Here is a 141,786-nt window from a genome sequence, read left to right as displayed (position 1 = left end):
TCATGTGAAAGGGAACAGACGAATCTTGACCAGTTCTTTCCTTTCCTGCACCTGCACTTACTTTGTTCAGCATATTTTCCCTCAAAGTTCAATGCACTACAAACGCAACGCAAAAGCTGGCGCGCGAATTCTCCGAACTTACTGTGGTATATGTGTTTTTAATGTTATTTCTGAGAATTTTTTATACATCAAGACAATATCAACTTTGTTTTTCTCATCACCTGTCTGCTTGACAATGTATTGATATTATCAGGAGAAATAAGATGTTGATCATTTGCTGTGAAATATACGCACGCGACAATAGAAAGCAAACACCAATCGTAATCAAACCTTGCTTTTCTCTTCTACAGTATATAAACATACTCGAACCTATTCAACTCTCTGCATCAACTTTATAACTCACATTTTTTTTAGTCCAACCCTCTGTCTTCATCCGTATAGAACTCTAATCAAAGCAGACAATTGTTGGATGGACAGGTCCAAGTCAGCATGATTATATTCATGTTATACATTCAACGATTTCTCCTTTTATAATTTGTTCAAACTTATCCAAAGTCGAAGTTTGGTTTCTGTCGTAATTTCGCTTTCCTGGCAAAAGTAAAAAGCTTCCTTTACAAATAATAATAAAAAAAAAGAGAGGGGGATACATGTGGAACAGGAGTTATAACTTGTCACATATACGGTTTTTTTAGCATGTGTTTTTAGCGTAATTAATATTATTTCTGCAGTGAATACCATCTTTTCTCTTTTGAAGTATAAACCCAAACAACTAGGTGTTACTTATTTTCGCAGTTCCCAGCAAACCGAGCTTCGCCAATACTGTGCACAGTGCACTACCGCTTAAGATATCCACCTTATACAATCAGAGAGCAAAATTAATAATATTTCTGCAGTGAATGCTAGCTTTTCTCTTTTAAAGTATAAACATATTACTAACCAACGCAAACTGTAAAATCTTCTTAATTAATTTTTAGTCCTACCTTTACTCAGTATTCTTGATACATAGCTAGGACTCTATTTATGGCAACAAATTCTTAAATGGACAGTTCCAAGAAAAGTGTTCCGAATGTCATAGAAACATGATTGTATCCTTTTTTAAGCAGCAGTGAACTTTATCAGTTTCGTTTTGCTTAAAACAAATTGTGTCCCTTACAGTTACAAGACTTTTATTTTAATTATGATAAAGTGAAAGAGATAAGCAGTCGACATCAAGAACCCAGTGTATTAACAACTTGAATTGAGTAAAACTAAAATAACTACGGGGAGGTTAATATGCGAGACATTTGGCCATCTGAGCTTTATTTGAATGCGCGCAGAATTAAATCCGTTTTGTTGTCAGACATTATTTCCAGTGCATTGTTTTACATTTTTAATTAATAAATCAATTAAAATTCTGCAAATATTGAATTCAATTGAAAATGGTATTTACGTTTTCTTGGGAAGCGATACTCCCCATTCCGACTCTGAAACTCGAAACCAGACTGGCGTTGTTATGCGTATGAAATTGATATACCGCTCTAGCAATCTTTTTCTCACCTGTGCGTCAGAAATATACCTTGCCATTTTGTCTTTTACTACTGATTTTCCTTTTCAGGTTAATTACGACGGAAAGAAGAAAAAAAGATTGCCTGTCAGTTGGACTGATATTTATTTTAGCATGTAAGCAGATGGTCGCTTGGTACATGTACTGTCGTCACTCCTGAAAAGGACGGTAACAAAACAAATAAGTTTCACATCCTGCTTAAACAGCAAATTACCTCGTGCGCATAGAGAAGTCTTGCTTACGAAAACAAATGCGTTTCACTGTGACCGCTGTATAATGAGTGAAGCTAGCCCTCTTTATTCATCGTACATCGTCAATTGTGTGTTCAACGCCTTCTCATCCTACACCGCCATCATGTTGAACATTTTAACAATCCACGCGATGAGAAAAACTTTGTCGTTGCCAAAGACTTTAAGAACATTGCTCCTGAGTCTTGCTGTTTCGGATCTTGGTGTTGGTTTACTGGCTCAACCTTTGTCCGTCGCAAAGGATGTAATGTGGTTACAGCAAAACACTAACGGCAATGCCTTCCTTTCCGTACTCAATGTGTACGTCTTCGTTGCACTTGTTTTTATTAACGCTTCGTTCTTGAGTGTTGTGGCCATAAGTGTAGACAGATTCTTGGCTATTCATCTTCACCTCAGATATCAGGAACTTGTTACTCACAAGCGTGTTGTTGTTGTGGTGATCTCAATTTGGGTTTTAAGTACATTTTTCCCAATAATCTTTTTCTGGATTTCAGACAAGATTGCTCGTGTGGTTATCAGAATTGTTTTAGGTCTTTGTTTCATTTGTACAACAATTATTTATTGTAACATTTATTCCACTGTACGACGCCACACAATCCAAATTCAAGTGCTGCAAGTACAGCAAGTAGAAGAGAATGGTGTAACCACAAATTTTGCCAGACAGAGAAAGTCTGCCGTCAGTACATTCTACGTGTATCTTGTGTTTTTGATTTGTTGTTTGCCTGAGTATATTTTGCAATTCGTCGTGCAAATAACTGGACCAAGTATCGCTTTAAGTGGTCTGTTGATGTACTTCAAGACCTTGCTGCGAATCAATTCCTCTCTTAATCCTGTTATTTACTGTTGGAAGATAAGACCCATTCGACAAGCTGTCATAAACACATTACGGAACCTATATTCAAACTCGAAGTTGAACAAAACTGCAGTAAGTAGCTTGACAGTAATCCAGCGAACTGATACTCCTTAAAGAGAAGTTTTATGAAACTGAATAATTGACGTCGGTCGAAACAATAGGCTTCCGCTAGTTGTTAAATGTTTCTGATGCAACATAATCAGACACAATTTCTGTTGTTTATATACGTAAAAGGATTATCATTTTAGTGTCTATAATGTCAGAATAACTACCGGCCAACTTTCGTTTTAACGCTAATTTAAACGCTACGATTTATTGGGCCGATTTGTAGGCCACGAAACATCGGGAAGCAAACCGACAAATGTGAATGGCGATCCGACGCGCGTCCGCGACGCCTATCCGACGCGTCCACGACGCCTATCCGAGGCGTCCGCGACTCCTATTCGACGCGTCCACGACTCCTATCCGGCGCGTCCACGACTCCAATCCGACAAGTTGGCCGATTAGGAAAAATCCGTGACCTCACAGATTTTCGGGTGTAGGGCCAGATTTTTGTACCGCAACGTAAAAGAATAAACGCAAAACAAATTATATCTGCAGTATTCGTATACGTAATTGGACTACATGCCGTCCAATTTGGAAATAATTTGATGAAAAAAATTCCGAGGGCAGCCAAAATTGGACGAGGCCGTAGGCCGAGTCCAATTTTGGCTGTCAGAGGAATTTTTTGAATCTAATTATTTCCAAATTGGACAAGCATGTAGTCCGGTTACATATTAATTATATAGCTTGTAGTCAGTCAATACAGCGTAAACAATAAACTTATGTCCAGAACGGGAAAAGCATTCAACAATAGTTGGCATAACACAGCACATGCAACTCACTCAAAGCATTGTCTTCACAAATAAAACTAAAACAAAACAATGCAATTTTATTCACCTGAGTTTGCGAAGCTTGCTACAAAGTGAGTGAAAACACTGCACAAATCAATGAAAGTCGTAAACAAAGTGTCCGAAGAGCGTTACAACTTCTTGAATCTGACATTCTCCTTTCCACTATCTCGTTCGTACTTCATCGCCGTCTTTTCTTTTCGAATTTCAGCAAAAAACGACAAAGAATTGCATCTAGCTCATGGCGATGAATATCTGATAGATTTCTTGCTTCGCTTCGCTGAACTTACGTTCACCCAAGTTTTGTACTAATGGAGGTGTTTTGCATTTGGTTTTTGCTTCTTAGTGTAGCTAGCTCCTCTTCTGACAACGTAGAAAATTTCTCTTTCTTGTTACTATTGCTGAAAAGCTCAAAAAGAATGGAAAAACGTAGCAAACTTGCCTTAGAAAATTCCGCCATTGTCGACTAACAATGCGACAAGTTTACAGGGCTGACGCTATGCTTTGTGCTAATTGGCTAATATCCATCACATGTTGTTTTTTCTTCAATTTGATTGGCTGAGACAAAACTATCCAATTTTTCTTAAATTGGACAGTTTGTGCATTTTACCTGAAAGTCCTAATTGAAACTATCCAAATTTAATCCCAAATTGGACAGTTCTCAGAAATTAAGGAAAAATAGCTGCGCCGACAATATAGGATTTACTGACAGCTATATAATTATAACTGAAAACAAACCAACTGTAAACCTACTCCCTACCATTTTGTTTTTCAAAATGTTTGACAAAAACATTAATTTTAAAACTTCATGTTCATTCATGGTACCGTATCGCTCGCTGCCCGATTTATCGTGTCCGGCAAAACCGGGTCTTCGGATCGAGGGGGACTGGTTTGTGTCCCTGGGCCTGTTCCTCTAAGTCCCAGAAACTTTTCTGGCCCGCAAAGTAATTTTTAGTTATCTGTATCTTAAAACAGTTTCTCAAAATTAGGCTTTCTAACATCAAAATTATGCTTTGCATTTTGAGCACTTCTGGTAGCATTATATGCCATTTTACCAGCACAATCGACAAAAGCCTAAAATCAGATGATTTTAGATGAAGATGAAGATCCACTAGGACTAGCCGGGTAGGGCTAACTGTATCAAGCAAAACCAGACAGGCAAGTATACCAACTAATTACTTATATTTTAGAAGAACGTTCGCCCTTAATCTGTAGACCTCTAGGCAAAGCAACTAATTTAAAAATATACATGTTCGATACATGTCGAAGACAATTGTTTAAGCTGTCATAGAAAGACGTGACGCGTAGAGACGGCAATAACCACAAAGAATGTTCACGTTTACTACCACAAATGATTTGTTTGCAGCAATAGTTTTATTCTTTAATTATGATAAAGCTTTATTTTATTTTAAAAGTAGTTTTGTGTGTTCAATTAAAATAACTGTAGCCTTCGCGCACGCTAAAATAACTCCGGGGCATGTGACCATCTGTCAGCTACATTGGAATGCGTGTATTAATATAAACGGTCGACAAAACGGTTTTCCTGTAAAACAATATATATCTAGATCCAACTTATCCAAAAGGAAATAAGGTTTTGATCGTTGTTTCAGTTACCTGGCGAAATTGAACTTCCCTGACCAATAGTTATACGGAAAAAGGACGGCGAAAATCGTGTAAGGCGAGACGAATTCTAACCTGTCAAATTCCATAAGCAGGTGTTTTCTTAGCGTGTAGCTTATATTATTTTCTGCAGTGAATTCCAGTTCTTCTCCTTTAAGGAATAAACTCATTCCTGAATGGCTCAGTGTAATAATTCATTACTTATCTTTTCAGTCCAAATTTCTTTCCTTCTCTGTAGATATCAACTCAAATTCAGCTTCAGACGTACAGGCCCAAGACAACTGCTCAGGTTGTCATAGAAATATGACGCGTAAAAGCTTTTAAGCAGCAAAGAACTCTACTCGTCATGTACTGCTTTTAGAACAAATAGTTTACCTTGCAATAATAATTTATTTTAAATGTGATAAATTAAGAAGATGAGAGCAACTGCGGCAAAATTAATTTGTGGAAAATTTGACCATCTGAGCTTCACTAGAATGTATTTTCAAAACAGCCATCCGTTCTCTCGTAAAACTTAATTTGCAATGAGTTGTTTTTTAAATAAAAAAAAATAAATTTAAATTCTGCAAAATCGATCTCGGTTATTAATAAAATTTACATTACCAGGAGCCCATAACTAACATTACCTCATTTTCGTTTGTTTACCTACTCTATAGTCCCATTCCTATTCCGAAAATCGAAACTGACTTTCCTTGGTATGCATTTCCGGCCAATGAGTATTCGGCACCTTATTTTAACTTTCAATTTTATGTTAAACGATTAATTAGATGTCGATTTTTTCCATTAAACGTCAAAAATATACCTAATTGTTTACCCTTTTAGTTGTTTTTGTTTTCTGGGTCCTAGACTGCAAAAAGCATAAAAGCATTTAAGCCACTTTAACACCACTTTTACCGCTCGATTTTTCCCATTAAACGTCAAAAATATACTTTACTGTTTACTCTTTTAGTTGTTTTCGTTTTCCGGGTCCTAGCAGTTAGAAAAACAAAAAAGCATTTAAACCACGTTTACGCCCTATCCGTTTTCTCGTCAAACTCTATTGCCAATGAGTTGTTTATAAAAGTTCTTCGAAATCGAACTCGGTTTTGAATGTAATTTACGTTTTGTAGGAAAAGCGAGCTTCCCCATTCCAATTCTGAAAATCGAAGCGAGACTATCTTTGTTATTCAAATTTTAATTTATATGCAGCAACTTTTTCTAACTTCACTTTTATGACAAACGATAAATTAGACGCTCGACTTTTTCCCTTAAAGGTCAATAATCTACGTTATTAGTCCCAGACAGGAAGTAGTAATAAAGCATTTAAACAAGCTTTACATGTTTAAAGATCAAACCAGTTTCTCGACCGCACCTCAGCGTACGGTACATTCTCACAGGAATATCACTCGCTGTTTCTAACTACAGGTCCTGCTATAAAATGGATGAAGCCGACCCGCTCTATTCATCGTACATCGCTAACTGTGTGTTCAACTCTTTCTCATCCTACATCGCCATCATGTTGAACATTGTAACAATCCACGCGATAAGGAAAACTCCGTCCTTGCCAAAACCTTTGAAAACATTGCTCCTGAGTCTTGCTGTTTCTGATCTCGGTGTTGGTTTACTGGTTCAACCTTTGTATCTCGCAAAAGTTGCCATGCAGTTACAGCAAAACACTAAAAGCAACACCTTTTTTTTCGTGCTCAATGTGTACGTCTTCGGAGCATATATTTTTGTTAACGCTTCGTTCTTGAGTGTTGTGGCCATAAGTGTAGACAGATTCTTGGCTATTCATCTTCATCTCAGATATCAGGAACTTGTGACTCACAAGCGTGTTGTTGCTGTGGTGATCTCAATTTGGGTTTTGAGTGTATTTTTTCCAATAATCCTTTTCTGGATCTCCGCCAATATTGCTAACGTGGTTATCACTGTTGTTTTAGGCTTTTGTTTTATTTGTACAACAATTATTTATTGTAACATTTATTTCACTGTACGACGCAACACAATCCAAATTCAAGCCCTGCAAGTACAGCAAGTAGAAGAGAATGGTGAGATAACACATTCTGCGAGGCAGAGAAAATATGCTTTCAGCACATTCTACGTGTATCTTGTGTTTTTGATTTGTTGCTTGCCAGAGTATTGTTTGAATTTTGTCTTGCGAATATCTGGACCAAGTGCTGCTTTAAATGGTCCGTTGCTTTACTTCAAGACTTTGCTGCGAATTAATTCCTCTCTGAATCCTGTTATTTACTGTTGGAAGATGAGACACATTCGACACGCAGTCATTGACATACTGCGAGATATGTTTCAAAGCCGAAGTTGAACAAAGCTACAGTAAGTAGCTAGACAGTGACCCAGCGAACTGATTCTCCTTAAAGAGCAGTTTTACAAAACTGAATAGCTCACGTCGGTCGGCGAGACAACAATTTTCTAGTTATTTAAAGTTTTTGATGAAAAATAATCTAACTACATCAGATAAGCCTTCTGCTGTTTATATATGTGAAAAGATCATTATATTAATGCTTATAATGTCAGAACAACTACCGGCCTTCTTTTGTTTTACTTGGTTTCTTCTAGTATATTTGTAGCCAAAACACGAATAAAAGTTGTAAAAAGAAAATATCATATTTAATATTTTTTCTCCATGTTTAAGGTAATGAGCGTAGGGGACGAAGTGTCCCGGTAAGCGCAGTTTACTCCGGATAGAACGATCCGGGTTCAAGCCCTGCATGGTTGGGGACACTGCGTTGTGTTCTTGACCTGGCAAGATGATGTAATCTTACAGTTTCTCTCTCCGCCCAGGTGTATAAATTGGTAGCGGCAAATGAAATGCTGAGGGATAACCCTGGGATGAACTAGCATCCCATCCAGGGGGGAATAGAAATACTCATAAGGTCGAGACACACTAGGCGACATGTCGCAGCGACAGGTGTCTGCGACCAGTCGCTTAGTGTGTACTGCTTCAAAACAAGTCGCTGCGACAAGGCGCTTGTTCGGTGCCCACGCAGCGAATTTGGAATAGTGGGAATGTGAACTAGTTTTCCAATTCAACATGGCACAAGTACATGACGCTCTCCCATTGGTTAATTTATATTTTGTCGCAGCGACTTGTCGCATACATGTACACACGAATTCAAGCTGGTTTTTGAATCCGTGCGACACATCGCAGCGGCAAAAATCTGTCGCAACGACATAGATTGTCGCAAGAATGCACCATGTCACACGGGGCGACATGTTGCAGCAACTTGTCGCCGCGACATGTCGCCTAGTGTTTCCCGACCTATAGTCTCTTCATGCACGGAAACCGATATAAACTCCGATCCAGCCTGATCGATGGTACACTAGGCCTAGCGGGAAGGACTAGCAATAACAAGTCAAACTCGACAGACAGGTATTCCTGCCTCGTCCGCAGCCGTGCTTGTCCTTGGTTATGTACTGCTCACGTGGGTTTGTGGGACTGATGCGGACGGGAACTGTCCGCAGCTTGCTCCCTAACCATCAACCCCCGGGATCCCTGTTTTTCGGCCTTACCGTCTTAACCGGCCGGCCGACCGGCGACTGGGGACGAGGCAGCAGGTATTCTATTTCCACTTAGGCAACTGGTTGCTACCTGCTGCATAACTTGAATTAAATTAATTTGTGTCTTCCTTTCTGTTGGTTTGCATTTAATTTTTATTCTAATTTTTATTTTAGAGAAGGTTTAGTCGCAAAACTATGTTAAAACACTAAGGGGGAGCTGAAGTCCTGGCTCAAGGGAATCCCAGGAGGAGAACGTTTAACGTTATTTTGCTTTCCTGGCGATTATTTTAAAAATGATAATCAGGAAAAAACGAAAAGGAATACTAATTTGTAAAACTCTATTAGCGCAGGTGTTTTCCTATACGTCTAGTTTATAATATTTTTGCAGTGAATTTCAGTTTTTCACTTTTAAAAAACAAACACACTCCTGTCTGTAATTAACTCAATGTAACACCTCATTAGTTATTTTTCAGTCCAAATTTCTGTATTTATCTGTTGAACTTTTTACTTCAAGTCAACTAATTCAGCTCAAGAGGGACAGGTCCAAGACAACTGTTCAGGTTGTCATAGAAACAAATAACGCGTAGATGTTTTTTAATTTCTAGTTATTTTTGGATGCACGTACTGCTTTTCGAACAAATAGTTAACCTTGCAATACCAATTTATTTTAACTATGATAAAGTTAAGGAGATAAGCCCAGTAGAAGTCGAGCATATTCAGTATATTAACTACTTTGGAATAACTGCGGCAAAGTTAATTTGAGGAACATTTGACATCTTAGCTTCATTAGAATGCATGTTCAAAAAGCCATCCGTTTTCTCGTAAAACTTTATATGAAAGGAGTTGTTTTCATAATAACAAATAAATTTAAGTTATGCAAAATCGAGCTCGGTTTTTGTAATTTACAATTTATATTCAGCATCTTTTTTCTAACTTTCGCTTTTATGACAAACGATAAATTAGACTTTGAATTTTTCGCCTTGGACGTCATAATATATCATGTTTGTTATTCTTTTACTGGTCGTGTTCGTTTTCCGGGTAATAGTGATTAAGAAAACTTAATAATAAATTTAAATGAGCATGGCTGAAATTCATTTTCATATGAAAACCGACGGAAGATTGGCCCACGCACGTATCAGTCCTAGAACGGAAGAAGAAACCAGGTTCACATCTTTTTAAAAGTCAAACAATCTCGTGCGCATCTTAATCCACGGTACAATTTCAATTCACTGTAACATCAAACGCTGTTTTTTTCTAAAGTTCCGGCTGCCGGCCGGCTATAAAATGAATGAAGCCGACCCACTCTATTCATCGTACATGGCCAACTGTGTGATCAACGCCTTCTCATCCTACACCGCCATCACGTTGAACATTGTCACAATCCACGCGATAAGGAAAACTTCGTCGTTGCCAAAGACTTTAAAAACATTGCTCCTGAGTCGTGCTGTTCCTGATCTTGGTGTTGGTTTACTGGTTCAACCTTTGTACATTGTACTTATGGTCAATCCTACTGATCAATCCATTGTCACTTCATATGACATCTTTACACTTATATTTGTTCATGCTTCGCTCTTCACGGTTGTGGCCATAAGTGTAGACAGATTCTTAGCTATTCATCTTCATCTCAGATATCAGGAACTTGTGACTCACAAGCGTGTTGTTGCTGTGGTGATCTAAATTTGGGTTTTAAGTATATTTTCGTCGTTGTATTTTTGGCTTGGCTCCAAAGAAATTGCAAACACGGTTATCGCTGTTATTTTTAGTCTTTGTTTCATTTGTACAACAATTGTTTATTGCAGAATATATTTTACTGTACGACGCCACACAAAATATATGCAAGCCCTGCAAGAGCAAGTAGCACAGAATGGTCAAATGGCAAATGTTACGAGGCAGACGAAATCTGCCGTCAGTACATTCTACGTATATCTTGTGTTTTCGGCTTGTTGCTTGCCACAGTATTTTGTTAATGTGGCCTATTTGTTTTCTGTGCCAAACATTGCTTTAATGGTCTGGTGCTTTACACAATCACGCTTGTGTTTCTGAATTCATCTTTAAATCCTGTTATTTACTGCTGGAAGATGAGACACATTCGACACACTATCATGGACATACTTCGAAATATATTTTCAAGTCAAAACTCAACAGAGCTGCAGTATTAGACAGTGTTCAAACGAACTTACACTGTTAACAGTTCATCTATAATAATAATAATAATAATAATAATAATAATAATAATAATAATAATAATAATAATAATAATAATAATAATAATAATAAATAATAATAAATAATTTTCAAGAGGAGGCTCCCGTCACATGAATTCGTTTTCAGGGAGGTCCTCAAATTAAAAAGTTCAAATTTTAAAATTACAAGTGTTTCGGTCGAGACACAATTTCTCGTTATTTTAAGTTTTAGATGCAGTATAACTTGTAGCTATTATAATAAGAACAAAAGTTCCAATACAATACTGTGTGGCACTACATTCTCGTTGGCGACGTTTACCACCGAAGAAGGGCTTTTGCCCGAAACGCCTGTTTGTTTGTTTTTTAAAAAAAATCATTTTTGGCACTTTATTACCCATTTCATTTCACTTTTAACTTGTAGCCATATCAGATAGACTTTCCCTTGTTTATACTGATATATGTAAAAAGACGATAATATAATTAATATAATTTTTTATGTCAAGAACATCTGCTTACTTACGTTGCTCTTACTCAGTATTTCTGGTGTATTTGTTCGAAAATAAATAAAAGTTTCAAAAAAGAAGATATTCTTTTGAAATATTTCCCTCCGTGTTGAAGGTATATTGGCTAGGACTAGCCACATCCAACTAAACCGGACAGACAGGTTTTATATTTCTACTCAGACACGGGTTCCTGACTGCTGCATGTCTAGAATTGAAACAATTCGCGTCTTTATTTCTATCCGTTTTCATTTTATTTTCTCTTTTATTTTCGAGACACGTTTCCTTGTGCATTTCTGGAAAACAAATTGTGAGGGGTGATGTATCCCACAACAGTCGGGCTTGCACATGAAGTTCTGTTTTAAAAGTATTGGGATAAAGGAAAATTCACTGAAGAAAGTGCGTTTTTGTGAAAACGGTCAGAAGAATCCCACTCGTTCGTCTTCTGTTACACCTGCACTCACCTATATATGGTGAGGGCAGATTTTTTCTCCAAGTTCTTTCGTTTGAAAGCGCGGAAAGAACACAACGCGAATAATGCTTCCGTGAGCTTTTTTGCTAGTTTTGAGAAACGGTTTTGCAATTAAACTGCATTCATTGTATATCCAAATGAATTAACCAACATAAATTATCTAAAATCGTAGCTCGGTTTTTGTCGTAATTTCAGAACTCTGGCGAAAGTAAAAATTTTTACATAATAAATAATAATACGGAAAAATGAGAGGGATAAACGTGCGCGGCCGGAATTCGAACCTGTCAAATTCTATTAGTAGGTGTTTGATTTTGCGTTTAGTTTATATTATTTCTGTAGGAAAATTAAGATTTCTTTTTCAAAGTGTTAACTAACTTTTGAATGACTCAGTGTAACAGCTTATTACTTATTTTTATTTTTAGTCCAACCCTCCGTCTTCATTCGTGAAGGATGTCATCCGTTGAATTCTATTCAAATCAATGAATGTTCAAATAGACAGGCCTGCTTTAATTGAGGCTGTCATAGAAACATGGCATGTAGATTAACTAAGCAGTAAATATAAACTTGACTCATCATTGACTGCTTTTGGAGTAATTAGTTTGCCTTGCAATAATAGTTTTATTTTAATCATGATAAAGTTTAGCAGGTAAGCGCAGCAGACGTCAAGAATTCAGTGTGTTAACTACGTTCTGTGCTAAATTGAAATAACCACGGAAAAACTAATTTGGGGAGCATTTGACCGTCTGATTTTTCATGAATGAAAGCAATAGTCATCAAACTTTGCTTTTCTCTTCTACAGCATATATAGAAACATACTCGAACCTATCCAACTCTCTGCACCAACTTTACTACTCATATTTTTTTAGTCCAACCCGCTGTCCTCATCCGTATAGAACTCTAGTCAAAGTAGATAATTTTTGGATGGACAGGTCCAAGACAACTGTTCAAACTGTCACAAAAACATGACATTATATACATCCAAATGATTTAATTTTTTTTCTGCAGTGCACGCTAGCTTTTCTCTTTTAAAGTATAAACATACTACAAACCAACGCAAACTGTAAAATCTTCTTAGTTAATTTTAGTCCTACCTTAATTCTTGATTCGTAGCTAGGTCACTATTGATAGCAACAAATTTTTTGATGGATAGACCCAAGACAACTGTTCAGAATGTCATAGAAATATGATTTTTTCCTTAATTATAAGCAAAGCTTTATCCTTTTTGTTTTGCTTATATCAAATAGTTTCCCTTACAGTCGTGCTTTTATTTTAATTATGATAAAATATAAGAGATGAGGAGTCGACATCAGGAATCCAGTGTATTAACTACTTGAATTGAGTAAACCTGGAATAACTGCGGAGAAGTTAATATGCGGGACATTTGGCCATCTGAGCTTAATTAGAATGCGTGTTCAAACTTGGATCCGTTTTCTTGTCAAACATTATTTCCGTTGCGTTGCGTTGTTATACATTTTTAATTAGTAAATCACTTTTAATTCTGCAAATATTGAATTCGGTTTAAAATGTTATTTGCGTTCTCTTGGGAAGCGACCTTCCCACTCCGATTCTGAAAATCGAAACCAGACTGGCGTTGTTATGTAGATGAAATAGATAATAGCTAGATATAAATATAGATATACAGTTCTCTCGTTCTTTTTTCTCACTTGTACGTCACAAATATACCTTACCATTTTGTCTTTTACCGACTGCTGATTTTGGTTTTTCGGGAAATGATGATGAAAAGAAGAAAAAAAGATTGCCTGTCAGTTGGACTGATATTTTAGCGTGTAAGCAGATGGTCGCTTGGTACATGTACTGTCATCACTCCTGAAAAGGACGGTAACAAAGCATTTAACAAGTTTCACATCCTGCTGAAACAACAAACTACTCGTCCGCAAACAAAAGTTCTGCCAAGGATACAACTGAGTTTCACTGGTGCAACGCTCCATATTGCTCCCTAAAAATCTTGCTGTATAATGAGTGAAGCTAGCCCACTGTTTTCATCGTACATCGTCAATTGTGTGTTCAACTCCTTCTCATGCTACACCGCCATCATGTTGAACATTTTAACAATCCACGCGCTAAGAAAAACTTCGTCGTTGCCAAAGCCTTTAAAAACATTGCTCCTGAGTCTTGCTGTTTCTGATCTTGGTGTTGGTTTACTGGTTCAACCTTTGTATCTCGCAAAAGTTGTCATGCAGTTACAGCAAAATACTAAACACAACGCCTTTTATTCCGTGCACAAAGTGTACGTCTTCGTCGCATCTATTTTTGTTAGAGCCTCGTTCTTCATCGTTGTGGCCATAAGTGTAGACAGATTCTTGGCTATTCATCTTCATCTCAGATATCAGGAACTTGTGACACACAAGCGTGTTGCTGTTGTGGTGATCTCAATTTGGGTTTTGAGTGTATTTATTCCAATAATGCGTTTCTGGATCTCCGCCGAGGTTTCTCGCGTTGTTGTCGCTGTTATGTTTGGTCTTTGTTTTATTTCTACAACAATTATTTATTGTAACATTTATTTCATTGTACGACGCCACACAATCCAAATTCAAGCCCTGCAAGTACAGCAAGTAGAAGAGAATGGTGAAACCACAAATTTTGCGAGGCAAAAAAAATCTGCCGTCAGTACATTCTACGTATATCTTGTGTTTTTGATTTGTTGTTTGCCTGAGTATATTTTGCCTTTCGTCGTGCGATTAACTGGACCAAGTATCGCTTTAAGTGTTCTATTGCTTTACTTTTAGACCTTGCTGCGAATTAATTCCTCTCTGAATCCTGTTATTTACTGTTGGAAGATGAGACCCATTCGACAAGCTGTCATGGACACGCTACGAAACCTATTTCAAAGTCAAAGTTGAACAAAGCTCCAGTAAGTAGCTAGACAGTAATCTAACGAACTGATACTCCTTAGAGAGCAGTTTTACGAAACTGAAAAGTTCACGTCGGTCGAGACAACAAATTTTTAGTTATTTAAAGTTTTTGAAGCAAAATAATCTAAGTATATCAGAATACGCTTGCTTCGGTTTATAAATTATATGCATTTAGATTATTTTATTAATGTTTATAATGTCAGAACAACTACCGACCTTCTTTTGTTTTACTTGGTTTCTTAGTAGCCAAAACATGAATAAAAGTTGCAAAAAGAAAATATCATTTTGATATATTTTCCGCCATGTTTAAGGTAATAGGCGTGGGGAACGAATTGTGCTAGTGAGTGCAGTGTACTCCGGATAGAGCAGTCCAGGATCAAGCCCTGGCTGGAGAGACTGCGTTGCGTTCTTGGGCAACATGCTTTAATCTCAGTGCCTCTCTCCACCCAGGTGTATAAATGGGTACTGGAGAGTGAAATGCAATGCTGTGGGATCCAGAGGGGCGCAGAAATACTCGTAGATCGATGGGCTGATCGATGGGCCACTAGGCCTAGCGGGTAGGACTAGCAGTATGAAGCTAAAACCGACAGGCAGTTATTCTATTTCCACTCAGGCAGCGGGTTCTGACAGCTGCATGTCCTGAATTAAATTAATTCGCGTCTTTATTTCTGTCGGTTTTCATTTTATTTTTATTCTCATTTTTATTTTAGAGACAGGTTTAGTCGCAGAACTCTGTTAAAAAAGGTGAGGGGAGCTGTAACCGCACAAATGAAGTTCTGGCTCAAGGGAATCCCAGCAGGAGAAATCCCCTGAGTGAGTTCATATGAAGGGGATGAGATGAATCCCACTCAGTTCTTTCCTTTCTTGCACCTGCACTTACTTTGTTCAGCATATGTTTCCTCCAACTCCCTTTGTTTAAACAGCAAACACGAAATGCAACGCAAAAGTTTGCGAATTCTCCTAACTTGCAGGGGCGTATCTAGCCAATAGGCCCGTACGTAGGCCCAGGACTACAAATTTTTAGCCCACTTGTATTTTTAAAGTGTGCTATCAAGAGAGCCATTGAGGCTAAACCACTTTCAAGATGAAATAGTAAGCAATATACATTAAAAATGTTGCAACTACCTTTTCTCGATTGGTCAAGTCTCTAGCAAGTAGAAACTCGTGAGACTTCTAAAGTACTAGTGACCAAGTAATAGGTAGAATTTTCTTGGCAGGGCGGCACTTGTACCTAAAAGCATAAAAAGGTTAAATAAAGTTCTCGTGTTAATTTTTACGTTCGAGTATAAAGTGCCAATTTAAAAATATATCGTTCCAAGCGTTTCGGGCTTAGCCCTTTATCAGTGGAAGTCAAGTTGCTGTTTCGTTGAGAAACTTACTGGCGCAACGTAAAACAGATTTAAGTTCTAAGCTGCGCGTGCGAAAGGAAAGCCCTGCAGATTCTGGTCTTCATGTCTCCATGCACGCACACTCGCTGTTGCACCTGTGATCACCGACATTCTCTTGACACCGCCCTGCAGGATCCCAATTGCTCCAATGTCATCAAGGATGCTTTTACCTGCAAAACAACCGGCTTAGTTTATGACATCTCTTGCCGCCGTAAATTGTTCTGCGATCTATATCGCCGAAACTAGCCGCACATTACGACAACGCTTCTTTGAGCACTTCCGCAGTATCGAGAAGAACCTGCCAGGCCTTCCTGTCACAGAGCAGTTAAATACAAATGACCGCACTATTCAAATATCTTAAGTCGTCGCGCGCCGTGGCGTGCGACGACTTAACAAAACAGCAACTTGACTTCCTCTGATGAAGGGCTAAGCCCGAAACACCTGGAACGATATATTGTTAAATTGGCGCTTTATACTGGAACACGAGAACTTTATTTTACCAAGTAATTGGCATGTGTCGTTTATATACTTAGCAATGATTGAAAATTGCTGGCCCATTCTCGGTGATGAAATGCCAAAATTAAGGTGCTGCCGAATTGCACTTTTCAGGGCCTTTATCGGGAGCATAATCCCGAACCCTCCCGCTCAAGCGGCCAGGCCTACATCCCTTCAGGCAGCTGGCTACGCCCCTGTTACTGCTGTTTTTTAACCGGGCAGAGACTGGGCCGGGCCCGGTTCATAAATCGCCCGGAATTTTTTCGTGTCGGTAAATCGTTCCAGACCCGCTCGGCCGCTTCCTTGGCCAGGATTCAAAACACGCACTTTTGATATTTACTCGGCAGGAGCTATTAAATCAATCTTCTATTTAAAATTTTATCTAAAACCCTGATTTCTGTTAAGCGTGAAATATATGTGTTAATGTTATTCAAGCGTTTGACTCAAGAGAGTACTGGGTTGCGAAACCGGTGATTGTTTTGACAGGTCCAAACCGCTATGTCAGTCACGCAATGTTTTTGAAGCAAGCTTTACGCATATTAAACTGCTTAAAAAAAGGCTGGTAGCTAGAGCATTTTTGAGCCAGAATAATTCTTTGAAGATACTTTCCGAATTAATCATGTCCATTTTCATCCGTGCACAGGTGAGCCGGCAAAGTCGCGTATCAGAGACGATTGAATGTTTGCACAGCAAAATAATATTTAATTCTATTTTGATTCTTGATGAAAAAGCTTTACTTCAGTGTTTACTTACACACTTCCCAAGACTTCAGAAAACAAAATGGTAATGTATAGTTTTTCTACGAAGTATGATGGAATTTTTGAAAGGATCCGTAAAGCCAGCAAGTAAAACAAATGGTCTACAAAATGAAATCTTGGTGCCACTGCGGGTAATTTCATTAATTGTAATTAAATTCTACCACGGCATGCAAATCTTCACGGTTTTGAAATTTTCTAAATCTTTAAGCCTTTCAAAATGTTTCTTGACCCCATATTGAATAAAAATTCATTTGAAAATTTTTTTCATGTTTCTTTCATTTGTTCAAGTTTTAGTTGGGTTTTTAGGCTTTTGAAACGAACAAGATCTATTTATAGATTGAGGCACCGTGTGATGTTTTTGATTACCTTGTTTGTTGTAGTAGTTCGCTCGGCCGCTTTTTTCTGTTTCTTGGCCAGGATTCAAATCCCGCACTCTTGATATTTACTCAGCAGGAGCTAAGATTACTCTCCTATTTAAAATTTTGTCTAATACCCTGATTTCTGTTATTAAAGCGTGAAATGGATATTTTTGTGTTTATATTCAAGCGTTCGACTCAAGCGAGAACAAGAGCGCGAAACCGGTGATTGTTTTGACTAAGCTTTTTTTACGTCAGTCACGCAATGTTTTTGCAGCAAGCTTCTGCTTTTAAAAACGGCTGGCAGCTAAAGCATTTTTGGGCCAGACTCTACTTTGAAGATGTTTTCTGTTTAGCAAGAATTGTGTCCATTTTGTCCATTTTCATCCGTGTACAGTGGGCCGACAAAGTTGTGTGTCACAGACGGATTGAATGTTTACACAACAAAATATAAACCTTGTTTTGGTTCTTGCTCAGCTCAGAAAACAAAATGGAAATGTAAGTTAGTAATATAATAATTTCTACAAACTAGAATGGAATTTGGATCGGTAAAGCCATCGAATAAAATAATAGACGGCAAAAATAAAAACTTGCGCTTTGGCTAATTTTACGGCTTTAATTTAAAGTATTCAAATTTTTAATGCCATTCAAATGTTTCTTGGCCTCATCTTGAATCTTTTTTTTTCTTTTTTCACATTTAGTTGGGATTTTTAACAGCATATGTTATCTAGTACGCGTGATCTAATGCATGCCCTTTTTTAGTCTTTTTATTTTCGTTTGTAATTTTGTTTTGAAGTTTTTCTGTTATTCTTGATATTTTTTGTAACTCGTTTTATTTTTATTTAATTTTATTTATGTGACTCGTTTTATTCGAGCAAGAGCCAATACTGTAATTTTCTGGTTACTCCACTCATTTTTGCGAGAAATAAATATATTTTTTGGTTTTTCATTCGAGGGTTTTTAATTTCACTCGGAACCGAACGGCGATGAAGAAATTACCTGTTATGTATCACGCAAGCAAGAACTGGCGTTTGCGTGACTGCTTCCCAAAATGCAGCATATAGGCAGGTTTTTCGATCGAAGAATCAGATTGACTTGAAGAGCTGGCGTGTTTAAAAGCTAAAAAGCTTTCTAATTTTTTATTATTCCTTTTTTGTGTGTGATACATTCTTTTAAAAAACCTTAAACGCGTTTAGTTTTTAACGAATTATTTCTAATTGTTTGTTTGTTTTGGCCGTATATCATTTGTAATGCTATTCAACTGTTTGAGTTCATTTATTCAAGATAAGAAATACACAAAACGTATTAAACTTGTGTGTCACAGCTACTCGCCCCTAAACTACTGCTCGGCTGGCGCCATCACAAAAGTGCTGAGGAGGGCGGGGAGAAGGGTTAAGAGTAGAATGTGTTATGGGAAGGAGTAGAGTCGAAAGCTGCAGGGGATGGGGGAGGACGGAGTAGGAGGGGAGATATTCGAAGGTGAATGGCTAAGAAAAGGGGGAATGGGGGGAGGTGGGGGGGGGGGGGGGTTTGAATAAAAATCCATGCTTGATTATATCGCGCAACCTTTTTTTCATGGTTTTCTTATCAGAACAGCTGTTCAAAATTTTATGAGTAGCCTGCACTTTGTTAAGTGCATAATAATGATAATAATAATAAATAATAATATTTATATAGCGCTATTCAGCTAATCTTCCATTATCCTTGGATAAAAACTAAAATCTAAAAATACCGAGGTTATTCATTGTTCAAAAAAATAGGAAGCCTAAGCAGGAATTCGTTCAAGCATGGACAAACAAACCACAGACTTGTGTGTTTCTCAATTAAATGGTATTTTAAAAGTTTTTGCTGCACTTGCCTAATCAAGTAGTTAAACATTAACCGCCCGGTTTTAAGCTTTAAGCTTTAGGCGTCTTGTTTCTTTTAATGCTAGTTCTGAGAATCTGGTAAAACATCAAGACAATATTAACTTTGTTTTTCTCCTCACCTGTCTGCTTGACAATGTATTGATATTATCAGGAGAAATAAGATGTTGATCACTTGCTGTGAAATATTCGCACGCGACAAGAGAAAGGAAACACAAATCGTAATGCATCGTGTTTTTGTCTTCTAAAGTACAAACGTACTCGATCTGGCTCTCTAACTCAATGTTTGTATAACTTGTTTTGCGTGTTTAATTTAAATAACTGTAGCTTTTTATGCGGGTTAAAATAGGTAGCTCCGGAACATTTGACCATCTGTTAGCTACTAACATTAGAATGCGTGTATTAATATAAACGATCAACAAAACGGTTTTCCTGTAACACTGTATATATCCAAATGAGATATTTTATATAAATCAATCCAACGTATTCAGAAGGAATAAATAAGGGTTTGATCGTAATTTAGGCTTCCTGAAAAATAATAATACAGAAAAGGGACGGCGAAAACCGTGTCACAGAGACGTGACGCGCACAAGCTTAATTATTATGCAGCAAAGAACTTTAATCATCACTTTTAGAACAAGCAGTTTGACTTGCAATAATAGTTTAATTTTAATTATGATAAAGTTTAACAGATTAGCGCAGTAGATGTCAAGAATCCAGTGTTTTAATTAAACAGCAAAAACAGCGACGAAATAATTTAGTGCGAAAATTTGACCATCTGAGCTTCATTAGAATGCGTGTTCAAAAAAGCCATCCGTTTTCTCGTAATACTCTATTGCCAATGAGTTGTTAAATAAAAGTTCTTTAAAATCGAACTCGGTTTTGAATGTAGTTAACGTTTTGTGGGAAAAGCGAACTTCCCCATTCCAATTTCGAATATAAATACGAGACTTTCGTTGTTATTCAAATTCCAATTAATATTCAGCATCTTTTCTAACTTCACTTTTATGACAAATAAAAAATTAGACGCTCGATTATTTTCTCTTAAATATTAAAAATATACGTTTTTTTTTTTTTACTTTTACTTGTTGTTTTCGTTTTCCGGGCAATAGTGATGCGAAAAACGAAAACTGAATTATTAATTTAAATGAGTATGCACAAAATGAAAACAGATGGTAGTTAAGTACCCGCATTTATTAGTCCTAGACAGGAAAGTAGTTAAACAGCATTTAAACAAGCTTTACATGCTAAAAGATCAAACTTTCTCGAGCGCTCCTCAGCTTTCCAGCTTGCGGTACATTTTTACTGGAATATCACTCGCTGTTTCTAACTATAGTTCCTGTTATAAAATGGATGAAGCCGACCAGCTGTATTCATCATACATCGCTAACTGTGCGTTCAACGCCTTCTCATCCTACACCGCCATCATGTTGAACATTGTCACAATCCACGCGATGAGAAAAACTTCGTCCTTGCCAAATCAGTTAAAAACATTGCTCCTGAGTCTTGCTGTTTCTGATCTTGGTGTTGGTTTACTCGTTCAACCTCTGTACATCGCACTGATGCTCAATCCTACTGATCAATCCATTGTCACTACATATGACGTCTTCACGCTTATTTTTGTTCATGCTTCGCTCCTCAGTGTTGTGGCCATAAGTACAGACAGATTCTTGGCTATTCATCTTCATCTCAGATATCAGGAACTTGTGACTCACAAGCGTGTTGTTGCTGTGGTGGTCTCAATTTGGGTTTTAAGTATATTTTCGTCGTTATATTTTTGGCGTGGCTCAAAAGAAATTGCTAACGCGGTTATCGCTGTTGTTTTTGGTCTTTGTTTAATTTGTACAACAGTTGTTTATTGCAGAATTTATTTAGCTGTACGACTCCACACAAACCATATGCAAGCCCTGCAAGTGCAACAAGTAGCACAGAACAGTGAAATGGCAAACGCTGAGAGGCGAAGAAAATCTGCCGTCAGTACATTCTACGTATATCTTGTGTTTTTGGTTTGTTGCTTGCCACAGTATTTTGTTAATGTGGCCAGGTTGTCAGTTTCTGAACCAAACATCGCTTTACATGGTCTGTGGCTTTACACAGTCAGCCTAGTGTTTGTTAATTCATCATTAAATCCCGTTATTTACTGCTGGAAAATGAAACACGTTCGACACGCTATTATGGACATACTACGAAATATATTTCCAAGTCAAAACGGAACGTAGCTGCAATATTAGACAGTGTTCAAACTTAACCAACAAACACTGTTAACTGTTCATCTCGGTCGAGACACTGAATTGCTCGTTATGCAGTATAACCGGCTTGTAGCCATATCAGATAGACTTTCCCTTGTTTATATATATATGTAAAAAGACGATAATTAAAATGTTGTTTTTATGTCAAGAACATCTGCTTACTTACCTTGCTCTTACTCAGTATTTCTGGTGTATTTGTTCGAAAATAAATAAAAGTTCAAATATTTTCTCTCCATGTTTAAGGTAGTAGCGAGGAAAGAGTACACTCGTTCGTCTTATTTCTTGCGTCAGTACTCAGCTATTGGGTAGGTGATTTTTCCTCCAACCTCCTTCGTTTTGAAAGCGCATGCAGAAGAAACACAACGTGAAGAGCGCTAGCAAACGCTTCCGTGAACTTTTCGCTGTATATTTTTTTTTAATGTTTGTTACTGATGAGAAACTGTTTCCAATAAAACTGTATATATCCAAATTAATTTTTTCTTTAATCAATTATCAATTAAAATTATTTAAAATCGAAGCTAGTTTTTTATCGGAATTTCCGAATTCTGGCGAAAGTAAACTTTTTTTACAAATAAAAATACGGAAAAGTGAGAGGGAGATACGTGGGCGGCCGGAATCCTAACTTGACAAATTCTATTTGTAGGCGGTTGCTTTTGCGTTAAGTTAATATTATTTTTTGCAGTAAATTTAAGATTTCCTCTTTTAAAGTATAAATTAACCAATTCTTGAATGACTCAGTGTAACAGCTTACCGTATTTACTCGAATAAGCGCCGCGGCGCTTATTAAATTTTTCGCGCCTCAAGTGCGGCGCTTAATCGAGGGCGGCGCTTATTTAAAATTTGGACGCCATAAAGAATCTTATATTTTGTAGTTATCGAAAATAGCATCTTTGGATTGTCAGTATTCGTCTCTTGCTGAAGAGAGAAGTGGCGCTAGCTGTTCTGGCAAAGTTCGCGGCCTTCACATATTTACAGAACTGCGTTTTGTAAGAATGTTGGATAGAAAAACTAATGTGCGAGCGGTAAAACAATTACTTCGAACTACAAAACATCGCTTTTGACGAAAAGAAATGTCCAAGTTTGTTTTAGAGCTGCTTTGTAGTGCTGTTTTTAGTTAAACGGAATTTCTCAAATAAACGCCGCATCGGGACTGCGGCGCTTATTCGGGGGCGGCGCTTATTACCTTTATTGTCCCAGATGCGGCGCTTATTCGAGGGCGGCGCTTATTCGGGGGCGGCGCTTATTCGAGTAAATACGGTACTACTTATTTTTATTTTTAGTCCAACCCTCCGTCTTCATCCGTGAGGGACGTAATCCGTTGAACTTAGTTTGCCTTGCAATAAAAGTTTTATTTTCTTTATCATGATAAAGTTTGGCAGATGAGCGCAGCAGACGTCAAGAATTTCGTGTATTGACTACGTTTTGTGCTAAATTGAACTAACCACGGAAAAACTAATTTGCGGAATATTTGACCATCTGATCTTCATTTCAATGCGCGTTCAAGAAAATGCCACCCGTTTTCTCGTGAACCTTTATTTTCAGACTTAATTTCACTTTAATAAACCAATTAAATCGAACTTGGTTTAAATTGTATTTCCCGTATTGCATTTTGCTACACATTTCTTAGCTTTGAGAATCTGGTGATACATGCATATCAAGACAATATTAACTTTGTTTTTCTACTCACATGTCTGCTTGACAATGTGTTGATATTATCAGGAGAAATAAGATGTCGATCACTTGCTGTGTTCTTGACAAGACAAAGGAAACACTAAAAGTAATCAAAACTTGCTTTTCTCTTGTACAGTATATGAACCTATTCAACCCTCTGCACCAACTTTACTACTCATATTTTTTTTTGTCCAACCAACTGTCTTCATCCGTATAGAACTCTAATCAAAGCGGATAGTATTTGGATGGACGGATCCAAGACAACTGTTCAGACTGTCAAAGAAACATAACATGTTAAACATCTAAATGATTTAATTTTTTTATTTATATTTGATCAAACTTGCCCAAAATCGAAGCAAGGTTTCTGTCATAATTTCGCTTTCCTGGCGAAAGTTAACTTCTCTTACAAATAATAATACGAAAAAACTGAGAGGGAATACATGTGGAACAGGAGTTATAGTTTGTCACTTATACGGTCTTTTTAACATTTGTTTTTAGCGTAATTAATATTATTTCTGCGGTGAATGCTAGCTTTTCTCTTTTAGAGTATAAACCCAATTGCAACCAACTAGTAGGTGTCACTTATTTTCGCTGTTCCCAGCAAACCGAGCTTCGCCAATACTGCGCACTACAGCTTAAAATATCCAGCTTATAGAATTAGAGAGCATAACTAATATTATTTCTGCAGTGAATGCAGCTTTTCTCTTTTAAAGTATAAACATACTACTAACCAACGCAAACTGTAAAATCGTCTTAATTAATTTTTAGTCCTGCCTTAGCTAGGTCTCTATTTATAGCAACAAATTCTTAGATGGACAGATCCAAGACAACTGTTCAGAATGTCATAGAAATATGTTTTAAGCAACAGATCTTTATCCATTTCGTTTCGCTTACATCAACAGTTTCCCTTACAGTTGTGCTTATATTTTAATTATGATAAAGTAAAAGAGATAAGCAGTCGACATTAAGAATTCAGTGTATTAACTACCTGAATTGAGTTAAACTGGAATAACTGCGGGGAGATTAATATGCGGGATATTTGGCCATCTGAGCTTCGTTAGAATGCGTTTTCGGAATTGGATCCGTTTTGTTGTCAAACATTATTTCCAGTGCGTTGTTTTACATTTTTAATTAGTAAATCAATTAAAATTCTGCAAATATTGAATTCAATTTAAAATGATTTTTACGTTCTCTTGGGAGGCAAACTTCCTACTCCGATTCTGAAACTCGAAACCAGACTGCCGTTGTTATGCAGATGAAATTGATATTCAGCCCTCTCAATCTTTTTCTCTCTTGTGCGTCAGAAATATACCTTACAATTTTGTCTTTTACTACTGATTTTCCTTTTCAGGTAAATGACGATGAAAAGGAGAAAAAATATTGCCTGTCAGTTGGACCGATATTTATTTTAGCATGAAAGCAGATGGTCGCTTGGTACATGTACTGTCATCACTCCTGAAAAAGACGGTAACAAAGCATTTAACAAGTTTCACATCCTGCTTAAACAGCAAATTGTCTCGTGCGCATACAAAAGTTCTGCCTTCGATGCAAGCACCGTGAAAACGCTTGATACTGCTCCTAAAAGTTCCCGCTGAGTGTATAATGAGTAAAGCTAGCCCTCTCTATTCATCGTACATCGTCAATTGTGTGTTAAACGCCTTCTCATCCTACACCGCCATCATGTTGAACATTTTAACAATCCACGCGATGCGAAAAACTTCGTTGTTGCCAAAGCCTTTAAAAACATTGCTCTTGAGTCTTGCTGTTTCTGATCTTGGTGTTGGTTTATTGGTTCAACCTTTGTACATTGCATTGATGGTCAGTCCTACTCAAGTCACGCTCAACGCATTTAACATCTTCGCAATGATCTTTGTTAATGCTTCATTCTTGAACGTTGTGACCATAAGTGTAGACAGGTTCTTGGCTATTCATCTTCATCTCAGATATCAGGAACTTGTGACTCACAAGCGTGTTGTTGCTGTGGTGATCTCAATATGGGTTTTTAGTCTATTTTTGCCATTAATTTTTTGGTGGAGCTCAAAAGAAATTACTAACGTCGTTATCATTATTATCTCAGGTCTTTGTTTTGTTTGTACAACACTTATTTATTGCAGAATTTATCTAGCAGTACAACGCCATACAAACCTAATTCAAACCCTGCAAGAACAAGTAGCGCAGAATGGTCAAATGGCAAATGTCACAACGCAAATAAAGTCTGCCGTCAGTACATTCTACGTATATCTTGTGTTTTTGGTTTGTTGTCTACCAGAGTACTGCGCTGCAGCTGCCATTTTGTTTTCTGGACTAAGTACTACTTTACGTGGCTTGCGACTTTACTTCCAGTCCCTGTTGCTTCTTAATTCATCTTTAAATCCTGTCATTTACTGTTGGAAGATGAGACACATTCGACACGCTATCAAAGATTCACTGCGAAATATATTACCAAGTCAGAACTGAACACAGTCACAGTAACTAGAGAGCGATCAGGCGAACTGACACGGCTTTAAGGGTACTTTTATAAAGGATATTACCACTAACAGTTCGTCTCGGTCGACATTATTCAACGTTTTTCAAGTAGCATAACTTTTACGTAAATCAGAAAGTCAGACTTTCCCTCGTTTATATACGTAAAAAGATAATTATAATGTGGTTTTTAATGTCAAAAACGTCTACCTACTTACCTACTTTGTTTTACTTATTTTTTTTAGAGTATTTGTTATAAAGTTAATAAAAGGTGCAAAAGAAAATGTCCGTTTGAAGTGTTTCCTCTGCATGTTTATGATAGTGGCTTGGACTAGCCACATCCAACTAAACCTGACAGGGAAGTATAATATTTCCACTCAAGCAGTGGGTTGTTGACTGCACTATGATTAAATTTAATGTTTAATTTAGAGACACGTATATTTGCGCAGTTCTTGAAAAAAAAAGTGAGGGGTGATATAACCAAACACATTCGCACTTGCACATTTATTTCTGGCAACGAAAGAAGTTTGAAATTGAGACGAAAAAAATCCACTGAGGGAAGTGTGTTCTTGTGAAACAGTTCAAAAAAATCCCGCTTGCTCGGCAGATTTTCCTCCAACCTCCTTCGTTTTGGAAGACGACACGACAACGCAAAGAAAGCCATATTTGGCGCCTCACTTTTTATGTTAGTTCTGAGATGGTGACTCATCAAGACAATATTAACTTTGTTTTTCTCCTCACCTGTCTGCTTGACAATGTATTGATATTATCAGGAGAAATAAGATGTTGATTACTTGCTGTGAAATATTCGTACGCGACAATACAAAGGAAACACCAATGGTAATCACATCCGATTCGGGTTTTTCGCTTCTAAAGCATATATAAACGAAAACTATCGACTAACTTACTTTACCAACTTTTTCCTCGTATTTTTGTAGAACTTCTACTTCAAAGCAACTAATTTTAAAAATGTACATGTCAAAGACAGCTGTTTAGGTGGTCACAGAAAAGTGGCACGAAGAAGCTTAATAAAATAATGATCCAGTGTATAAAGCGACTCATTGGCTACTTTTTGTGCTTAATTGAAATAACTACGGCTAAGTAAATTAGAGGGATATTTGACCATGTGATCTTCATTAGAATGCATGTTCTAAAAAGCCGCCGTTTTTTTTGTTATCGTTATTTCCAGTTTGTTTTTCGTAGTGTTATCATGTGGGTGAATAGTTCTGAAAAGATCTGTTGTTAGTGACTGACGTTTCGATGAACCTGAGCAGCGAAAGTCATCTTTAGAGTCCATTAACTATATTTTATTTTGTTGTTTTTCCTATTAATAAATCAATTAAAGTTCTGCAAAATCGAACTCGGTTTTAAATGTAATTTACGTTTTTTGGGAAAAGCAAACTTATAATTTCAATTCCGAAAATCGAAACCAAATTATGCAAATTCAAATTGATATTCAGCACCTTCTTCTAACTTGCACTTTTATGACAAACGATGTATATAACTCTCGATCTTTCCCTTTGAACTTCAAAAATAAACCTTTTATTTAACAAATAAAGAAGCCTAAGCCATGTTTTATACTGTCATAAAACACGACGGGAATTTGAGAACACGAGGGAAATGTAGAAAACATGAGCCGCAGGCGAATGTTTTCTACATTTCTCGAGTGTTCTCAAATGCCCGGAGTGTTTTATGACAGTATAAAACATGGCTAAAGGCTTCTTTATTTGCTTTATGATATAGATTTTAGACACCGCGAGTGAAAAGTTTAATTAAAAATATGTACAACAAGAGCGAGTAAACAAAGATGAAAAGCAGAAAATAGTTTACGGGAAGACCAGAAAACTGACACAATTTCATTCAGTATTCGACGTAAAATAAGGCTAAGCATTTCAGGTAAGTTTGTTACCTTTTAATCTTGATCTTGTCTTTTTGAACTTCGATAAACTTCACCGACTGCACCGAGTGCAATTTCGTCTCAGCATAATATAGTAGTCTCGATGACATCCGTCCCTTGCTTCGTTCGACTTGAACAAGGCGTATAATTTCCAGAAAAGCTATTGCTTCGGATATTCCCGTAAACCTTAATTGTTGTCACAATCAAGTTCCAGCATGAATAGACGATTTAAGAGGAGATTGTCGAAGAAAATCTTCGAAAGAAAACTCTCTCGCTCGCTTTCCTTGCGAGTTTCATTCAACTCAAGCAGTGGAGACCGCGCCACAATTTTTCCCGCCTCACTTCGTTTACATCAAAATGAAATGTCCAGTGGATTTATACTTAAAAAGGAATTTAATAAAACAATTATTCCATTCGCCCTTGTTGAATACGAGTGGTTATAGCCAACGAACAGTCAACGACGCGCGAAGCACTCGAGGAAAGCTGACGAAAAACAATAAAACATGATTTTTCTATGTTTTATACTCTGATAAAACATAGGTTTTTAGCCAATCAAAGCGCGCGTAGACTCCTATCTATATTATAATGATCTTTTACTAGCTGTTTTCCTTTTACCAGTACCATTTCACTGTAACATCGCCTAGTGCTCTTTGCAAAGTTCCTGCAACATAATGGATAAAGCTGTCCCGCTCTATTCATCATACATCGTCAATTGTGTGTTCAACGCCTTCTCATCCTACACCGCTATCATGTTAAACGTTGTCACAATCCACGCGATAAGAAAAACTTCGTCGTTGCAAAAGCCTTTAAAAACATTGCTCCTGAGTCTTGCTGTTTCTGATGTTGGTGTTGGTTTACTGGTTCAACCTTTGTACATTGCATGGATGGTTAGTCGTACTTATTCCACGGAAACTGCGTTGGAGATCACCACACTTGTATTTAGTAACGCTTCGTTCTTTGGTGTTGTGGCCATATCAGTAGACAGATTCTTGGCTATTCATCTTCATCTCAGATATCAAGAACTTGTGACTCACAAGCGCGTTGTTGCTGGGGTGATCTCAATTTGGGTTTTAAGTATAATTTTTTCATTGATTTATTTTTGGAGCCCAGAAGAAACTACTAACGTGGTCATCATAATTATTTCCGGTCTATGTATTATTTGTACAACAATTGTTTATTGCATAATTTACTTTGTTGTAAGACACCACACAAACCAAATGCAAGCCCTGCAAGTACATCATGTTGATATAAATGGTCAAATGGCAAATTTTGCGAGGCAGAGAAAATCTACCATCAGTACATTCTGCGTTTATCTTGTGTTTTTAATTTGTTATTTGCCAGATTATTGCGCTGCAATTGCCTATATGATCTCTGGATCAAGCATTGCTTTAAAAGGTCTGTTTCTTTACTTAAGGACCATTGTGTTTCTTAATTCCTCTCTGAATCCTGTTATTTACTGTTGGAAGATGAGACACATTCGACACGCTATCATGGACATACTGCAAAATATACTTCCAAGCCAAAACTGAACAAAGCTGCAGTAGCTAGACAGTGATCCAGCAAACTAATACTGCTGTAACAATACTTTAATAAAAGATATTATTACTAACAGTTCATCTCTGTCGAGACATTAAATGTTGAGTTATTTAAATTTTTCTATGAAGCACGATTTATGCTTTCTTCTGTTAGTATTTGTTAAAAAGATCTACTGAGATAATAATATTAATGCATATCATGTCAGAACTAATACTTGGCTTCACACTAGAAGTTAAGTTAGTTTCAAGTCAGCACTTGAATCAAGTGCACTTAAAAATCTTAAGTCGTATTTTACAAAATCTGGCTTCACACTCGATGACTAAGTATATTACTTGAGGTACAAGCTGTCAATCATCGGGGTAAAATCAGTCACGCATAATTATCACAAACACGATTGCACGCTTGTGAAATCATTGTATTTGTTGCGGCGCGAAGAAGTGGCCAGGTTGAAAAAGTGGCTGCACGTGTGGCTGGTTTTGAAGAACCGCATTTCGTGGTAGAAATGAAAACCGATGGTTAAAGCCGTCTCTAAAAAAAAGGAAGTTAAAAGAGGATTATAAGTTTATTATAAGTTTAACCATATGCATCGACTTTTCTTTTCTTTCTTTGTTAACTTACATAAAAGACTCTTGCTCCTCCGAACACCAGCCGTCCATTTTGAATTTCTTCTGATTTCAGCTGGCAAGTTGTTTTTCAGAATCGTGACAACGCTGCACGCGCGCGCTTTCATTTGGCTTCCATTTCCTATTGGTCAAGTGCGTTCTCAAGTGTGGTGTAGACCATACTTGGCGGTGTACTTCGGCTTCTTTGAACTACGAAAGTTTCCATGGTCACCAAGAAAAGTTCAAGTAAGTACGTTTTACCCCTTCACACTCAAAGTAGGTTCCAAGTGCACTTAGACTATACTTTAAGCTCTAGTGTGAAGCCAAGTAATATATCTACCAGCCTGCTGTTGTAGCTTGTTGCTTCACTCAGTTTCTTTTAGGGATATGTAACAAACGAAAAGTTGCAAAAAAGAAAATGTCAATTTGAAATATTTTCTCGCCATGTTAGGAATAGCCACATCCAAATAAACCTGACAGGCTGGTATTAAATTACACTCAGGCAGCAGGTTGCTGACTGCTGCATGTCTAAAATTAAATTAATTAGCGTGTTTGTTTCTATTCGTTTCCATTTTATTATATGTTCAAGACACTTTTAGTGGCACAGTTCTGTAAAATTAGGAGGGGCCGCGTTGTAATAATCCAGAACATTCGGGCTCTGGCGTAAAGGGAGTTTTAAGGAAAAGAAATCCATTGAAGGACTGCATGAGTTGATATGAATTCGAAAGAGGGCAGAAGATGTCACTCAATCTTCCTTTCTTGTACCTGCACTTACCGTAAAAACTTAACCAAGCTTCCCCTCACTCGAAAGCCCCCCTCAGGAAGTTCATTTTGTTTAATAAGTTAGCCCACCTTTGTTTTAAGCCCCATCCCTAAAGGATGGATCATCACAATCACTTGAACAAGAAAACAAAGTAATGTTAGACCTTTATACTCATTCATGCACCACACTCATTATATATTGTTAGTTTTGTGCGAAAATGTGTTACTAAACAGCACTAAAAGAGTAGAAAGTCCACTTTATTACTTTTATATGTGCCCTAATTTATTTATGGTTTGAAATAAGCCCCCGTCTCTATAATTAGCCCCCTCTATATTAAGCTTCTACTTCCCCTTCGCCACCTCAAAAGGTTTCAAAACGACATAAGCCCCCTTTCCCGGGGGGATCTTTTACGTTACCTTGATAAGCAGTTTTCTCCTCCAGCTCCTTTGTTTTAAAGGCGAAAACGAAACAGTGCGAAGAATTCGTATTCTCCAACTCTTTGCTCCACATTTTTTAGTTCTGAGAACTTGGTGACACATCAAGACAATGTTAACTTGAAGAACAAGAACTAGCCTAATCCAACAGGCAGCGGGTTGGTGACTTCCCCCTATATAAAATTTACCGTTTGTTCCTTTCCTTTTCTACCTAATTTTTAGCTGCGCATTTGTAAAACAATCGGGTTTGCACATTACTTTTCTTTTTAAAGGGATTGTGCAAATGGATGTTCCACTGAGGGAAGTGAGTTCTTGTAAAAACGGTCAAGAGATCCTACTCGTTTTTCTGCTTTCTTGCACTTGCACTCACCTTGTTCAGCACACTTTACTCCAGCCTCCTTTGTTTTGAAAGCGCACACCAACGCAACGTGACAAAAGCTTCAGAATTCCCCTAATTTATTCCTGTATATTTCCTTTTAATGTCAGTTCTGAGAATCCGGTGATACATCAAGATATTAACTTTGTTTTTCTCCTCACCTGACTACTTTCAATGTATTGATATTATCAGGAGAAATAAGATGTTGATCACTCGCTGTGAAATATTTGCACGCGACTGAGAGTAAGTAAACACAAGTCGTAATCACATCGTGTTTTTTTTTTTAAATTATAAACTCCTGTCTTACTCACTGTACCAGCTTATTTCAAGAGAGGATAAGGGGACTCATCCTCTCTTGCTTATTTTTAATATTTTAGTTTAACCTTTTAAAATGTACAGGTCGAAGACAACTGAAGACAACTGTTCAGGCTGTCAGAGAAACATGACGCGTAAAAACGGCCAATAACCACAAAGGATGTTCACGTTCAACTGACCCATTTATTGCTGTTACCACAAATGATTTGCCTGCAGCAATAGTTTTATTCTATAATTTTGATTAAGTTTTATTCTTTTTGATAATGTGTAACTTGTTTTGCGTGTTTAATTTAAATAACTGTAGCCTTTTATGCAGGCTAAAATAGGAAGCTGCGGAACATTTGACCATCTGTTAGCTACTAACATTAAAATGCGTGTATTAATATAAACGGTCAACAAAACGGTTTTCCAGTAAAACTGTATATATCCAAATGAGATATTTTATATAAATCAATCCAACGTATTCAGAAGGAATAAATAAGGTTTTGATCGTAATTTCGTTTTCCTGAAAAATAATAATACAGAAAAGGGACGGCGAAAACCGTGTAAAGGCGGCAGGAATTTTAACCTGTTAAATTCTGTTAGCAGGTTTTTTGTCGCGTGTAGATATTATTATTCATACAGTTAATTTTTTAAGAATAAACGTGTTCCTGGCAGTAATTAACTCAGTATAAGTATACGTATTTATTTTTCAGTCCAAATTTTCTGTCTTCATCCCTAGAACTCTATTCAACACAATAAATTTTCAAATCGACAGTCTAACACAATTGAGGCTGTCACAGAAACATGACGCACAGAAGCTTAATTATTATGCGATAAAGAACTTTAACCATCACTTTTAGAACAAGCAGTTTGACTTGCAATAATAATTTTGTTTTAATTATGATAATGTTTAGCAGATGAGCGCAGTAGACGTCAAGAATTCAGTGTTTTTATTGAACTGGAATAACAGCGGCGAAATAATTTGCAAAACATTTGACCATCTGAGCTTCATTCAGAATGCGTCAGTGTTCAAAATAGCCATCCGTTTTCTCGTAAAACTCTATTGCCAATGAGTTGTTTAATAAACGTTCTTTAAATCGAACTCAGTTTTGAATGTTTTGTGGGAAAAGTGAACTTCCCCATTCCAATTCCGAATATAAATACGAGACGTTCGTTGTTATTCAAATTCTAATTAATATTCAGCAACTTTTTCTAACTTTCAATTTTATGACAAACGATATATTAGACGCTCGATTTCTTTTTCCTTAAACTTCAAAGAGATACGTTTTTCTATTTTTTTACTAGTTGTTTTAGTTTCCAGGGCAAACGTGATGCGAAAAACGAAAACTTTATTCGTTAATTTAATTGAGTATGCAAAAAATGAAAACAGACGGTAGTCTAGCTCCCGCATTTATTAGTCCTAGACAGGAAGTAGTAATATAGCATTTGAACAAGCTTTACGTGTTTAACGATCAATCTTTCTAAAACGCAACTCAGCTTACGGTAAATTTTTACTGAAATATCACTCGCTGTTTCTAACTATAGTTACTGTTATAAAATGGATGAAACTAGCTCACTCTATTCATCATACATCGCTAACTGTGTGTTCAACGCTTTCTCATCCTACACCGCCATCATGTTGAACATTGTAACAATCCACGCAATGAGAAAAACTACGTCGTTGCCAAAGCCTTTGAAAACATTGCTCCTGAGTCTTGCTGTTTCTGATCTTGGTGTTGGTTTACTGGTTCAACCTTTGTACATCGCAGTGATTGTCAGTCCTACTCATTCCAAATACAGCGCGTTCAACATCGTCGCACTTATATTTACTCATGCTTCATTCTTGAGTGTTGTGGCAATAAGTGTAGACAGATTCTTGGCTATTCATCTTCATCTCAGATATCAGGAACTTGTGACTCACAAGCGTGTTGTTGCTGTGGTGATCTCAATTTGGATTTTAAGTGTATTCTCTTCATTTATGTTTCTGCGGATTTCAGTCTATGTTGCTGCAGTGGTAATCGTTATTATTTTTGGACTTTGTTTCATTTGCACAACAACTGTTTATTGCAGAATTTATTTTGCTGTACGACGCCACACAAACCAAATTCAAGCCCTGCAAGTACAAGTAGCACAGAATGTTGAAATGGCAAATGCTGAGAGGCAGAGAAAATCTGCCGTCAGTACATTCTACGTACATCTTGTGTTTTTGGTTGGTTGTTTGCCAAACTATTGCGCTTTTATTGCCAGTATGCTCACTGGACCAAGCATCGCCTTGAATAATCTGTGGCTGTATTTAAGGACCCAGATGTTTCTTAATTCGTCTCTGAATTCTGTTATTTACTGTTGAAAGATGAGACACATTCGATACGCTATCATGGACATACTGCGAAATATACTCCCAAGCCAAAACTGAACTATGCTACAGTCAAAAACGAACTAATACATCAAACGAACTAATACATCTTAAGGAATACTTTTATGAAAGATATGACCACTAACAGTTCATCGTGGTCGAGACGCTAAAGTTTTAGTTATTTCAAGTTTCTGATCTGAAACATAGTCTATGTATATTATATATTTTCCTTTGTTTATATATGTAAAAAAGGAACAACATAAATGTTTATAATGTCAGAACCAATACTGGCCTACTATTGTTTTATTCAGCTTCTTCTCGTGCAATTCGTTACAAGATACATGTAACTTAAATTTGCAAAAAGAACATGTCTTTTTGAAGTATTTTTCTTCCATGTTACAAGGTAGTGCGGTAGATTTGTCACGTCCATCTAAACCTGACAGGCACGTATTGCATTTCCACTCAATGAGCGGTTTGTTGACTATTCCGTGTCTAGAATTAAATTAATTTGCGTCTCCATTATTTCTGTTCCCATTTCAGTTTTTTTTTTCAATTTTATAGAGACCCATTTAGCCCCTCTGTTCTGAAAAGAACTCAGAGACTCAAAGGGCAGTAAAAATGCAATATGGCCAATAAATTGACATAATAATAATAACTTCGTTTGAAAATAAGTCAAATGAGTTTAATTTTAATTTAAAAAGGCTGCTTTATGTTTACTTGTTATGTTTACTTAATTGTTGAAAGACCGATCGTGATGCATTTCGATTTTGACATGATGCAAACCAATAAATCATGTGACAAGCTACATCCGGAAGAAGAATTCCCCCTATTGTCGACACTCGAGTTCAGATTTTCAGTCAAGGAAGCTTTTCAAATAACATTGGTAAACTTCCCGTTTTACCAAGGGCGCAAGGTCAGGTGCTCCCCACCCCCTTCTCACAGGAATAACTAATTAATTGATATTAATTAATTGCTGATTAAGGCGCGTTTACACGACTGAGATAATTAGTACAGACCCGTCAGAAAATTGGTCCGGACTTGACCACTTTTGTAGAAAAACAGTCATAATCAAAACGGGGACGTAAGGCGCGTTTACACGACAGAAAAATTTGGGTACGGACACGTCAAAAAATTGGTTCCGACGTAATCACCTTTGAAGAGAAACATCAAATCGGGGCCATATAATTTAGGCGCGTTTACACGACAAAAAAATTTGGATACGGACCAGTCAAAAAATTGGACCGGAACTCACCGCTTTTGTAGAGAAAAAGTTAAATCAAAACGGGGCCATAGGCGGCTATAACCCCGTTTTGATTTGACTGTTTCTCTACAAAAGCGGTTTGGTCCGGACAATTTTTTGATTGTCCGTACCTCATTTCCTCTGTCGTGTAAACGCGCCTAGGCGCCTGAGGCCCCGTTTTGATTTAACTGTTTCTCTACAAAAGTGGTCAGATCCGGACCAATTTTCTGACGGGTCCGTACCCAAATTTCTCTGTCGTGGTGTAAACAGGCCCTCTTTCTGCACTTACCTTGCTTAGCAGATTTTTTTCTTCAACACTAAAAATTTACACGTAACGCAACGCGAAAGCTTAAGAACTGCCCCTAATTTATTCCTATTTTTTTCTTCTAATGGTAGTTCAGAGAATCTAGTGATTTATCAAGTCAATATTAACTTTGATTTTCTCCTCACCTGTCTGCTTGACAATGTGTTGATATTATCAGGAGAAATAACATGTTGATCACTAGCTGTGAAATATTCACACGCGGCACGAGAAAGCAAACACCAGTCATAATCACATGAATCGTGTTTTTCTTTTAAGTAGTTATGATTCCTTCGTCTGTACCAACTACCTACGCATATTTTAGTTCAATCTTCTTTTAATCCGTAGAAATGTACTCAAAGCAACTTATATTTGTGTACAGGTCAATAACCACAAAGGATGTTCAAGTTCAAATGACACATTTACCGTCGCAATCACAAATGGTTTGCCTTTTGCAATAATTTTCGACACAGTTTTATTCTATAATCATGAGAAAGTCTTTTTCAAAGTACCGATAACTGGTTTTGCGTGTTTAATTTAAAAAAAGTTCACCACTAAATTTCTCTGATTCTGATTTTTCCGGCTAATCTTCCCTTTTTATGACAAACGATAAATAAGACCATCGATTTTTCCCTTGAACGTCATAAAAGTGCACCCGACAAGACCGAAAGGTAGTGCACGTGCTGGATACTAATAAGACGGCGACATGACAAACGCGAATTTTCACGTTTTCTTTCTCTTTCGGACATGTGGAAACAAGATACTTTTAGCCACGCTGAATTTTAGAAGAATGTTTGAACACTCATGACATGCGACAGTAAAAGTAAAGCTGCAGAATAAGGACTCCTGAGAGGATAGACAAAATCTTTACGTGCAAAAATACAAACTTGTATACTTCCTTTAGGCCCATATGCAAAATTCAAGTGACTACCCAGACCACCTTTCTGTCTTGTCGCGTGCACTTCTGTGCTTCAGATTTTCCCGACAACGTTTCTCGAATAAAGGTGGATTTCCACTGTCGCGTTTTTGTTTACGCACGTTAACGCGCGTAAAAATTATAAACGTACGTAAAATGAAATTTTACGCGCGCGATTACGTGCGTCGAATTTACGTTGTCCAATTTCCAATGCCACGTTTTTTTCCAGGTATTTACGCACGTGACGCGCACGTTTACGCACGTAGCGATTTGGGGGGTTTTGAAAAAAGTTGAACCGAGTTCAACTTTTTCGCGGTTGTCTGCGGTTACGCAACGATTTACCCAATCATACTTTTGGATTTCGTCACATGACACCACTTACCATGTGGAAAACCATTTTGTTTTAAATCGCCCATCGATTTACTTGGGAAAATATTCAGATGTAGAAACACTTCTCATCGAGAAAGTCTTAACATTTCAAGAAATAATCTATAGAACTGGCTACAGAACCAAATTACACGAACGCAGTAGTGAAAGAAAACGCCTGGCGTCAGGTCACGTAGGCTTTGAACCGGGAATCCGGGAAGGTCGCCTCAAATCTTCTTTTACTTGATGGTGTCTTTCGGAAGCAGTTTATAAAATGCCTCTTGTTCATATTCACGCATTTCTTTTTCTAGCGTGTGGTACAAAGTGTTTTCATGGCAGGTAAAGTCTTTATTTAAAGTCTTTATTTAACGAGGGTAGCACTAAAATAGCATAAAAACACTAACAAACCAGTGGCCCTCAATAATTATTTACAATAAAATATAAAAATACGCAGAACAATACGAATATTAAAACTATGGATAAACTAAAACTATGAAATATTACGAATAAAAATAAAAATACAAGAAATACGAGATAAAATATTAAAAAGGTAAAAAGAGTAAAAGTGTAACTAAATTACAGAATAAAATGATTTAAAAACTGCTGTTCTTTAAAAATTCTCTTCCAAAGAGAGTTCCTAAAAGCTTTAATTGTTGACAATTTTCGCATAGATAGGGGTAGGCTGTTCCATTCTTTACAAGCAGTCACGGTAAAAGTTCTGCCACCTTCAGTTAATCGTTTTATAACTGGATGAACAATATTAAAATTGGCATATCTTGTATTTCGTGAATGAGTCTCGCTAGTAAGCTTAAGTAAGCTTTTCAGATAGGTGAGTACATGCCCCTGTAAACGCTTGTATATAATGCAGCACTTACTTAGTTTAGCCTGTTCGGTAAATGGTATCCAGTTAAGTCTATTAAACAGTTTGACAGAGTTCGCTTGGCGATCGGCATCTAGAATTACTCTTGCAGCCCTCTTCTGCAGTTTTAGAACACGTGTGAGGGTATGTTTGTCACAGCTGGTCCAAACCACGCTCACGTAATCTATAATCGGTCTAATCATGGTGTTATAGTAAAATAGTCTATGTTTTAAAGGTAAGCAGCATTTGATGCTCTTTAAAATTCCTATCCGCTGCGACAGTTTTATACATATTTTGTCCACATGAGGGATAAATGTTAGTTCATGGTCGATCTCTAGACCCAAAAGCTTTGCACATTGGACATTTTCAAGTTGCTTTCCATTAACAGCAATAGCAAGGTCCTGGCTAATTCTGGTTGAAAGTCGCTTACCAGTGACGGCAAGCACTTTTGTCTTGCTCTCATTAAGAGGAAGTTTATTTGCTGTTGCCCATTGGTCGACTTCAGAAATCGCTGTAGTCAGTGAGCTTTGTAAGAAATCAACGGAACCATAGTTAGCGGTGGAGGTTACTGTTGTGTCGTCTGCATATAAGTCAATCTGAGCAGAGCTCACATGTAGCGGAAGATCATTAATGAAAGCGATGAAAAGCAAGGGACCCAGAATTGAGCCCTGAGGAACACCATGACGAACACAAGCAGTAGGGGATTCTTTGTTACCTATAGATACCAACTGAAGCCTTTCATTTAGATATGATCGAAACCAATTTATTGGCAGCCATGTTGGAAGAGTCAAACAACAAGATATTTGCATAAAAATGTTAATGATTTTTTCCCAAAGGAAAAACAACTTATTGTTTCACTTCTCCAATATGGCCGACAATCACGCACTCTATTCACCAACTTGATAATTCAGTATGGCGAGCATTTACGCACGTTCAACGCGCGTAAAAAGGAAACACTTTTTATTACTTTTTACGCGACAGTGGAAATTTGCCTACGTATCTTTTTTTACGCACGTTTTACGTACGTAAATATTTACGCGTCAGTGGAAATCCACCTTAAGCTGTGTAAACAAGTTTGTTGCGTTTTCCGGGAAGTAGTGATGCGAAAACGAAAAGTATTATAAACAAAAATGAGTAAATACACATGAAAATGGTCACACATTTATTAGTTCTAGAACGGAAGAACTAACAGACCATTGAAACAAGTTGCAAATCTTTAAAGATCAAACAGTCTCGTGCAAAGCTCAGCTTACGGTACAATTTTAACGTAAGATCGTTTGCTGTTTCTTCCTGAAGTTCTAGCAATATAATGAAAGACGTAATCATCGCTAATTGTGTGTTCAACGCCTTCTCATCCTACACCGCTATCATGTTGAACATTGTAACAATCCATGCGATGAGAAAAACTACGTTGTTGCCAAATCCTTTAAAAACATTGCTCCTGAGTCTTGCTGTTTCTGATCTTGGTGTTGGTTTACTGGTTCAACCTCTGTACATCGCATGGATGGTCAGTCCCACTTTTTCCACGCGCACGGCGCTTAACATAATCGCTACGGTATTTGTTTACGCTTCGTTCTTGAGTGTTGTGGCCATAAGTGTAGACAGATTCTTGGCTATTCATCTTCATCTCAGATATCAGGAACTTGTGACTCACAAGCGTGTTGTTGCGGTTGTGACCTCAATATGGGTTTTAAGTCCATTTCTTTCATCGATTTGGCTTTGGATCCGAGCAGTCGATACCGTCAGACTTGTCGACATCAGCATTCAAGGTTTTTGTTTCATTTGTACATCAGTTGTTTACTTCAGAATTTATTTTGCTTTGCGACGCCACACAAACCAAATGCGAGCCCTGCAGGTACAACAAGTACAACAAGTAGAACAAGTAGAACAATTTTCAAATATTACTAGGCAAAGAAAATCTGTCTTTAGTACATTCTACGTATATCTTGCGTTTTTGCTTTGTTATTTGCCAAATTATTGTATTTTAGTTGCCAGTATCTTCCCTGCACCAAAGCCCGCTTTAAATGAAATGTCCATGTGGCTTTACTCCATGACTCTGGTCCTTCTTAACTCATCCTTAAATCCTGTTATTTACTGTTGGAAGATGAGACACATTCGACACGCTATCATGGACATACTGCGAAATATGTTGCCGAGACAAAACTAATCAAACCAACAATTACTAGATAGTGATCCAGCAAACTTATGTACTTGAAGAGCACTTTTATGAATGTTATTTCAACTCCCAGTTAATCTCGGACGAGACTCTAAATTTCTCTGAGCTACTTATAGTTTCTGAAGTGTCTCACGATGGAATCGCTTTGAGGTGTCGATTGCAGTTGATTGCGATCAACTAAATGACAAAATAACTACCAGTGTATCAAAGTGTACCTTTGTTTTACTCAGTCCAGTTCAACTAGGGTATTTGTAATCAAAAAAGTGTTCAGGCTGTCACTGAAACATGCATAACGCGGAGAAGCAAATAAGCAAACAGCACTGATCTAAATGACACATGAACTGCCGTAAAAGCCGAGGAAAAATATTTTGCCTCGCAACAGTAGTTTAGAATAATGTATAAGCTAAATTTGGGTGCTAACTTGAAATAACTGTACTCTCAAGGCTGCCTGGACTGAAACAACTGCGGAAGACTTAGCCATCTGAGCCTTGTTAGAATGCGCGTATAAAACAATCACTAAACGGTTTTCCATTGCAAATTTACATATCCAAAGGAGTTTTTATTTAATAAAATTAATCCAAACTCAAAGCTCAGTTTTTGTCGTAATTAAGGTTTTCTGGCGAAAGTGAACTTCTTTACAAATAGTAATACGGAAAAAATGAGAAAGAAATACATTAGCAGATGTTTTCTTTAGCGTGAAGTAAATATTATTTCTGCAGCGAATTCCTGTTTTTCCTTTTAAAGAATAAACTCACTTCTGTTTAACTTTGTGTAACAACTCATTGCTTATTTTTGCTTAGTTTAAATTTCTGTCTCTATCCCTAGAACTCTATTCAAAACAATTATTTTTCAAATGGACAGGCCAAGACAATTAGGCTGTCACAGAAACATCACGCATAGATGCTTAATTAAGCAGCAAAAGACTTTAATCATCATGTTCTACTTTTAGAACAAACAGTTTCTTTTGCAGTTTAGCAGATGAGCGCAGCAAATGTCAAGAATCTGGTGTGGCAACCAATTTTCTGTGCTAAATTGAAAAACCTGCGGTGAAGTTAATTTGCGGAACATTTTACCACTCGGCAACTGAGCTTCATTATAATTAACAATAGACAACGGTGAATTTATACTAATGCATGTTAAAACGCCATCCGTTCTCTCGTATTAAAAATTTGAACACTGTTTCGTTTAAATAAGTTAGTCTAAGTTCCACAAAATTGAACTTGATAATATTTTCCATGTTGTGTTTCCCTATATATTTCTTTGTTATCAGAATTTGCTTTACATCAAGACAATATTAACTTTGTTTATCTCCTCACCTGTCTGCTTGACAATGTATTGATATTATCAGGAGAAATAAGATGTTGATCACTTGCTGTGAAATATTCGCACGCGACAAGAGAAAGCAAACACCAAAAGTAGTCAAAACATGCTTTTCTTTTCTACAGTATAAACGTACTCCTGACTAACTCACTGTACCAACTTTATTACTCATATTCTAGTCCAACCTTCGTTCTTAATCAGTAGAACTCTACTCAAAGACTGTCACAGAAACATGACGCGTGGAAACGACAAATACCCACAAAGAATGATCACGTTTAGAGGACACATTTACTGTTGTTCAGTTACCACAAATCATTTTTCTGCAGCAATAGTTTTCTTTTAAAATTATGATAAAGTTTTATTCTTTTTTGATAACGTGTAACTGTAGTTTTACGTGTTATTTAAAAACTGCAGCCCTTTATGCGGACTAAAATAGGAAGCTGCTGAACATGTGACCATCTGTTGGCTACAATATAATGCGTGCATTAATATAAACGGTCAACAAAACGGTTTTCCAGTAAAACTGTATACATCCAAATGAGATATTTTATATAAATCAATTCAACGTATTCAAAAGGAATTAGCGAGGTTTTGATCGTAATTTCGGTTTTCTGGCGGAAATGAACTTTCCTGAAAAATAATAATACGATAAAAGGACGGCGAAAACCTGTAAAAGCGGCCTGAATTCTAACCTGTCAAATTCTATTAGCAGGTGTTTTCTTTAGCGTGCAGTTGATATTATTTCTGCAGTGAATTCCAGTTTATCTCTTTTAAAGAATAAACGTGTTCCTGACTGTTATTAACTCAGTGTAAGAACTCATACTTATTTATTTTTCAGTCCAACAATGATTCTGTCTTTATCCGTAGAACCCTATTCAACGCAATAAATTTTCAAATCGACAGTTATTATACGGCAGAGCTTTAATCATCACTTCTAGAACAAGCAGTTTGACTTGCAATAATAGTTTTGTTTTAATTACGGTAAAGTTTAACAGATGAGCGCAGTAGACGTCAAGAATGGAGTGGTTTAATTAAACTGGAATAACTGGGGCGAAATAATTTGCAGAATTTATGACCATCTGAGCTTCATTAGAATGCGTGTTCAAAATAGCCATCCGTTTTCTTTTGCCAATGAGTTGTTTAATAAATGTTCTTCAAAATTGAACTCGTTCAAAATGTAATTTACGTTTTGTGAGCAAAGCGAACTTTCATTCCAATTCCGAATATCAAAAGGAGACTTTCGTTGGTATTCAAATTTTAATTTTTTATTCAGCAACTTTTTCTAACTTTTACTTTAATGACAAACGATAAATTAGACGCTCGTTTTTTTTTTTCCTTAAACGTCAAAAATATGCATTTTTAAAATTATTTATTAGTTGTCTTTGTTCTCTTGGCAATAGTGATACGAAAAACGAAAACTAAATGATTAATTTAAATGAGTATACAAAAAGAAAACAGACGGTTGTTTAGTACCCGCATTTATTAGTCCTAGACAGGAAGTAGTAAAACAGCATTTAAACAAGCCTTACATCTTTGAAGATCAAACAATCTCGTGCGCACCTCAGCCTACGGTAAATTTTTACTGGAATATCACTCGCTGTTTCTAACTATAGTTCCTGTTTTAAAATGGATAAAGCCGACCCGCTCTATTCGTCGTTCATCGTTAATTGTGTGTTCAACGCCTTCTCAACCTACACCGCCATCATGTTGAACATTGTAACAATCCACGCGATGAGAAAAACTTCGTCGTTGCCAAAGACTTTAAAAACATTGCTCCTGAGTCTTGCTGTTTCTGATCTTGGTGTTGGTTTACTGGCTCAACCTTTGTACATCGCAGTGATGGTCAGTCGTACTCAATCCACGTTCACCGCGTATAACATCTTCACAGTGATATTTGGTAACGCTTCGTTCTTGAGTGTTGTGGCCATAAGTGTAGACAGATTCTTGGCTATTCATCTTCATCTCAGATATCAGGAACTTGTGACTCACAAGCGTGTTGTTGCTGCGGTGGTCTCAATTTGGGTTTTAAGTCTATTATTTCCATTAATTTTTTGGTTGAGTTCAGCGGAAATTGCAAACGTGGTTATCATTGTCAACTTAGGTCTTTGTTTCATTTCTACTACAATTATATATTTCATAATTTATTTTACTGTGCGACGCCACACAAACCAAATTCAAGCCCTGCAAGTACTACAAGTAGCACAGAATGGTGAAATGGCAAATGTTTCCACGCAAACTAAATCTGCCATAAGTACATTTTACATATATCTTGTATTTTTGGTTTGCTGTTTGCCAGAGTATTGCGCTGGAATTGCCATTTTGATCTCTGGAACAAGTACTACTTTACTTGGTCTGCTACTTTACTTTAAGACCCTGGCGTTTTTTAATTCCTCTCTGAATCCTGTTATTTATTGTTGGAAAATGAGGCACATTCGACATGCTATCATGGAAATGCTGCAAAATATATTACCAAGTCAGAACTAAACAAAGTCACAGCAACTGAAGAGCGATCAGGCGAACTAACACGGTTTTTAAGGGCACTTTATGAAGGATATTACCACTAACAGTTCATCTCGGTCGGGCCACTAATCTTTTAGTTATTCAAAGTTTCTGAAGCAGCATAACTTGTACGTATATCAAAAAGACTTTCCCTCGTTTATGTACGTAAAAAGATTATGTAATGTGGTTTTTATTGTCAGGAACGTCTATCCTCTTACTTACTTTGGTTTTACTTATTTTTTAGAGTATTTGTTATAAAGTAAATAAAAGTTGCAAGAAGGAAGTGTCCTTTTAAATTGTTTTCTCCCCATGTTTAATGTAGTGGCTAGGACTAGCCACATCCAACCAAACCTGACAAGCAGGTATTAAATTTCCACTCGGAGGGCGGGTTCAGCCGACTACGATTTCGCCTCTTGATTTCTTTCCGTTCCTTTATTGTCTTTACTTTTAATTTAGAGACACGTATATTGGATCAGTTCTTGAAGAAAAGGAGAAGCGATAGAACCATGTACATTCGGGCTCGCACACCAATTTCTGCCGCCGAGAAAAGAAACAGATAAATTCCACCGAGGAAAGTGAGTTCTCGTGAAAACTTTCAGAAGTATCCCGTTTGCTCAGCAGATTTTCTCCAACATCCACCGTTTTGAAAGCCCACACGAAACACAACGCGAAGAAAGCCGTATTCGGCTTCTTGAGACTGTTAACTTTGTTTTTCTCCTCACCTGTCTGCTTGACAATGTATTGATATTATCAGGAGAAATAAGATGTTGAATCACATCGGGTTTTTCTTTTCTACAGTATGTAAACGAGCTCGATCATCCAACTCTCTGCACCAACTTTATTACTCATCTTTTTTTTTAATCCAAGCATCTTCACTTTATGGTCTTTATCCGTATAGAACAAGCAGATGTTTGAATGGACAGGTCCAAGACAACTGTTCAGACTGTCACAGAAACATGACATGTTATACGTTTAAATGTTTAAATGACAAACTGTGTCAGCGATCTGTTTTGGAAGGATTTTCCCGGACGACAGATTCGAGGTGTCAGATTCGAGGATCTGGTGTGGTGGTCATGAATAAGACAGAATAGTATTTACATTCGTCTACTAAATGATGCATCCATCAATGACACATCCAAGAGTTCATTTATGTAAGCACAGAAAGATCAAGTACGAGTGGCCGACCTCCTAAATACTATCATCCACTGCTGCAAAAAGAAAAACACCTCGAATCTGTCGTCCGGAAAATCCTTCCAAAACAGGTCAGTCGCTGACACAGTTTGTCGTAAAGGCTCCCGCCTGGCCCATCTTTATGGTCTCCCAGAGACTCACAAACAGCAGCTATCAATGCGACCGATCCTATCCGCGACAGGGACCTACAATTACGCCCTGGCTAAATGGCTTGATGACAAACTCAAGCCACTAGCAGTAAATCAGCACACCATTTCCGATACATCTTGGTATCTTACGACGTATCGTCTTTGTTCACCAACTTACCACTTAACGAAACTATCAAGATTCTAGCTGAGAAAGCATTCGCCAACAACTGGTTCAACGAAACTCACAACCTTGACATCACGAAATCAGATCTGACCGAACTTTTAAGATTAGCCACAAAAGACCAGCTCTTCCAGTTCGAAGGCAGACTGTACGAGCAAGTTGACGGGGTTGTCATGGGGTTACCCCTTGGACCTCTTATGGCAAATGCCTTACTGTGCTCTATTGAGGACAAATTAGAACGTGAGAACAAGTTACCAGGATTTTACAAACGGTACGTTGACGACACGTTAGCAACAATGGCCAATGTACCAGCTCCAACATCCTTCCTCTCTACTTTAAATGAATGCCATCCATGTATACGATTCACAATGGAGATTGCCGAGAACAACAAGCTGCCGTTCCTCGGTATGATGATTGAGAAAATAGACTGCCAACTAACAACGAGCGTTTATCGGAAACCAACAAATACTGGCTTACTCCTTCATTACCAGAGCCACGTTGATCAGCGTTACAAAAGATCCCTATTGAAAGCCATGCTTAACCGGGCATACCGTCTCTCATCGTCAAAGGAGTCTTTTGCAGTTGAATGTGAACAATTCAAACGGATGTTTGTAAAGCTCAAGTACCCACTTAACCTCATCAACTCGACAATTGCAACGTTTGTCAATTCTGTAGCCCAACCCTGTGGTGAAATCTTTGAGGCTGACCGAGAAACAAACAAACCCGTGCGGATTACCCTACCTTTCAAAGATCAGAAATCCGCTGACACAGTACGCAAACAGCTGAAAGATCTTAGTAAGAAAATTGGAACTGAGCTACAACCGGTTTACACAAGTGCTAAGATCGGCGACAAGCTGAAGTTACAATAGGAGAAGCCTGCTTTGGTGAACAATCAATGCGTTGTTTATTCATTTAAATGTGATCAGTGTGATGCTGATTATGTGGGTGACACCACACGACATCTTCATCAGCGCATAGAGGAACACCAAACCTCAGTAATTGGCAAGCACTTAAAAGAAATCCACGGTTTCGAGAGTCCTGACATAAGAAAAATGTTTTCCGTTTTAAAGAAATGCCAAGGGAAACTGGATTGTTTAGTGAACGAAATGCTTTTAATTCGAGAGAGAAAACCAGTACTAAACACGCAGGCGGACTCAATACGTTCGAAAGTATTTACCTAATTAAATACCGCACGTACTAACACTGTGAACGCTAATGACCGCGAAACACTTCTTTTAAAATATTCTAATATACTCTATCACCTCTATTTGCATTTAAAACTTAAACTCGACCGTTGTTTTATTCTTATCTACTTTTCTACTTATTCTTATCTTCTTATCTAATGAACTCAAGATGAGTTCGAAACGTCGTGGCTTATTTTCGCTTATTTTTATACTTAATTGTATATCGAAATGTTTTTAATTATTATTATTTTCAAACGATTGTTTTTAAGTCATTTCGCTATAAATATCATTTATTGTTCAGTGTAATGCAGAACCATCTGACAATTTCGAATACAAAATAAAAAAAGCAAGGCCGAGAAATGATATCATTGAAAAAAATGAGTTTTGGTTTATTTCAAGAAAACTAATCTTAGCACAATATTTCGGCTCTGTTACAGAGCCACAGTTATTTATTGATCAGCCGTGTTAATAGTACGTTATATAACAAGAAATGTAGGTTATCAAAGAAAGAGGTCTAATTCTTTGGAGGCCTTATAGTTCTTGCACGCATTGCGTGCCTATGTTTAACAGGACACGAGTGAAACTAAGACTCGGAATTTTCCTATTTTAACCAAAGTGGCCAGTAAACTCGAAAAGATTTATTATGAAACAAGAATAGAAAACAACAAACTCACAAATAAAGATTTGCCAAAACTAATGATGTCAATCTTTCCACACTTCAGTTCATTTTACTTAGTTTGATTGACTTGACACGAAGCTGCTAATCACGAGCAGGCCAAGGGATGGAGCTCCTATCCGTTGCAAATTGTTTTCTTTTTTTATTTTTATTTACTGTATTTAGAAGGTTAAGCAAAATAATATCATTGGAAAAATTAAGTTTTGGTCTATTTCAAGAAATATACAATACAACATTTCGGCTGGTAATTAAGCATGTTAATATAATGTAATTTAACTAGAAATGTAGGTAATCAAAGAACAGGTCTAATTCGCTTGAGGCCTTTAAACACTTGCACGCATTACGTGCCTTTGTTTAACAGGAATCGAGGGAAGGAGGGAAGGAGTGAAATTGACTTCGCTCACTACAAATCTTTTCCGAGTTAAAAAAAGGAGACGCCTTTGTTATCCATAACGAAGCTCTGGCTCAAAGGAACTGACTTGAGAAAAGTAAATCCGCTGTGGGACTTAGGACAGAACCTAGGTCAGAGAACTGAAACTGGTTTTCTGCCCCTGCACTCACTTTTTCCAGCAGGGTTTTCTCCAACTTCCGTAGCTTCGCCGGCTCCCCAGAAAGCGCCTTTGAATTCTCCTGACTTTTTTCTCTACATTTCATTTAATGTCAGTTCTGAGAATCTAGTGATTCATCAAGACAATATTAACTTCGTTTTTCTCCTCACCTATCTGCTTGACAATGTATTAATATTATCAGGAAAAATAAGATGTTGATCACGTGCTATGAAATATTCGCACGCTACAAGAGAAAGGGGAACAGCAATAGTAATCAAAACTTGCTTTTTTCTTTTACAGCATATAACATTCTCAAACCTATTCAACTCTCTGCACCAACTTTACTAGTTTTTTTTAGTCCAACCCACTGTCTTCATCCGTATAGAACTCTAATAAAAGCAGATAATTTTTGAAAGGACAGATCCAAGATAACTGTCACAGAAACATGACATGTTATACATTCAAATGATTTTTTCTTTTATAATTTGATCAAACTTATCCAAAGTGGAAGCTAAGTTTCTGTCGTAATTCCGCTTTCATGGCAAAAGTAAGCTCCCTTTTCGAATTATACGGAAAAAATGCGAGGATAACGCATACTGGGAACAGGAATTATAACTTGCCACTTGAAAGGTCTTTTAGCATGTGTTTTTAGCGTAATTAATATTATTTCTGCAGTGAATGTTAGCTTTTCTCTTTTAAAGTATAAACCCAACCAACTAGGTGTCGCTTATTTTCGCTGTTCCCAGCAAACCAAGCTTCGCCAATACTGCGCACTACCGCTTAAGATATCCAGCTTATAAAATCAGAGAGCATAATTAATATGATTCCTGCAGTGGATGCTAGCTTTTCTCATTTAAAATATAAACATTCCGAGTACTAACCAAAGCAAACTGTAAAATCGTCTTAATTAATTTGTTCCGTAGCTAGGTCACTATTTATAGCAACAAATTCTTAAATGGACAGATCCAAGACAACTGTTCCGAATGTCATAGAAATATGATCTAAGCAACCGTGAACTTTACCTATTTCGTTTCGCTTATATCAAATGGTTTCCCTTACAACTGTGCTTTTATTTTAATTATGATAAAGTAAAAGAGATAAGCAGTCGACATAAGGAATTCCGTGTATTAACTACTTGAATTGAGTTAAACTGGAGTAACTGCTGCGAGGTGAATATGCGGAACATTTGGCCATCTGAGCTTCATTTGAATGCGTGTTCAGAATTGAATCCAGATTGAATCCGTTTTGTTGTCAGACATCATTTCCACTTTCCAGTGCATTGTTTTACATTTTTAATTAATAAATCAATTAAATTCTGCAAATATTGAATTCAATTTAAAATGGTATTTACGTTCTCTTGGAAAGCGATCTGTCCATTCCGATTCTGAAACTCGAAACCAGACTGCAGTTGTTATGCAGATGAAATTGATATTCAGCCCTCCCCAAACCATTTTGCCTTTTACTACTGATTTTCCGTTTCAGGGGAATGGCGATGAAAAGAAGAAAAAATATTGCCTGTCAGTTGGACTGATATTTATTTTAGCATGTAAGCAGATGGTCGCTTGATACATGTCGTCACTCCTGAAAAGGACGGCAACAAAGCATTTACTGAACAAGTTTCACATCCTGCTTAAACAGCAAATTATTTCGTGTGCATACAGAAGTTCTGCCTTTGATACAATTAGTTTCACTGTGACAACGCTCCATACTGCTCATTAAAGTTCCCGCTGTATAATGAGTGAAGCTAGCCCGCTCTATTCATCGTACGTCGTCAATTGTGTGTTCAACGCCTTCTCATCCTACACCGCCATCATGTTGAACATTTTAACAATCCATGCGATGAGAAAAACTTCGTCGTTGGCAAAGACTTTAAAAACATTGCTCTTGAGTCTTGTTGTTTCGGATCTTGGTGTTGGTTTACTGGCTCAACCTTTGTCCGTCGCAAAGGATGTAATGTGGTTACAGCAAAACACGAACGGCAATGCCTTCGTTTCCGTGCTCAATGTGTACCTCTTCGTTGCGCTTGTTTTTATTAACGCTTCGTTCTTGAGTGTTGTGGCCATAAGTGTAGAGAGATTCTTAGCTATTCATCTTCATCTCAGATATCAGGAACTTGTGACTCACAAGCGTGTTGTTGCTGTGGTGATCTCAATTTGGGTTTTGAGTACATTTTTTCCAATAATCTTTTTCTGGATCTCAGACAAGATTGCTCGTGTGGTTATCCGAATTGTTTTAGGTCTTTGTTTCATTTGTACAACAATTATTTATTGCAACATTTATTTTATTGTGCGACGCCACACAATCCAAATTCAAGTCCTGCAAGTACAACAAGTAGAAGAGAATGGTGAAACCACAAATTTTGCCAGACAGAGGAAGTCTGCCGTCAGTACATTCTACGTGTATCTTGTGTTTTTGATTTGTTGTTTGCCTGAGTATATTTTGCAATTCGTCGTGCAAATTACTGGACCAAGCACCGCTTTAAGTGGTCTGATGATTTACTTCAAGACCTTGCTACGAATTAATTCCTCTCTGAATCCTGTTATTTACTGTTGGAAGATAAGACCCATTCGACAAGCTGTCATAAACACATTACGAAACCTATATTCAAACTCAAAGTTGAACAAAACTGCAGTAAGTAGCTTGACAGTAATCCAGCGAACTGATATTCTTTAAAGAGCAGTTTTATGACACTGAATAATCGACGTCGGTCGAAACAATAGGCATCCGCTAGTTATTTCGATGCAACACAATCAGACACAATTTCTGCTGTTTGTATACGTAAAAGGATTATCATTTTAATGTATATAATGTCAGAACATGACTACCGGCCTACTTTTGTTTTGAGGCTAATTTAAACGCTACGATTTGTTGGGCCGATTTGTAGGCTACGAAACATCGGGAAGCAAACCGGAGCATGTGAATGGCGATCCGACGCGTCCGCGACATCGATCCGATAAGTTGGTCCATTCGGAAAAATGTATGACCACTTCACAGATTTTCTCGTGTCGGGCCAGATGTTATGAACGAAAAAACGACGCAAATTAAAAAAATTGACGCAAAAAATTATGTCTGCAGTACTTGAACGGAAAACAAACTAACTGTAAATCTACTTCCTACCATTTTGTTTTTCGAAACGTTTGAGCCCCTTACATTTCTAAGCCAAAACATAAACAAAAGTTGCGAAAAGAAAATATCGTATAAAGGGAAATTTTCTTCTTGGTAGTTGGCGTGCAAGACGAAGCGTCCTCATGGTTAGTGCGTTGGACTTCGGGTCGAGGGGTCCCGGCTAGAGCCCTCGCCGAGGTCAATGTGTTATGCTGCTGGGAATCACGATTTACTCTTATAGTGCCTTTCTTCACCCAGGTGTATAAATGGTTACCGGCGAATTAATGCTGGGGCGTAACCCTACGATGGACAAGCATCCGATCTAAGGAGGAGTAGAAATTCCCCTAGTCACGTCATGCTACGGAAACAAAAGCGGCTGACCTGATGGGCCTCTTGTACCTAGGCGGCCAGGACTAGCCAAATCAAGCTAAATCGAAATAAACCTGACAGGCAGGTATTGTTTTTCTACTCAGGAAGGCTCAGGCAAGCTAGTTACTGACGGCTGCATGTGTAGTCACTTCTATAGAATTAAATTAATCATCGTCTTTATTTCTTTCGTTTGCAGTTTACTTTTATTATTATTTTAGAGAGAAGTTTAGTTGCACAGTTCTGTACGCTGCATTCTAAACTTTCGTGCTTGCATATGAAGTTCTGGCGGCTCAAAGTGGTTGAGGAGAAATCCACTGAGGGACTTAGAGGCGCTTTTTCTTTGTCAAAAATTGGCCGGCCAGTCCGATCCGGTGGGTTTGAATGTGAAATGGGCGTTTTGTGCAAGATTTTTCCCACAAATCCACCATAACAATGTACAATATTTATGTTTTGACTGTTTTGATAGAAAACTAGGGCCGCGGGCCCAAGATTTTGGAAAACCCATGAAGCCGAGCAATATGGTTATCAAGTGAACTTACGCCCTCCCTGCGCGCCTACAGACTCTCGGGGAGGAGAAGGGGAGTCAGAAGGCTTGGACATCCATGATATGGTCAATTGACAGTTGTCAAAAGAAGGTATCCGCTGACCAGTATCACATGACCAAATCGCGGGCTTAGGTCACGAGATCGTCGAGGTCACGTGTTTTTATGAAGTTGAACGCTGACCAGGTTATATTTCCCATTGGATCGCGGGCTCGTTTTACTTTTCTATTTTCAACTAGCTAATGGCAAGATTTTGGCAGCGGAATTTCTGCGATTGCATAGGTGTTGACGATTTATTTTGGCTATGGACAGTATTTTTAATGATGGTATTTTCAAAAACTATTAAGAACAGGTAGAAACTGTATTTGTGGAGCTCCGCTTTTAGTCTTGGCTAAATCTATATATTATTGATGTATTGACTAATTTGGAAAGAGAAATCTGACTAAAAACGAATTCTGTACTCGAATATACCGATCTGGCCAGCCAGTTCTGACAAATGGATATAGCGTCCTTAGTGAGTTCATGTGAAAGGGATGAGATGGATTTCGCTCATTCCTTTCGATTCATGCACCTGCACGTACCTTGTTCAGCATATTTCTTCTCCAATTCCTTCAGCTTTGCAAACGCACACGTAACGCAACAGAAAACCTTGCAAATTCTCCTGACTTAAACTCTATATTTTTTTAATGTTAGTTCTGAGGACTTGGTGACACATCAAGACAATATTAACTTTGTTTTTCTCCTCACCTGTCTGCTTGACAATGTATTGATATTATCAGGAGAAATAAGATGTTGATCATTTGCTGTGAAATATGAGATACACTCATAGAATAAAGCCAGGATCCGAGCCCGGATTCGAGCCAGGATTATAGCCAGGATCCGAGCTAGGATCCTAACCCTAACCCTAACCCCTAATACTATTATAAAAGCTATCCGCAAGCAACCCAAGCTAAAGTAGGCTAACAAGAGTGCTCTTTAGACTAACCGGAGTGCTAGCTAGGCTAACCGAACTCTATTTAGGCTAACTGGAGCGCTAGTTAGGCTAACCTCTCTCGGATCCTGGCTCGAATCCTGGCTCGAAATTTAGGTTTCCTCGTGAAATATTCGCACGCGACAAGAGAAAGGAAACACCAATCATAATCGTAACCATCATTTTTTTTGTTTCTAAAGCATATAAAACGAACTCCTGACTAACATGGTATACCGACCTTTTACTCATGTTTTAGTCCAACTTTCGACCTAAAGCAGACCTAAAACAACTTATTTGAAAATGAACATGTCGAAATTAAATGTTCAGGCTGTCACAGAAACATGACGCGTAGAAACGGCCAATAAGCACAAAGGATGTTCACGTTTAAATGAAGCAAATACTGCTGTTATCACAAATGGTTTGCCTGCAGATAGTTCTATTCTATGATAATGTATATCTAGTTTTGCGTGTTTAATTTAAACTAATTGTAGCCTTTTGCGCACGTTAAAATAACTGTGGGACTTTCGAATATCTATCAACTACATTAAAATGTGTGCATTAATTAATGTAAATAGTCGACGAAACGGTTTCCCTGTTAAACTACAAATCCAGCTTATCCAAAAGTAAGTTTTTGGTCATAAGTTTGGTTTTCTGGCGAAGTTAAACTTCCGTGACAAATAATGATACTGAAAAAAGACGGCAAAATCGCGTTAAGGCGACCGGGGAATTCTAACCTGTCAAATTCTAGTAGCAGGTGTTTTCTTTAGCCTGTAGTTAATTTTTCTTGCAGTGAATTCCAGTTTTTTTTCCTTTGAAGAAGGACTCACTCCTGGATGACTCAGTGTAACAATTCATTACTTATTTTTTCAGTCTAAATTTCTGTCTTTATCTGTACAAATTTACTTCAAAACTGATCAGCTTCATGTGGACAGGTCCAAATCAACTGTTCAGGTTCTCATCATAGAAGCTTTTAAGCAGAAGAGAAGTTTACTAATCATGTAATGCTTTTAGAACTAATAGTTAACCTTTCTTTAATGATTTTTTTTTAAAACAGTAGCGCATTAATTAACTGCGGCGAAGTTTGCGGAACATTTAACCATTTGAGCTTCATTAGAACTCATGTTCAAAACAGCCATCCGTTCTCTCCTAAGTTTGTTTGCAATACGTTTTTTTATATTAATAAATCAATTAAAGGGTCATTTAAGTTCTTCAAAATCTAGCTCGGTTTTAAATGTATTTTACGTATTTAAGGAAAGAGAACTTCTAATTCCAATTTCGAAAATCGAAGCCTGACTTTCCCGTTCTGCAATTCCAATAAATATTCAGCACCTTTTTTAAATTTTCACTTTTGTGACCAACGATGAATTAGTCGCTAGATTTTTACAATTTAACAAACTTCATAAACATACCTTATTTTTTTGATTGTTTTAATCCTGTTGTTTTTGTTTCCCAGGCAAAACTGATGCAAAAAAAAACACGAAAAACTGAATTATTCATTTTAATGATTATGCAAAACGATTTATGGACTGACGTTTATTTCTACATGAAAACAGATGGTAAATTGGTGCACGCATTTATCGGTTCAAGACAAGAAGAAGCAACAAAGCGTTTAGACCAATTTTACACCCATAAAGGTCAAACTATCTTGTACGCAGCTACAATTACACTGTCCTAACATCGCTGAGTGCTCTTTCCTAAAGTCACGGCTATATAATGGATAAAGCCGAACAACTCTACTCATCGTTCATCGTTAATTGCGTGTTCAACGCCTTCTCATCCTACACCGCCATCATGTTGAACATTGTAACAATTCACGCGATGAGAAAAACATCGTCGTTGCCAAAGCCTTTAAAAACATTACTCCTGAGTCTTGCTGTTTCTGATCTTGGTGTTGGTTTACTGGTTCAACCTTTGTACATCGCATGGATGGTCAGTCCCACTTTTTCCACGCGCACGGCGCTTAACATAATCGCTACGGTATTTGTTTATGCTTCGTTCTTGAGTGTTGTGGCCATTAGTGTAGACAGATTCTTGGCTATTCATCTTCACCTCAGATATCAGGAACTTGTGACTCACAAGCGTGTTGCTGCTGTAGTGATCTCAATATGGATGTTAAGTGCATTTCTTTCATCGATTTGGCTTTGGATCCGAGTAGTCGATACCGTCAGACTTGTCGACATCAGCATTCAAGTTCTTTGTTTCATTTGTACAACGATTGTTTACTGCAGAATATATTTTACTGTACGACGCCACACAAACCAAATGCGAGCCCTGCAGGTACAACAAGTAGAACAAGTAGAACAATTGGCAAATGCTATGAGGCAAAGAAAATCTGCCGTCAGTACATTCTACCTATATCTTGTGTTTTTAATTTGTTATTTGCCAAATTATTGCATTTTAGTTGCCAGTATCTTCCCTGCACCAAAGCCCGCTTTAAATGAAATGTCCATGTGGCTTTACTCCATGACTCTGGTGCTTGTTAATTCCTCTCTGAATCCTGTTATTTACTGTTGGAAGATGAGACACATTCGACACGCTCTCATGGACATACTGGGAAATATGTTTCCGAGCCAAAACTAATCAAACCAGCAATTACTAGATAGCGATCCAGCAAACTTATCTGCTTGAAAAGCACTTTTATGAATGTTATTTCGACTCCCAGTTAATCTGAGTTACTTGAATTTTTGAAGTGTCTCACGATGGAATCGCTTTGAGGTGTTGATCGCGATTGCAGTTGATTGCGATCAAATAAATGACAAAATAACTACCAGTGTATCAAAGCGTACCAGTCCAGTTCAACTAGGGTATTTGTAATCAAAAAAGTAATAAGTATATAAAGTTTCAAACAACCATTAAAGGCTTTTTTAAATTACAGTTTACCAAAAGGTTGCGAATTCTCCTGACTTATTCTGGAACAGTTTTTTAATGTCAGTTCTGAGAATCTGGTGATACATCAAGACAATGTTAACTTTGTTTTTCTCCTCACCTGTCTGCTTGACAATGTATTGATATTATCAGGAGAAATAACATGTTGATCACTTGCTGTGAAATATTTGCACGTGGCAAGAGAAAGAAAACACCAGAAGTAATCACATCGTGTTTTTCTTTTCTACAGTATAAAGGTACTCCTGACTGACTCACTGTACCAACTTTATTACGTCCAACCTTCGTTTTTAATCAGTAGAACTCTACTCAAAGACTGTCACAGAAACATGACGCGTGGAAACGGCAAATAACCACAAAGAATGATCACGTTTAGAGGACACATTTACTGTTGTTCAGTTACCACAAATCATTTTTCGCTTCTGAAATATATATATACCTTTCCCTGGCCAATTTCTGCACTGACGTTAAACTACTCATATATTTTAGTTCAACTTTTTTCTTTATCCATGGAACTGTCTTCAAAGTTTCGAATGTCCAGGTCCAAGACAAGTGTTCAGGCTGTCACTGAAACATGCATGACGCGGAGAAGCAAATAAGCAAACAGCACTGATCTAAATGACACATGAACTGCTGTTAAAGCCGTGAAAAAATAGTTTGCCTCACAACAGTAGTTTAGAATAATGTGTAAGCTAAATTTGCGTGTTAACTTGAAATAACTGTACTCTCAAGGCTGCCTGGACTAAAATAACTGCGGAAGACTTAGCCATCTGAGCCTTGTACAAAATGGTTTTTCATTGCAAATTCATATATCCAAAGGAGTTTTTTTTAATAAAATTAATCCAAACTCGAAGCTTAAGGTTTTTGTCGTAATTTAGGTTTTCTGGCGAAAGTGAACTTCTTTACAAATAATAATACGAAAATAAAAATGAGAAAGAAATGCATGTGCAGCCGGAATTCTAATTTGTCAAATGTTCTATACAGGGGCAGATGTTTTCTTTAGCGTGCAGTAAGCGAATCCTGTATTTCCTTCTAAAGAATAAACTCACTTCTGTTTAACTTAGTGTAACAACTCATTGCTTATTTTTGCTCAGTTTAAATTTATGTCTTCATCCCTAGAACTCTATTCAAAGCAATTAATTTTCAAATGGACAGGCCAAAGGAAATAAGGCTGTCACGGAAACATCATGTTCTACTTTTAGAACAAGTAGTTTGTCTTGCAGTTAAGCATATGAGCGCAGCAAACGTCAAGAATCTAGCGTGGCAACCAATTTTCTGTGCTAAATTGAAATAACTGCGGCGAAGTTAATTTGCGGAACATTTTACCACTCGGCAACTGAGCTTTATTATAATGCATGTTCACTAATCTCTCGTATTAAAAACTTTGAACATTGTTTCGTTTAAATAAGTAATTCTAAGTCCAACAAAATTGAACTCGGTAATATTTTCCGTTTTGTGTTTCCCTATACATTTCTTTGTTATCAGAATTTGTTTGTACATCAAGGCAATATTAACTTTGTTTTTCTTCTCACCTGTCTGCTTGACAATGTATTGATATTATCAGGAGAAATAAGATGTTGATCATTTGCTTTGAAATATTCGCACGCGACAAGAGAAAGGAAACACCAAAAGTAGTCAAAACATGCTTTTCTTTTCTACAGTATAAACGTACTCCTGACTGACTCACTGTACCAACTTTATTACTCATATTCTAGTCCAACCTTCGTTTTTAATCAGTAGAACTCTACTCAAAGACTGTCACAGAAACATGACGCATGGAAACGGCAAATAACCACAAAGAATGATCACGTTTAGAGGACACATTTACTGTTGTTCAGTTACCACAAATCATTTGTCTGCAGCAATAGTTTTCTTTTAAAATTATGATAAAGTTTTATTCTTTTTTGATAACGTGTAACTGTAGTTTTACGTGTTATTTAAAAACTGCAGCCTTTTATGCGGACTAAAATAGGAAGCTGCTGAACATGTGACCATCTGTTGGCTACAATATAATGCGTGCATTAATATAAACGGTCAACAAAACGGTTTTCCAGTAAATGAGATTTTTTTATATAAATCAATCCAACGTATTCAAAAAGAAATAGCGAGGTTTTGATCGTAATTTCAGTTTCCTGGCGGAAACGAACTTTCCTGAAAAATAATAATACGGAAAAAGGACGGCGAAAACCGTTTGAAGGCGGCCAGAATTCTAACCTGTCAAATTCTATTAGCAGGTGTTTTCTTTAGCGTGCAGTTGATATTATTTCTGCAGTGAATTCCAGTTTATCTCTTTTAAAGAATAAACGTGTTCCTTCTTAGTGTATTTTATTTTTCAGTCCAACAATAATTCTGTCTTTATCCGTAGAACTCTATTCAACGCAATTAATTTTTAAATCGACAGTCCAAGACAATTTAGGCTATCACAAATTATTATGCGGCAGAACTTTAATCATCGCTTTTAGAACAAGCAGTTTGACTTGCAATTATAGTTTTGTTTTTATTATGATAAAGTTTAACTGATGAGCGCAGTAGACTTCAAGAATGGAGTGGTTTAATTAAACTAGAATAACTGCGGCGAAATAATTTGCAGAAAATTTGTCCATCTGAGCCTCATTAGAATGCGTGTTCAAAATAACCATCCGTTTTCTCGTAAAAGTCTACTGCCAATGAGTTGTTTAATAAATGTTCTTCAAAATCAAACTCGTTCATAATGTAATTTTCGTTTTGTGAGCAAAGCGAACTTCCATTCCAATTCCGAATATCGAAACGAGACTTTCGTTGTTATTCAAATTCTAATTTTTATTCAGCAACTTTTTCTAACTTTCACTTTAATGACAGACGATAAATTAGACGCTCGGTTTTTTCCTTAAACGTCAAACATATACCTTTTTAAAATTATTTACTAGTTGTCTTTGTTCTCTGGGCAATAGTGATACGAAAAACGAAATGATAAATTTAAATGAGTATACAAATATGAAAACAGACGGTCGTTTAGTACCCGCATTCATTAGTCCTAGACAGGAAGTAGTAAAACAGCATTTAAACAAGCTTTACTTCTTTTAAGATCAAACAGTCTCGTGCGCACCTCAGCCTACGGTAAATTTTTACCAAAATATCACTCGCTGTTCAAGTCTAACTATAGTTCCTGTTATAAAATGGATGAAGCCGACCCGCTGTATTCATCGTACATCATTAATTGCGTGTTCAACGCCTTCTCATCCTACACCGCCATCATGTTAAACATTTTAACAATCCACGCGATGAGGAAAACTTCGTCGTTGCCAAAGACTTTGAAAACATTGCTCCTGAGTCTTGCTGTTTCTGATCTTGGTGTTGGTTTACTGGTTCAACCTTTGTACATTACACTGATAGTTAATCCTACTGATCAATCCACACGAACCGCGTTCAACATCTTCGCATTGTTATTTGTTAACGCTTCGTTCTTGAGTGTTGTGGCCATAAGTGTAGACAGATTCTTGACTATTCATCTTCATCTCAGATACCAGGAACTTGTGACTCACAAGCGTGTTGTTGCTGTGGTGAACTCTATCTGGGTTTTAAGTGTATTTTTTTCATTAATTTTTTGGTGGACTTCAAAAGAAGTTGCAAACGTGATTATCATTGGTATTTCAGGTCTTTGTTACATTTCTACAACACTTGTTTATTGCAGAATTTATTATGCTGTACGACGCCATGCAAACCAAATTCAAGCCCTGCAAGTACAAGTAGCACAAAATGGCGAAATTAAATGGCAAATGTCACAGCGCAAATAAAGTCTGCCGTCAGTACATTCTACGTATATCTTGTGTTTTTGGTTTGTTGTTTGCCAGAGTATTGCGCTGGAGCTGACATTTTGATCTCTGGACCAAGTATTACTTTACTAGATATGTCACTATACTTAAATACCCTGGTGTTCCTTAATTCCTCTCTGAATCCTGTTATTTACTGCTGGAAGATGAGACACATTCGACACGCTATCATGGACATACTACGAAATATACTTCCAAGCTAAAACCCTGAACAAAGCTGCAGTTACTAGGCAGTGATCAGACGAACTAATACCTCTTTAAGAGTACTTTTGTGAAGGATATTACCACTAACATTTGATATCGGTCGGGACAATAATCTTTAATTTTAAGTTTTTGAAGCGGTATAACTTGTACGTATATCAGGTTTTTATTGTCAAGAACGTCTACCTACTTACTTACTTTGGTTTTACTTATTTTTTTTTTTTTGAGTATTTGTTATAAAGTAAATAATAAAAAGTTGCAAGAAGAAAGTGTCCTTTTAAATTGTTTTCTCCCCATGTTTAATGTAGTGGCTGGGAGTAGCCACATCCAACTAAGCCTGACGAGCAGGTATTATATTACTACTCGGACAGCCGGTTCGGCCGACTACGACATTTCTAGAATTAAATTCAGTCATTCGCCTCTTGATTTCTTTCCGTTCCTTTTTGTATATTGTATATTTTGTATATTGGCGCAGTTCTTGAAAAAAAGTGAGGGGTGATATAATCATATACAGGTACATTCGGGCTCGCACACCAATTTCTGCCGCCGGAGAAAGTTTGAGAAGAGAAAGGATAAAATCCACCGAGCAAAGTGAGTTCTCGTGAAAACTTTTAGAAGTACCACCGTTTTGAAAGCCCACACGAAACACAGCGCCAGGAAAGCCGTATTCGACTCCTTAACCCTTTGACTCCTGGAGATTTTCCAAAAAAACGCATTTTTTAGGTGTTTTTGACCTTTTAAGTGGCAGTTTCTCTTAAAGCGGTCTATCGCATTTCGGGTCGGAAAATAGTTTTCCCTCAAACTTTGCCCAGTGAACTATCTTAGGTTGTAAGTAAATGCAACGACTTTAGTTTTTTGAAATACGTTAAAATATATTTTTTAGAGCTCTCAACAGTGAAGGCTGCAAAAGGCCTAATTTTGAGCTTGGCCAGAACGAGAAATTTCATAAGTTGACGGTCTATTATAAGGTCTATTATAAGCTAAAATAGCTCCAAATCACTGAAATCGGCCCTCAAAACCCAAAATGCATGCTTATTTCTCACCAGAATCACGTTTAACAACTTTTTAGCTCGTGCATGCGCACAAATCAAAGTTTGGACAGTTTTTGGACGATAAACCATCCTACCACTTAAGGCTTTCCGTTTTTGAGTCTAATGCTTGCGTGCGCTTTGCGCATGCGCATTAGACTCTTTGTTGTTATATGAAAAAAGCTGTTAGCAATCCCAAGGGAATGGTTCGGGATCGATAATCGTTCGCTGTAATGTAGAAGCACTTGTGTTTTCGTCTTGCTTAAAAAGCAAGACGTCTTTGAGAAAAAATATTTCGACGGCGACTCGCGTTTATTTACACAATGCGACCAAATATTTATTTTGTTTTAAAAAATAGAAAACTTTACCTCGTATTTTGTATTTAAGTCATTCGAATTTTGACCAATTTTTTCTTTACAGTGCAAACAAAAACCTTCAAAAATAATAATGTATGGTAGCTCGATAATAATTGCCTAGTTTCCAGCGTTCAAAAGGTCATCATTATATTGACGTGAGCATTTACACCCGTTTTTAGGAAAATCTGTCACTAAGTGCTTACAGTACAATGGAGTAACAGTCACTATTTCAAGTGCTTTTATTGCAAAATCTGTTTCAAGAGTCATCATCAAAATGGTGAAAAATCTGAAGGAAAACGATGTGAAGTTCTTCAACCCTTGTTGTAATGAACATGCTTTTTGTAAATCGTCACGCAATCTTGTCCAAATGTTTAATCGTTTCTGCTTTTACGGACAATACGGAAGAAGTAACATCAACTCCTGTTCATACTTTAAATTTTGTGAAGCATATAACATTTATGACTGTTTCGTTTTCATCCATAATCATCCACGATGCCCCTAGCTTGCTATAAGCATTTTAAATTAAACTCCCGAACACAAACCTCTAACCAATTTTAACCGGCTTACGAAAACCGCGCAATCTGTATCACTATGCCATACGGCATTAGACTCATGTCACCCTTGGTGACCTATTTTTTGTTATTGTTTTTTTCGCTTTTCCTTTTCTTCTTCTTCCTTTCTTTTTGCTGCAGTGCTTGGCCTTCTAGCAGGCTTCTTTTTAGTAGAAGAATTTCCGCGAAAGCGTAAAGGAGGCAAGAACTACTTACCATGGACAAGCAAAGGGTGGAAAGAGGCAATTTTCCTCTGAGTTTTTCGCTAAAATTTTGAAGCGTTTTGGTGCATATTTCAAGTTCCATTAATCTAATCGCGCTGGTTTAGGTATCGTTGGAAAGGTCTTCTTCTGCTTCACAATTCGGGCATAGATGTCGCCTTTCTAGGTGAAAGGTGATGACGTCACAAGCGGGACAAATACCCCGATCCTTTGCGGCCGGTTTAGGCCGGTGCAGGAGTCAAAGGGTTAACTTTGTTTTTCTCCTCACCTTTCTCCTTTGTATTAATATTATCAGGAGAAATAAAATGTTGATCACTTGCTGTGAAATATTCGCACGCGACAAGAGAAAGCAAACACCAATCGTATTCATATCGTTTTTTAAGCATAAACGTACTCGATGTGCCTATCTAACTCACTGTACCAACTTTATTATTCATATTTTTTCTAATCCCACCCTCTGTCTCCATCCGTGGAACTCTATTTAAAGCAGAGAAGACAACTGTTCAGGCTGTCACAGAAACATGACGCGGAAGAGAAAATAGGCACAAAACAAATTTACTTTCAAATGACGCGTCTACTGCTGTTAACCAGAAAATGCTTGCTCTGCAGCAAGTTTTACTCTATAATTTTGGCTATAATTAAGATAATGTATAAAGTAATTTCGCTTGCTAAGTTGAATCTGTATCCTATTACGTAGTCTAAAATAACTGCGTAACATTTGAAAAAAATCGAAGGAAATACATGAGCGACCGGAATCGGTTCTTATTTGTCAAATTCTCTTAGCAGGTGTTTCTTTGTGCGTTGCTAATAAATTTTTATTTCTGCAGCAAAGACCTGTTTTTCTCTTTTAAAGTATAAACTGCGCAGACTAACGCGGACTTTAACAACTCATTACTTATTGTTTAGTCCAGCCTTTCAAAGCAACCAATTTTCAGATAGACAGGTCCAAGACAACTGTTCAAGCTGTCACAGAATCATGCTGATGCGTTAAGGCTTAATTCAGCAACAATGAACTTCACACATTATGTACTGCTTTAATAGCAAACCAGGTTTTTAGTGAAACTGAAATAACTGCAGCGAAAGTAAATTGCGGAACATTTGACCATCTGAGTTTCATTAGTATGCATGTTCAATATATATGGCACCGTTATCTTGTCAAACGTTATTTCCAGTGCGTTGTTTTTCACCTTAAATTAATCAATTAATTAAAGTTTACAAAATTAAATTCGGTTTAAAATGCTATTTTCAGCGTTCTCTGCTGGGAAAGCGATCTTTCCATTCCGATTCTGAAAATCTAAACCAAACTGGCCTTGTTATGTAAACGAAATTGAAATTCAGCACCATTCTTTCTACCTTTTATTTTTGGTAACGGGAATGTTTTGCTCTCAAACTTTATCCGCTTGAACGTCAGAATAATACCTTATCATTTCCTCTTTTACAGCTGATTTTCGTTTTCTGATGAGAATGATGAAAAGAAAAAAAGATGGCCTGTCAGTTGAACTGTTATTTATTTGAGCTTGAAAGCAGATGGTCGCTTGGTACATGCTGTACTGTCATCACTCCTGGAAAGGAGGTAATAACAAGTTTAACATCCTGCATAAATGAGAAACTATCTCGCGCGCATATAGAAGTCCTGCCTACGATACAAGTTCACAAAACAACGCTCTTTATTTTTTCTTAAAGTTCCGGCTATATAATGAATGAAGACGACCCGCTCTACTCATCCTTCATCGCTAACTGTGTGTTCAACGCCTTCTCATCCTACACCGCCATTATGTTGAACATTGTCACAATCCACGCGATTAGGAAAACTTCGTCGCTGCCAAATCCTTTAAAAACATTGCTCCTGAGTCTTGCTGTTTCTGATCTTGGTGTTGGTTTACTGGTTCAACCTTTGTACATCGCACTGATGGTCAAACGGCTGCAGCAAAATGCTGACGATAATAACTTTTATTTCACTGAGCACACCGCGTTTAACATCATTGTGTGCATATTTAGTAATGCTTCGTTCTTGAGTGTTGTGGCCATAAGTGTAGACAGATTCTTGGCTATTCATCTTCATCTCAGATATCAGGAACTTGTGACTCACAAGCGTGTTGTTGCTGTGGTGATATCAGTTTCGATTTTAAGCGCCTTTCTTTCGTTAATCGGACTATGGTCCACATTCAAAATTGCTAACATCTTCATCGTTATTATTTATGGTCTTTGTTTCATTTGTACAACAATTTTTTATTGCAGAATTTATTTCACTGTACGACGCCACACAAACCATATGCAAGCCCTGCAAGTACAACAAGCAGTACAGAATGGTGAAATGGCAAATGTTGCGAGGCAGAGAAAATCTGCCGTCAGTACATTCTACGTATATCTTGTGTTTTTGATTTGTTATTTGCCAAACTATTGCACTTTACTTACCAGTATGTTCTCTGCACCAAGCACTTCTTTAGATGGTTTATTTCTTTACTCGTGGACTCTGGTGCTTGTTAATTCCTCTCTGAATCCTGTTATTTACTGCTGGAAGATGAGACACGTTCGACACGCTATCATCGACTTGCTGCGGAATATATTTCCAAGTCAAACCTAAACCGAGCTGCAGTAGCTAGACAGTGATTCAGCAAACTAATACTGCTTTATGAGTACTTTTATGAAATCCAGTTTTTTAAAGTTTTCGAGGCAACACAATCAACGTCTATCAGATACACCTTCTTCTGCCTGTGAATGATTATTAATTTGTTTAATATCAGAACAAATGAAACACAGTTTCTTCTGGTATATTTGGAGCAAAGCAAAAAAAAAAAATGAACGTTACAAAAAAAAACCATTTTGAAATGTTTTCTCTCCGTGTAAGAGGTAATGGGAAAGGTTTAGCCACATGCAACTAAACCTGACAGGCAGGTAGTGTATTTCCACTCAGACAGCAGGTTGCTGAGTGCATCATGGTTCATGATGGAATCAATTCGCGTCTCTGTTTCATTTCGTTCCTTTTCTATTCTACTTTTATTTTAGAGACACATTTATTTGCGCATTTGTGAAAAAAAATAGCGATGGCTGATGAATATAGAACAGTCGGGCTTACACATGATGTTCTGCCTCGAAGGGAGTGTAAGGAGGGAAAGTCCACTGAGAGGAAAAATGTTAAGCGACAACGGTCAGACGAATCCCACTCTTTCGACTTCGTTCTTGCGCCTGCATTGACCTTGCTCAGCAGATTTTTCCTCTGACCTCCTTTGTACAAAAAGCGCACACCAGGAGCGCACAACGCGAAGAAAGCTTCAGGTTTCTCGTAACTTATTGCTGTACCTTTCTTTTCCAAGACAATATTAACTTTGTTTTTCTCCTCACCTGTCTGCTTGACAATGTATTGATATTATCAGGAGAAATAAGATGTTGATCACTTGCTGTGAAATATTCGCACGCGCAACAAGAGAAAGGAAACACCAACCGTAATCACATCCCTTTCGGGTTTTTCGTTTCTAAAGTATACATAAACGAAAACTATCGACTAACTTACTCTACCAACTTTTTACTCGTATTTAAGTCGAAACTTTGGGGTTAATCTGTAGAACTCTACTAACACTTCTACTAAAGCAACGAATTTTAAAAATGTACATGTCAAAGACAGCTGTTTGGGCGGTCACAAAAAAGTGACGCAAAGAAGCGTAATGAAGTAATGATCCAGTGTATTAGCTACTTTTTGTGCCAAATTGACATAACTGCGGTCTAGTTAATTTGAGGAATATTTGACCATCTGAGCTTCATTAGAATGCATGTTCTGAAAAGCAGTCCGTTTTCTTGTTATCGTTATTTCCAGTTTGTTTTTCGTAAAGTGTAATCATGCGGATGAATAGTTCTAAAAAGAACAGTTGTTAGTGACTGACGTTTCGACAAACGTGAGCGGAAGTCATCTTTAAAGTCCATTAACTGGCAATGTGTTGTTTTTCCTATTAGTAAATCAATTAAAGCTCTGCAAAATTGAACTCGGTTTTAAATGTTATTTAAGTTTTATGCATGGGAAAAGCAAACTTACAATTTCAATTCCGAAAATCAAAACCAGACTTTCGTTGTTATGCAAATTCCAAGTTTTTCAGTTTTTGTAACCTTTACTTTTTAATTATTTTTATACTTGTTGTTTTTGCTTTCCGGGTAAAAGTGACACGAAAAAACAAAACCGAATTACTAATTTAAACCAATCGCCTGTTTTTGCACTGACATTTATTTTGAAGCCGACCCGCTGTACTCATCGTACATCGCTAATTGTGTGTTCAACGCCTTCTCATCCTACACATCATGTTGAACATTGTAACAATCCACGCGATAAGGAAAACGCCGTCGTTGCCAATAACTTTAAAAACATTGCTCCTGAGTCTTGCTGTTTCGGATCTTGGTGTTGGTTTATTAGTGCAGCCTTCCTACATAGCATTAATGGTTTATCGTACTTATTCCACAAAAACTGCATTTAAGATCACCACATTTGTAGTCCGTAACGCCTCGTTCTTGAGTGTTGTGGCCATAAGTGTAGACAGATTCTTGGCTATTCATCTTCATCTCAGATATCAGGAACTTGTGACTCACAAGCGTGTTGTTGCTGTGGTGATCTCAATTTGGGTTTTAAGTTTAATTCCTTTATTAATATTCTTGCGGACTTCAGCAGAAACAACCATCGTGGTTATCATAATTACCTCCGGACTTTGTATTATTTGTACAGCAATTGTTTATTGCAGAATTTATTTTGTTGTACGACGCCACACAAATCAAATTCAATCCCTGCAAGTACCACATGAGGCACAGAATGGTGTAATGGCAAATGTTGCGAGGCAGAGAAAATCCGCCGTTAGTACATTCTACATATATCTTGTGTTTTTGGTTTGTTACTTGCCAGAGTATTGCGCTGGAATTGCCTATATGATCTCTGGTTCAAGCATCGCTATAAAAGGTCTGTTTAGTTATTTTAGGACCCTTATGTTTCTTAATTCCTCTCTGAATCCTGTTATTTACTGTTGGAAGATGAGACAAATTCGACACGCTATCATGGACATACTGCGAAATACATTTCTAAGACAAACCTGAACAATCTGCGGTATCTAGACAGTGATCCAGTAAACTTATGCTCCTTAATGAGTATTTTTATTTTGCCACTAACAGTTCATCGATCTCGGTCGAGACACAAAATTTCTTGCTATTATAATTTACATATAACAGAAAGGCTTTGACTTTTGTTTATTGCGGGCCCAAGAGAGGCTAGGCCCGCAACCCTTATCTTGAAAGTGACCAGCGAATTGCGTATCACGCGTGCGCGCCACGTTTATAACAGCGCCATTCAAAACCGGAAGTTGAAAATCCCTTCTTCCACCAAGAACGATCAGAATGCGAAAAATGTGTCAATCACAGCAGTATCATAGCCAGGGAATGCTCTTGAAAATATTTCAGGCATTTATAACTGCGCCTTTTTGAGATGTCGCCAATTTAGTGTTTGCTTAAAAATGAAATCTTGGATCCTGCTTCTGGTACAATCACAAAAGCGTGGAAACTCGCTCGAGTGCCTTCTCTCCTTCCATGACCCCTCACAAGACAACTTTTCAGTCTATCAAGGCCCGTGCTTCCTAACCTGTGATTACCCCTAGTATAATAATGTAAAAAGACGGTAATATTGTTAATGAGGTAAAAATAACTATCGGCTTAGTTTGTTATACTAAGTAGACCCTCCAACCAAAATTTAAATCTTGCTTTTTGTAACGCAATACCAACCTGCAGTACCAAACACAGTACGAACTTGAAGCAAATTACCATGAAAAATTGGCATTTTATAGAACAACAACCATTGCACAAGAAAATACTATACAAAAGGGGTAGGTCTTTCAAAGATATACTCGTGAGATCGAAATTATGAAAATGGCTAATACACGTGCGTGAGAGTCGTGAATGCCTGTCTTTTGATTTTTTTATCACTGACATGCTGAAGTAAAGAAAATTCAGGTTATGACGCAATAATTTTCGCTGTAAGAAAAGGAAAGTTAATAGATAACTGAAATTACTAGTTAGCTGACAATTGGCCAAAAAATAGCAGTTAAATGACAATTGGCCTAAAAATTAGTAGTTAACTGACAATTGGGAACCCCCATTAGCACCCTCTAGGCACAGTGGCCATTCAGGTCAGCGCTTCTCTTTGTACAAGGTTTCCGTAGCATTAAGTGACCAGGGGTATTCCTGCTGCTCCTCCCCGTATTTACTCCAGTTTGACTCAATTCAAGTAGTTAATACACTGGCTTCTTGATGTCGACTGGTTATCTCTTTCACTTTATCATAATTAAAATAAAACTACAACTGTAAGGGAAACTATTTAAACTAAACGAAACTGATAAAGTTCACTGTTGCTTAAGTAAGGATACAATCATGTTTCTACGACATTCTGAACAGTTGTCTTGGATCTGTCCATCTGGGAATTTGTTGCTTTCAATAGTGACCTAGCTACGGATCAAGAATAAAGGTAGGACTAAAAACTAATTAGGAAGATTTTACCGTTTGCGTTGGTTAGTAGTATATGTTTATACTTTAAAGTGCCTATGAAATGAAAATCAAGTTGAACTCATATGAAAGGCCTTTCAAAATGAAGAAAGATGGTGTTTTCATTTTTCTGATATCTTTTCTCGTTCCAGAGATATTTACGATTTTGTATTATGCAAATTAGATAGCTGATGACGTCATAAGTTTGACAGAAATTGGTGTAAAAACACAAAATCAGTAATATCTCTGTAAATACTAAAGCAAAGTAAATGAAACTTGGCACCAGTATTGTACCCTAAGAATCACACCACATGGTACATATAATTATGTTGCTATGGCAACACTTTTGGTCCCAGTCTTTTTCTTCTTTGAATCAAATATCACGATTTATGGCTTTACAGTGAGAAGTAAATGGTGTCATTCCAAACATACGTAATGTGCTCATTGCGGTAGGCACCCAAATGACCCTAAAGATGGGGGATAAGGTTTGGAATGGATCAAAACCCGGGATTGCTATATCCACATGAAATAGATCTGGAACCGAGATTGTTGCCATAGCAACATCAAAATATGCAACATGTGGTGTATTTCTTGGGGTACAATACTGGTGCCAAGTTTCAATTATTTTGCTTAAGTATTTACAGAGATATTACTGATTTTGTGTTTTTACATCAATTTCTGTCAAACTTATGACGTCATCAGTTATCTAATTTGCATAATACAAAATCGTTAATATCTCTGGAACGAGAAAAGATATCAGAAAAAGGAAAACACCATCTTTCTTCATTTTGAAAGGCCTTTTATATGAGTTCAACTTGATTTTCATTTCATAGGCACTTTAAAATAGAAAAGCTAGCGTACACTGCAGAAATCATATTAATTACGCTAACGAAAACACCTGCCAATAGAATTTGACAAATTATAATTCCTTTTCCCCACGTATTTCCCTCTCATTTTTCGCATTATTATTTGTAAAAGAAGTTTACTTTCGCCAGGAAAGCGAAATTTTGACAGAAACATAGCTTCAATTTTGGGCAAGTTTGATCAAATAATAATAAAAAAATCATTTGGATGTATGCCGCGTCATGTTTCTGTGACATTCCGGCAAGCTTTCGCCGATCTACCGCATCATCAGGGATGATGCCGTAGATCGGCGAAAGCTTGGATTTTAAAACTTTTTAACACAGTAGTGTAAGGCCTCAGTTGAACTTTTAACATTTTTATTGAACATGCTACTGAATGACAACATCCAAAGATTATAAAAAGAAAGTATTTTATTTGGATATAGTTTTATCGGAAATATAAGTTTATTGGCAAACCGTTTTTCAAAACTATCATAAAAAGAAATGTACAGCAAAAAGCTCACGGAAGCATTATTCGTGTTGTGTTCCTTCTGCGCTTTCAAAAGAAGGAGCTTGGAGAAAAAATCTGCACTCACCTTCAAAAATAGCAGCGTCTATTGTTTTGTAGTTTTCATGTTAATTTGTTGTACTTGTAATTAAGTAAGTAGGTAGTTAGTTAGTTAATAATAGTTTTTAAATAGGCTGATGGAATACCGTGTTAAAATAAAGTTATCCTATCCTTTCCTCCCATCTTATATAGGTGAGTGCGGGTGTAAAAGACTGACGACCGGAGTGGGATTCTTCCGACCGTTTCAGTTCACAAGAACTCACTTTCTTCAGTGAATTTTCCTTTCTCCCAATCTTTATAAGACAGAACTTCATGTTCAAGCACGAATGTTCTGGGGTACATCACCCCTCACTATTTTTTCCAGAAATGCAAAACTAAACGTGTCGCAAAAATGAAAGAAAAAATAAAATGAAAACGGACAGAAATAAGGGACCGGTCATTATTTATCGCCGGGGTGGGGGAACGGAGGTTTTTGTGCTAAACAGGGTTAAATTTCGGCGATCCCCCTTTTAATGTTATTGCATTGAAGTGATCCCCTCTCATTACTATTGATAGATTTCGTGATCCCCCCCCCCCCCCCCCCCGATTACTTCGCATCAATATTCAGTTTTCAGACATGAAACCCTGGCAATAAATATAAAAAAACGAAATTGAAGTTTTTTACCTGCACTGCTCAACAGATTTACGAGTCTGTTTTATCACAAGTAAGTTGGGTTTAGGAACTACCTGCTTGAACAACAGCAAATGTGGTGAGCGCTAAATAATTAGATAGAGGAGCTGTCAAACTGGTACTGAACAAAGCGATTAATTTACTGAAGCATAAGAAATTTGAAGTGCCAAAAAAATTTGGAAGCGACGAGCTCGCCTATTTAAAAGAAGCAGAAAGGCGAATCACTACACTGCACGATGAACTTCAGTCAGCTTCTAACGGCAAGTTTACAATAGCGCATATCAACCTGTCAAAGTTTCATTATTCGCGAAAAAATCATCAATGTCAAGAAGAAAGGAACTAATAAGAGGAAGGTCCGAAAAGCCAAGAAGAAACGACTTGAGCAGAGGGCACGTCATCTCTTATAGAGGACACGTCATCTCTAGTTCGCGGGGCAAATTTTCGGTTCAATCGAAGAGAATGTTAGGGTAACATATAAGTATTTAGAAAATAGCACAAAGTAAATACGTGCGCTAATTGGTTAAAAATTGTGTTTCTATTTACCTACTAGAAGATGGTTTTCCATGTTCTATAAGAAAATAATGCACGCTTGAGGTCTATAAAAGCTGCTAGTGGATGCCCGAGCCGTAAGGCGAGGGCATTCAGCTGCTTTTCTAGACCTCAAAAGTGCATTATTTTCTTATAGGACATAGGAAAATCATCTTCTAGTGGGTTTAGAATATAGTATTAAAAAGAACACAGAACTTACAAGACTCGCGGCCGCTCACGGCATTTTTACAAACGCACGACACACTTGTATAATAGGAGTTGTGGAACAAACCGTGACAACTCGCTCGGCTCGCCCTGGCTCGCCTCGCTCCTTGTCACAATTTGTGTCCACAACTCCTATTATACAAGTGTGCGCGGAACGCAAGACGCCTTTCTTACCCCCCTCGCGAAACGAGTTGCAGAGGGGCACACTTGTATAATAGGAGTTGTGGAACAAACCGTGACAACTCGCTCGGCTCGCCCTGGCTCGCCTCGCTCCTTGTCACAATTTGTGTCCACAACTCCTATTATACAAGTGTGCGCGGAACGCAAGACGCCTTTCTTACCCCCCTCGCGAAACGAGTTGCAAAAAAAGACGTTGGCGGCACCTCTAACGGCCCGCAGCAACAGAGAGCGCCACCTGTGTGCTAGATTTATTTTTCAATTAAACAAATATTTTCTTTGGTATATACAACAGATGGCTGCCGCAAGATATTCGTCAGAAGTTTTGCAAGCTATGATGGAGGAAAACCTCCGTGAATTTCAAAGAAACCCCCAAAGAAATTTAACTTTTTTACTGGCCCACACCGATTTTGACGATTGGCTCCGTGTATGGAAAATGAACATACCCGAAACTGACATAAACAACAAAGATCTTTACACTTTTGCAAGAAAAAACAAAAAAAAGTTTTATGAACTTTTAGTAAGCGAAATTGATGACTTAAAAAGCTTAAAAACAAGCTTTGGACTTGAAGTAAAATTTTCGATAAAAAGAAACGGAGTCACGCAACACATGGAGCACTATTTTAGAGAAAGAGAACCACACGTTTTTACAAAAAACAACAAAGACCAAATAAAAAAAGAGTTTGACAAATTTATTGAAAGAGCAAAGGGAGAAATTGAGGCTTGGTCAGAGAAAGGCTCGGGGTGGAAAATTGAAAGAATAACAATGGCGTACATTAATGTTGCTCGTTATCAGCCATTGCGAGGTGGAAGTTATTTGCCTTTGCCCCCAAAATTGGCAAACAAAAAAGCAGTTATTAACGTGCAAAACAGGGATAACGAATGTTTGAAATGGGCTTTGAGAGCTGCATTATTTCCGCCAAGAGATGGGAAAAATCCGCAAAGAACAAGCAGATACCCAGTTGACGACGGAATAAACTACAATGGAATCGATTTTCCAACGCCACTAAAGCAGATTGACAGGCTTGAGGCGCAAAACAGAGGCCTTGCAATAAATGTGTTTGGATGGGAAGACGACTGTGTGACACCTCTCAGAACAAGCGAAAAAGAAAAAGGAATTTCTCGTATAAACCTTATGTTGATTGAGTCAGGATTAATACAGCACTACTGTTTTATAAAAAGAGTAAGCGCATTGCTCTACGATCAGACTAAATCACACAACAAAAAACACTTTTGCATGATGTGCTTGACCGGTTTTACAAGAGCAGACTTGCTCGAAAAGCACGAAGAAAACTGCAATGGAGTTAACGGCAGGCCAACAAGAATCGAAATGCCGGAAGATGGGAAAAACACTCTTTCTTTTAAAAACTATCAAAAACAAATGAAAGCGCCTTTTGTAATTTACGCCGACTTTGAGGCATTGTTAAGAAAGATGCAAGGATGTAAACGCGAAACGCCCGAGGACCGCCAGAAGAGAAAAGAACAAGGAGAAGAACTGGAAGACTTGAAGAAAAAAAGCTACACAGACAAGACAGAACAGCACGAGGCTTGTGGATTTGCTTACACAGTTGTAAGGAGCGACGGCAAAAACGAAAAACCTTTCGTTTACAGGGGAGAAAACGCCGTTGAAGTGTTTTTGAACTGTCTTTTAAGTGAAGAGAAAAAAATAAGATTTGAATTGTCAAAGCAAAAACCCCTTGTGATGACTTGGGAAGACTGGGAAAAATTCAAAAATGCAACCGATTGCCACATTTGCGAAAACACGCTAATAAAACAAAACTTTTTAGACTCGTTGCCGGTATGGATTGGGAATAGTGAGGAACTTAATTACTTTGGGCAGCTACACAAAAAATGTTATTACAGGCGTAAAAAAGCAGTACAAGGTCTGGATACCAAAAATTACTATGTGCTAAAAAAGCTGACACAAAAAGCACACATAGCGGCCGCAAAAAACCAAAAAAATTGCTTGGCTTGCCACAAGCCGCTTATCCAGCCGAACTACAAAGATGTGGTAAAGGACCACTGTCACATAACAGGAAAGTTTCGAGGAGCCGCGCACAACATTTGTAACTTGATGATGAGAATAAATCCAAAAAATGTCCAAATACCAGTTGTATTCCACAACTTGAGGGGCTATGATGCGCACCATTTAATGCAGAAAATGGCAAAAATTTCAAAAGAGGCAAAAAAAGAGGTGGGGTGTATCGCAAACAACATGGAAAAATACATTTCATTTTCATTGGGCGGACTGCGTTTTATTGACAGCTTGAACTTTCTTCAAGGAAGTCTTGAAAAACTTGTAGAAGCGACACCGAAGGAGTCGTTAAACATAACAAAATCTATTTCAAAGCAGTCTGAAGAAAGTTTTAAACTTCTTTGCAAAAAGGGAATTTATCCTTACGAATACATAGACTTATGGAAAAGATTTACAGAAACAAGTTTGCCAAAAAAAGAAAAGTTTTACAGCAAACTTAACGACGAGCACATAACAGATGAAGAGTATGAACACGCGCAAAACGTGTGGAAAACCTTTGGCTGCCGGAACCTGGGCGACTACCACGATTTGTACGTGAAGACCGACGTGACCCTGTTAGCCGACGTTTTTGAAAACTTCCGAAAACTCTGTCTTGAGAAGTACGAGTTGGATCCCGCGAATTATTACACGACGCCAGGCCTTTCTTGGGACGCACTCTTGAAAAAGACAGGCGTGGAGCTTGAGCTACTTACCGACTATGAAATGCATCTTTTTGTTGAAAGGGGAATAAGAGGCGGAATTTCGATGGTAAGCAAGAGGTATGCAAAGGCGAACAACCCTTATGTTGAGGGATTTGACCCGAGCCAGCCAAAAAAATACATAACGTACCTTGATGCGAATAACCTTTACGGGTGGGCAATGAGCAAGCCGCTTCCGAAAAGCGGTTTTAGATGGAAAAAGGTTATGCCGACAGAAAAAGAAATAATGACAAAAAAAGAGTTTGCAAAATCTGGCTGGATTCTTGAAGTTGACCTGGAATATCCGAAAGAGTTGCACGACGCCCACAACAGCTATCCATTAGCACCAGAGAAAAAGAAAATAAACAAAGAAATGTTTTCGCCTTACCAAAACAAAACAATAAAAAATCTTGATTTGCACCCGCCAGACACCGAAAAGCTTGTTTTAACTCTTGAAGACAAAACCAATTACGTCGTGCATTACCGAAACTTGCAGTTTTATCTAAAACAGGGAATGAAACTCAAAAAAGTGCACAGGGTCTTAGAGTTTGAACAAGAGGCGTGGATGGAGCCGTACATCCGGATGAACACAGAATTCCGAAAAGAAGCGAAAAGCGTATTTGAAAAGAACTTTTACAAGCTGATGAATAACTCAGTTTTTGGAAAAACAATGGAAAACTTGAGAAACCGTGTAGACATAAGAATAGTGCGCAGCGACGAAAAAAAGAAAATAAGAAAATTAGTTGCAAGCCCATTGTATTCAAGGCATGTAATGTTTTCAAACGATCTGGTTGGAATAGACATGCGAAAAAGTAAGCTTTTTCTTAATAAACCGGTCTACACAGGCATGACCATCCTTGACGTAAGCAAGTTATGTATGTACGATTTTTATTACAACCACCTGAAAAAGGAGTACGGGGAGCGTTGCGAGCTTTTGTATACAGACACAGACAGCCTTTTGCTTGAGATAGAAACAGAAGACGTTTACGCGGACATGGCAAAAAACATTGACAATTATGACACAAGCGACTACCCAAAAGAGCATTCACTTTATTCAAACGAAAACAAAAAGGTGTTGGGAAAAATGAAAGACGAATGCGCAGGAAAACTAATTTCAGAGTGTGTTTGTTTGAGGCCAAAAATGTATTCAATAATGACAGAAGACAAAAAAAATATAAAAAAGGCAAAGGGGGTAAAAGAGTGTGTGACAAAGAAAAAAATAGATCATAAAAACTTCAAAGATACACTTTTTCAAAACAAGGAAAGCTTTCACGAAATGCACATGCTGAGGAGCTATGCCCACGAGATGTATTCGATAGTGGTAAACAAAAAATCGCTGTCGCCATTTGACTCAAAGCGATGGATAGCGGATGATGGGATACATACAAATGCTTACGGGTATAAGTTTTGCGAAACACCTACATAAACAGAACTTTTATAGCTTTTCTGAGCCCAAGGGGCTCAAGCACTAAGTGCTTGGTGGTAACTGTGTATTTGGAGGAATAACAAGCAATTCTTCACGCACGAAGCCGCGCTTTGGGCCATCGTGCAAGTAATAAAGCACTGGCTGATCAGGTTTAGTAACAGACCTTTCGATGCTGTAGACTTTTAATGACCAAATCGGATCTGTTGCCCTTTTTACGCCGCCTTCCAGCTCGCCAGGTTGGTAGAGATAGCGCACATTAACGAGAGAGGGGAGTTTTTTTTCTTTCAAGCCAACAGGCCTTGTATATTTTGAGGACGGTTTGGACGAAACAGCCTTTTCTTTGATTGCAGTAGCAGGTTTTTTTCCAGTAAGACTGGTAACTTCGTTGTTCAGAGCGGTAACAACTTCGGGAAGCCTTTTTACCCACGCTGTCGACCGCTGGCCAGATGGCAGGTTCATCTCGACACCGTACTGATAACCAAACAGGCGCCCTGCCAGTGTTTGATTAAAACGTTCAACAATAGCTTGATCTCTGTGAATGTTAACACGCCCGCGTCTAATATAGGTTTTGTGATTTTCCATTTCTTTAGTAACAGCTCCCATGAATTCGCGACCAGGGTCAACTTGAAGCATCTGTGGCCATTTTAGTGCACTTCGCCTGTAAATTGTCTGAAAACCTTTTGCAACCTCAGTTGAATCTTTGGAGGTCAAAGGCTCGGCCTCTTTGAAACGGCTGGCAACGTCAACAACAGTCAGCGCGTATTTGTAAACTTTTCGCCCTCGCGGCAGTTTGTCGTGTGGCAGAAAAAGAAGGTCCGCCTGGTGGACCGCGTTAGGAGAAGAAACATCAAATTTTGGGCGAGGAACGTATCGTGGTGCCGGAAGGTAGATCTGCCAAAGGGCCTGCTTAACTAGCCACTTTTTAGCAGCATCTTCGGAAACCTTGGCCGCCTCGGCTAATTTTTTTATCGCTGCAATTCCCTTCCAGTAGCCCTGGGGGCTATAGTAGACTTTCGAGATTTTCTTCGAAAAGTTTTGCTCCGCAAAAATCTTTGCATCCATGTGTATACAAGAAAAAAAGAAAAGTTTAAAGAAACCGAAAGGCAGCGTACCCAAGTGCAAGCGCGCCAGCGCCAACAAACATCAGTTCACCTTGTTTCTGCTGCTCGCTTGGCTGATAAAAATCAGAGAACTTGGGTTCTTTCGGAGGAATCATTTGTTTGTCAGGATGTGCCTGGTTGTAGAGTTTGAAAGCGTAGTCTGTGTTCGTAAAGTTTTGTTTCGCTTGCTGTTTGATCTCATTGTTGGTTTCGATCCAGTCGAGAAGCTTCGTGCGGTCGCGAGAGTACTTCGCGTAAGCTGCCTGGTAAGCCTCGAGAGCTTTGTCGTGTCTTTCTTTTTCTTTCAAAGCGGCGTCATCTCCGCCACCCAAAGCTCGAGCAAGATAGTTTCCGCCAATGAAAGCAGCAGCGTTCAAGATAGCTCCGCCAGCCATAATCGCGACGCTTGCCATTTTGTTATTATACTATTCTAATTTTTTTTTAATTGGTTGGGAGAATTTTCTGGTCCTCGAGATACTGTTTAAGTGCAACGCTGCCAGCCATGACGGCTGTGAACTTTACATAGTTCATAAAACTGCTGCTTGGGTCGGATGTGAAGTTTTCTTTTACAACTTTTTTGGCAGCCCAGCCGATTCCGGCGGCAAGGCCAGTGAGAGTCGCGGCATCCATGAGTGTTTTTACGAGTTTGTTGTCAGACATGGTGTTTGTTATAAAATAAAAATAAATATTTAAATTGAAAAATAATTTTATGAATTCTTTTAATCTCATCAAAGAGTTCTAATAAAAAAAAAGTTAATTGCTGAAGTCAGAAAGTAAAACAGAAATCACTTTCTTTAAAACTTTAGTTGGTCAAACACATCATGCCACATGGAATAAAAGATTTTTTTCATTTCAGCACACATCAAACTTTTTGCTTCTTCAATCTTCTCTTTTCTTTTTTCTTCATTTTCTATTTTTTCATACTCTTTTTCAAGTTTTATAAAATCCTCATACTGCCTGTTTAAACTTTCCACAGTTTTTTCATCAATAGCAATAAAAATTTTTAATTCTTCTGGTTTCAGCTGGTTAAAAAAGGCTTTTGTCCCTTCCAAAGCAGCTGTTGCTCGTGCCTCATCTTCTTCGAAGAATTTCCCAAAGAACTCGGCACAGAGACCCAACAAAACAAAGCTTCCAAAATCCATTGGGTCAGGCATAGTGTATGTCTTCGTGTCGGTCATCGTGTTTTGTATACTTTAAAAAATCGAATGTTTAAATGAAAATTATTTAATAATTTTTTTAATCCATTGGACGGATTCCTCTTTTTGAGCCATTTTGGTTTGTTGGTTGCGGAATTCTAGAGCCCGTTTGGCGCGTGTCTGAAGAACGCGTTGCAACCCTTCCAATACTTTCTGCTGTAACTGGTGTGTCATCAGTTATAAGAGTTGGCGGAGCTTTAAATGTTGGACTTCTTTTTTCGTTTATAAAGGCTTTTATGTCTTCGCGTTTCACATAAGTTGTAACGATTGCAACGCCGATACCAAGCAAAGATATCCATTGATTTGTGGTGAGACCGCTTGATTGCGGCTGAGGCTCGGTCGGAGCTGGTTCCGTTACGGCAGGTGGTGTTACATTTCGCTTTGCAGCCGCAGATTTCTTTTCCTTTTCTTTTGCAATTATTGCAGCAGCCTCGACAGCAGCTTTTTTCTGTGCTTCACGAGCCTGTTTTGTTTTTTCAGCTGCAAGCTTGCCAGCAGCCACTCGCTTTGGATTTTTGGCAGGCTTTGTTGCTGGAGTTGTTGAAGTAACAGGAGAAGAGGTAGAAACAGGAGCGCGCCCTTGCGGCGCGTTAACTCCTTCGGAGTTACTTTCCAATTCACGTTGTTCGAGCTCGGCCATTATATTTATGAAAAAATAATATTTAAATAGAAATTTACTCAGCAAGATCTTTTGCTAAGCAATTTCTAAGCATTGCTCATTAATTATTCAGTATTTTCTTAGCTTTGTTTAGGAAGTCTTGTGAGTATTACTCAGTAAAGGTGCCTTCGGAGCTTTTTTCCGTGGCGCCCTGCCGCTCAGAGGCGATTTCATCAAGATCTGACTGTTTTTTTGATGAACTTGCTGAGTCGTAATCAATATATTTTGCTGTTATCAAAGCAGCAGAAGCAGGAGCAAGAAGCTTGCCGTAATTGAAAGACAAACTGCCGACAAGATTGGAAAGCTCGCTGTTTATAATGTAGTCATTTTTAAGCTCTTTTTGTAAAGCTTCAATATTTTTCATGGGCACAAACAGACTTGCTAATTTTGTTGAAAGAGTTAGCGCGCTGTCAATAAGATTTTCCGTTGTCTTGGTGCCAACGTATGCCTCATATCTCTTGAAGTACTTTTCAACTTCTTTATCTGTCAAGCGCTTCACCTGCTCGTGTGTCAGCTGCACACCGATTGCTTCTTTGGACTTGCCTGTTGAAACAAGGATTGCAAGCTGTTCACGCAAAGCAGGAATGTCAGGTCCTTGAATGAGTGCCATAGCGCTTTCTGTACTTTCTGGTTCAGCTCCTAGCAGTTCCATTACGGAAGCTAATTCTTGTTCACATGCAGCATCGGGTGAGGTTGTTGCGAACGGGTCAGCCATTTATTACTCTAAAAAATATGTTCAATAAAAAAATTTTGTGCCGTAAGGGTGGCGATGAGAAATGACAAGATGCGAAAACTTATTTTTTTTTAGCTTTAAAATGATTTCTTTGTAATCCTCATTGGCAAGTTCGCCAGCGTAATCCTCAAAGATTGCCTTCGTGGTCTTGGCAGAGGGGGTGTAAAAGAAAACGATTGCCGCAACATTTTCGCGGAATGAGGATGTTATGCTTGTCAATTTTTGAGTTAACACCCATATGCTCAAGCCTGCGTGGCGAGCAGAGAAAGCAAGATTCACCAACTCCCCTGTTCTTCCTTTTACATCTTTCGAAGCAGCACAGTCGTCGAGGATGATAAGCGTGTTCGTACCCTCAAAAAGAAATCTTGAAAGCCTTAACCAAGATTCCACCTCGTGCTGCTCGCAAATGAAAACAAAAAATCGAATATCTTCCTCAGCAAAGCGATAATAAGTCTTGTTGTGCTCGAAAGTCGGGCAGATGAGCACGATGTAGTCAAACTTGCCTCGGAAAGGGCCACAAAGCTGATTGACCACGTATCTTGTTTTTCCTGAGTTCGTTGGTCCCACAATGAGGGCGTTGAAGGGTATATTGGCAGGATCCATGCTTCGCTTTGCGAAAGCTGTATCAATACTCAACACTTTCTAATTCTTTATTTACAATAGAAAATTGTGCATCAGCGATAGCGAATATGTAGCATTTGACATTCCCTGATCCTGAGGCTGTTCTCTGTATCTCTAAATTAACGCCATCCTTTGTGTTCACCAAGCGGAGCCTGCTGCCGTGCATGTTGTTGTCGCTCATGGAGCGAAGGTCAATGAAAAGCCCGAACTTTTTTTCTGCATAAAACTTTGTGGCGTTATTAAACATTTTTTGGTCTGCGTTTTTGCCAAAGAACCTGAGAACTTCCTCCCACATGTCTCTTCCTTCAACTCCCTGACTGTACACCTTATTTGGAACGCCATTCACGCTGATTTTTACATTTGTTATGTCAGGGTTAAAGAAAGATTCTGTATCTCTTGCACCTGCGGCGTGGGGTTCAGGAAAAAGAAGTAGAAGTCCCTTCAAGGAGCGCTTTGGGACGTTAATGCTTTCGTTTATTATCGTGTCAGTAGCTTTTTTTACTGTGATCGTTTTGTAATTGTGCACATGCTCGTAAAAGAAACTTTTGCCGTTAATGTAAGTGCTTTCTACTTCTCTTGCAAGTTCTTTGTGATAAATAGCCTCGTATTCGAGTTGGATGTCAGTTAGCTCATACCCAAGTTTTGATGAATCTGTTCCTCTTACAACCACATTTGGACTGTTCAGTTTTATCTCGAAGACAAGCTCGTCTGCGAGTGCGCGCGGATAGAACACGCCATGGTCTCTCAAAATCTCGTGATCAAGCGGGATACGATACTTGCTTCCATAAACTTCTGCCAGCTTCTTTTCCGCGTCAACTCCTGAGGTTTTTTTGTCACCAGCGTTTGAACAGATTTTGCATAAATCCTCGGACTGTATACCTTCAAGAAACATGTTGCTGCGCTTTTCTACCGGCAGAAAAAGGTCCTCGAAAAGTTTGTAGACGTCGTAAGCGTTCGTATCCTGCAGCGTTTCTCCTGCAAACTTGACCACCATCCTTGAGACAAGCGCCCGGGTGACGTTGTTTACGAGAAAGTTGTTGGCATGGCCGCTCACCGTCAAGTTGAACACAAGAGCCAGGGAGCCTGGCACGAGAACGACGCCTTCTTCAAGCTTCGGCACAGCAACTCTCAGAATTTCTTCTGGAGACGCTTTATTCGGGTTAAATGTAACGCGATGTCGCACTCTGTCTGCCTTGAGCGCGTTTGGAGTTTTCTCTTCGAACGTTGGTCGGTGTCTTTCGCTCACGACAGCCATTGTATATTTAAATTAAAAAATGTATTTATTTAATATAACATGGCGGCAGAAGGTGGCTTTGGTGACAGAGATCCTCTTTTGGAACATACAGGCGACCGTGACGACCGTAATGACAACGATGACAGCGATACAACAGGCCCATTCCAACCTGGAGGGGCATCAACGCCCGGACCAAGCGAACAAATACCAACGAGAACTACCACGATGAATAGGCCGGACGAAACAACAACGATGTTTCCTGAAATCCCCGACGATAGTGCGACAACAACCTTCACTGCTTCGAGTTATCTTGACAAAGAGTTTCCATCAGCTGACAAATCAAAGATTAAATACAAAATAGATGAAAATGGAAGGCTGCAAGTCGGGTTAATTAAACCAGGTAAGCCTTATTATAATTTAACAACCAAAATTCAAGGCAAGGAAGAATACCAGATAAATATAAGACTTCCCAAAGAAGTTTTAAAAGCCCTTGGTCCAAGTCGTCGATTAACTCTTGAAAATGAAATAAGAGGTCTTTCAGAAGGCATCAATAACAACAAAAAAACAGCAGAAGATAACAATGAAAGCCCGGAGGAAAGAAAAAAAGCTAAAGAAAGAGCAAAACTACAAATTGAAAGGCGCACTGATCTACAGAAAGAATTAGATCGGTTGAAAAAAGTAGAGTACGAGCCTGTGATTGGGGTAACAATACCTTTACAAGAATTCCAACAACATGAAGAAGAAAGGCTCGAAAGGGAAGAGGAAATACGACAAGAGAGACATGAACAAGAAGATATTGCAAACGACGAAAACAGGCCACAAGCGGAAAGACAACAAGCTCGCGAAAGAGTTGATAACTTGAATCAAGAAATTAATGAAATAGAAAATGAAAGAGAAGAAGAGATCGAAAGATTGTCTTTAACAGACAAATTAAGAGAAAAGGTAAAAGCGATTTTCAAAAAATATGGCTTCACCGTCACAGCAGTTTTGCTTGCCGTTGGCACGACTATTGGCGTAATTCTGAGTTCTCTCTCAAACGGTTTAAAAGGTTTAGCAAAAGGTGTTGGTGACGGTCTTCAGACACTTGGCAAAAAAATTGCAAGTATTCTGCCGGGCCTCCTTGGCTCGATCGCCAGTTTTGTGTTTCGAACGGCCGGCCAGGTGATCAGCTTCCTCGGCAAGAATGCTTGGCTTTTGATTGTCGGTGTTGCTATCTTTCTTATCGAGCGAGTTACAAAACGAAGCGAGCGCTAAGCGCTAGAGGGCGCGAAGCGCCGGTGCCCCTTGGGTACCCTCAAAGAGCTCGGCTGACTGCAAACGCAACAATAACGGCACCAGCAATAAGGTAGGTCTTGTTTTTTTCGTGTGCTGTATCTTCAGTGTCTGGCTTCTGCTTTTCGTCTGTTTTTGTCACAGTACCCGCTGAAGGCGTATGTGGCGCCGGCTCTTTTTTTGCAGCTTTGTGAATCGGGTTTGACGAGCGCGACGCGCTCGAGCTCTTCGAGCTCGGATGACTTGTTGGTCTATTAACTTTTGATGGCCCACCGCTCATACTTGTTGCGCCCACTTTTTTTGTAGCTTTATTAACCTCATCATTCACTCCTAATTTCATCCCAACAACAGCCTGCTTAAGCTGGTTATTGTAGCCAACAACGCTTTCTGTGTTTATCACCATACGAGCGGGCATCAGCCAGGCACCTGGGCAGACTGCAAGGTTAAGCCGAACCTTAGCTTCGTCGATGGCTAGTTGGTATCTTTGGACCGACTTTGCCAGATCAGGTTGCCTTATAGCGTCTTCAACCAACACGAGGAACTCACTTTGCGCTTCCTTTGCACGGCCGCCTGTTCCAAGTATGCTACTTCGAACGTTCACCTGCGAACCGAGAATACAGTAGACAAAAGCCTCTATCGACTGGTTTACTCTCGACAAACCTGCCTGAGTAAGACCTTCAGTGCCGTTAGGACAAAACCAGTCTGCCTGTGCATATGCAGCGTCGTCTGGCTCGATGTATTGAATCAAGTTACCTTTGCTTGCAGTTCCACCTTCATCCGAAAATTTATCGTAATCGGGGTATTTTGCTCCAGTTTTGTTTGGTCCAATGTTAGTAATCCAGATATAAACGTTACCAAGTCCGTGGTTTGCGCCTGTTGTGAAACGGAAATCGCTTGACGGGTCGACACCGAACTCAGCGCATATTCTTTTGTAAGAAGCCACGTCGTACTTGTTGTCGAACTGGCTAAAAGTGGGGTCGCCTGGCAAGGCGCTTACGCTCTGAATTCCCCCCATCTGAAACAATATTCGCCTTATCGTGAAATAAACGTGAAAAAGATAAAAATTACGCACAATCGGTGGCAAGCTAAGAGCTGAGTGCTCTTCATCGAAAATATCTCGACTTATACCGCAGCCTGTTGTCGCGCACCATACCGCAAAGTTAAGTTGCTGTGGCCAATAGCCCATATTTTGGCTAGCAAGCCACCTTTTTGACTCTTTTCCTGATGTATGCTTCAGTTTTGTTTTTTGAAAAATCTCTCTTAATTTCGTTGTGAAATATTGGTCTGGTGTGACGTAGATGTTGATTTTGCTGTTAAATATTTTTTTCAAACTCGGTGCGGCTTCGTGAAATCCAACCGCGGGAATTGGCAAAGATGAGCCTTTTGCGCCGCTTGGTGACAGCTGTTGTGGAAAACCGCCTGAAATTTGATTCACCCCCAGTGCTTTTTTCATCTCTGGGCTCCAATATTTGCTGTCAGAGCCAAAAACATTTATCAAATGGCCTTGCTCTGCCTTGTAATAAATGTCTGCCGTTGCTGTGTGGTTGTACGCGAACTCAACCTGTGCAACAAATTTTGTTCGGTCAGCGTTTGGATATTTTGCAAGAAAAGGTTTCCATGCATTGTCTTTTGCCGCTTCAGAAATTGTAGTTGCTTCTGGGGTTTTCATCCACTTCATAAAACCTCTTGTTTTTGCATCCATGGTCCTCTTTTATATTAAACATTTTTTATTTTTATTTAATATAAAAATGGTTGTGCTGACTGTTACCACAAAAGAAAATCCGAACACTGTTTATTTTGACCAGCCTATTCCAAAACCAAGCTATATCCGGCTTTTAAGTTGTTCTCTTTACAACAGCTGGAATAGTTTGGAAAAGGATGGAATAGTTTTTTATAAACAAGTGAACAAGGAAGAGAAGGCGCGTTATATACGGCAAGGAAACTTCTCACTCGATGACATTGGGAGTATTTTTGAAAAAGGATTTCCAGAGAAAAACATGTTTTCTGTAACAAAAGGCATTGCAGGTCGTTCATTGATAATAAAAGCAAAAGAGCCCAATTTAAAAGCTTTTGGACTGAATGAAAGTCTTATTAAGTTCTTTAATTTGCCTGGGTTTGAGAATTACGCAAGTATTGAAAAGGAATTTTTTGAAACAATTGAGGTAAATAATGTTTCAAATCCTAAAAATTACTTCATCAACTGTGACCTTATCGACAAGCAACAAAGCTTGCTAAATGGTAAGCCATCAAGCCTTTTAGCGTTTTTTGACATACGTGGAAAACCGTATGAAAAAGTTTATTACCAAAATACACATTTTAACGTCTTGCGCGACGTTTCTGCTGAAGAAAATGTATCATCTCTGACTCTTTCGATTAGAGATGAGAATGGAAAGCCATTCGATTTTAACGGCACAAATCTTACATATGAGTTGGAATTGAATTAAATTAAATACAAAAATAACTTTTATGTATACGAGACCATGTCATCTGCTAATGTGCTCCCGAGTGCCCCTGCTTATGGTGATCGCGAAGAAACACAACTTTATCCAAGCCTCCCAACAAATGCCGAGAATTTTCGGCTGACTGAAATAAGTAAAATTGAAAAAGAAATATCCGCTGAAGCTGAGCATTACAGGCTTGTGTTAAAAAAATATAAAAAAGTCCGGAAAGTTATTCACTATTCCGTGGTCTGTCTTGGCGCCGTGACGGCAGCTCTGTCTTCTGGAGCTGTTGCCACTTCACTTACTGGTGTTGGAATTGTTATCGGCGTTCCTGTTGCAGCAGTAGCAGGTATATCTGGCGCAGCTTCCACTGGCCTGTCAGTTATCAACAAAAAGCTTGAACGTAAAGTTAATAAGCACTCAAGAATCCTCGCTCTGGCTGTTGCAAAACATGACTCGATAAACAGCTCTGTCTCACAAGCTCTGAATGATAATCTTGTTTCTGACAAAGAGTTTCAACTGATCACACGAGAAATGCAAAAATATCGCCAACTTAAAGATACTTTACGCTCAAACTTTGCAAAAAAACAAACAAATTCACTCCAGCCAGACATCGGAAAAATTCGGGAAGAAATCAAGAGAGAAGAACGCAAAAGATTGGAAAAAAAACTTCTCGAAAGTGCCACCGACATTTCGAAATAAAATTTCAGTCCAATAAAACATTTTTTCATTTTATAAAAGAATGATTGTCTGCGCTCATCTTGTCGTTTACTTTGTGATGGAAGCATTGTCGTTCGAGTTGCAAAAAAATGTTCGAGACATCACAAGAGAGGTTGTTGTTTGCCTGAACGAGGCAAAATAAAAGGTTAAAGCGTGCTTAAAGTGACTTTCAGCCGAGTCGAAATCAGAAAAAAAATAAACACTTGATTTAATCCCCACAGTCAAGGGCTTGTCTGAACAATGCATGCAAATTTTTTTTGTGTGTGTGGGTGAATGTCCCACAGCGTCAGACTTATGCAAATCAACAGCTTTTTAATGATATAATAAGCAATCAATAAACATTACAAGTGTGTTAAGTAAAATAATTTTATTCAGTTGCTAAGTTAAATGTTCGTTGACAACGGCGGACATCTATGGCCGCGGTATCCAAGGTAAATTGTTCGTTGACAACGGCGGACATTCATGGCCACGGTATCCAAGGTAAATTGTTCCTTGACAACGGCGGACATTCATGGCCACGGTATCCAAGGTAAATTGTTTCTTGACAACGGCGGACATCTATGGCCACGGTATCCAAGGTAAATTGTTTCTTGACAACGGCGGACATCTATGGCCACGGTATCCAAGGTAAATTGTTCCTTGACAACGGCGGAATATTTAAGGTTGAGAACTTGGCTAATTTTGTCAATTCGGGTTACAGCGTAACCCATTTGAAATTTCAAAGTGATGACGTTTTGAGGCCTGTGACTAAAATAATTTTGTCAATTCAGGTTACGGCGTAAGCCATCCGATATACTTAACCTTGCGATCAAACTTCACGACCAAGCATGTAATTGTTGTCCGTAATTGCTTAGGTTTCGCGAAGCGACGGCACGAATAGCTGATATGAAATATTAAAATCGGATCCTCGTTTGTCGTTTCCAAATGATTCATGTCCGTAAGCTGTGTCTTTGCTTCTTTTTCAATGAAGGTTTGATAAACGTCTTTATACATCGGCCATACTTGCTTGTGTAATACAAAAAAGCTTATGTGAATAATATAAAGTTATAATTTTAACTGTGATTGGTCACAAAAGACGTCATTACATCGGGAAATAACCTATTAACTAAAAATAGTAATGACGCCTGGTGAATAAACTTACCGTGATCTTATATTGTTCTTTTATGTTCTAGAAAGTTCTTAGCTCAATATTTCACGGTATATTTACATGTTAGTCAAATTAAATATTGTTGTTGAATAAATCATAGCTCTCAAAACACACATACAAAGAGTTTGAGTTGTTTTCCGGCTAAAAATATTCAAGATGAAAAAAAAAAAACAATTAGATTACGTCAAGGGGGTTTCCCACGTAATTGACACAGGGTAAACAATGACTTCCTGTGTTACTCAATAATTTATGCACTCACCGGAGCGTGCAAGTTTTGTTTAGCTTGTTAAAACGTTTGCGACAACACTGCTGTCTAATTTTTTTAATTTTTCAATCAGCTCGTCTGTTAAAAAGATTGTTATTTGTTTTTCATTTTCTTTAGTTTTTTTGTATGTTGTAAACGCTTTTCCACGAGATCTTTTCAAGTTTTTCTTTACATTCAAGTTAATTTCTCCAGTTCTCCCTCTTCCCATCTTCGTTTACTCAATAAGAGCATTTGTTCAATAGGAATTATTTCTGGCACAGCAATTAAAGGTTGGTTGTAATTTAATACAATGGCGCCATACAACGATTGGTACACTGTCGGGTCCGGCGAATCTGCTTCAGGAAGTTAGGAATGTGAAAGCCACTCACATTTTCCTCCTTTTTTTTACCATTTCCACGCCTGCTTTCCCGATTTTTTTGTTAGTTTTAACCATGCTTTGCATAACGATTTCAGCTTTCTTTTTCTTAAGTTTTCTGGGATTAAACGTCTTTTTTTGCAACTCGTTTCGCGAGGGGGGTAAGAAAGGCGTCTTGCGTTCCGCGCACACTTGTATAATAGGAGTTGTGGACACAAATTGTGACAAGGAGCGAGGCGAGCCAGGGCGAGCCGAGCGAGTTGTCACGGTTTGTTCCACAACTCCTATTATACAAGTGTGTGCACGCAACATCAGTAAAGTGAAAGTTTAGTTTATTTTCTGATCTTTTCTTTGGCGGCTTCTTTATACATAAACCGAGATACCATTTCATTTATATTTCCTATTTATAGTCCTTTCTCCGACTACCAAAAGATTCTCACAAAGTCGACAAATCTAGTTGAAATATTTACGCATTCAAGTTTGGTTAAGCCTATACCTCAATTTCATTCAAATGAAAAATTTTCATGCGTTCGTTTCGCAGCAAGTTTATCAAATTCGCCTCTAATTTCGATTTAAAAAGAACAAAAGTGGAGTGTTCTGTCTTCAGATTGTGGCTAAAAAATGTTTTTTACCTCAAAGCGTTTCTAGATTCCGGCTTGTTTTGCTAAATAATTTCCAATCAATTTCGGCAGTTCACGGCAAAATTGTGGCGTACACAACTAGTACTCCAAAGAAAAACAACAAATTTCAACGATTCTTTCTTCATCTGTCGCTTCCTTTGGCACTGTCTTACTTCCATTTAAGCATGTAAAACGTTTCTGATAAAAACTTGCTGCTTTAAAGCATCATTTAAACAACAAAACAAGAGAATAGAGGCGAAGTCAGCGACGAAGTCGTTCAGCGAAATTCGACAAACATTTCGCACATCCGGGTACCGAGCTTCTGTAGTTTTCAGCTATGTTTTTAAAAATAATGCCCGCTAGAATTCCATCGCGCGTATACAGCGGCTATATTCTAAAACTCGATAGAAACACGGAACATGTTTTCTATTTCTTAAATGTAGTTATAATTAGCATCAATGCTGACTTTGCTAAAGAAAAACAACGAGGCGTTTGAATCTGACCCTTTGCTGTGGCTACTAGAAAAGCGTATTTTTAGCATGACCATAACAAAAAATCTAGAACAAGCAGCGCCCTTTTTAAGGGCAAGGCAGATGAAGCAGTTGAATCGGATTAAGTATAGAGCTGAGACAGGAGCTCATTCCCTAGAGACGCAACAAATGCTTTATGTTTAAACGAACATGCTATTTCACAATGTTTCAGTTATTAGAAGTGATGGTTCACGATTTAGAACTCACCTGTCATGTTCAAAGATGAATATTAGCTAAGGCATAAGCACGTTCAAACACAAAATGTTCTCGATATAAATTCAAATGTGCACATTCGCCAGTTTGACAGCTTCCGTTTTTTCTTAAATAAAGTTGTGACGGTTAGAACAAATTAAGACTGTAAATGCTTTCATCTCCCAGTAGAATGGGCGCATTTATTTTGTATGCTCTCAAACTGGCATTATCCAAGCAGATTTGAGTGGTCCCGCATCTGAATCCTTCCAAAATTTTAGTGATCCTCCTTTTTGGACTCTCAGTTACGAAAGATCCCCCCCCCCCCTTCTGCTCTCCTTAAAATCAAGTGATTCCCCCCAAAAAATCTTCCGCTCCCCCCAGGCCAGGCGATAAATAATTACCGGTCCCTAAAGACAAGAATTGTTGCAATTCTAGCCATGCAGCAGTCAGCAACCCGCTGCCTAGGTAGAAATATAATAGATACCTGCATGTCCGGGTTAGTTGGGCTTGTCCTAACTACTACTACTTAAGCTTAAACACGGATGTAAAATATTTCGACAGGACATCTTTTTTTTTAAACTTTTATTTATTATTTTCGAACATATACGCCAGAAAACGGAGTAAGAGCAACGTAAGTAAGCAGATGTTATCGTCTTTTTACATATATAAACAAGGGAAGGTCTAACTGATATGGGTACAAGTTATACTGCATCTAAACCTTAAATAGCGAGAAATTAAATTAAGTGTCTCGACCGAGATGAACTGTTAACAGTGTTAGTTCGTTTGGACACTGTCTATATTGCAACTCTGTTCAGGTTTGACTTGGTAATATATTTCGCAGTATGTCCATGATGGCGTGTCGAATGTGTCTTATCTTCCAATAGTAAATAACAGGATTTAAAGATGAATTAATACACACAAGGGTGATTGTGTAAAGCATCAGACCATTTAAAATAGTGTTTGGCGCAACAAACAAATAGGCCACCAAAACAATATACTGTGGCAGACAACAAACCAAAAACACAAGATATACGTAGAATGTACTTATGGCAGATTTTCTCTGCCTCTCGGCATTTGCCATTTCACTGTTTAGTGCTACTTGTTCTTGCAGGCCTTGAATTTGGCTTGAATGGCTTCGTACAGCCAAATAAATTCTGCAATAAATAACTGACTGTTGTACAAATGAAACAAAGACCAAAAACAACAGCGATAACCGCGTTAGCAATTTCTTTTGAGCCACGCCAAAAATACAACGACGAAAATACACTCAAAACCCAAATTGAGATCACCACAGCAACAACACGCTTGTGAGTCACAAGTTCCTGATATCTGAGATGAAGATGAATAGCCAAGAATCTGTCTACACTTATGGCCACAACACTGAGGAGCGAAGAATGAACAAATATAAGAGTAAAGATGTCATATGCAGTGACAATGGATTGATCAGTAGGATTGACCATCAGTGCGATGTACAAAGGTTGAACCAGTAAACCAAAACCAAGATCAGAAACAGCAAGACTCAGGAGCAATGTTTTTAAAGGCGTTGGCAAGGACGACCTTTTCCTTATCGCGTGGATTGTTAAAATGTTCAACATGATGGCGCGGTGTAGGATGAGAAGGCGTTGATCACACAGTTGGCGATTTGCGATGAATACAGCGGGTCAGCTTCATTCATTTTATAGCCGGAGCTTTAGGAAAGAGCACTGAGTGATGTTAGTACGTGAAATTGTAGCTGAGAACAAAAATGTTGAACCTTTATGGGTGTAAAATTGGTTTTAATGCTTTGTTGATTTTTCCTGTCTTGGACCGATAAATTAATGCGTGCACCAATTTACCATCTGTTTTCATGTGAAAATAAACGCCAGTCCATAAATCGTTTTGCATAATAACTAAAATTAATAATTTAGTTTTTCTTTTTTTTTGGATCAGTTTTGCCTGGAAAACGAAAACTAGAGTAAAACAATAAAAAATAAGGTATGAAGTTTGTTAAATGAGCAAAAGCCTAGCGACTAATTCATCGTTTGTCACAAAAGTGAAAATTTAAAATGGTGCTGAATATTTATTGGAATAGCATAACGGGAAAGTCAGGCTTCGACTTTCTTAACTGGAATGGGAAGTTCTCTTTCCTCGAATACGTAAAATACATTTAAACTCGAGCTAGATTTTGAAGAACTTAAATGACCCTTTAATTGATTTATTAATACGAAAAAAACGTATTGCAAAAAAATTTAGGAGAGAACGGATGGCTGTTTTAAACATGAATTCTAATTAAGCTCAAATGGTTAAATGTTCCGCAAACTTCGCCGCAGTCAATTAATGCACTACTGTTTTATCATAATTAAAATAAATAATTAAATAATGAAAGATATATAGGTAAACTATTTGTTCTAAAAGCAGTACATGATTAGTTAAGTTCTCTTCTGCTTAAAAGCTCCCACGATGACAACCTGAACAGTTGTCTTGGACCTGTCGGGCAGTCCACATGAAGCTAAGTTTGAAGTAAATTTGTACAGATAAAGACAGAAATTTGGACTGAAAAAAATGAGTACTAAATTGTTACACTGAGTCATTCAGAAGTGAGTTTCTTCTTCAAAGTAAAAAACTGGAATTCACTGCAGAAAAAAATATTAACTACAGGCTAAAGAAAACACCTGCTATACTAGAAATTTGACAGGTTTAGAATTCATTTATTTTTATGGTAGATTTAATTTGTGGACAGGTCTTGTGCAAAAGGCCCATTTCACATTCAAAACCACCGGATCGGACCTGCCGGCCAGTTTTGACAAAATGGAAAGCGCCACAAGTCCTTCAGTGGATTTCTCCTCCACAAACCTCTTTGAGCCGCCGAAACTTCATGTGCAAGCACGAATGTTTGGGATTGCAGCCCACATATCTATGCAACTAAACTTCTTTCTAAAATAATAATAAAAGTAAAACGAAAACGTACGAAAGAAATAAAGACGATGATTAATTTTATTCTATAGAAGTGACTACACATGCAGCTGTCAGTAACTAGCTTGCCTGAGCCTCCCTGAGTAGAAATATAATACCTGCCTGTAAAGTTAAGCTTGATTTGGCAAGTCCTGGCCGCCTAGGCACAGAGGCCCATCATGCCAGCCGCTTTTGTTTCCGTAGCATGAAGTGACTAGGGGTATTTCTACTCCTCCTTAGATAGGATGCTTTACCATCGTAGGGTTACGTCCCAGCATTAATTCGCCGTTACCCTGCCTCGTCGCCACGCGTCCTCCTCCTTTGTCGGGCACGGTTCGCTTGGCGTTGTGGGACTGACGTGCAAATTTCGCTTGATGTTGTGGGCCTGAACCATCAACTCCCGCGCTCCCTGTTTTCCCACCTTAACCATCCGGCTGATTGGCGCCTGGGGATGAGACAGGCTGGTACCCATTTATAGCCCGGTAGCAAAAGCGTGGCACAAGTGACGGCTTGGGAAAGTAGTCGCGAGGTAACATAATGATCTAAACTATGCAGATGCATGGTCCACATGCAGCAATGACGTGATCCTTACATGTCTTACATGCAACTTACGGCAAGTAAACTGAACTCGCTGATGACACAAAAAGGGGAATTCATTTGACACTTTCACTGGAAAAAGTGCAAAACGTTTTCCTGTGTTAGGCCTGATAACCACGGCCATCGGCACCAAGTCAAGGATTCCCTTGACTCGTTGTTCACGCATGCACAATGCACTATGATTATGAGCACGCGAAACTAAATCTTTGCATATTTTATGGCGGTTTTCGCGCAGGTCGTGCTTGCCGTTTGACCTTGAACTGCATGCAATATCTGATTTGCCGTCGGATAATATAAAATTTCCGTTCACGTATATGCATTTGATCCTCAAATTAAAAATATGTAATTAGATTACCGGTTCCAGCAAAAACGTATTTGATTCTCAAATTAATAATATAAAATTAGATTACCGGTTCTAGCAAAAGCTTTGCGGTGTAACAGTTGAATACAGATTTCTCGAACCTTCCAGACTCCCTATTACACGACCAAAAGTCGCTTCCCTTGGATTTGCTTTTATAAGTCAAACACTGCATTCGTAATTCCATGTCACTAAAACGAACAAAAATAAAGAAATAACACTTCGTTAGAGATCCTTTATGAAAAATATTACCTTAAGGTTACTATTGTTAGCGGCTACTAATTTTAGCGATTTTAGCGAAAAAAAAAAACAAACAGATGAAACAAGGCGGCAAAAACATTAATTTTTTTCTAGCTTGCAATGGATGCTCATGCGGGGGAATATCATTAAAAACAGCTTCATGTCATTTGCATTTGAAAAGGTTACCCACATTAAACTCCATTGCAAGCTAGTCCCAGTCCAATACCGAGAATTACGCCAGATGGTAAAGCTTTAGTCCTGTGCCACTTTAATTAACCTATCAGTGAGGGTACGGAGTGGGTGTAACTGATGCTGAGAGTTGAAAAATCATTTAAATGTCAGCTGACAAAATTGCATTTTTTTTTTTTAACTGACAGCTGTGAATTTATTATTATAACTGTGAGGCAAGATAGCTGAACTTTTCTAGAATATATTCTGTAAATTTTAACTGTCACCTGAGGGATAGCAGTTTGTTTAAACTGAGAGCAGGGAAATCAACTGAGTAGGTTGAATTTTACTTGCTATTGAGATAATTTTGAGGCACGTCACTTGATTTCAGTAATTAATTATTATAGTTACTTTCACTTGCTTTTGATATCTAAGCAGAGAAAATCATCACAGCGAAAACCAACTTAGGTTTTAAAATTAAAAATTAATTTTAAATTTAAAAAATTATATTCAATTTTCGTATAAAAATGGAACTTCAATTAAAGATTTCCCTCATTTCAGTCTTACTGTTGAAAACTATCGAGTAGCGAACGTCGTGCCAACCTTATGGAGTTGTTAATTTTTCATTTCAATCCTCTTAACATTTTACAGCTTCACTTTCCGCAATTCCGGCCGTGGAAATTGGTCTCATGTCTTCAGTTTAACAACCAGCGTGAAAAGGGGTGGATTTTATTTCGCTGCGTGAATTTTTTCATTTAAGCACAGTAACCGTGAAATTGATTTCAAGACCACAATAGTGCCCATAAATTTTCACGTTAGGTTAAAAAATAAGCCTACATTCCTTTGTAAATGACAGTAGCACCGCTTTTTGATGTACCGCTTGAAACTATAAACGTTTCTTATAGGGACACCATTACAAGATACCCAATGCAAGTTCAAGCTGTGAACAATTTCTTGTTTTCCGATTGAAAACGGATGGTAGGCCTAATGAGAAGCCACTAATAAAGTATATAAACCGGCTACACCCTTGACCATAAAACAATCTCGTGTGAAGCTCAGCCCGGCTACTATACAACTTCACCGTAACATCGCTAAGCGCTCTTTACAAAAGTTCCAGCGAAAATGAAGGTAACTGAACACCCACTCTATTCATCGTACATCATAAATTGCGTGTTAAATGCCATCTCATCCCCCATCGCCATCATGTTGAACATTATAACAATCCATGCGATGAGAAAAACTTCGTCGTTGCCAACACCTTTAAAAACATTGCTCCTGAGTCTTGCTGTTTCTGATCTTGGTGTTGGATTACTGGCTCAACCTTTGTCCGTCGCAAAGGATGTAATGTGGTTACAACAAAACACTAGAAGTAACGCCTTTCTTCCCGTCCTCAATGTGTACATCTTCTTTGCACTTGTTTTTATTAACGCCTCGTTCTTGAGTGTTGTGGCCATAAGTGCAGACAGATTCTTGGCTATTCATCTTCATCTCAGATACCAGGAACTTGTGACTAACATGCGTGTTGTTGCTGTGGTGATCTCAATTTGGATTTGGAGTGTATTTATTCCAATAATGTATTTCTGGATCTCAGCTGAGAATGCTATTACGGTTATCGATGTTACTTTAGGTCTTTGTTTTTTCTGTACAACAATCATTTACTGTAGCATTTATCTCACTGTACGACGCCACACAATCCAAATTCAAGCCCTGCAGGTACAGCAAGTAGAAGAGAATGGTGAAACCACAAATTTGGCGAGGCAAAAAAAATCTGCCGTCAGTACATTCTACGTATATCTTGTGTTTTTGATTTGTTGTTTGCCTGAGTATATTTTGCCTTTTTTCATGCAAATAACTGGACCAAGTATCGCTTTAAGTGGTCTGTTGATGTACTTTAAGACCTTGCTGCGAATTAATTCCTCTCTGAATCCTTTAATTTACTGTTGGAAGATGAGACCCATTCGCCAAGCTGTCATGGACACGCTACGAAAACTATTTCCAACTCGAAGTTGAACAAAGCTGCAGATGTAGCTAGACAGAAATTCAGCGAACTGATATTCCTTTATAGAGAGCAGTTTTATGAAACTGAAAAGTCGATCGAGACAATTATATTTGAAGACAATTAATATTTAGTTACTTAATAATCAGAATCTACGTATATTATACAGTTGTCACTTGCTTCTGTTTATATATTTAAAATGATGATATTTAATGTTTATGATGTCAGAACAAGTACCGGGCTACTTTTGTTTTACTCAGTTTTTTTCTCGCGTATTTGTATCGAAAACATAAAGAAAAAGTTGACACTACGGCTGTCCCCGCTGTTTTCCACTATACTGATAATGCCAGAACAACTATTGCCCTACTTTTGTTTTGCTCGCTTATTTGAAGCTAGAACATAAATGAAAGTCACATTATCTAATTAATTTACTGCTGGAAAGTGAGACACATTCGTAGCTCCATGTCACTAAAACGAACAAAATTAAAGAACTAATACTTCTTTAGAGCACTTTTATGGAAAATATTTCACTTACAGATCAACACTGCCGAGATACATGTAATTTTTAGTTATTTAAAGTTGTCGCTTGCAATTGATCCCAGTAAGTAATCTGAGTATTCAGAAACAGTTTACTTTTTAGTCTTTGCAAAACTGTGTAAAATTACTTAATAGTCTTTGCAAAACTGTGTAAAATTGCTTTTTAGTTCTTGCAAAACTGTGTAAAATTACTTTTTAGTTTTTGCAAAACTAAAAAGTCGGAAAGTAACAAAACATTTACATTTTGGCGTTTTACAAATAATATGCCAGCCAATTTTATTTTATAAGATCAGTTTTAAAAACCTCAATACGAGAGGCTGATAAAGTAACTGAAGGAAACAGCTAAGCGTTTCGATTCAAGGCAAGGCAACTTAATTGTAATGTCAAGTAACTTTTGTGTTCATGCCAACCCGGCTAATGTAAAAAGATAATAATATTAAGCTTACCTTTCATTACTTAATTTCTTCTTGTGAATTTTATTCAGAAATATTTAAGTAGCTAATTAGTTTTACTATAGTGACGTGTGGATATTTTAAACAGCGTATCATGATTATTCTTCATATTTATAGATTCCAAAAAATAGACTAGTCTAATGCTAAGATAGCATGTTTATTTTATCAAAGAGCACAAATTATACACTGTATAAACCTATATCTTGTATTATTTAATTCTAAGCAACAGTGTCCCTTATTTGTAAGCTTTATTAGAAACGTGAAAGGATTTTGACACTTAAATAAAGTTTCTGAATGATGATCATGATGATGATGAATTTGCACCAAAAACTTAACGTTGAAAACTCAAAAACGGCCAATGTCCTTTTAAAAAACTTTTTCTCCTTGCTCGGTAAGGCTATGATATGCTACAGCCTACCACTAGGAGATCTAAACCCAAAGCATTTCCCCTGTATTTATAAAAACTGTGCCAATAAAAACTTAGCCTGTTCAAGGCTCTCGGTAGTTGGGGGACGCGGGCGAGCGAGAGAAAAAAAAACGAGGGGTCTCGAATCTAATTGGTCAGCAACAGCCTGACTTTAGCCCAAATAGAACAGTTTACGCGTCAAGCTTGTAATTGGACAATGTAATTGGTCAGTGAACATGACATGCTTGATTAATTTGCGTGCTGTTTTTTTTTTCTGTTCGGTTTCTCGTGCTTTTACATCAAAAACAAACTCAGCTGTTCTGCTATTGTTCATCATGATTTTTAACCGATGGCAATGATTAACAAACTTTGTTATAGGTTTCATTATTTGGTAACAGGACTTCGTGTCGTCCAATTCTGTCTGCAATCACACTTGGGATCACACAAATCGTCCGGTTTTGTTTGCTACTCGTATGTATCAAGAGAGGATGATCATGTCATGCTCGCAACTATGACAACAAACTTAATCAGAATCTGTCATAATCTGACATATGTACAAGTTGTCACAGAAACGTCACGCGTTGTATAAGCTGAGGCAGTAAACAACTTGACGCATCATTTACTTTTTAAAAACACTCTGAATAAAAGCACGCGCTTAATTCATTCATTTTCTCGATGTGTTTTCGGACAATTAAAAACATTTTTGCTTATTCTATCGAATTATAAAAAAAATCTTGAAATTTTACGTGAAACTGCAAACCGCCAGTTTAGCGGAAACCGCATTTCGCAACCTTTCACTAAGTTTTTATTTAAAAATTAAAGCAAACAGTTTGTTGGAAGCAATAATTTTGATTACAATAAAGTTTAGGAGGCGAGTAAGACATCAAGAGTACAATGCTTAATAACAGTAACTGCGACAAAAAACGGATTAAATAAATGGATTAGAGTGAAATAAGACCGAAGTCGATTTTAACTGTAATTTTCGCGTTTGTAGACACTGAATTTAACATTTTGATCGCTGACGAAAAATGAAAACTAAGCTCGAATCCAGACTTTGCTTATTATGCAAATTCAAATTGAAATTCAGCACCTTTATTTATCTTTCACTTTTATGAAAGACGTCAAATTTACCTTCCTTTTTTCGTTTGTACGTCAAAAATGTATCTTATTAAGATTTTACTGGTTAAATCCGTTTTCCCGGCAATGGTCAAGCAAAAATCGAAAATTGATTTGTCTGTGATTTAAGAGAATGCGGTAAAAAGATCGCCTGATTTAAACTGACATTCATTTTTACTTGAAACGGGTGGCAGATTAGTGCGTCATTTATCACACCTTGAAAGGAAGTTGAATAATAAATAGGGCATTTAAACCAACTTTCATCCTTAAACATCGCATTTCTCGAGCGCTGCACAGCCAACGGTACCATTTCACTGTAACATCACTCAGTGCTTTTTCCTAAAGTTCCGGCTTAAAATGAATGAAGCCGACCCGCTGTATTCATCGTTCATCGCCAACTGTGTGTTCAATGCCTTCTCATCCTACACCGCCATCACATTGAACATCATAGCAATTTACGCGATAAGTAGAACTTCGTCGTTGCCAAGGCCTTTAAAAACATTGCTCCTGAGTCTTGCTGTTTCTGATCTTGGTGTTGGTTTACTGGTTCAACCGTTAAACATCGCATTCATGGTTAGTCCTACTGTTTCCACGTTCACCGCGGTTAAAATCGTCGCTCCCCTCTTTGTTAACGCTTCGTTCTTGAGTGTTGTGGCCATCAGTGTAGACAGATTCTTGGCTATTCATCTTCATCTCAGATACCAGGAACTTGTGACTCACAAGCGTGTTGTTGCAGTGGTGATCTCAATTTGGGTGTTCAGTGTAACTCTTTCAGTTACGAATGGTTGCAACATCCCAATCGAGATCTTGAAACGTCTTGACGTGGCTATCACAATCATTCTAGGTCTTTGCTTCGTCGCTACAACAGTTGTTTATTGCCAAATTTATCTCACTGTACGACGCCATAGAAACATAATTCAAGCCCTGCAAGTACAACAGGAAGCACAGAATGGTGAAATAGTAAATGATGCGAGGCAGAGAAAATCTGCCGTCAGTACATTCTACGTATATCTTGCGTTTTTGGTTTGTTGTCTGCCAGAGTACTGCGCTGCAGCTGTCCACAGGATCAACGGACCAAGTACCGCTTTAAATGGCTTGTTGCTTTACTTAGGGACTCTGGTGCTTGTTAATTCGTCTCTGAATCCTGTTATTTACTGCTGGAAAATGAGACACGTTCGACACGCTCTCATGGACACACTGCGAAATATATTTCCAAGCAAAAAATGAACACTCATGAAAAATATCACCACTAACAGTTCATCTTGATCGAGACTCTAAACTTTTAGTTATTCAAAGTTTTTTATGCAACATAATCTCCCTTTATTAGAGAAGCTTTTTTTCTATTTATACTTTTAAAAAAATATATTAAAGGATTTTAAGCTTAGAACAGCTACCTCGTTAGCTTTGTTATACTCAGTCTAGTATATTTGTAACAAAGAAATATTAAATGTTGTAAAAAATAAACTATCAGTTTGGATTTTTTCCCTTTATATTTAAGACAATAAGGTAGAAAAAGCCAGTTCTACAGCCTACCAAGAAGAGTTCTCAGTAACACTGAACTATTTCTCTTCTATCCTTCATAATAACCGCCTACATCATATATTTTTAGAATTTTTTTAGTACAATAATTCACACCTCCGCGGACTTCCTTCAAGTCGTTATTTATCAACTACTCTTGAAACAGAAAATAAGGGTAATTGTCGGGTACAATGTATGGCTAATACTTTCGAACCTTTCCTAAGATTTGTATTCGTTTTCTTTATCAGGATCGATCAAATTTATTTGTATTTTAAAGAAAGAACGAAATGTGTCTCGGAGACGCGGAAATTTCATTTCCCCACAAAATGTCGCAAACCAATTAAACAATGACAGGAAAAGATTATGTTTCTACTCAAGTAGCGAGAGGCTGACTTAAATTATCTTGCACCTTTATTACTTTTCCTTTTTAGTTTTAAATTCAAGTCATTTTTAGTTGCACATTTCTGGGAAAAAGGGGGACTTTGTAATCCAGAATAGGTCGGGCTTGCACATAAAGTTCTGACTCAAGTCTGGCTGAAACTGCCGACATAATAACATAGCGACATAGACATAACTAAATGAAGAAAAGATGTTTTTTTTCCTTATGCCGTTTTTCTTTATGTCACGATTATGTCACTATGTTCCTGCAATGTGTTGTGTTGTGCTGTTCCCGCTGGCAACACAGAACTTGCGGTTTCTTTGCGTTTGCGTGAGTTTGCCGTTATGTCATTAGGCCGTCAGCGTGAACCAGGTTTAAAAGGGAGTTTGAGAAGATAAAATACACTCAGAAAAAATCCTGCTCTTTTTTTTTCTTTCTTTCTTGATCCTGCACTCTCCTTGTTTATTAGTAATAAAATTTTGTAAAACGTGGACTCTACGCTAAAATGTTCAACACATGAAAAATCTTAATAAAAAACATTTCCAATATTTCAGGTAGCTTTCTGTCAGAGCTTATTTACATTGTATGTTGACGTATCAATATTATTTTCAACAGAACAGCTACACCTGCTGCATGCTATCTGTTCATGGGACAGGACCTCTTAGTATGACCTGAAAATAAGAGAGATGAAGCAAGATGTTCACAATGTTTTTTTGTTGTTGTTAAGAACTTTAAAGTCCTCAACAAAATAAAACAATGATTTAATAACATGATTTAACAACAACCGAGATTGATTTAATAACCACCATCAATTTAATAACCACCAACTGGAAGCATGTGAAATAAGTAAAGTAAATTGAAATTAAGAATTATTATTTAATTATCCTGCTATTCTGACATATCACTTTTATCTAATTTATGCATATGTATATATTTTGTATTTATTTTGGCTTTTATTTATAGGTGATGTGATGTCTTGCAAGATTTTATCAACTTAATAAATGTAGATGTTGATGTAGAACTGAAGATTAAATAACCACTACGGATTTTTAAAATAACTACCAAGATATGACAACCACCGAGATTGATTTAATAACCACTTAAATGTTGTAACTACCAAGATTTAATAACCGCCGAGATAGATTTAATAACTACCATTGATTTAATAACCACTAAGATTTAATAACTACCAAGATTTAATAACCGCCGAGATAGATTTAATAACTACCATTGATTTAACAACCACCAAGATTTAGGGCGTATTTATTTGCAACATATGCGTATAGCTGTCGCATTTGCCCGTTAGAATTTAAAAAAATAAAAATAAAAATAAATAACGCGTATGTTGCAAAAAAAAAACCCTTTAGCTTAGTAACCGCCATTGATTTTGATATTGTTCATTTAAGACATGTTAATTATTCTTGGTGGTGACAAGCACAAATGTAAGTGTAGAAAACACATGCCATTTCTGACTCGATAACAAGAATCGGACACTCTCTCCGACCTTCTATGGACATAAGCGACACTTTGTAGATTAAATCTCTAAGATTATTAAAGAGTTTAGGATCTCTGTCTAATTAGCATAACCACACTGACCTACTATTGGTAATCGCGCAATCTGATTGGCTACACAGGTGCCTACTATCGATCCGTAGAAGGCTCGCGGAGCGCGCGCTTAGTTTTCGCATAATTTTATCAATCAAAACCTTCAATCAATCAATTCTAGTGATATTCTGAGTTTAATAGATCGGTCAGTGGGTTATGCTAACACAATTAGACGGCTCGCTCTCGGTTTCTACCGGCTTTTGATAGTTGACTCGGGGCTTCGCCCCTCGCCTATTATTTAACAATTAGCCTACTATTTAACAATTAGCATAACCACACTGACCTACTATTGATAATCGCGCAATCTGATTGGCTACACAGGTGCCTACTATTGATCCGTAGAAGGCTCTCGGAGCGCGCGCTTAGTTTTCGCTGAATTTTATCAATCAAAACATTAAAATGATCAACTCTAGCTATATTTTGTGTTTAATAGATCGGTCAGTGGGTTATGCTAACACAATTAGACGGCTCGCTCTCGGTTTCTACCGGCTTTTGATAGTTGGCTCGGGGCTTCGCCCCTCGCCAACTATCAGCCGGTAGAAACCTCGAGCTTGCCGTCTAATTGTTTCTAAAGCCGGTAGAAACCGAGAGCGAGCCGTCTAATTGTGTTAGCATAACCTACTGACCGATCTATTAAAGGAGAAGTTCACTCCAGAATGGCCATTTATTTTCTTTACGCCAATAAAAAGTTTACACAAAGATATGTTATTCACCAAAATTTCAACCTCCAACATTCGCTAGAACCATACGAAATCTTTCTCAAAACTTGACAACTGAACGCCGCCATCTTGGAGCTGGTAATGTATGCGTGACGTCGAAGAGCTCAGCCTGAAGTTTGGCGGTGAAATTTTTATTGTCGAAACTCCTTGTTTTTTGCATTTTTTGGAGCTCTGTTTGAGCAAAATGGAGCTGCACAAACAGGCATTTTCACAAACAAAATCCGCTACGAAGAAACAAGGAGTTTCGAGTATTTAAATTTCCCCGCCAAACTTCAGTCTGAGCTCTTTGACGTCACGCTACATTACCAGCTCCAAGATGACGGCGTTCAGTTGTCAAATTTTGGAAAAGATTTCGTAGGGTTAAAGCGCACGTTGGAGGCTGACATTTTGGTGAATAACATATCTTTGTGTAAACTTTTTATTGGCGTAAAGAAAATAAATGGCCATTCTGGAGTGAACTTCTCCTTTAAACTCAGAATATCGCTAGAATTGATTTATTGAAGGTTTTGATTGATAAAATTCAGCGAAGACTAAGCGCGCGCTCTGAGAGCCTTCTACGGATCGATAGTAGGCACCTGTGTAGCCAATCAGATTGCGCGATTACCAATAGTAGGTCAGTGTGGTTATGCTAACAGCCGATAGAAACCTCGAGCTTGCCGTCTAATTGTTAATTAGAAATAGCCCAAGTACTTTGATATTTGAACAGTCATACTACTCAGTTACGAGCACATCCTTGCCAGAAATCCGACATTCTTGAGGACAGGTACTTGGTCGGTTGCTTTAAATCAGGCAATTATCCACTGAAGAAGATCGAGAAACCTCAAAATGTCTGGAAACATTTTAAATTACTACTTGACCGTACTCGACTATAGTACTTTACATTCCCAGAAATGTTGAAGTCCGCCATTTTCGGCTACCAGAATTTTGTCGGTTGTCAATGAAGTTTACAATTTCGAGACAAATGACTGTTTTTGATTCTCTGGGACAGATTCTTTAAACAAATTACTAACAAGTCACTGAATCCTACCTTCCTGGTGGCAAACGCCACACTTTCTTTTCTTCGTCGCTCCACTATTTGTTGGTGCTGATCTTCCTGTTTTGAACTTGCTACTGGCAGCCGACGGCCCTGGGGCGTCTCCCCATTCAAAGAAATCACAGCCCTGCCCCCTGGGCTTAGCACAGCAGAAAAATGGCCGGCCCTTGTTTGGTCCTTCCTTGGAAACTGTCCGACTGAGAAATTTCATGAGAATTAGTTTTGTTCACAATTTTAGGTTTTACAATAATCTCTGGTTGTTATCTAACTGTTATAGTTAGTGTCAAATTGCAATAAATCATCGAGACTTCTCGCCCCCGTTTTCTGTAAGTAGTGGTCAACGTCCCAAAGCGTTGTTGAGTAATTTCTGACAGAAGTCGTAGCCACGTACGTGCAGTTATGAGCGTTTGTTTATAAGTAGTTACTGCATTACCTTACAGCTGGTTCACTACAGTTACAAGAGGGACTAGAGCTGTCGGTATCCATTGATCCACTGCAATAAAACAACAAAATAAAAATCATTATGAGGTAGTTCTGGAGAAAACCTAACATACAGTTGATTTTGTGTTGACTTTCAATCTGTCAATCGTGTCCTAAAAATGTACTTTACCTGGCTCCCGAAAAAGTCGTGTTTCTTCCAGAGTTTAATCCTGAAATGGAGAAACACATACTCATAAGTAGAAGCCGAAGGTCCTTGCACTAACACTTACAAGCGAAGTTTAACATGAAGCAGGATTCTATTCATACTCACATGTAGTTGAGGGGAAGCATTGTGGAAAAGGAGACGCGGGAAAATTGCATTGTCTTGCCTAAGAACACAACAGAGTGATCCTGGCCAGCGCTCAAACCATGCTTTACAGTTAACTTTTTAAACATTGTAACAATATTAAAGTATAGTTCTTGTCATAGAATAATTTCAAACTTATACAAAGCATTTTTCTTGAACAAACAACAGTGATCATATACCTGTATTATTCCTGTTGATGTTATTGGATGTCCTCAGAGGAGCAGGTTGACCAAACGATGACGACGAAGAATTCCCAGAATCATCATCAGCCCACAAGAAGAATCCACAGCCATTATCTCTGTTTGAACATTTATAGAAGGGTCGACCTGAATATAAAAATCAAGCCATTATTGTTGGTTCATCCAGGATTTACAATTTTGTACGGATCTCCCAAGTCAATGTTGCATGAACATTGTCGATTCAATGCACAGGATTTCCTACGGCAACATTGGTTGGTTGGAGGGGGGACTTGTTTTAGGACTTACCGTACTTTAACTTGACATACCTTTATTAGGCCCATCTTTTTTCACAGTTAACATTATTGCAGGTTGTCCACAGGTGCAAACCACACAGTTCTCATTGTCATCTCTGTTACATGACCACGCAATCGGAAAAGAGAGAAATTAACAACCTTAGTATTGTGGTAAAGGTGCACTAGTGCAGTAGCTTTAAAACAAAATGTGGATTTCTATGGAACTTACCCACCAACGGGTCCAGCTTGAGGGAATTGATTAAAACCTGAAATCGAAAACGGGCTGTTAATTTTTCATTTTTTACATCAGCTTTACGTGTAGACAGTATATATTTTAATACTTGCTGAGACCCTCACTTAAGGCAGCCTTAGTATTTAACTTTATGACACAGATCATGCATATTCTAACCAAAACGTTTTTCAGCAATCTCCAAGGAAGGCCAAATTACAAAACAGTGGTTCAATGATGGGATTTGTTTGAAACAAAACTATTTTCTGCATTAGCGGAATAATTGAGGGTTAGTACATGTAGCATGACTGTGTAACAACCTAAGGGGGACATGTGGCTGGATTTTCTCACCATAGCTTTTGCTATGGACTTCCCACCACTTTGCAATTAAGCAGTTGTAAATTTTTTTTAATTTTCATTTGGTGTTCATGGAAAATGATGTCAGAAAAAAATACCTCCAGCAAATGATGTATTGAATCCATTACTTTGTCCCCAACTCTGGCCAGCAGATGTAAAACCACGCCCTGCATTCCTGTTGGACTGATTGGAGGTTGTGCCTCCTCTCTGAATAGGAGGTCTTGTAACTTGAGGCGCCACAGTGGGTTTAGTGCCACCCCCTCTGGTCTTGCCAGGCATGCCTCGACCACGCCCTGGGGTATGTTTGTTTCCTCTGGTACTGGGCTGAGAGGTTTGTCTCCCTCTTGCAGCTGAATTTGACCCACCTTGTCAGGTAAAATTATTGGCAAATTAGTGAAATAATGCAAACTTGTACAACTGTCTCAAAAACTGCCATTAACTATATGACAGCAACAAATCTTTATCAAGATGACCTATTCCTGATGGTGGCAGGCTGATGTGAGAATGTTTAGTGCTTGGACTATTTAGAATATAACATGTAGATAAGAATATTTCACTGTGAATACAACTTATACCCGACTCTGATGGCAGTCTTGTTAAGTCCTTCAAGTCCAAAAGCTCTCTAAGATTTTCATCACATCCACCAACACAGCCGATATACCTAACAAATAAGAATGCAAACAGTTGATATGAACAACAAGCAAAAAATTGCATATAGACAGTTCCCATTCTAGCAGTGCCCAGTGAATATCACATTACAGCTGAAATACTCAACTTCAAGACTCAATGATATAAAATTACATCCTTTGGAAACACTTTAATGACAACAACCTAAAAAGGAAATAACTTTATAAACTTTGAACTTTTTTTCATTAATACGGTTACAAAATTGCTTGCCTCAGCTACTAGTAAAGACAACTAATCAGGGTGGGGGCAAGGGTTAAAAAACCAATGTTTACACACTACAATACAGAAAATGTGAAAAAAAGATATAAACAAATGATTAACTAATTATTTAATTAATTAATTAGTAAAAAAGTAAACTAACAATATAATAAATTACACACACACACATGAAAGCTAGAAGGCAATAACTAATGACTAGTGAAAAAAGTATAATGCTTAATGAATGAATGAGTGAATGAGAACTTTATTAGGGGACACTGCTAAAAACTTAAAACTACACTAATACTAATATCAATACAATAAAAATATATATATAAATGATATAAAAAATGCTATTATAATCTATGATATAAAAAATGTTGCAATCTTTAACTAATTGTAAAATTATGACTAAAACAATGACTTGAAAGGCATTATGTGCAGCCCTTACAGCTGGTGTCCATAAGTGAAAAAGTAAACTAACGATATAAAAAATTACACAAACACGAAAAGCTAGAAGGCAATAATAAATATAGGCTAAATTTTAATACTATATTTAAGAGGTCAAAATGTCATTTCAATGGCACAAAGGCATTGGATATTAAATCATTGAGCCTGTGTTCTTCATCTTCCTAAATTGGACATGTCCCTAAAGTGAGCACCTCCAACACTCTCTGCACTCATTTTAAAATGATTCAAACCCGACTTACTCCAAAGGCATCATGGGTGGAACAGAACCTCTCTTGAATTTAAAGCTGATTTTATGTACATCTCCTGGTTGACACCGCTGACACACAGACTCATGGACTGCAGCCTCGACCACAAATTTTGGGAAGAATGCACTGGCACGACATCTTGGGTAACCTTGACACCCTATCATATAGCTGCAGAATGAAAAGAACAACAAACAAAGAGGTGGATCCTCAGTTTGACAAAATAGAACCCGGTGGTATTCTATTACATGTTCAAGGAATTGTGCACACCATAATTGGTCTATTTGAGTTTATTATAGTTGGAAAATGATGCAGCATTCTGAATTCACAGACGCATGCACCATGAAGTTATACATGTAAAGAGACCTTAAAACAGTCTTATTGTTTCCTTACAAACTCAGTCTTAGTTGTTAGCTCATCATAAGGGACCTTCAGATTTGAGTATGAGTACAAGATCAAATACAAGTACTGCCTTCGAATTTCAATCCAGTTATGTTCCTCACTCCTCCCTGTTGCTGACCAGCTGAAAAAAAGACTATCTGTACAAGATTGGTTTGAAATGTGATAATCAAAAGCGTAAGCAATAGGTTTGAAAAGTCACACTCGTACTCAATCTCATACTCGTACTCCGATCTGAAGGTCCCTATCATGAATCCACACAGTCACTACATCCTCTGTAAGTATTTTTAAAAGTATTTTTTCAGGTCCCTACAACATACCTGCCATCTTTAGTTTTCTTGAGCACCATTTGTTCAGTTTTACATCTGGGACAAAGGCGAAGAGGTTCCGTTCCTCTCTCATCTTCACTACCAAGAACTGTAGTAACAGAAAACATCCTTAGGTTAACAAGGTTTGCACATAAAGTTTGTAAATACACCTTGGAGAGATATGCCAGGAGTATGAATTCCACAGTTAAAGCTGGTTTGTTGAGTTGGGAAATGAACTTTTGCAACTACAATTAAGGGCTTAGCTATTAAGAATTACTTTGCTTATCATTATAAATAACATACTCAATCCTAGTAGCTTTAAATATCAATGCAAAAAAACTTTTAATTCATAGTTTGGTGCTAGTTTAGTCCAGAGAATTTGAGTACTTCAGCCTGCTCTCCTATCGATGATTTTCTTCATTACTTTACCCTCTCTACTTAACATTTAGCACTGATATTAAATGTTGATCATGCTTGGAAATAAAATGGTCAAATGTTTGTACATGCAAGTTTACCTTCATTAATAAATTCCTGAGGATCTCCAAAATAAGGTGCTAAAGCCTGATCCAATTTCACTGCCTAAAATGAGAAAAGAAACCAACAGTCAAAAATAATTTATTAAAATGTTGACAGCCATAACCCAAAGTACTAAAAGGGAGTGTGTCATGGGTTTTAGCCAAACTTAGGCATGGGAATGACCATCAAATTCAGTGAAATCTAAAACTAACCTCTTAAAACAGTGAAGGAACACTTCAATAACAAAAGAAGGTATGGATGGCAAAAAGCGCAAAGATTGAAACGGATTGCAATATGGATCTTTAAAATATTGTTGGGCTGAACAGTTTTCAAACTTGACCTCATTTCGCATGCTTGTATCTTCAAATTATAACGCCTGGGAGACACATTTGGTTGCAATGAAGATAGGTCTTAGATAGGTTGATGGTTTTGTCACTTACATGTACATGTAGATCCACAGAGGTAATTAATTTCTTTGCAAACATCAAGCTTCATAGCAAGTATTTGGCAAAACTTAATAAAATAAATCTAACTCAGCCGTGACACAGTACAGTCCCTTTAATGAGTGCTCATACATACCCAGTCATCTCATTGACTGTTTAAATACTTTATGTATGTAGGATAATACATACACATAACTACCACAAAGGTAACTTATTCATTACTAGTTGTACATGTATACATAATTATTTTAAAGTGAATTAGAACACACAGAATATATGTAAAGCCCACCTCTTGTACAGCTTGGACAAACTGTTCCTTATACTTGGCTATTTGTTCAACAAGAACATCTAAACAACAGAATAAAGAAATTGGTAACTAACAAAATTTGACCAGGGGTCTTATATCTTTGTTTTGTAAGTTTTGTTTTTGTTAAAAAGATATACAGTATTCTTCCTTACCATCTCTGTTTCTTGTTCCTTCACAAATTCTGAAAAAAACATAAAGTGGATATTAAAAAACTTGCATTTACCAAAGAAAACTCTTCGAACGCCACTAAAAAGAATTTTGCAGAGTTAGCTACTAGGGTACAAAATGTGTGCAACAAAGTCACCTCCATCTGAACATTTTTTGTCTTGACGTTAGTGTGCACACAGAAAAGTGTATACAATTCTCCAGAATAGCCTAACAGTTACATTACATGATCTGAAATGGGGAAACAATTGGGCTGAATTGCTCCATTGTTACTAGAATTTCCAACATGTTACTAAGTTTGAGAGTAGGTAGTCTACTACTCATGTGAAATAGCTGATAGTCATATCTGAAAGAAGAGGAAGACTCTGTTGTAGCCAGGTACCTCACCTTTTTAAATCAGCTTCAAGCTCTGACCTCAGCCTTGGTTTTGAAAGCTCAAATCCCATTAAGTCATAACCTTTTTCAATGAAAAAAGAGGAAATATGAATAGATTCTCAAGTAAATTGTAGAGTCAAGAGTAAGTGGTAAATATTGGAGAAAACCCCGGCAGTGGGATTAGAGTGTACATGTAAGGTAATTGATAACTGTTACCTTACATACATTGTACCATACATGTAATTAGACATGTATGACGGACAATGACTGTAAAAATAACTTCAAGTTAAGAGTTAATTACTTTTCATAAATTACAAAGCACTGGATCCTTACCTTCTACAAGTCCCATTCCAAGCTGTCCTGGCAGAAAGGTCCCATCTTGCTGCACCCCCACATAGCACCTGTTCTTTATGGTCTCTATATGTTCTGCATGAGTTGCATCAGTGCCTGTATCCAAGAAGAAAGAGACGATACACTTCACTCGCCTGGCTATCAATCAATGGCTGAACTGCAATTATTTGGGCATCTTACAGGACCTTGTAAAGTCTGTGTCCGAGCCAAGTGGCCGATACAGCTAGAACTTATCCCAGTTTCTGTAGTATTAAGTGACTAGGAGTATTTCTACTCCCCCCTGGATGGGAAGCTAGTCCATTGCAGGGTTACACCTCAGCAGTAAATGTGCCATTTATCCAAAATATGAGAGTAAAGTATCTTGTGCATTTGACCATAGTAGTTAGAATCATCCTGACACTGGGATCATGCTACCTCTTAGATAGGTTGATCCCAGTGCCAGGATGATCCTAGCAATAGGGCCAAATGCAACCCTTCACATGTGAACTGAAAGCTGAAAACATGATCCTAGTACTTGGATGATCCTAGCACTAGAATCATCCTCTTTCCATGTAAATGGGGCCTTAGTCATTCCTGTTATATACTGAAGACACTATTCATTCCTGATCCCAAACCTGCATGTTACAATTCCTCCAAGAGAGGATGATGAAACTTCTCAGAAATCTCCTTACCTATACCGTGTTTTTCCATTAGACCAATCAGATCAGCTTCAGTTAACAGTGGAGGGGGTTTGGTTTCACCATCAACCATCTGCAAACAGTTTAAAAATTAATTCAATATACAGAATATTATGCTAACTACAACTTTGCAGCTTACTAAGGGATGGACCATTATTTTCTTGGAGGGGGGGGATGAAAAATTTTCCTCTGCAAACATTTTTTTTTAGTTTATGCACCTCTGCAAACCTTTTTTTCGAAATTCTTACTATTTTTTGTTATACATATCGTGTTTGCAAACAATTTATTTTGTCTTTCCAGGCCCTGCAAACAATTTTTTTCAATATTTTTCATCCCCCCCCCCCCACTCCAAAAAAATAATAGTCCGTCCCTAAAGGGAGTTATTTAGGATGTGGAAGTGAAGTTAAAGTAAGAAATGTGAAGTTATCATAAATACAAACCTCAATGGAACTTGGTTGAAATTCTTCACCTTGGTTGTATACTGGGATTGTCTAACAAGACAAAAACAGAAGTGCAAGATAATCATAAAAGTTAATATCAATTTGAACATTCAAATATTATGTAACAATACCCTTAAACCTGATCTAAACACAACACCTGCATGAAATAAAACACAATATGTGGATATATAAATATCCCACGTATACTGTACTATGTGGACAGTGTATGAAATCAGCAATGCGAAGAAATGGGAGTACAATACAATAATAATGCAATAATATAATACAATACAATACAATTTTATTGTCCATACGTGGGATGAGGTCTCCCTCAATGTCCGAGCCAGAGGCTCATGTATAAAACGTAGGACTAAAATTAAAATACACTTAAGTATACATGCATGCTATTAAAAATATAAAAAAATTATCCCACCCATTAAAAATAGAATGAAAAACAAGAACAAAACTAATACCACCCCTCTCTCCTTACCCCATACTGTATAATTAGTTTAAATCAATGGATCAAGTGATAAAAAATATATATATATATATATAAACGCACAAGGATAAAAAGATAAAAATACATCAAAGTGTTAAAATATAAGTAGATCTAAGATAAACAATAGCGTACATTTACAGCTTGTCTTAAAATTATTAAAATTTAGTCAAATCAAGTTACCTTTGCATTCCATTTGTCATATGGATAAACATCAAGGTAGTTCCTTGCAATTATCATGAGTCCTGTAGCTGAGAACTAAAAAATGTACATGATCTATAAATTTATCACTTTTCAGTTACGTTTGTACAATATAGATATTTAAAATGTTTATTTCGTTCTGATAATTGGTCATGCATCACTACATATACTGTAAGTTTACATCACAACAATATTTCGTGTAAATTAAATTATTAAACAAAATATTGTTTTTGCAGTAATGCATCCAAAACAGATTTGAACAAAGCAGTCAACTAACCTTCTCTCCAGCAATCTCGATTTCCACATTTGTTTCTTGGCCTTTGGCATCCTTGAAAAATAGTCAAATTTGTAGTTACTGACAGCTGAGTTTACGCTATAATTTGGACAACAAAAATGCTTATTCAGTGAAGGAAATGTGGAATTTCTTACCTCAGAACAGCAGGCTAAGAAATGCCTCACTATAAACTCATACAATCTTTTCTCATTACCCTACAAACAAAATAGATGGGATATGTGACATCTTCATGTTGTGACACATGCATTCAGATACCTACTTGTGCTATAACAAAAGTATAAAAAAATGTTAACATGAAATATTAAATTACAAACAATAAAATACATAATATACTTAACAATAAAAATACATCCATGATAAAAAAGTACCCGGTATGCACAAATACTAAATGAAGGAGCAGACTATACTGATGAAGGTGATAAACATGTACATATAGATGAAAAAGTAAGCAGGTAAAACAGCCATATTAACAAAAACCACCTGCAGTTAATAATAATAATAATAAAGTACATGTAGGTTCTTTCTTTTGAAAATACATGTAAGTAGAAGACATTAGTCTATAGATATAAATCAGCACCTTGCTGAACAGAACAGAACCTACTGACACTACATAATTTAGGTTTTGTTTTTGTAATCAAAACAGAAATTGCATACCTGTAAACCACTTGTGTGCTTTGTGGGGTGGATAGGAGGATGCGCATTGTCAGTTTTGTTGCCATGACGAGGGGTGGGACCTCGTTCTAACACATTTGCAGCAAATGCTACAACAGAAAGCCAAAGCACAAACTGAGACAATGGTGAGAGAAAAATGTGAATGTGTTGTCCAAGAAAATATCCATACCCTTCCCACTGAAGGTTTTTTGCTTTGACTCCCCCTCCCTCTGGAAATTCCAGTAAAGCTTTTGGCTTTTGAGATCCCCACTCCCTTCAAATTTCCAGTGACCTTCCATGAGATCATGAGATTTCAAATTTAACACACTGATGGTTGAGTTACAAACTGAATACCCCCTACTGCAGTAACAAGTTTAGGATAAAGAAACTTACTAAAAGGACCGATTCAAAGTTTACATGAAGAAAAAAAATTGATCGTACCTCCCCAGTTTTCATCAACAGTCTGATTTTGAACAAGAGGACGTAAGTCCAAAGACTTAGGAAACATGTTGGTTTCTGTACGGGGATAGCTGATGAACCTGATACAAAAATAATTAATTACAAAGCAACACTGAGTGTTAAGAAGAGCGTGACACTTACGTGACTCTATCGTGACGTTATGTTTAATGTCGTTTTACATTGTAAATGAGTGACAGATGTCAAGAGAAGGTTCGCGCGGTTTTGACTAGTTTTCACGAGGTCAGAGTTTTCGGAGCCATGTTGTATATGTTTTGACCGATTAAAAGTTGTGTTTATTTCCATCGTCGCAAGATGCCTGTCTATCTTCGCAACACTGAGGTCACGAGGAATCGAAATTGTCAAATTTCAATCCGCATTGTTCAAGGACACAGTTGAACTGTATTATCTATAAAGCATTATAAAAAATTATTCTATAATAACAATAATAATAATAATACGGTAATAAAATATTTACTTAATTTCACACAGAAATGTCACAGTTTAAGTATATTCTAAAGTAAGGATGTAAGTACAGAAATTTTCAAATCAAGGACTTTCAAAGACTTACAATACAAGCTTGCAATCCATAAAGACTTTGCAATAAAGTCCATGATTATTTTTGACCAATTCAAAATTTCTCCAGAAAAAATAGCTAAGAAAGTAAGCTTTCATTACTAACCCTTGATTGTAGAGTTTTTCAGCTATTTTCATTGTCTCTTTGGCGTTTATTTTCAATTTTCGAGAGGCCAGTTTTTCAAGTTCCTGCAAATGCAAAGGAAAAGTCAACTTGCTATTTGTTTAACCAATGTAAAATTCTTAGATCATTTTACTCTGTTAAAACTGATTTATTTATGAATTCAGTACAGTTTTAGAAAGCCTGATTGCCATGAAATGTTTTTTGCAAATCTATAGAAAATTATTTCCAAGATTCCTCCTCTAATTTCTCCAACATGATATCAATACATATTGTCAAGTGGAATGATGAACAGAATAAGGATCTAGAATATCATGCATCAACTTTGAACTAGGAGGAAAAATAATTATGACCCCAGGAAACCACTCAATTTTTAGGAAATTTAAAAAAGCACATGGAAAATTTATAAGTATTTAAAAGATAAAGTACAAGACTCGAAATCAAAAGGATAACTGCAAAAGAAGCAACACTTTTTAACAACTTATTGATTTTGTTTTTTTTTAACAGCCAAATGTAAAGCCTTGGCTAAACGATCAAACATTTAGTCGCCCCTCTCAACATTGCATTTAAATGGTTTCCCATGTTTGATCTAGATCAAACATTTTTATCCAACATTTTGCTTCACACGCAAATGTTTGATCGTTTAGCCACCTCTTCAAACAAAGCAAACCCAAGCAGGAAAAAGCAACCAATCAGAAACCAAATTCATATATGTGACGTCGCGCCATCATTTCAGCGGTAATACACACAAAGCGTTATGCCAGCTCACTTTGTTCAAAGTTTGATCAAACATCGTTTGCTCGTTTAGCCACTCCATGTTGTGTGCGACAAACACGATGTTGGACAAAAATGTTTGATCATTCACTCAGGGCTTAATTCTTCTTACCACAGTGTCCAAAGGGAGTGGTCTCCACTTGCTTTTGGGACGAGATGAAGTGCTTAGAACCTTAGCTGTGGGATTCTTTCAAAAACAATAATATCAAGAGTGTTACATGCTTTACTTTACCCCTGTAGGACCTACAACCCCAGACAATACTGTTGGGAAGATCGCCAAGTTTGCGCTCCCCCTCCCCCTCCTTCAATGTTGAGGTATACCTAGAGACTTCAATCACAGCATATTGTCTATCATAATGTTCAGTAATACTTCAACATTGATCTGGGGGAGAGGGGGGCCCATACGCCTTGTGTACGTACCTATAGTTCAGATTTATTTAAAAGTTGTTGAAATCAAAGCGATCATGTGCAACCTTCCCAAGGACTAATGTCTTGGGTTGTAGGTAGGTAGGTATGCAACTTTATTTAGAGAGGGTGGCATGTAACAGAAAATTTCTGTACATCTACCATATTTATTAGTTTTTTCTTAATTATATTACTTTTAGCAGCTGCCAAAATTATTAATTTAAAATTAATCCAGAATTGAAGGACAAAAAAATAAATTTGGTGATCTCAAATGAAACTTGTCAGCAAGTGTTTACCAGTTTAACAAATATACTTACAGGTAGCAGTGATGTGTCATAATTATTTGTTATAATAAATATGTAGTCACTAAAAATGGTAACCTTCGGCAAAAATACTCTACAAGAAAATAATCTAATTTTATTATTAATAATTTTTGTCATAATGTTTGCCCCATAAAATAATATAAAAAGGTTTACGACGATAAAAAGTTATTCAAAAATCTTAAATTATAAAACGTTTTGATTTTAAGAACTTTAAGAACTGTTTATCCTTTTTAGCCTTTTTTAATTATTTTAATATTTTTTTGTTTATAAAACAATTAAAAAATGTTATTAACCATGTCTGTGACAAAAGCAAATTTTAGGGTGGCAAGCTGATTTCAGAATTATATGTAGTATTAGTAACTTATAAAATATTCAAGCAATAATGACCAAACCAGGTTTTAAAAAATTCCCTGTCTAACGAAAATCCATTTTTTAACATGGTGTTTTACCTCCAAACATATCTGATAAAGGACAAGGCAAGGCAATCGGTGAAACAGTCTGCCTCTAAACAGGACAATAATGAAATAACAAAAAATTATTTTAAAAAGTCATGGAATACAATACTAAGGGACTCGTATAAAATATCAGTAAATGCATATTAAAAAGCAACCAAAACTTACCTCTTCCAGTTAAAGTCCACTTTTGTATCTTCCACTTCATGAGAAACTAAAAGAAAACAAATTATTAGTATGGTTAAATTAAATATTTCTGAAAAACACTAAAATCTCAAGAACTACATATTAAAAATATTGATAAACAGCTCATCACCTTTGATCTTGTAGAACGTTTCAGGTACAAACAGCTGAACTTGTTTATACTGATGATCGAGAAAAACATTACTGTTACTTGATTATGTCAACACAATTGCCATTTCATAATAATGCTTTATTACAGATTGGTACCAATTAGTGCAATGTTTAATTTGTCACTTTCAATAAACTATGATGGGTATATATTAGAATTAACCTAAGAATTAAAATAGATTTTTAATTATTTACCAGACAAATTTAACTTTGTAGTAAACACTTACCCTTTCAACTACAAAGCCTAAAGTAGGAAATTGACAGCTTCCTAAAGAACATAAATATATAATTAATAAATAGATTAACAAATTAATGAATAAACAGATAGTTATATACATGTAACTATGAATAGAGACCAATGTCAGTATCTGACATAAAAATTAACCTTTGATTCAGATGAGGTCTTACCATAACTAATAAGGTTATCACTCAAAACATTTGGAAAAACTTTCTGCAATCTTAAAGTCTGGAACCGGGTGAATGAAGCACCTGAAAAAAAAAATTGAAATCAAACCAAGTCTGATAGAAGACATTTGGGCTGGTTCTGTGAATACTCAAACTGAAAGGTATGGATTGTTTCCCCAAGTGTCCCTTCCACAGTCAATAGTCATGTTGTAGACGTTGTTAAGGGAAATGATCAAAACTATTGTACTCAGACAGGACCCATCACTCTGCCAAAAGACAGGTGGTCTCTTCATGTACCCCCTTCACCACTTTAAAAGATGGTGTCTTGCTTGTATAGCCCCCACTCTATCAGGAGTAGAAACTAAGAAAAAGATTCAAACCTGCTTGTGCCATTTCTCCAGCAAGGCAAGCTTCATGCACACCTAATATGAAAGTCTCAACTCAAATTTTAAGGCCAATAAATTTTGTCCATTTGGCTTATCAGACAGGTTGTATCCTGCATAGCCCCCCTGCCCCTACACAAGGTGGGTCCTTGTCGAGTACACTTGCTATGACCACTTCCCTAAAGAACATCTTCTTAAAAAGTCCTAAACAGCCATACAGGATTCTGTCCAACACCCATAAAAATTTACCTATTCTAAGGTCAAGCTCCATTCTAACATCTACTGCTTGTGATTGTAACAAATCTGGTTGAACCAAGTTCTGGACAGCTCTTGTCACTGATCTAAAATTAATAATAATTATATATACGTTATCATAATTAATTTGTTACAATGACAATATCAACTTTCAAACTTGTAAGAAATGAAACAAGCACATGTAATGAGCAGCCAATCAAACCACAGCTAAACAAGGGGTTTTAAAAATTAATTTTCTGATTACACTAGCAACAATGTTACATATCCTTCCTTTAATGAAATCTTGTTTAAACTGCAAGTCTGTACGTTGTTGCAAAACACTTTTTCTTTTGTTACACTGGCTGTGCAGAGCAGCTAATTTGCACATTCAGTACTACCAACTTTTACTATGTGCATCTTTTCATATTTCGAATATTACTTAAACTTTATGTCACTTACTGAGGAGTAATTTCAGAAAACTTTGCACGGTAAAGCCTGATATTGGGACAAACTAGAGAATGTGGATAGAAAAACAAAGACATGTTAAAAGACAGTAATAACAGTGGAGACATCTACTCCCATTATTTTAAAATGATAATATAATAATAACAATAATACAGTCGAAGCTCTCGTAAGCGGACACCCTCGGGACGCCAAAAAAGTGTCCGTAACTGGAGATGGCCGCTTACGAGAATAGCTCTCGTGAGCGGCCACTAGAGGTGTAGGGGACAGGTAGCCGCTTACGGGAGCTTGCCCAGCTAACAATAACCGGACGGACGTGGATGACGACAAAACTAGCACTGAAATATGGTACTGTAATTACTGTAAAATCATTGTGACGAACGGCGATGTGAAGTTGATAGATAAAAACAAGATGCAGAGGTTGTTAATAGGATTTTCTTTGGGCTGCCCGCTTACGGGAGCTCAAAAACAAAGAAAAAGTCTAAGTCGTAATCTCTGAAACTGTCCGCGGCCGCTTACGGGAATGTCCGTTTACGAGAATGTAAAAATGCAGAGTTTGTTTGTAAAACGGGGTGTCAAACAAGGCGGCCGTAAGTAGAGCTGTCCGCTTACAAGAGTGTCCGTTATGAGAGCTTCGACTGTAATAATAATATTTTAAAAAAATACAATTAATGTTTTAAAAGCTGACAATATGCATCTCACTTAGCTTTCAACTGTTGAAATATATTATCAAATGTTGATTCTTTTCATGCCAAAAAGGTTATGCAAAGTGAAGGTACACAAACGTAATAAAAGTAATTTAATTTTAAAAATGATACTAAATAAAATATTTGTACAGTTATAAAAAATGGTGCATTCCCTCTCTGATTGGCTATTTTTATAACTGTACAAATACCATTAATTTTATTATTTATAATAATTATAATAATTTATTTATTATTACAGACCTGTATTATTATTAACTACAAGAACATACTGTTTTGACAAACTTCAATGACTTCAAATCCAATGTTTTCTCCTTCTCTGTCACAATCAGTCCAGATAATCAAAACTTGACAGCCACGCACTTCTCTCTCCAAAGTTCTCTGCAAAAAATGTGTAACTTGTTCAAAAGCTTAAGTCATTTTGACGTTGATTAAAAAATATATATATATATATGTATAACCAACAAATGGAGTGAAATTCTCATCTGCTACAAAGTGCTCAATAGCTGAACTAGAGCGGTGAATAACAGTAAAATCTCAAGAGTTAGTTTATATGGTCATTTATTCGCTACTCTGAGTTTCATGCCTCGTGCGAGGCAATCATCAGGCGACTGCCAGAAAAAACGGTTACATTCAAAGATATTTGAAAATTCAGAACAATACAATACATTGCGTGTCATATGTCACGTCACGCGAGAACTTTATCACTAGTTAAAAAACGTTTTTCAGTAAGAATTTCCTAGAGTGTCTGCAACACGATACAAGCTCATTTCTGCTGTTCAGAGTTGACATTTCCGGTTTACATAAAATGAAAAATTTCTCCCACAAACACAAATTACATCTCTTGGTTACATTCGAATAAGACCTAGCCTGTTTAACTTTGCGCCACTTGATGTCATACTTTACTTTCTGATCTTTCAGGCTCCAGATATACTTACTTAGTTCAGTGGCGTGTTTATACCGCTCATTTCGAAAAGAACATACATGATTACGGTATCTTAATTTAAACGTAGTGTCACATAGCCTGATGTATGTTTCCTTCGTGGTTGGTGTAGTGACTTCGGCCTGGTAAATAATGCTTTCAATGTTAGCGTTTGCTCTGGTGTAGTTGTTTTTTATGTGTTCATGTTTTGTGTTCAATAATTTTTACCCTTAGTACAATTTGGTATTTTCCTTTGTCTGGTGTATGGTGATAATGAACACAAAGGGAAATGCCAAATTGTACCAAGAACAAAATTGAACCACATTTATACATGTACATGTTGTAGAGTACCTACAGTGTTTAATAATTTGTAAAATAATTTTTTTAAGTGCTTACTTTTATAGGCAGATAGTTTTCCCCAACATATTTTGTAACAGGAGCACTGAACAGGGCTACAGGTGCACAACTGTACCTGAAAAAAAAAAAAATTGAAAACGTCATGCAGTGACTTTAAACAATCTAACCTTCAGTCAGCAAATATCAAAATGAAATTTCACCTTTAGTTGTTAATATCATGTACATGCAGTAAGGTTAGGTTATTCAACCATCACGTCTGATAAAAATATTTAATGCTTGATTACTAGGAAAAAATGTATGTTAATGTACAACAGATTGCAATTTTACCAATGTACAAAAACCAAATAAAACTATATTGTTCAGTGTTGGTAATATTACTGTATTGTGTTCTTACCACTTTTGGTGACTGGCAGTGAAATCTAAAGTCATCATATGTCCAGACAATGATGTCATCACCATTTTGGCATTCTGCATTAATTTAACAAGAGAATAACAACAACCGTTACCAGAAACTACATAAATGTGTTACAAATAAGACACTCTCCTGTCTGGACAGTATTAAAGTGAAGACATGGTGGAGACTGCTATAAGACTTAAATAACACTTTTGTACTTTACCCCACAGGATGCCAATTAAGCACATGTACTGGATTGTCCAAATCCCAGAACTGGTTTAAAATTATTGTTCCTTTTAAAGAAAACTAATTAACTCAACATGCATCACACTTTTATACTCACACTTCCTAAAATGTTGTAGTCAAATTCATAAATCTTGTTAAACTTTGAGAATCCTTCCCTCTGTGAACAGGAAAAACACAAAAATGACCCAATGCACTGCCAAATACTCAAAACTAACATTAAAAGAAAGGTTTACAATTCATGAATTGTCATTATATGGCTACTTTAGCTTCGTGAGAGAGCAAGATAAACTAAATCCACCCTTCAAGTTAAGACCATTTTAGTAGCCATGGTGACAGAAATTTTGGAGCTGGTGACTACATTGGAACCGAAGTCGCCAGACTGACAACTTAAATTGAGAAGAAGGATTGAAAGCGTGAGCTTAATTTAGCAACTAACATTTTTTACTGGTGACCAAACTTGAGCAGACGGTGGCCAAATGGCCACTAAAGGAAAAAATAAACTTGGAGGGTTGATTTAAGCTACAAGTACCCAAGCAAGCAACATTTTTAGGGCTTTCGTGTCTTGCCTTCTCAGAATTGCCCACTGTGTCTTGCAGAAAAAAAGGTGTTCATTAAGCCATAGAGTATAATAAAGCCTTTACATGCCTCAGTCCATAAACACACACACAAAAATAACTTGGCCTTATGCTGTGAGTCAGTAACCAATATGTACAGTGTACATGTATGGAACTACATGTACTCCAGCCATACATGTACAAATTTCTCAAAAGTATGCCTTTTTTCCACCAATGATAATAATTTTGCACTAAAGTGGTTTAACTGGCCAGGGGTTATATATTTTTTTTAATTTTATGATTTCATATCGGGGACTGAGGGCATTCACCTCAAGAAAATTTTATAAATCTAGACTAACAGTATCAAACCATCTCAAACAACATGTAGCCTGCAAACACAGATGAATTTCCAGCTGTTTCACGCTGTGATCAGCTACTCATTTCTTTGTGATTTTGCACAGCATGATACCACTCCAACAGATACAGACACCATAAGTACTTGTGAGTTCCTCAGACATTCATTCTAACATGACTTTTATTGGTTTTTGACTGACAATCAAGTTTCGACATCATGGAAATCATTTCCCAAATCATCTTTGCAGAACAGTATACAACAGCTCAAAAATCTTCTTTGTTTGCAGGCTATTTCAAACAGTTATCTGTATGGATTTAGGCGGCACTCTGATGCATCTTATGGTAATTACCGCAAATTCTGCATGCATGTCATGTATAAATCTACCCCAATTTACATACACATGCATTAGAGCAGTTTTCAATTGAGTGTCGTAAAACCAAAACCAAAGTAATTACTCTAGCCAATCACAAAGGACACAGACAATTCAGTGAACCAATCAAAACTCAAAGCAATTACATGTAGTTGGCACGAAGCGCGGGAAAACGTGCGCGAGCGAGTCACAATTGGTTTTGGTTTTACTCCTGATTGGCCGAGAAAGTGGCGCGAAATTTTTAAACCAATCACTAAGCGTAGTGAACGCAAAACCAAAGCAAACGCAAATTACTTTCGACACTCAAGTGAAAACCGCTCTATTACACTGTGGTACTTATTACATAATTATTAATATTTGTTATTAAATATAATATTAATATAACTCGTCGATGTTGCTACCAAGGGCTCTGGTTAAAACAGGAAACATTACTGCCGAACTTTTGATTCCGCAAAAATTGTTTCCTGTTTCCTAGTTTAACCAGATCCTGCTGAGCTATAAATTTGATTTATAACAACCTTCATAATTAATAATTTTGCCAGCTTATCTACCTACCCGCGAACATTGTCCCCGAGACATAATTCTAGACAGTTCCTTTGCTGCATCATTTTTCTCAGCAACATTCAAGATACGTAATGGTCGCATGGCTAATCCTCTCTGCCAAAGGCCTCGCGAACTCGCGAACAAAACAAGAGGTTCCCTGCCGTATTTAGCATTCACAGAAGAGCGACGCCATATTTTCGAAAGAAGTGTGAATGTCATTTGAGCCCACAACAAACACAAGTGCCATTGCTTGCAAGTATGTGAGCCTTTCACCTTCGCGTTTTTAAAAATCTACCGCCAACGTCCGTGAAGATTCCTATCAAGAAAAAAACGCATTTTAATTTTCCTCTCGCATCGCCCGCCATCTTTCAAATCATGGCGCTAAAATATTTGCAATGCATCATGGGAAGATTCAAGACGCTCTCAGAGTATTGTGGGATTTATTGATCCAAGATGGCGTCGGAAAGTGGAGGAAAATATTTTTTTCTCATTTCTTTCTACAGGGCTACGTAGTTTGCGATTTCCAAAAAGAAAATGATTTAGCCTTCTTTATTTCGTAAAAAATAGGCAAAGCTGAGAGGCAGAATTAAATCCAGCCTCATCAGAAGTATTCAGCCTTGATGTTGTCTTCGTCGAGATCGCAGAAGCGAAGTTTTTCTGAGAATAAGACAGCTGAAAAATTGAAATCGAAATCTGCATCGCCTACCCAAAGAAAACCTAGTAAAAAACAATCAGAGGAGAAACGAATCCAGTCTTCGACGAGTGAGAGGGAGTCAGGGAAGTTAAGCGTACAGGAGATTGTAAGTACAGTGTTATATCTATATAGGCTTAGCCTTAAATAGCTTAGCTGACTAAAATGTTTGAGCTTGAATGACAGACAGACATGGCACCTTTGCAAAACATAATTATTATAGCTGTTTCATTCTTCATGCGTACTCAGCTTGAAAGATGTCAAGAAGGTGATTTTGGGCGAGTTTTTGAAATCAACCTCAATGGACAAGCTCTGGAACAGGTTCCAAACTTGAAAGAGGTGAGAATAGTCCATGCTTGAAATATAAATTCTCCTAACGGGTAAGAGTACACTTTTTTAAGTCAGTTAAGAGAATGTGTTGCTTCATCGGTAACTTCAACAACAATATTGCATTTCGTCGCAGTGATATTTATTTCTTGTACCAAGCAATTTGCTGGGTTGCAGCTGATGTCACAGCGGCCATGCTGGTGGACAATAACAAAGCGTTTCCCTCCGCTGGGAATTAATCTCTTTTATCATGCAAATTCTGTGAAAAAATTTTTTTATTGTTTTGTCCACCACCCAGGGGGGGGGGGGGGCAGGGGGGTACTCAAATAATTTTCGGATAGCGGTGTGCCGCCAAGGTTCTTAAACCCTGACCCTATTTAAGGATGAAGAAAGAGAAAATTGATACCCTTTTTAAGGCCCAAGCCCGAAAAATGACACCCTATTCAAGGGAAAAACAAAAACGAAAAATGGCGTGAATGGGTCAACTTTATTACGTTTCTGTAACATTGGAAGTTAAGCATCAAGTAGCATGTAAGTAGCATTGCAAGTAGTGTATGTATTTGTGTTGTAAGTAGTGTTCTTTGTGTTGTAATAAATAAATTAATAAATAAATAAATAAATAAAAAAAAGCATAGAATACTGAACTGAATCTAGTTTAATAATATGCCATCATAATGTGATTGATTCTTTGTTGTTTAGCTGTGCGTTTACGCACTACACGTTTTGGCTGATACAATTTAGCTAGTACCCTATCCAAGGATAACAACAGGTACACAATGCCAAAAGACAGAATCAAAGGCTCTATGAGCAAAGTCGTGAATGTGGTATATTATAAACTGATAGCCCAGAATTAGCCAAAATAAATTTTAAATGTCTGCTGACAAACAACATTTTTTGTAATTGTCTATGAAATCTGTTAACATACAGTACCGTTTGCAAATAAGCGTCCCAAAACATACGCGAAAAACGCGTATGCTTTTGCACATACGCGCGTATGCGTATCTGCGTATATGCGTCTGCGTATATGCGTATGTGCGTATACTCTGTATACGCGTATGCTCATCAGTATGTATGAGCAAGCTTATTGTTTTTTCTTTTGTCCATAGTTTATTGTTCTTTGATGGCTTGCTATTTCTTCTTTTAGAGATCGCTGATTTGTGCAAAATAGAAACGGAGAAATAACTTTTTCGTTACTTGACTTACCGGCCTTACCTTTATGATAAATGTTGACGGCGCATCATATAAACTCTAATAGAACTTAGTTTCTACTCATTGGAATCACTTTTCCAGTTTGAATCGCCCATTTACGCAAAATAGAACCAGAGATAATTTTTTTCGCTTCTTAATATAAGCCGTGTCCCTTCAATAGGCAATTAATTCATAAACAGTCTCGCCGGCACGTGCGACCCTTGTGAAGAGACCAAAAGTTTATGTTGTAAGACATGTTAAAAAACAAGATCAATGTTTACGGCGCATCATAAACTCTAAACTCTAAACTCAAGTCGGCAAACGAAACATTCCACATGAAAAACATCGGAGCCGTAAAGCCTTCCGTGAATAAATTGAAAGGCAGACTTGTGACGCGCCATCGCGTCTAGCTTGAAATGAACTTGTTTTATTTTTTTGTGAATTTAGCATAAAATTCCCAGAACCTAAATTCTTCTTGAATGAAACTTGTCTTTATTACTAACACAGATAACGGCATCAATTGTTATTACAGCTTTAGAGGAGTTAAACAAATTTTGCTTTTTTTAACGCGGCCCAGCTAAAAGAGTCCAAAAGTTGTCAAAATTTGCATATGTCAAAAGTAATTTGAAACCTTTCGAATAAACTCCATCGTAAATAAATGTAACACAACGCCGCACGCAAGTATCCGATTTAGATTCTTTCATACACATTTAACTGCGTTTTTCTAAAGAAAACTAAATGACAGATTGAACTTTGAGGTTTAATATTTGCGTCTTAAGTCATAACACAAACAATTCGTACGCGTGACATTACACACGTGCTTCATGTTTTGTCCGAAGATTGCCTGATCGCAGGTTATGTTTGTCCTAATTCGGCGGGACCGAGCTAACTCCAACTCGGTTTCTTCTTAAAGTTAAAAAGAACAACCCTAAAGAAACTTCCTCGTCTTTAACCTGATGTGGTCAAAGAGTCGAAAATATGCAACAGTTATTTTACATCTGCAGCGAATTCTGCTTTCGATGTCAGCGAGATATTTCCGTGAATGTTTGGAAACGCTCTGTTTTATACCATTATGAACTTGGAACTTTCGGTAAGTAATAAAGATTTTATCATTCGATCGACCAACGCTGTTTTATAATTTTCTCGCAAAGAAACTTTATTTGTTTTCTCCAACAATACAACACAATAAGAACCAAGAGCAATGAATAACAAAGAACTGCGTATGTGCTTACGCTTCATTGCATACGCGCGTCTGCGTATGTGCGTATATGCGTCTGCGTATGTGCGTATGTGCGTATAAGGTGCGTATACGATGGACGCTTATTTCTGAGCGGTACTGTATGTCACAGTTGAGTCATGTTTAAAATTCTAGCTGGTAAGTGATAAATAACCCCATATTCTAACTGAAAACTAACCATCCAGTAGTCCATCGAGGCCTTCTAGCTAAGCAGCTAAGAAGTGAAGATTATTTCAGAGCTTAAAATAATTAATGCTGAGAGAGACACGTATAGTGGTAACAAGATATGAGGTACCTTAAGATGCTGCGAAGCTGGTAATGGAAAGAAGCTAGGGATTTTTTTCCACCAAACTGTTTCACATTTGCTAAAGGGTTCTTTAATTAATAACCAGGTAGCTCAGCCATTTTATATAGGACAGTGGTATTATTCGACATACATTTTTCTCCGTTAAAGAATGGCAGACACTGTGACAGAAGGCAAATAATTAAAAAAAACTAACAGATGCCTCATACATGTGACTTCTAAGAATTGAAATTGGCAGGAAACAGTAAAGCCAACATAATTTATTTTCAATTTAGAGGCGTGATACATGTAACAAATGAAAACTGCTGTTTATTTCCTTTTCTGGTATCTTTACTTGCAACCAAAAAGTTTACTTTACCCCTTTACATGCCACGAAAATCATCAATGCATTTTAATCAGCCTTATTAATTCATTTTTAAATAATCTCTATACATTGCCAGCCATCCTGCAAAGATCTGGTGGCCATGTTGGATTAAAGGATCTGAACCTTAAAGCTTGTTTATCTTTTACTCTTTGTTTTCAGCAGTCAATAACAATAACTCCAAATATTTTATTTTTCAAGCTGTACAGTCTGCTAAAAGTCAATTTATAGAGAGCAGTATTCACTGTTTGTGAAAAATATATTCATGAGAGTAAATTTGAAATAAAATTCTTTTTCTGATCATGTGTTTCATACAACGTTACGGCAGGAGGATGTTCATTCCAGCCCACACCTCTTGACAGCCTAGCCCCATGCAGAGTTCAGTGATGTGTTGTATTGCAGGATATTGTTTTGGCAAATCTATAAATTAATTCAAAATTCTACGTGCCTTGTTAAAATAAATCTGTAGGACAACACGTACAACAAACCATCTAAGTGTAAGCAATTTGTTATTTATCAGCATGGCATGCAACCAGGTTCCTTTTTGGCTGAGATAAGGGGGGGGAGGCATAGGACATGTACAGAAATCGACCTTAAGGTTACTATTGTTATATTAGTGGCTATTACATTTTAGCGCTTTTAGTGAGTTGGGCGAAAATCGCTTAATTTAGTACTTGCTAAAATTTGTCTTGGTCAAATTTCAAGTACCCCGGTACCTCCCCGGTACCCCCTTCCCACCCTAATGGAACACAAAAATGGATACTGGTAACTTTGTTCTTTTAGGCAATGCAATTTATATTCATTCAATGTCAAGATATGGTAGTCTTTTTCTTTTACTGAACATTTATTTTCTTCTTAGCCATATATTAATCACCAGCCAGTAAAAGCTGGTTTACACGATATATTTACTATTTTTTGAAGTTTTTGGAAAATCCCTATATAGTCGCTAAATCTTGCTCAGAAAAAATCGTTAAAATTAATAGCTGCTAACAATAGTACTCTCTCAGTATTTCTTTGAATGTCTACCCCATAGCACTCAGTGGATGTTGACAAAGCAAAAAATTACCTGAGTGCAATGATACACCCCTGGAGAACTACAATTACCACAGTTGAACTAATATGTCCCTTTTTTGACAGACCATGTGTATGAAGAAAAAATAATTGTAAGGGTTTGATGCATAATACTGTGTTTACAAATGTAGTTTTGCCTTCAAAAGCAGAGCAAATTTATCATTCACATAACATGATAAGGCTTGCTACCTAATGAGCTACGAATGCCAGAGGAAATTTTGATTTAACTTTAAGTCATGAGATAGATGTACTTGGGAACTTCGTTAACGAGAGTGTGACAACGAATATAAAATATTACGAGATACAAAAACTTGACGAACGTGCAAATGAATGATCGACCGAAAGACAAAGCAAGCCAACTATAGATATCTCTAATTGTTTCCAAACGCATCAGTTTAATCTTGCTGAGTGAGACTAATTTGTAGCGGAAAATACTGCCTTATTTAGGGTGATTTATTACTTACCCACTATTTGATTGCATTTCAATGGAAGATAATTTCATATCCGCGGACTTTCAAAATAAGCTATTGTTCGGCGTGCAAGTTTCTTGCTTCCTTGCATTGGCCATCCTTTCCATTGCATTGTGTGTAAATGTGGATTCGAGCACTGGCCTCACTAGAAAAATTCCTTCCAGAAAGGAAAAAATATTCGTATTCTCCTGATGTACATCCATAAGTTTGCATTACAACTCGGGAAACCAGCCCTTCACGTTCATCCGCCATTTTGAACTTAATTTCAACTTAATATAAAATTGCCAGGTTACCAAGGGAGTTTACACAAATTTAATTGAAGCAGTCCGCTATAAGTCGTTCTTTGCATTCACGACTTAAAAATGATACCCTATTAAGGATTGGGAACCTCAAAAACCATACCCTATCGGGCGGCACATACCTATATAGCCCATATATGGGAGTACCCCCCAGGGTCCACCAACATGCATGGCCGCCTTACAAGTCACGTGGTTGCAAGCCAAGAATCTCCTCTGATATCAGTCCTTAAGCTCAGTGGGACTTGTGCAACTGGAGATCAGCTGCAAGTAGTGTCTGCTTCACTTTGAACTAGCACTTGACTAAATTATGTCAAGTTAATTTCTCTTGATATAACTTTGTGTTATGCCAATAGATTTATCTGCCTGTGGGTCTCCAAGGATGTCCCAAGCTATGGACTTGTCTTTATAATGTGTCCCTTGTTTCAATATCATGGATAAATCGAAAACAAAAACAACACCAAAATACATACATGAAAAGGTGAAGGTTTCAATAAATTTGTTATTTTTGCCTCTTGTATTCTATTACACAGTTTCCAAAACTGAAAATTCTTGATCTGGGATGCAACAAAATCAAGCATGTGTCACCTGGTGATCTGGAGAAGAACTGTGTAAGTAAACTAATATCCCTCCAAGTAAAGAACATTTTAGTTGCCATGGCGACGAAAATTTTGGAACTGGCGACTAAATTGGAACCAAAATCTCCAGCCTGGCCACTAAAATTGAGAAGAAGGATTGATTTTTTCACTGGCAACCAAACTTGAGCAGTCATGGCCACTAAGGAAAAAAATAAACTTGGAGGGTTGACTAAGTGTTTGGGATAAAATTCCCTAAGTAGAGAATCAGGCTTTTAGCCAGGTGGGAGTCCAGGAGTCCTATGGACGGCCACTTTTCAGAGAAAATTAATATGAATAATTATTGTATACAGAGTTTTTTTTAGCAGTTTTGGAAATCTTTAGATACCTTTGCACTGACCCCATAACTGCAGAAAAACACCTTGCTTGCCACTCAGGCACTCCTTTGGGGACAAAGCCAGGCCTTATAAAAAGTTTGGACTCCCACTTTTTAAATCCTGGCTAAAAGCCTGAGGAGAATGGCAGTAAGATATTCTCACTTGAAGCACATTTTAATCAAATTATCACTGAATTGCCATTTGTGCCCACAATGCTTTGCTGCTGTGTTTGCAAACTGAAATTGACTGAACCCTTGGAGGGCAAGCACATCTGTCCACTCAGGAGTACCAAAGGGTTGTTATATTGGGGACACCCAGTAAAAATACTGTGGGCCAGGGGAGAGTAAATAAAACCTTCAATAGGCTTAGTAGTTTCTCAATCCACAGCTATTACCCTTTTCATGTCAAGCCTGATTTTTCCAGTGGTCTGAGTTCATCTGCTTCCCAAGCACTGGTAGAACAAGTCACTTAACCACTAGTGTTAACGAAACTAATGAAATGCATTAAAAGCACAAACACTAAATGGGGTGCACATGTCGTTAATAATTGCTGGTGCAAACTTATGAAATCAGCAAGGGTGTTATTGCATACATTTAAAAGAATATTTCTCATTTTAGGATCTTCGAGAACTGAAACTTTATGCAAATGAGATTACAGAAATCAGTGGTTTAGATCGGTGAGCCAGTACTTTTTAGCATTACAAATTAATATTGATATTAAAAAATTATCTAAATAATCAGTATGGTTTAATATTGAAACATGGGTTATCAATTGAGGGTATAATTATTAAGTGCATGCTTAAGAACGGTGCCTCCCATTGTTACTACGCACTTGTTCTGCGCATCACGCAATGCATCGATCACACTGCACACGCGCCCTTTTGCTTCCTCAAAATGACGAATTCAACTACGCAACCAAGCGCGTGGCTAAAAGGCAAGAAAGTTTTCTGTTGCGACGAAATCCAGTTTATGGACATATACTAAGCCAAGAACAGCGGGAAGAGCGGAAGAGCAACATATCAGTAACCATTGACCGCTAACCTCTCTGAAAAAATATTAACAGTTAAAAACAAATCGCTAAGCGCTCAAACGTAACCAGCAAACTGCTAACTACATAAGGCGTAGTGTACGCGTAAGAAATTGCGCGAGATGAAAATATTTAACTCGCAAGGGAGGGGATAGGAAAAATGTAACAGACCCAAAAGTGATTCCGTAGAAATTTGAGAAGAACTTGTATAACTTTTAAAAACGCGTGGTGACCCCTACTTATTATTTTATAAAATGGAAGTACTACTTAAGTCATTTGTCATTAAGTGAAAAATAATTTAGGCCGATTTTCTGGCCGTGCAAGTGAGAGCTGTTAGAATCAAAAATGGCTCAAACACAATTATTTTGTAAATAAAAACGTGGATTACGCAGTTTTGAAGCCTTTATTTATTAGTTGTTTTAAAGATTGCTATATTTAATGTTGATTTTGTTCATGAAAAACCAATTTCAAATGGAATTTGCAAGAAAATTTTTTCCAGTTTTCAAACCTAGCGGTAATTATCTCGAAAATTTGCGCGGCTACCCCCAATTTTCTTTTTGGATTTTAGTAGCCATTGGTAACATTTACATTTCTTGCATAGTCATCGGCCGGGCAAAAATACCTCATTATTAGTAGGCACTGTCCTTAAGATGTCTATTTCTATAATATTTCTTTAAGTAAATGTAACCATAATATCCTGGGTTTAAGTGCTGGGGTTTTAGGATGGATTATAACTAACTAGGGAAACTTATCTCTGGAAGTGGTTAGTCTCCCTTGCAGCCAGTTTTAGTGTCAGGCTTACAAAAAATGTTATTTAGACTGTGATAAGGGATATGTGACATGTATTGTAATTTCCTGCGCTCTACTCTACTGGGGTGATTCACACCTTAATTTACGCAGGGAAGAACTTTCATTGCTAGATTGGAGATATCATTACCAAACAAATCTTGGAGAATTAAATTCTCCAAGATTGTTTTGGTAGTAATATCCCCAGTATTGTTACTAGATACTTTTTATACTTTTGTTGTCAGTACTTTTTTTAATTTTTTGTTGTCAAGTTTTGTTCGGTGAATGGTTAAAGATATGAAGTTCATGTTAATGTTGATGCTCAATCTTGTTTTTTATTTCTGTCTGCAGTTGTAAAGAGCTAAATAATCTCCTTCTACAGTACAATAAAATAAAATGCATAGGTAAGTTTCATGTTTAGCCAGAAACCCCTGAACCCTCTTTTCCTAAAGCTCATGATTTTAATCCAAAATCCCTAGTTGATGATTTTCTTTATTCTCATCACATGTCTGCCTGACAATGTATTGATGTTGTAAGGAGAAATTCAGAGTTGATTACCTTATTTATTTTTTAATATCTTTTCTCTCTTCGCCACATTGTCTGATCTGTTTATCCTCAAATCAAAATGAGCTACAGTGTAAGTAAGCCAACTTTTTTTATTTTAGCACAGCAGGTTATGTAGTTTACCACTTGTGTTAAGTGCTGAAGTTTATTAGTAAAGAGTGTGATTTCTGTGTACTCAAACCAGCTGATAATCAATTACTGAGTAGAACTTGTAACGTTTCTTCTTCTATTGATTTATTCCCAGGCAAAGGTCTACAACATGTGAGAAAACTCAAAGTTTTAAGACTTGATAACAACCAGTTGTGCAAGATTGAACACAGGGAAATTGGCTGCTGTTCACAGATAACTGTGCTCGACATTAGCTGTAATAGCATCACAGATATTTCTGTAAGTTGCTGTTTTTGTTGTGAAATTATTTAAAAAGTACCGTAATGATTTGATTTAGCACCCTCCTTCCAATAAGCGCCCCCCCTTCAAATGTTTTTTTGTCAATAAGCGCCCCCATTCTAACAAGCGCCCCCATCTTATGATGTTTTACAAGTGTTTGTCATCTAATATGTTATAGGCAAATGGCAAATGAAAGCACCTAGCATGTATTTGTTGTTTAATCACTGTTTTTGTGGAGTGATAATATTCTAGCATTTATTTGAGCTGTAGAGCAGTCAAGTGTCTAGAAATGATTTGAAACAAATATTGTGTGCTGTTTTTAGGCCTTAAATGCCCTCCCGGCACTTGAGGAGCTTGATTTGTCCAATAACAAAATCAGCAAAATACCTGACCTAGGAAGATGCAAAAAGGTAAGAAATAAAAACACAGCATTATGTCTTTATTTGCACTCTGTGTAACATTTCAAAAAAGTTGTCAACTCTTCTTTTAAAAGATTGTCACCATTTTTCTTTTAGATTCAGGAACTGGATATTTCAAGAAATCAAGTCTCAGACTTATCTGGATTGAAGAGTCTCTCTAACCTAACTGTAAGTATCAAGACAATTGGAAAACAGTTCTCACTCCCTTCTTATGCGCCACATTTTTCTAAACACAGCATACATTTTATATCTGAAACTAGTTTAATTTTTATTAAAAATAGGTTTTAAGAGTGGAAAATAATCAGATAGCTACAATGGAGTCCTTAGGAAAGTTAAGGTAAAGAAAACAATATATATATTTTTTTTTGAATGTGAAACAGTTCTATTCTAAGAGTAAGTTTGTGTATACTTTTAAGTGCTTATAAAAATGGAGTGAAGTAGGACTCACAAACTACTGTGTTGTTTTTGTTTCCATGAGATACTGAGGTGAGATTTTAAATGATTCAACAGGTCTCTACAAGAGTTGTATCTAGCAAATAACAAAATATCAGAAGTGAAGGTATGATTTAGCTGAAAATATTTGTGAAATTCGTAATGCAGCAGTCAGTAATCAAATCAAACTTCTATCATTTTGTTGGTTTTGCAAACTTTTCAGTCAGCTGAACATTTACTTTGCCTGCTCTAATTCTAGACCACACTTTTCTGCCTCTAAATGCACCAAAAGTTAAGAAGAAATTCAATTCTTGCCGATGATTTTTTCTTACTTCACATTTAATGACAGTATTTACCTATTGTGTCATTGTGTTGTCTGTTTTGCAGTCCTTTTCCAGCCAGTTTCCTTCACTGGAAATCCTGGATTTGTCAAACAATGTCATAGCAACAGTAGAAGAAATGGTGATTATTGAAAATGTCACTTTGATTTACATTTATTATATGCATTGTTTACAATTTATTGATTTAACATTATATAATCCTTGAACTAATATCGTCTGTGTCATATTTCAGTTTGCATTGTCAAGTATTTCTACACTTGTTGAGCTGACTGTGATAGGTAATACTCAGTTTCAAATTTACAAACCTCCTTACCTGTGATGTAGGAACGTTATCTTTTAAATAAAAATCAATGATAGCATTCAGTCTCCAGAGAATGTTAGACTTAGGATGTTGGAAAAACAGTGTATCATACACACCATTGAACAATGATTCTTATCTGTTTCTTATTCAGGAAATCCTTGTGAATCTGGTGACATGTTTGGGTGAGTCATTATGCATAAATATGTGACACATCAACTTCCCATTAATTTTCATGAGGTGGCATGTGGTTGTTTAAAATACCGTAAAATTTCGGATATACCCCCGCCCCCGCTTATAAGCCCCCCTGGTTATAGGCAGTCTACCTGGAAACAAAAAATACATCCGGTTATACCCCCCCCCCCCCGGATATAAGCCCGTCTCTGCTGGATAACAGAACTGAACAGGGCTAAATGTTACTTTATTATGACTTTTTAACTTTAAAACATATTTCGATCATCACTGCCGTGGCTCGTTTCAAAACATTTTTTTATTCCGCTTATCAGCCCTCCTGGATGATAGGCCCCTCCGTTTATAAGCCTACCCAAAACCCATACGAAGTTGTATAAGCACAGAGCTTATAACCAGAATGTAGCCAAAATAGAACGTCATTTCAAAGGAACTGTGATCGCATCCTTGAAGTACTTTCTGTCGCCTGATTGACAACTTCTTGATCTTCCGGCTTCGAAAATGTTCACAGCCGCCTTCTGTAAAATATTCTCATTCTTCTTCCCGTGGGTCCCCTTGCAATAAGGGTATCTTAACTTGATGTCTAGCAAATTCTCAGAACCGACATTTAAAAAAATGTAGGACAACAAGCAAGGAGAATATCTTGGGACAGAACATTCACAAGTTTTGACATGCCTAAGTTGTTTTCGTGGTTTTCTGATGTTCTTTTTCACAGTTGCCATCGTCAGATATTTCAGAACTTAATGTCTTTGGAAATCCTTGATAAAGTAAGTTATCATTTATAAAATCTGTAAAGTTATCGTTGTTCAATTTCTATTGACCGCGGTTGTTGTTCCTTTTCATCACTCCTTGTTATATTGTAAAAGGGATGTACGGTATTGCTCCTACCGCCCGAGTAAACTTTTGATCGAATGGAAAGTACTTCAGGTCTCAGGGGTTTTTTTTCGCTACCTTGAACGAAGTGTAAACATGACACGAAAAGTTTTTGGCAAAATGATTTGAAATAATTTTAACAAAGTTTGATTTCTAAAATCCTTTTGATCCTTCTTGTTGTTGACAGAAGAATTGTACATTTTGTCGTACAGGTGTCACGCAAGAGACCTAGTACAGGCCAGTCACGCGCTCCACCTCCTATGAGACCGATGACTGCGTCACAAGGTACTTAGTATATTCACAATTCATCTTACTGTAAAAAGTAAGAAAAGCGTCCTGACTTCACTGAGTTTAACGCTGTGCTCTTTCAATTTTTTTCTTCAAAGTGTTGAGTGCAAAACAAGTCGAGGAACAAATAAAAGCGACAGAACTTGAACAGACATCTTTTGAGGCTTCTTTCGCTTCACGGTGGGTTAGAGTGCTGTTCTCTCCGCCAAACTGACTCTTATTTAAATTTGGGGTTTGTAAAAGCGCAAGATCTCAACAAATGTTGACTCATTGTTGACTTTTGAACGGCCGTAAATCGTCTTTTTTCTTGAAAGTCAAGCGAATAATCGCGAGTGACAAAGTTGGTGCCAATGTGAAAAAACCTCTTCCCACTTTCACCTCGATTTATTATCAAATACTATTGTGTGCTCCAATAGATATCCATCCTCGGAGACCCAGGGGCAGTTAACAAAAGTTGTCGCTACGATTTCTGCCCAGTTTATTCCTTCGTTTCGCCCCACTAACTGCCCCTGGGTCTCCGAGGATGATAGACATCTTGTTAGCTGAATGTTTTCAAGCTTTTTGCTTAACCTGGCGCTGTCAAAAAAACCTGCCCGTTTTTGTGGCTTTTTACTCGTTTTTAGCCCTTTCGAGGTATCTTTTACTTACTGTTGGTATGGTTTTTATCTCTCCCAGGTTTAGTATGGTAAAAAATCTGTTTGATTCTTTGCCTGTGGAGTCAAACAGCAGACCACTTGACCGGCCGTTAACAGGTACGGTAACACGTGTAGCACTCTAAATTCCCCCAACAACATATAAATACGTTTTTTTTTTGAAATTGTTTTGTCTCTCGAAAACAGCAAGCAGTAGGCCAAGCGAAAACAACGAAAATTAGATAATGTTCTATATACGTGTATATGTGTATGTACAAGTGCTTACGTTTTTTTTTTTGTTTATAACGATGACCCATTTTTTGTTGCTTTTTCAGGGGCGGCCATATTTGATCCAGACTCGACCAATTTTTCCCGACCGGGTACAGCTGGGGACGGGAGACCCGGCAGTCGGTGCAGCAGGTCAGTGGAGAGGGGTGAAATTGTTTTGTCTCTCGAAAACGGCAAGCAGTAGGCCAAGCGAAAACAACGAAAATTAGATAATGTTCTTCACATTCATTAGTAAGACAATGCACAAACAACATTGCCCATTTCGACATGAAAATTGCAACCATAAAAATGTATTTTTATGGTTGCAGGGCTGGGTATAGATTTGCGACCTTTTGGTTCTCTATTGGAATAGGCTGCATTTCCACGCGTTCAAGTTTTTGTTATTATCTTTTGGCATCTTTATGTTAGCTTTCCAAATACTTAGCCAATCAAGACGGCAGCAGCAGCACGTGCATTCGTGGAATTTACCGGTATAAGTGCGAGAATTTTCCGCCCTCAGGACTAATTCGATTTCTGATTGGCCATGCAAGCAGTGAAGAAAACCTACTCACAGATGTCAAAAGCGAATCAACTGTTTCACTGTAATTGCGCGCGGTCGCATCTTTTAAATGTTTCTTCCGTTTTTTAGAATGATAAAAATAAAACAAGTGTTGTTAATATCATTTTGTCTTCTTTTATCTTTTAGCCGCTCAAGAATTGCTGAAGCTCGAGCATTTGCTGCAGAACACTTTCACCCAGAACACAGCTGACACTGCCAAAGAAATGACATTGATACAAGATATCACAAAGTATCCACTTTCCTTACCGTACCAGCGTTCAAAGTTAGACAACAGACGTAGTCTTGAACTGAAAAAAAGACTCTCATGCCGTCAAAATCGCTGTGAAGTCCATCCTTCAACAAAAATGTCGAGTTTGCAGTTTGTACGTTTTCAACGGCGGGTATTTTTGTAAAAAGTATTTGTAAATTTAGTGTTGTAAATAAACTGTAAAGTGTCTTTTTAACCTTCTGTTCCTCTGCGTTCCTTTTTATCCTCTGGATTAAAATACAGTCAAACATTGGTAAGAGTTCGATAGAGTGGATACTACAAAATATAAATCCTCTTTGTTAAATAAAATATCCAGTATAATTGAGAACACAAGTGTTTATAGAAAACAAACAACATTTATTAACATGGTGACTACTCAAACTCAATTTTAATTCAAAACTCGATTTTTCGGTTAGCATATAAGTTTCATGAGTTTTGAAGATAACTTTTCACACATTAATAAAATTACGTATGCAGTTCACTTGAAAAAAGATATTCTTCGCGAGAAAGTTGCAACTCCAATAAAGTACGTTCACACTGCATTATAAATGTCAATTGCCGCGTTTACACTGACTCGGGGCAGTACAAATATAGACACTACAATCTTGTTCAAGGACTCGTCAACACTGAAAACAAAGAAAATATGATAATTAGATCTTTTGTTTTCAAATTATATCCAGTATTTATCCACTAAAAGTCACACACAACAGGTTGTGTTCTTTATGTATAGTTTCGAACACTGCTATAGTTTAACCTTTATAACAATTAACCCAAATTGTCCCTATAAAGAGCAACGCGCGCGCGGTCGTGTTCTAATTAATTATTCCATGAGCGCGCGTTGGACATGATGAATTAGCGCCCACCTACGAATAAGCCCCGCCCCGTAAGTGCGCAAGAGGAGTATTGATTAGTGCATAATGAGATTGAAATTGACTAAGTACTACTAAGAGACTACCAGTGACTTCTGTAACTATGCAAGGACCACTCTGACAAACAGGAGCAAATTGTAGCCGGATCTTGGTGTAGATCAGGATCAGCAGTAGACTTAATAAACAAACTTTAAATGCAGGGCTGATCAAACAGCTAGGGACTGATGTTATAAATTTATTTTGGCCCAATATTTCGGTTGAACAAAACCAACCTTCATCAGGGGCATACAATGCTAAGTGAGTATGGAAACAAACGGTTACAAAATTTAAATAAACTAAGATGAAAAACCGGTACGTGATAGGCTGATAATAAGAAAACAAAACAAATAACGATAGAAGATAGAAATAGCATACAACTGACAAACAAAATATATCAAGTTTCATCCCGTCTATTCATGCCATAGGGTTCAAGTGTTTTTCCTTTAGAAATTAAAAATGCTTCTGTGGCTTTGCGGATGCTGTCTCTATGTGAGTTTATGAGTTCTATGGGGATGAATTCAAGGTTGTCCATTGAGTGTCCGGCGAGAGCGAAGTGGTCTGAAACGGCGGTGGGTTGATCAAGTGACTGTTTACGAATTACTTTTTCTATTGCACGTCTGTGTTCTCCGAATCGGTTTCTTGCTTTACGTTTTGTTTCTCCGATGTACTGTAGCTTGCATTTATTACACTGCATCATGTATATTAAGTTGGAGGAATAGCATGATATGTGCTGCTGTATTTGACGTTGTTCGTTTGTAGAGTAGAAAGTGTAAGAGCTAGTTCCTTCTTTGATAAAAGGGCAGGTCTTACACCGTCTTCTATTGCATCGGAATACTCCAGGAGGCTTAGGGGGTTGCTTGCGGTGCTGGGCTCTAACAAGGATGTCACGTAAGTTCTTCGATCTACGGTGGGATATCAAGGGAAGAGAAGGGAAAGTTTCCCTGCATTTTTGGGAAGAATGTAGAATGTTGATTTTATTGCGAATGACTTTAGATATGTTGGCCGGAAGGATTGGGTTGAATGTTACGACAAACGGTATTCTGTTTTTCTCCCTCGATTTGGTGGACGTTTCTAAGGCTCTGCTTCTCGGGATTTCTACGACTTTCTTTATTTGCTCTTGGACAAAGCGGTGGTCGTATCCTCTTTTCACTAAATGTCCTTTGAGGGCTGTTGTTCTTTTGGTGAAAAGGGCTTCCGTTGAACAGATTCTACGAAGTCGAAGAGCCATGCTATATGGGATTGACCGTTTAGTGTGGGAGGGGTGGCAGGATGACTTTAGAAGGTACTGGTGCTTGGTTGTTTTTTTGGGGGGGTGTTTTTTTTGGTTGGGTTGGGAGGGGGGGGGGGGGGAAAAAAAAAGGAGATTAGAGGGTTAAAAGAGGATTAAAAAAATAAAAGAGAGGGGAAAAAAATTAAATAAAGGAAAAAAACGACATTTTTGTTTGCGAGGGGGCAGAGAAAAAAAAAAAACCCCGAGGACCGAGGTTTTTTAAAATTTTAAAAAAAATTTAAAAAAAAAAAAAAATTCTGCTACATCTTCGGGTTTTGTTATAATTTATTGTTTTGTTGCAAAATAAACTTACTACTTGCTAATTTATTAAACGTCCAGCCTCCAATAAGCGCCCACCTTGAATAAGCGCCCCTCTCTCAAGGTCCAAAAATTTAATAAGCGCCCAGGGCACTTAATCGAATAAATACTGTACTTGAGTTTATCAAGTCCCAAAGGCTCTCTATTGTTCTGGCCATTGTTTCCAACAAACAAAGAACTGTGTAGGCTCGATTTCCAGCCGCATTTCGGGAAAAAGACCGGACTCGAGGAGGCGGCGGAAATCGAGCCTAAGAACTGTGTGGCATAATAAATGTTTGGGTTCTGTGCGGAAATCTTGCTAAAGCCGTACAAAGATTTGTAAGTCAGAATCTCAAGAAAGCAAGCCAAGAAGGGCCCAAGTACTTCTAACAGAATGTCACAATCTAGCGCCTCTTAAAGTATGACGCAAATGATTGCAAAATCTAAGAAACAAGGACAAAAAACGTCGCGACTCGCGAGAGGTTTGCAAAGGAAGCAAATCAAGCGCACACACAACTGTGCGATAAAGTCACGCGTATGATCTGTATGATGGACAAAATAAATTCTCTGTTAGAAAAATTTTGATGATATGGACAGCGACTTACTATGTGAATAAAAGGATATGTGTGTAAATTTAAAGTAACATAAAAATAGTTAAAAGAATAAAAAATAAAAACAAAGTAAAGATAACCACGAGCAAACTTAGAAGGTGTTATCCAGTATGCGTAATAGTAGGTCATTATGATGGAGTGTGCTTAAACTCGACTTTCGTAGTGAGTTTAAGCGCAAGTGTGAGATCACTCTCACACTCCACTTGGCCAGGATGTTTGCAATTAAAAAACGCTCACGTTACATTATAAATATTCCATAGAAACATAAATGGCATATAAATGTCACTGCTTTCACACATTAACTCTGTCAGATCAGTGCAAATATAAAACGCTGCACAATCTTGAAGGACTTGTCAACCCTAAAAATTAAAAATTAAAATTCTTACAACAGCCAAGAGGTTGTTTTCCTGGTTCTGCATAGTTCCCAATGTCCGTTGTCCGTTGCAATCTGCAGAATTCAAAGTGAATGATACACCTTTATGCAGCGTTTGACTTAGACTTTGCACGCGTTGCTGGCCTTTCGCCTAAACGATCTCATCGACCAGCGGTAATCCCAATCAGCTGTTTTAAATATGGCGGACCAGTCGAAGGATCCTTCTACTGTTGTGAAACAAGCCAGGTAACTGACTTTTGTTGCATTGGACCTAGATGATCTAGTGCTCTGTGATAACTTAAAGTATGTATGCGTGTAACTTCCAACTTACAGGCTTTTGCAAGACCCAGACTTCAGAGAATTCTGCAGCAAAGTACTCGGGATTTTGCACAGCCGTGAGCGAGGCAACGAGTGTATAAATGTTTTAAGGCGACTGTTTTTGCTGTTAGCTGCAACTAGGCAAAGGAGAAGGTACGCTTAATTTTATTGGAATCGTTTTCGACTTTAGTAGGACTGCTTTATTTTCTAGAGTTATGTCAAGAGTTAGTGCCAATCCTATCCAAATAATCTTACGTACCTTAAAAACTTTACTACACCTTTTCAAGCTTTTGTTTGTTCATGACAGGCTGAGAGGGCGCTGAGAGTCAGTAAGCTAAAGGACTATATTAGCATCGCAATCAATTCTCCTTACGCCTTTTCATATTTTCTTTGTACTCTTCTTGGGACAATTTAGTTTTAATCAAAGACTATTTTAAGAGTCATCAAGTCTTCCACTTCGATCAGTTACCTTAAAGCTGGTTAAAGGGGAGGGCTGGATTAGGATAGGTATAATGGCATCAGCCAATTTTCATTTCCAATCGTCAAGTTGCACAACCATTAGTCAATCTTCTTATCAGTTTGCCACAGGAATTGATTGATGAACTGAAAAATGTTGCCAGTGAACCTCAGCAAGGCCCTAAAAGATTGCGACTTCTTTGCTCTGCAATCTTGCGTGAGATATCCCCCACCAGCCAGCTAGTTATTGCTAATATGGAGCCCCCTGTGGAGCAGAAAAATATACCAATCATTTTGCCTGTGGTGTGGGTTCAGGTAGGCTTTATTTACATTCTAGTATCAAGCAATCATTCAAAAGGATATATCCAAAAGCTGGTAGATATGGTATGCATGTTGCATAAGATTGAGTCTGAAATAATTTTCAGCCAAAAGAATCTAAAATTATGTATTATTTTATTTATAATACTGGCCTGAAATCTGAGTAGTATCTGTAAACGTTACTCGAGTTTGCAACAGGGGCACTATAACAACCAGAGAATATGAGACATAAGGTGGCATGACATAAGACATTTTTTATAACTTACTTTTAAAGATTAGGGTATTGCGGCATACATGTTCACCATTTGGATTGTGTGACACATAATAATGTGACACGCCAGCCCCTAAATTGCTTAATATTATGATCTTCGTATGTTTCAATGCACATCGTATAGGGTCAAGAGCATGGCTTCTGGACAAATCACATTCCGCAGCTTGTTCAGTAAGTAACCTTGTGTGACATCATGCTACATAAGTTATGTTGTTATAGGATTAGACGATGATAAATGGACAGTTAAATTTTCCCCCCCCCCCCCCCTTTTTTAAAAAAAAAAAAAAAAAAAAAATTTTTTTTTTTTTTTTTCAAAAAAAAAAAAAAAAAAAAAAAAAAAAAAAAAAAAAAAACACAAAAAAAAAAAAAAAAAAAAAAAAAACCAACTCCAAACGAATGGAAATCATCTTTAAGACTGAAAATGACTTAAGTTATGACTTATTTATTTTTATTGATAACTCCTAGTTAATACTGATAATACTTAGATATAAATATGAAGTAATTAAGTTTTATTAAATTGTTCTATCCAATTTTTTTCAGGTGGTTGACCAATCCTGGTATTCCTGTGGAGTTACAGACATTGTCACTTGGATCATTACAGTTATTAATACACAGAGATGACAACTTGATATCACAAGGTTGTTATATACTTTTTGTTTACTCTCATCAGAATCTCTCTAACAGAGTTGTCTTTAATTGAAAATTCCAATCAAAGGATTCCCGAATCATTTCATCCAATCAAAAACTAGTGTGATCGCTCACAAGTACTCCGAAAGCCGTCACACGTATAAATATGTCATGTTGCTTAGCAACTTCTGGGACGAAAACTGCGGGCTCATTCATTTCTCAGAGAAGTGATGTCGCAATCAACTGGCACTTGTTCCCCCGACTGTGTTAGGAAGTTGGAAGTAAATCTGGAAAACGATGTTGGTTCACTAGTTTTTATATTAAGTAAGACCTATAACTCCAACATGATGAACATTAAATACATGCACTTAATATATATAGATAACTAGATTCTTAGATTTTTTTAGATTTTTAACTTTTAAGATTGTCAGCTTAATTTTACGATTCCTTTTGTGTTTATTCATTTATTTTCTTATTTGTGAATTCTGTATTTGTTATTTATACCATGCCATAGAAAATACCCCAAGGCGCGGCACCCACCTTCCCATCTGCGCTGCGTTTCTCGCAGTGCATTTTTCTTGGCGGTATAAAGTATCACTTTCTCGTGGTTACTATGGAATTCAGTCACTTTTTTCTCGGTTCACCTCCCGGCTCGTGTATACCGAGAAAATACAGTGACTGTGGGATATTCCATAGTATACTACTCGAGCGTTGCATAACTAGTATGTATTGTTACTAGACAAGTGTGTATATAAGCTTGTATTATAAAACAAATAATTCATACAAAAAAACCCTGTATAATAGTAGTGAAAAAACTGTAGTTTTTAGAAGCATTGTTCAGTAAGTAGTGTAGTATATTATTTTGTAAGTAGTATTGTAACTAGTGTATGTTTTTGTTTTGTAAGTAGTGTTCTTTGTGTTGCAATAAAAAAAAGTTAGTTTCCTGTAAAGTAGCTTTTAGCTAGTAAGTGGAGTGCCACGTTAAATAAAGTTCTTGTCTTATCTTATCTTATCTTATAATTTGTAAAACAATTACTTTTTTGTTTGTTTGTTTATTTAATTATGT

At 37.4% G+C, this 141,786-nt stretch overlaps 14 protein-coding genes and 1 pseudogene across 14 annotated transcripts in view; 14 read left to right on the top strand and 1 right to left on the bottom strand.

Annotated features, from left to right (window-relative positions):
* The first annotated feature begins 1,819 nt into the window (after window positions 1–1,819).
* On the top strand, window positions 1,820–2,758 carry LOC144633557 (adenosine receptor A3-like). Its single transcript, XM_078492404.1, has one exon. It carries the CDS (start codon window positions 1,820–1,822, stop codon window positions 2,756–2,758), a length of 939 nt encoding a protein of 312 aa, XP_078348530.1.
* Window positions 2,759–6,571: 3,813 nt separating this feature from the next.
* Window positions 6,572–7,456, top strand: LOC144633556 (adenosine receptor A3-like). Its single transcript, XM_078492403.1, has one exon. It carries the CDS (start codon window positions 6,572–6,574, stop codon window positions 7,454–7,456), a length of 885 nt encoding a protein of 294 aa, XP_078348529.1.
* A 6,327-nt stretch (window positions 7,457–13,783) lies between these two features.
* Window positions 13,784–14,668, top strand: LOC144633555 (adenosine receptor A3-like; annotated as a pseudogene).
* Window positions 14,669–20,891: 6,223 nt separating this feature from the next.
* On the top strand, window positions 20,892–21,761 carry LOC144633554 (adenosine receptor A3-like). Its single transcript, XM_078492401.1, has one exon. The coding sequence runs from the start codon at window positions 20,892–20,894 to the stop codon at window positions 21,759–21,761; it is 870 nt and encodes a 289-aa protein (XP_078348527.1).
* Window positions 21,762–25,064: 3,303 nt separating this feature from the next.
* LOC144633553 (melanocortin receptor 5-like) lies at window positions 25,065–25,919 on the top strand. Its single transcript, XM_078492400.1, has one exon. It carries the CDS (start codon window positions 25,065–25,067, stop codon window positions 25,917–25,919), a length of 855 nt encoding a protein of 284 aa, XP_078348526.1.
* A 2,574-nt stretch (window positions 25,920–28,493) lies between these two features.
* LOC144633103 (adenosine receptor A3-like) lies at window positions 28,494–29,366 on the top strand. The gene has a single exon (XM_078491896.1). It carries the CDS (start codon window positions 28,494–28,496, stop codon window positions 29,349–29,351), a length of 858 nt encoding a protein of 285 aa, XP_078348022.1. The 3' UTR covers window positions 29,352–29,366.
* A 13,503-nt stretch (window positions 29,367–42,869) lies between these two features.
* LOC144633934 (adenosine receptor A3-like) lies at window positions 42,870–44,138 on the top strand. The gene has a single exon (XM_078492864.1). The coding sequence runs from the start codon at window positions 42,988–42,990 to the stop codon at window positions 43,843–43,845; it is 858 nt and encodes a 285-aa protein (XP_078348990.1). The 5' UTR covers window positions 42,870–42,987; the 3' UTR covers window positions 43,846–44,138.
* A 1,395-nt stretch (window positions 44,139–45,533) lies between these two features.
* LOC144633551 (uncharacterized) lies at window positions 45,534–46,229 on the top strand. The gene has a single exon (XM_078492399.1). The coding sequence runs from the start codon at window positions 45,534–45,536 to the stop codon at window positions 46,227–46,229; it is 696 nt and encodes a 231-aa protein (XP_078348525.1).
* A 3,025-nt stretch (window positions 46,230–49,254) lies between these two features.
* LOC144633550 (adenosine receptor A3-like) lies at window positions 49,255–50,441 on the top strand. Its single transcript, XM_078492398.1, has one exon. The coding sequence runs from the start codon at window positions 49,503–49,505 to the stop codon at window positions 50,439–50,441; it is 939 nt and encodes a 312-aa protein (XP_078348524.1). The 5' UTR covers window positions 49,255–49,502.
* Window positions 50,442–54,174: 3,733 nt separating this feature from the next.
* Window positions 54,175–55,591, top strand: LOC144633060 (adenosine receptor A3-like). Its single transcript, XM_078491833.1, has one exon. It carries the CDS (start codon window positions 54,468–54,470, stop codon window positions 55,332–55,334), a length of 867 nt encoding a protein of 288 aa, XP_078347959.1. The 5' UTR covers window positions 54,175–54,467; the 3' UTR covers window positions 55,335–55,591.
* A 7,196-nt stretch (window positions 55,592–62,787) lies between these two features.
* Window positions 62,788–65,367, top strand: LOC144633584 (melanocortin receptor 5-like). Its single transcript, XM_078492429.1, has one exon. It carries the CDS (start codon window positions 63,500–63,502, stop codon window positions 64,385–64,387), a length of 888 nt encoding a protein of 295 aa, XP_078348555.1. The 5' UTR covers window positions 62,788–63,499; the 3' UTR covers window positions 64,388–65,367.
* A 28,517-nt stretch (window positions 65,368–93,884) lies between these two features.
* Window positions 93,885–95,369, top strand: LOC144632145 (adenosine receptor A2a-like). The gene has a single exon (XM_078490747.1). It carries the CDS (start codon window positions 93,953–93,955, stop codon window positions 94,838–94,840), a length of 888 nt encoding a protein of 295 aa, XP_078346873.1. The 5' UTR covers window positions 93,885–93,952; the 3' UTR covers window positions 94,841–95,369.
* A 3,367-nt stretch (window positions 95,370–98,736) lies between these two features.
* Window positions 98,737–121,427, bottom strand: LOC144633058 (DNA topoisomerase 3-alpha-like). The gene is made up of 37 exons (XM_078491831.1): window positions 121,058–121,427; window positions 119,321–119,380; window positions 118,978–119,051; window positions 118,623–118,698; window positions 117,577–117,685; window positions 116,598–116,649; window positions 116,154–116,245; window positions 115,525–115,605; window positions 115,344–115,384; window positions 115,082–115,130; window positions 114,934–114,979; window positions 114,763–114,817; window positions 113,698–113,772; window positions 112,797–112,879; window positions 112,100–112,197; window positions 111,662–111,768; window positions 111,142–111,201; window positions 110,990–111,040; window positions 110,695–110,769; window positions 110,016–110,066; window positions 109,570–109,648; window positions 108,881–108,994; window positions 108,560–108,629; window positions 108,160–108,188; window positions 107,990–108,048; window positions 107,257–107,320; window positions 106,754–106,850; window positions 106,032–106,205; window positions 105,012–105,097; window positions 104,535–104,801; window positions 104,080–104,116; window positions 103,884–103,966; window positions 103,558–103,704; window positions 103,202–103,241; window positions 103,025–103,084; window positions 102,586–102,788; window positions 98,737–99,905 (listed from the first exon to the last, which is right to left on the bottom strand). The coding sequence occupies exons 1-37, from the start codon at window positions 121,262–121,264 to the stop codon at window positions 99,871–99,873; spliced, it is 3,186 nt and encodes a 1,061-aa protein (XP_078347957.1). The 5' UTR covers window positions 121,265–121,427; the 3' UTR covers window positions 98,737–99,870.
* Window positions 121,428–121,472: 45 nt separating this feature from the next.
* On the top strand, window positions 121,473–135,467 carry LOC144633059 (uncharacterized). The gene is made up of 19 exons (XM_078491832.1): window positions 121,473–121,845; window positions 121,986–122,075; window positions 127,524–127,601; window positions 128,560–128,618; window positions 130,106–130,158; window positions 130,563–130,705; window positions 131,029–131,115; window positions 131,221–131,292; window positions 131,406–131,461; window positions 131,635–131,683; window positions 131,944–132,018; window positions 132,130–132,175; window positions 132,350–132,380; window positions 133,100–133,151; window positions 133,470–133,542; window positions 133,644–133,725; window positions 134,221–134,297; window positions 134,513–134,597; window positions 135,151–135,467. Exons 1-19 carry the CDS (start codon window positions 121,666–121,668, stop codon window positions 135,212–135,214), a joined length of 1,452 nt encoding a protein of 483 aa, XP_078347958.1. The 5' UTR covers window positions 121,473–121,665; the 3' UTR covers window positions 135,215–135,467.
* Window positions 135,468–138,928: 3,461 nt separating this feature from the next.
* The window catches only part of LOC144632640 (AP-5 complex subunit zeta-1-like), an 18,454-nt gene continuing 15,596 nt past the window's right edge, over window positions 138,929–141,786 (top strand). Inside the window, exons 1-5 of the mRNA XM_078491318.1 lie at window positions 138,929–138,976; window positions 139,064–139,201; window positions 139,627–139,819; window positions 140,218–140,264; window positions 140,634–140,731. Coding sequence (XP_078347444.1) covers window positions 138,930–138,976; window positions 139,064–139,201; window positions 139,627–139,819; window positions 140,218–140,264; window positions 140,634–140,731 — 523 coding nt within the window. The 5' untranslated portion in view covers window position 138,929. The remainder of the gene's footprint in view (window positions 138,977–139,063; window positions 139,202–139,626; window positions 139,820–140,217; window positions 140,265–140,633; window positions 140,732–141,786) is intronic.

This window comes from Oculina patagonica, chromosome 12 (assembly GCF_052425735.1).
Source record: "Oculina patagonica isolate OP01 chromosome 12, crgOcupat, whole genome shotgun sequence".
Classification (NCBI taxonomy): Eukaryota; Metazoa; Cnidaria; class Anthozoa; order Scleractinia; family Oculinidae; genus Oculina; species Oculina patagonica.
This window is presented reverse-complemented; position numbering and strand designations above follow the sequence as displayed.

Coding starts and splice junctions, on each gene's coding strand:
- LOC144633557 (XM_078492404.1), top strand. CDS start 1,820: ATGAGTGAAGCTAGCCCTCTTTATTCATCGTACATCGTCAATTGTGTG.
- LOC144633556 (XM_078492403.1), top strand. CDS start 6,572: ATGGATGAAGCCGACCCGCTCTATTCATCGTACATCGCTAACTGTGTG.
- LOC144633554 (XM_078492401.1), top strand. CDS start 20,892: ATGGATGAAGCCGACCAGCTGTATTCATCATACATCGCTAACTGTGCG.
- LOC144633553 (XM_078492400.1), top strand. CDS start 25,065: ATGAGTAAAGCTAGCCCTCTCTATTCATCGTACATCGTCAATTGTGTG.
- LOC144633103 (XM_078491896.1), top strand. CDS start 28,494: ATGGATAAAGCTGTCCCGCTCTATTCATCATACATCGTCAATTGTGTG.
- LOC144633934 (XM_078492864.1), top strand. CDS start 42,988: ATGGATAAAGCCGACCCGCTCTATTCGTCGTTCATCGTTAATTGTGTG.
- LOC144633551 (XM_078492399.1), top strand. CDS start 45,534: ATGGGGTTACCCCTTGGACCTCTTATGGCAAATGCCTTACTGTGCTCT.
- LOC144633550 (XM_078492398.1), top strand. CDS start 49,503: ATGAGTGAAGCTAGCCCGCTCTATTCATCGTACGTCGTCAATTGTGTG.
- LOC144633060 (XM_078491833.1), top strand. CDS start 54,468: ATGGATAAAGCCGAACAACTCTACTCATCGTTCATCGTTAATTGCGTG.
- LOC144633584 (XM_078492429.1), top strand. CDS start 63,500: ATGAATGAAGACGACCCGCTCTACTCATCCTTCATCGCTAACTGTGTG.
- LOC144632145 (XM_078490747.1), top strand. CDS start 93,953: ATGAAGGTAACTGAACACCCACTCTATTCATCGTACATCATAAATTGC.
- LOC144633058 (XM_078491831.1), bottom strand. CDS start 121,264: ATGACATTCACACTTCTTTCGAAAATATGGCGTCGCTCTTCTGTGAAT. Junction 106,851..107,256: donor TCAGGAATTTATTAATGAAG/GTAAACTTGCAT, acceptor CTGTTACTACAG/TTCTTGGTAGTGAAGATGAG. Junction 103,085..103,201: donor ACGACTTTTTCGGGAGCCAG/GTAAAGTACATT, acceptor GTTTTATTGCAG/TGGATCAATGGATACCGACA.
- LOC144633059 (XM_078491832.1), top strand. CDS start 121,666: ATGTTGTCTTCGTCGAGATCGCAGAAGCGAAGTTTTTCTGAGAATAAG. Junction 127,602..128,559: donor GTGATCTGGAGAAGAACTGT/GTAAGTAAACTA, acceptor TTCTCATTTTAG/GATCTTCGAGAACTGAAACT. Junction 128,619..130,105: donor GAAATCAGTGGTTTAGATCG/GTGAGCCAGTAC, acceptor TTCTGTCTGCAG/TTGTAAAGAGCTAAATAATC.